The 142,004-nt window shown below is 44.6% G+C and overlaps 5 protein-coding genes across 7 annotated transcripts; 2 read left to right on the plus strand and 3 right to left on the minus strand.

The window, feature by feature from the left end:
* The first annotated feature begins 24,093 nt into the window (after nt 1-24,093).
* Nucleotides 24,094-32,184, plus strand: pitx2 (paired-like homeodomain 2). Of its 2 annotated transcripts, XM_030112507.1 has the most exons (4): nt 24,094-24,573; nt 26,586-26,655; nt 30,581-30,780; nt 31,566-32,184. In XM_030112507.1, the coding sequence occupies exons 2-4, from the start codon at nt 26,610-26,612 to the stop codon at nt 32,121-32,123; spliced, it is 804 nt and encodes a 267-aa protein (XP_029968367.1). In that variant the 5' UTR covers nt 24,094-24,573; nt 26,586-26,609; the 3' UTR covers nt 32,124-32,184. The 2 variants fall into 2 exon arrangements, with proteins under 2 accessions (XP_029968367.1, XP_029968358.1); XM_030112498.1 differs by lacking the exons at nt 24,094-24,573; nt 26,586-26,655 and adding an exon at nt 29,730-30,183.
* A 24,068-nt stretch (nt 32,185-56,252) lies between these two features.
* elovl6 (ELOVL fatty acid elongase 6) lies at nt 56,253-70,187 on the plus strand. Of its 2 annotated transcripts, XM_030111649.1 has the most exons (5): nt 56,253-56,494; nt 66,799-66,930; nt 67,136-67,287; nt 68,648-69,096; nt 69,141-70,187. In XM_030111649.1, exons 1-4 carry the CDS (start codon nt 56,412-56,414, stop codon nt 69,091-69,093), a joined length of 813 nt encoding a protein of 270 aa, XP_029967509.1. In that variant the 5' UTR covers nt 56,253-56,411; the 3' UTR covers nt 69,094-69,096; nt 69,141-70,187. The 2 variants fall into 2 exon arrangements, with proteins under 2 accessions (XP_029967509.1, XP_029967501.1); XM_030111641.1 differs by having other exon boundaries at nt 68,648-70,143.
* A 5,435-nt stretch (nt 70,188-75,622) lies between these two features.
* On the minus strand, nt 75,623-90,439 carry egf (epidermal growth factor). Its single transcript, XM_030102932.1, has 23 exons — nt 90,322-90,439; nt 86,618-86,817; nt 86,359-86,540; nt 85,762-85,992; nt 85,472-85,674; nt 85,277-85,390; nt 84,955-85,077; nt 83,147-83,269; nt 82,939-83,064; nt 82,738-82,874; nt 82,367-82,515; nt 82,070-82,174; nt 81,614-81,837; nt 81,353-81,520; nt 81,130-81,270; nt 80,941-81,051; nt 80,751-80,867; nt 80,213-80,329; nt 79,404-79,575; nt 78,924-79,088; nt 76,588-76,690; nt 75,888-75,981; nt 75,623-75,807 (listed from the first exon to the last, which is right to left on the minus strand). Exons 1-23 carry the CDS (start codon nt 90,437-90,439, stop codon nt 75,623-75,625), a joined length of 3,408 nt encoding a protein of 1,135 aa, XP_029958792.1.
* Nucleotides 90,440-93,888: 3,449 nt separating this feature from the next.
* Nucleotides 93,889-99,124, minus strand: lrit3a (info leucine-rich repeat, immunoglobulin-like and transmembrane domains 3a). Its single transcript, XM_030109029.1, has 4 exons — nt 99,009-99,124; nt 97,411-97,877; nt 95,069-95,374; nt 93,889-94,937 (listed from the first exon to the last, which is right to left on the minus strand). The coding sequence occupies exons 1-4, from the start codon at nt 99,122-99,124 to the stop codon at nt 93,907-93,909; spliced, it is 1,920 nt and encodes a 639-aa protein (XP_029964889.1). The 3' UTR covers nt 93,889-93,906.
* A 2,981-nt stretch (nt 99,125-102,105) lies between these two features.
* Nucleotides 102,106-120,316, minus strand: gpm6aa (glycoprotein M6Aa). Its single transcript, XM_030105875.1, has 7 exons — nt 119,960-120,316; nt 109,845-110,037; nt 109,453-109,609; nt 107,723-107,876; nt 106,907-106,983; nt 105,892-105,957; nt 102,106-103,352 (listed from the first exon to the last, which is right to left on the minus strand). Exons 1-7 carry the CDS (start codon nt 119,994-119,996, stop codon nt 103,200-103,202), a joined length of 837 nt encoding a protein of 278 aa, XP_029961735.1. The 5' UTR covers nt 119,997-120,316; the 3' UTR covers nt 102,106-103,199.
* Between the last annotated feature and the right edge of the window lie 21,688 nt (nt 120,317-142,004).

The following is a 142,004-nucleotide window of genomic DNA, read 5'->3' on the forward strand; positions in this document are numbered from 1 at the left end:
TAGAAAGTCCTCCCCCACACAACTTCGTCAGTTTTGTGCAAACAGACAGCAGGAATTACTGTTATGTTGTTTGATTCAAAATCATATTGATCTCTGCCTCTTTTCATTCGTATTTCCACGCTCGCCGCCAAATCCTCCCACACAGGCTTTGCTCTTGAAGAATCGCTTTCAGACAGTTTAAAGATGCCAGCCGCGCAGCGAAAATTATTCTCAGAGAATATTACTTTAAAACACGTATTGATTCCTCCGGCTGAAATGAAACATTATGTGGGTGTCGAGAGGAGCGGGGGTGATACGGCGGTGAAAAATGACACCGCATCACGAGCTATCAGTTTCAGTGGCTCAAAGAGAAACATCTGGTTGGACTCGGCTCCAAAGCACACAGACCCGGCTGAGGAGACTGCAGGAGTCGGCAGCAGACAGCCTTCAAAACAAACGCCACCAGCTCTGTTGGCTTCTGTCGTAATTTGCTGGAGGTCTTACTCAGTTTCATAGCTCGCGAGTCTCACAATGCTCTCCATGTGCAAAAAAGACACTGATTGCGTGTTTGGCGGGCCAAGATGAGAAGAAAAGGTGGAAAACAGGTTGAGTTACCGTGTGTGATAACGGATCCTCGGCTCATGAATATGTTACATTGTTACCTCTTTGGACACTGTACATAGTTTGGCTTTAGAGTAATCCATCAACCTCGGGTGAGAAATAGCCTTCTATATTTGGCCTCTACATCTTTAGCTTGTTCTCTCAGTGGGTACAGGGGCAGCTGAGGAGACAAGCCTCTCCATCAGTCATAGGAGCTGGACCCGGGCCCGGAGTTCCTGTCACTAAGAGGCTTAAACCAAAGAATCTTCCCCCTTATTCATATAAAAGCCAAGCAGGTCAAAAGGTTCGGAAATGATTTGCATAACTAGTGAGGTACTGACTTTATGGCTGCAGCCCACTATTTAACCTGTAACACTCTCACAGAGCTTATTTCCTGTGTTGACAGCTTTTTCTGTTATCCCTATTATCAAAGCAGCAGTATTAAAACCAGAAATGCTTAAAAGCGTCTTGGAGGATTAAAACACAGTGTAGTCTAATAAACCTGGACTCACTTCATTTGGTTTATTTCTTCTTGCATCAGCCCATTTCAGAGTAATCAACACGACCACGAGCCACAGAAAACCAGCCCCATAAAACGCAAGTGTACGAGCAGCAAAAGGAAAACATTTGGGCAATGGAGCAGAAACTGGGAATTGCTTCTGTAACACTGCAGCGCGACCGCAAGAATCCGTCTGAGAACCACGTCAGAGCTCTGATCATTATTTCACTCTTTTCTCCAGCTTCTCGTCCACATTCATTTGCCACCGCATCAGCGTTTCTGCTCCAAATGAAACCTGAAGGCATTCCTGTTCCTTTCTGCAGCCTTTTCACAGCTCCAGTCAAAGCCAATATGCCCTTCTATATCTCAGCACGCCCTGCAGCTGCTGTACGCGCAGTTGTTAATGCAGAGTCGGGTTGAAGTATAAGCCAGTCTGGACCTTCGATGGTCCAACACTCAAACTGTCTACCCATAAAAAAAAAACTATTTACAATCACTATGTCTTCATTTCACCTCAGTCTCCACCTTCAGTTAATAATTCCCCATACTTCAGATTAAAATGAGTAAAACCTACTTTGACGTACTGTTTGGAATGCGTCTCATGATAGGTTACTCCTGATTGATCACTCCTGTGTGTGACGCGCCTGAGAGTTTTCAGTCCGACATGTGTTCAGTGTCAGATGTGCTGAACACAGTGAGGAAACTTCCAAGCTGGAACGTACTGTAAATACGCTCCAGCGAAGGCTGAGATCTTGTGGTTTCAGACTTTCTCCAGCAGAACTACTCATGGCACAAATGATTGACACATTAGGTTTAAATAATGGCGCAGCCGGCTCACGCTGCTTTTAAAGTGCAACCCGAGCGATTTCTGAAGGCTCACATGGACCGAGGCTCTCGACTGGGAGTCGAAGCAGGTTGGCTTTTTCAAACAGTGAATACAGTCAGATGGACTGGCAATGTAACAGGATGTCCAGGCACACAGAGTACGTTCGTTTCCTCCCAGAGTATTGTAATCTAACAGTAACATGATTTAAAAACACTGCACATTCACTAGAAATGTATTCACTTGTTGACATTTTGATCACAAAAGCGTGTAGGTGGGAACTCTTGAAGGCAAAGCAAGCAGTTCAGACTTACTAGTTCAGAGCGCTTAAATGAAACCAACAAAAGGCAAAGCTGCAGATAAATGATAAACACCATTGTATGAAATGCAATGAAGCTTTGAATCTGAATATGTACAGGATTACGTCTATTTTGTGTGGTCACCAAACTATTTCCAATCAACCTTTTGTTAATTTCATTTTAATTACAAACACATTGGCTGATTACCATGTTAAATGACAGCAGAAGTTCAAGTCTATCCACACTTTACCAGTTTCCCCTTTGATAACACCAAGGTATTTTTTTTACCTCTTGAAAGTCTGATATCTCCCCCTTCCCATGATATTCACCAAAGGATCAAAATAACATTGATCGGGAGCTAAAATGACCCAAACATGACTATCATAGCAACACTTTGACCAGCTGAAATCGGCATAATCACCAGAAAACATCATCTTTGATGTCAGAATTATGACCCTACCAAGACTTCTTTACCGCCACATCCATATGAAAGAGTCCACTCCGGATTCGGAATGCACAGCTCTCGTCTGTGTCTGGGGACGGTGTGAAAACACAATGGCTGCACATTTAAATGGGCTTTAAGTGGCGTGTGCATTACCCTGCCGCCGCCGCCGCCGCTGCTGCATCTTGGGCATTACTTGCGGCAGACGGCACTTGCAGCTCTCAAGAGTGCTCATTCGCCGCTCGAGTTGACCGCCGCACAAGCCAAGAGAGGGACGGTATGAAGTCATCATCAGAGTCAAGAGCTACTGTGCCACAGAGACGGCTCGAGGAGGGAAGAAAAGTTGGCAGAAAATCAGTGTTGTGTCACTGGAAAGGATTTGCAAGTGGGAGGAGGAAGAGACGGGGGTGGGGGGGGGGGGGGGGGGGGGGGGGGGGGGGGGGGGCGAGGGAGGGAGGACGAGGGAGACGAACCCGGGCTGAGGCGGAAGAGGGATGCTTCTGGGACTAACAGGAGAGCGAGGGGGGAAAATGTTGGATGAGCAGCACGAAAAAAAAAAAAAACAGAAGAGGATAAAAGAAAAAGGGCAAGGGAGTGGAAGAAGGTGAGAGAGGGAGCCTTGTGGTTGTGAGGGGAAGAGAATGGCGGTGTTGATAGAGGAGGTGAAAGACATTTTGTCTGGCTCCAGGCCCAGCTGGTGTCTACGCTGGGCCGCTGCGGGTGTCAGATCTTTATTCCAACCCCAGAGACAGCTGGAGGTGTCAACACCGCGCCGGCCTCAGTTATACCTCCAAAGTCAGCCATGTGTTTGTGCACGCAGCAGCCCCCTGTCACAACAAGCACATATCATGTTGACATAGGGTCTCCCTCCGCCCGGGAGCCTCGCTGCATTATTCCTGAATCAGTCATTTGTTATTTACCTCTTCCAGAAAGTACGATCCACAGGGGGGGGACGGACTGCTGTTCAACTTCCAAACTATAAAACAGCCACTTGAAAACTAAGAGTCACTTGTGGGATGTATAATCAAGCATGAAAAGACCTTGAGAAAAAAGTTATAGAGGGGCTTTCATGCCCCATTTACATTGAAACAATCACTCAGTAGTGGGGTTTCAAATTCTCCAGAACCACAGATATGTAAGGGGTTAACCCTCTCACTACAAATCAAACCGGTCGGAAGGCATTTCAAACTTATTTATGGGCTTCAGAAAAGACGCTGCGTATGAAAAGTCCCGTGGAGCTTTGAAAACCCAGAGAAAGTCAAAGAGAACTGGGCTCGGGCTGAGATTCTGGATTTTCTTCTTCAGGGTCTAGATCCAGTCCGGGAAGGGAGCACTTCCTGCCTCGGAGAAACACTGCAGAGAGCAGGAGCGACTGAGCACATTCCTCCATAATGAGGTTAGTTCTGGTCTGATAGGTGAATGAGGATGATATAACGCTCTCTGCAGATATCTAATAACGGCCACGCCGCTCCCAAAATGATCTGTTTTCCTCCAAAAGAAGATTTATAAACATGTGACGTAGCAAATGACATCCTCACATGTTGATTTACGGTTGAAAAACAGGCTCAGTTTTTTAAAGGAAAGCAGGGAATTTCAGCCCGTTTTGGGACTGGAGAGGATCGTCTTCCCATCCCAAGGTCCGATTCCCCGACCCGTTTCAGGACTGAAGCTTTCTCCTTGGGAGTCATTTTCAAAACGTAATATTTTCAGTGACTCTGAGCACCCAAAACGCAAAGGTTTCCTGTTATCGCTTGAAAACGGAGTGTAAATGGCGCCTGAGTCTGCCTGTAAACAGCACATGTATGTTTTATAGAGTCCTGGTCGAGTTTTAAAGAGTCTTTAACTTGAGGTGTTATATTTAGAGCGCGACACAAACAATAGGGGGCTATTTTCTAAACCAGAACACAAGCATCTCGTGTTGTAATAGCGGTGACTCATATCGTAGAGGGGATCGTCTTTCAGTCCCACGGTTGGCGGTTCCATCCCTCACTTCACGCCACCCTCCAGTGGAAAAATCTGATCATCTCTGCTCGGTTTCAGGGGACTGCAGCTCTTCCAGTGGAGATCCGATGGATCACTCATCACCCAGTATGTCCAATTCAGCAAAGGAAATCTTTAAATATGCTAGAATTAGGACACAATCAGAAAATCTGACTTTTAGCTGTACATTTAAAATGAATGGGAGTTGGTACACTGTTCATTTCCCATGCTTGTGTATTGAGGAGAACTTGGTCCACACTGTCCCGAACAGCTTGTAAACACTTTGCATATCGCAACAGCTCGGCCTCCGTCAAACTCGAGCATGCAGATGTGTTTATGGGAAATGGGATGCCAAATAAGTCTTTGGCATAATGTTATTGAATTAGTGAGGACTTAGGACCAGATACCACATTAAAGCCAGTCTTTTCCACTTCGCTGCTTTTGATAGCTATATATCACAGTCCCACATGATATACTTGCGTATCCGCCGTCGTTTTTCATCCCCTCTGGTGAGGCGTTGGAGGGAGAGGTGACGATGAATAATAAATGAGCCCCGTTTTTTTCTGATGGAATTTCCATTTGCGCTGTGAACAATTTTCAGGAAAGAGGATTTACACTTAATACCTTGCGGTGCCCCCTCCGACAGTTGCTGTTTGTAGCACAGATTAATGGTGAGATCTCCATCTCTTCCATGGCATGATGTGATATTTGCTGCCATTTAAAATCTACTTATTAGTCTGTGGACTCAAATCTTGGATGTTCAAGCTGAATTAAAGCGGCTATCCCTGGAATCAGGATTGCTAAACCAGAAAATCTACAAATACACAACTTAAAATGCACAGTAAATAAACATGCTAGACATGAATACATTATCTTTACAAGTGTTATGATGCTGTCAGTGTGCATGATTTGGGATCTTTACATGTGGATATACAACAAATATCTTAATGTGTCTGGGTCTTTGTCAGATATTGTTAATATCAACATGATGACTGTGATGTTGTTGGATTTGTTGATGGATTTCAGGAGGTTTAATGCAGCTTCATACAGACACACCCACATGTTGATATAATAACATGAACTACAACCTGTTTCGGTTCAGAAGTGGTGCTTTTAATCCTAATATAATACATATGGCATATATAGTGGATGTAGCTTTGAAAGCAGACGTAGCTGTAACACGGTGCTGCTAAGTTTATACTTGGCTTTTTGATCTCTTTCTGGGAGGATGAATCTATCTTAAAGCTTTTAAATGACTGGTTAAGCATCCAATGTATGTAATGAAACCACATTTAAAATGAATGTATTCAAAGTTAGCAATAGTTATGAGTAGCTTGTCTTTTTTTTAATGTAAAAACAAAACCTTTGTTAAGGCATAATAATTTAGTATTGTTAGTTTAGCATCAACTTTGGGGGCCCTTGGATCAAATCCTGGATGTGGTAAGATGGGCTGACTGACCATCAGCCTGTGATAGCTAAAGTGTCTTTTATTTATTGGATTGAGTCCAACTTGTTAACTAGTAGCCCTTTCCCACTGAAGCTAGCGGGTCCACCCGACGCGCTAACAATCGGCAGTTGACTCCTTTCCCACTGCCTGCGGATACAGGTCTAAGCGCCTGCAGGCGAGCTGCGTCGCTGCGTTTCCCGCGCTGATGGTGTCCCACGTTGATGACATCATCAGCGCGACGGAGCACAGTGACGTGAACAATGCAGAGGAGCTCGGTTCCCGTTACCTGTCGACGAATCTCCTCTTCCCCACGGATCAAGAGAAGCTCTCTGATCTCGCTACTTTGCCAATGCTGGGTCATCTAGACTAAGGATATCTCACGCTGTGTCCAAAAACAACAAGCGCGCTAACGTAGGCACGCTACGTCGACGTCATCACGTAAATTACCGTGTTGACCCGGTGAGGTGAGCCGATTAAAACCCGGGTCGCTTGCAGGGTCACTCTGCCATTCAAACCCTTTCCCACTGCCATGAGGAGCCGATTATTAACGGGTTTAAACGGGTTTTTTGGTCAGTGGGAAAGGGGTATAACAGACTTCCTAAAGGAAAAAGTACAAAGAATACACAGCTATTCATCCGTGATCGTATCTGCAGGCAGGTGTTTGGTACCTTGACACACTCAAGATTGGTGAACTCTGACCCCTGAGCTTACGATAGGTGAAGCCCATTTGTCATTACAATACACTGACCCCACAAGAGGAGTAAATCAGTCACTTTAGTCATTTTGGAATGAAATTATTTTTCTTCCTGTTTTCACTTGGAAAACAGGAAGTTAAACACAATCACGGACGGCCTGGCATCGTGCGCTTGGTGGATTCAGCCTTTGCGTTACGTCAACCATAGAAAGCGAATGCTTGAATATCATTTATCTTCAAAGAGCTGCTGGTTATAAACATTGTTTTAGTTCTATCTTTGCCTACATATCCAGTAATTGCATCGGTGAAGCGTGTCCTCTTCAGTCCCACGGTTCGAGGCTGCACATTCATCATGACTGATTAACATCTGAGGAGTCGAACATCAGGCAGGTGATCACGACTGAAAGAGCCACATGTGATAACTACCTGTCACCCTGCATGTCGACATTAATCTTTCTGTCCTCCCTGGATCATAAACTTTTGGACTTCCTGGACTGCGACCTTTTGCTGTCCTTACAAAGTTTCTTGCGATGCTTGCTATGCACACGTCCGCTCCACTGTTGCTCCACATGAAAGCGGGAGCTTAATCCCTCAGATGTAAATGTAAACAAGCTCACGCACATGACAGATCTTTCCTTTCTTCCCAACATGGAGAGTAATCGGATGCCTGGATGCCCCTTGCCATCCCTCATTACCCAGCATTCCAGAGGGCTGCATGCTGAGGGCGTGGCGGAGACGCTGGTGTGAGGTTGGCGCAGGGCCAGGTGACAGTGATTGATAGAAGCGTGATTGATGGCTGCAGCTGATCGGCCGGCTCTGCTTTCAATTGTTGTAGGATCTGACACTTCTCACCTTGTAAAAGAGCTTTGGGATGAATGAGGGTGTAGATCTGGAAGAAGTGGATGTTAAGTGTGAGAAGTGGTTAAGTGATAGAACTTTAGTGGAAGACGTCTTCTGAGCAGCGACGCCAGCTGTAGATTAACAACTTCATTTCCATGATATTATTACATGAACGGAGGAGCGGGAGTGCACTGAAGCCTCACTCACACAGTGGAGGTAAATGTGAAACAGCGTGCATGACAAAACATACCGGCATTATCCATAAAAGAAGATCTGAACCCTTCAAGCCATCAAAGACCTGCCTCTTTTATAGGTTGACATTTATAGGTTCAGGTTGAAATCCCTCCAATTGTGGGTTGTCATAAACTCTTTTAGATGCCGTTATATTCCCGTGTTCCCCTCGGGGCGACTTGTAAAACCTAAACTTTTCACTGAAAGCGTTCAATTTGTTGAATTCATTAATCCGATTCAGCGGATGTTAAAGAGCTGAATAAGAGAATGAACCGGTCCGAAATAAAGAAACCAAGAAGTAACACAACAGAGTCACGTTTCAGATCTCAGATGGTTCCAACACAGCAACACAATCAGTTCCCACTGTCTTCTACTACTGTTAGAGAACTTTAACCCTTCAAGGAGGAAGAATATCCTCATTAGATATTAGAACAAAGTTTCAAAGGACTATTTGTAAAGGATTCAAGATCGTTATAAGCACAGTGACGACTGGATCTGAACCTGAACTGCTCCCAATGGATGGACCGAGCGTGTTGCATGGCAGCCACCTCGATGTGTGAATGGGTGAATGTGACTGACGACGTAAAGCACTTTGAGGCTGTTCAAGCAGTTTAAAATCGCTATAAAGTTAAATGCATTTGCCGTGTTCAAATTTTGTACTTAGCTTCATAGTTCATTTTCAGTCAGAACCTTTTAAATGAAACTAACCAATCCCACACTCCTTCAACCAGGTGTGTCAAACATAAGGCCCGGGGAGCTAAAACCAGCCTGCAGGAGGCTCTAATCAGATCCATCAAGCAAATGGTAAATAATTCAAAGACACTGATTTTCTTTTTATAAACAAATTTCTTAAGAATAACAAAATTTAATTTAAGAATTGTCTAAATACAGAGGGTCATAGTGGAGCGATATGAAAAGATGAAAGCATATTCCAGAGTTTATTTTAATGCCGATCCTTGCCGTCACTCAGACATACATGCGGATCAGACTTTGAGGACAACAGTTGTCTCTCGGTTCATCGGGTTCAATCAGGCACTTAATGAGATCATAAATCAGGCTGTAAATCAGGATTGTTTTTGTGTCGAGGAGGAATACCTGCTCCCTCCTTTCTGCTGCCCCGGGTTCACTGTTTGTCCGGGGCGAACAGGTGGCAGCGTCATTCCTCCGCCATGCTACCCTATTCCACGGCTGCACCGCTCCCGCTGAGAGCCGCATAGCTCTCGCCTTCGCTTTCTGAGTTCCTGCTTCAGGGCCAGGACGCCCCAGCAGGGAGGAAGCAGGACGGCGTGCCGACAGAGTACAGAAAGACATGAAAGCCTCATCTGTGACCTTCTGAGACACCGGCAGCGCTCTGCCCTTTACTAGACGGCCGTGCTGCTCCACACTGCACCACTGCATGACGGGGAAACCGGTTTGGGCGATTTTACTGTCACTGTCGCCAAAAAATACGAAGGTTGAATGTTTAAAAATATCTGGTTTAAGATTAGGTCTCTTATCCCTCTGGCACCTCGATCATAATGTTTTCCCACATGGGGTAAAACCTTTGGGGCAACTGGAATAAGCTGAAATAATAACCAGGAGGACACTGCCAGGCTGCCTTTACACTTCCAGTGAGAACATCTCCACTCTGCTTCCAGGTTGTGGGGCTTTTCAGTGCAGAGTTTGCATGTTTTCTCTCAGGAAAGCCCTTAAAAGCTTAATTTCAGGCTAATTGGTGAGAACAAAATTGCCCGAAGGTTTGAATGAGAGTGTGTGTGACTGTCTGTCGCGGTGTGTTTGCCTTGTGATTGACTGCAGGGTGCAGTCTACAGCGAGATATAACGGGATAAAAGATGAATGGATAAAATACAGACGGATTTACAAATTCCCCGTATGAGCCCTGCTAGACTTCAAATAAAGGGAAATGTGTGAAATGTCCAAGTTCCTGAAAATCAGCCCTTTAAATGTGTTTTAACCTGAAACGTTGTCATGTAAAGGTTGTCATGAGAATCAGGCTCCAACCTGTTATTTTCACTGAAGCCACTCATATTTACCTCACAGAAGGAAAAAAAATAATCTGAAAATGTTCCTGTCATGTATCCAGTAAACATGACTGAACCGGAGATGGAAAGTCTGATTTGATTCCAGCTAATTGTTTGATTTTTGTGCTCCGGTTGAAAAGCTAAAGGGATCTGTGGATTGTGTGCAGAGGTAATTGGACGGATATTTAATTGGGTGTCAGGAGAGAACAGAGCACATGTCTACCTGGGAAAAAAAAACTCATGCGTTCATTTATCAGCGCAGCAAAAATGTGATGTTTGCTCTTTCATTTGGTGTCAGCTTTTGTCTCCGGGATGATGAAATCGATCATGAAACCTCAGACTGCTGTAAATCATGACAGTCTGCACGTTTGACTGATTTGTTCATCTGAATTTACTGTCATTCCAAAGTTCCGTGGAGGAGCAGCTGAGCAGCGGAGCTCCAGAGATGAAGGACGTCTGGGTGCCGACTCCCTCTGTGCGGCCATAGAGCGGTTACGGAGTCAGGACTTGATCGATTTGTTTCCCCTAAAGATCCTTGAAGTTGAGTGGGATTGGTGACAAAGCCTCGGTTCTGTTAATATGGGCCCCCGGTGACCCGGCGGTATTTGAACTGCCCCTCAGGTCCAGTGATCAGAATGCTCTGTGTTATCACCATGAGCACCATGGAAGGGGTTAAGACTCCGCTGGTCTGCAAGGGCCAAGCCTTCAACACACTGGAGGATCTGCGCTTCTCTTTGCGGGGATCACGGACCGACAGCCTGTCAACCTCAGCTGAAATCATGTCTCGGTGGCCGGCGGAAAAAATATCAATCAATCATTATGTGAAGCCCACCGTTCAAGGGCTGCAAATCCCGTAAACATTTTATCTTCCTGGCAAACGCAGGATGTCCTTTAAAAACAATCCAGCTTTTCCATCTACAACTTTTCTGAGTTGGCACAATAATAATCATTTATTTGAGGTGACAGCTGCCTCGTTCTCCACATTTGACTCTCCTCCAAGTTTGCAGTTCAGTCAGTTTTTCAACATTTCATTTTTAAGGTGATTCACAGCCACAGTTCCCGCAGAGAAGGAATTTATCTCATTAGTTCTACAAGTATCCTGTGCAGGAGGACTAAACGTGGAAGAGAAAACATATTCATAATGTTTAACTCACATCAGAAACAGTGTCCAGATTCCAAACTGACATTTTTTCATAATAGGAAGTTGTAAAACAATGGGATCACTTTATAGTGAGGGTCCAAGGCCCCGTTTATGCAACAACAACGAAAGTAACGCAGTGGAAGCTTCATGTTTACACTAGAAAACGTTTAGTAAATTGGGCTGGAGCTCAAGCTATAGTCAAAATGCAACAAGGGAAATTGTATTGGTACACAGCAAATTTTCCAGTGTTGAATTAACTTTGAAAGTGTTAAAGAGTGGTCTCATATATACACTTTTGCAGTGTTAAAATCTCAACACTGACCAGTGTTAATGTTCTAATGCTGACACTCTGTAGAGTTATAATAATATTGCTCTCTGTTGACCAGTGTTCCTATTTAACTCTATACAGAGTTAATTCTTAGAATGAACACTTTGAAGTGTATATTTTAACACTTACATTTAACACTACAACAGTGTATATATGAAACCACTCTTAACACTTTCAGAGTCAATTCAACACTGGAAAATTTGCTGTGTACAAACATAAAACTGACGATTGTCCTGTCAACGTCTCTAAAAAGCATGAAGAAACAAGTACAATGGAGAAACTCACACATTCACCTTCAATAGAGGATATATTTGGATTACAATGACAGTATTTCCAGCACTGTATGTTGGAATAATGCCTAAAAGTACAAACATGTACCGAATGCACTGTAAACTCAACTGAATCAACATTTTACTCAAATGTTTATCAAAAAATATCTGTCCAGGAAAGATTTTACTCTCACACCATTCATTAAAATTGACAGATCTCATCGGCTACATAGATTAATTGAATTTGTCTAAACACTGAAGTGTTCAGCGGAGCGCTGACGTTTCCCATGATGATTTCCCAGAGAAGTCTCTCCGCTCTTTTATTATCAGCAGAACAACTTTTCTGTGTTTGGCCTGAAATTTCACACTTTATATTTTCTCGACTGTCAATTTTTCAGAACAAGAAGTTCAAAGGGTCGTCCACAGCCGAATCTCACGGAAAAGGAATGCGCTGATTAATTCCCATAATCAAATTGTACGCGTGTTCTACAGCATGTATGAACGTGACGTATGGTCCAGAGGCAGAGCGGAGGGAGGGAGCGAGGGACGTGAAAACGCTTGTCAGTGAATGTTTGTTCCACCACATGCAAAATGAAGTCATGTCCACCGCCGGGGACGCACGGCGTTAGCGTGATCTATCACATCAGGCATTATCGGTCATATAATGAAGGCTTTGGTTCCACTCCCGTGATTCCTTTTCTCTCACACTCCTCAAACTGTCCCCCCCCCCCCACTCCACCTTAATAATAAACTATTTCATCCCTTTTTCATTACAAAAGCATTCCAACACTGGAGCGGCCTGAAGGTTAAAGGAGCTTTCTTGTGACCAGAAGGTCACTGTAGTCTCAATCTGACAGATATGCAATAAAAACCTGGTGCTGGGTGGAGAGGCTGCCTGAGTGCATCCAGATTGTCATTTCTTCTTGGTTTTCAACCCGTTTCTCTCACAATTCATTCAGCAAATAAAAGAAAAAAAAATCATCAGAAAATCAAAATATCCCAAATTTACTGAGTTCTTTGATCAGAATTGAGCAGAACTCTTTCCAATAGTTCAAATAAAACCTGTTCGCCTTCCATCTGACAGAGAGGAGGAGGAGGGGATGTGGTTATGTGAAACGATCCGACTGCGAGTTAACTCTTCTAATTACATCTATCAACAATCGGGGCTTTCACGTCAATGCCAATATGCTTCTTGTTAGCTGAACACAGTTCGTGACAGCCCTGCAATTAATTGAAACATTAGAGAGAGGTGGTGGTGCTGGGGTGGGGGGGGGAATGCTCCTGGGCTCATGTGGCCTTGGCTGAGGCGTCGCATGCACTGCAGCCCCCGGACGGCACGGAAAGCCCAGCCTCGCCTTAGCGTCGGCGGGCCGCGGCGCTCCGCCCTGTCAGAGGGAACCAGATGGAACTCTGTACTCGGCATTAGCGCGTGTGTCATGTAAAGACAGCCGCCGCAAATATGTCCCCTTCGTGATTAGCTTATTGCTTTGCTCTGTATTATTTTTGGACGGGTGCAGGAATTCGGAGATAAAAGACCTGAATTGAGGCATCTCGTTTCTGGTGCCGATATTATTCACTGGCATGTCACACGGATGAAAGAGTGACAAAGAAAGTGGGAACAGAGCAGGAAGTTCGAGCAATAACATGCGTGTCCATTAGTAAGACACCGGGATCAAATCCACACTCTCAAAACCTGACGTGCAAAGAGTTCAGAGAAGATAGCAAAAACATTTTATATTAAAAATACCAAGTGCTTTCTTTTGAACTACATCTACTTGTACAGTCAATAGACTGATAGAAAACATTATATTCATACGGAAATGTCTGAATTGTACAGTTTTCTCACTAGTGATTGTAAAAGCAGGAAAACAGGATGCATGTTGTAAATGTGACCTAACTGAGGAACAATTTGACTAAAATTACCAACTTAACAATACTCAAATATTAAATAAAACTTAACGTTAAGAATGCACCAACACAACTTTCTTGTTTAGCATTTAGAATCACTGGTGTGTGAGCCCTGACACGCTTTAGCATTTAGCTTTAGCGTCGCTTGTGTGTGAGCTCCGACACACTTTAGCATTTAGCTTTAGCGTCGCTGGTGTGTGAGCCTTGACTCTCTTTAGCATTTAGCTTTAGCGTCGCTGGTGTGTGAGCCCTGACTCTCTTTAGCATTTAGCTTTAGCGTCGCTGGTGTGTGAGCCCTGACTCTCTTTAGCATGTAGCACGGCTCGGAGCTCCGTGTTCAGCAGGTAAACTCATGAGCAGATTAGGCTTCTGGTGTTGTATCAGCTATCTTTCGCCTCCTCTTGATAGTTTGGCAGAACATAATTTACACTCTGTCTAGTTCTCATCATTCTCATTGATATTAGCGGATCTCCAAACTGTGGACGTCGCTCTTCTTCTCTTGTTGACCTGACAATTGAATTGATGCATCAAAATTACACAAACCTCATGACATTTGTCCATATTATTCAATAACATTAACAAATGTAATAAAATATCATCCAGAGTTTCTGATAGCTATACTAATTACTAATTCTCAGCACTTTCTGTCAAAATGTCCACTTGAAAATAAAAAAGGCTGTATTGTAAGTCACCCTCACATCACTCCTGCTTTTGTTTGATTTACTGATAAAGTGTGTTCAGTGAGAATTTCACTGTAATGTTAAAAGCGCTTGCTGTAATAAGAGATAAATTCATTTCCTGACTTGAAAACTTTATTTCCCCTGGTGTATCCATCTGTGAGGGGTTTAGTCCAGGCTGGCGTTCCTCTCCGCGCTCGCACACCATTTAATATGTTTGCATATGTGTCTGTGAGTCTGTTGTCACGACACACTCCAGTGTTGTGAGGGAATATGAAGTCCTTTATACCCCAGCTTCTCTCTCAACCTATAAATGTAAGTTTGTTTTCACAACACAACACACTGCCACTATTCTAAATTCGTACTATTTGCAGGAGTTGTTGGAAACCTCGTTTAGTCATCTCTCACATAGTGTGTGTCCGTTCCGTCGGTTCATTACAATGGAAACTGTTGTGTGACATTCACAGCATGCCAGGGGTCAGCAGCGCCGGGCCGCGGCAACCCGGCATGTCAGTCCAAAGACGTACTTGGAAACAATCTTAAGTATTATTTATGAGACTGGCAACTGCCGTCACAATGAACTATGACTTCACCTGAGCTTAGCCCATTAAGAATTTATTCGCAGCAATGTGGCACCTCACACATCAAGGCTGCCCGCCTGGTATTCCCTGCACCTCCAGCAGCCTGCGGATAATTACGCCGTCTGACGCCTGCACACGGAGGTTTGAGAGCGGACGCCGGATCCCAGTGAGGTAGCTCAGCGCGACGCCGACGACAACAACAGCTGCCGTGCCCTTTAGCAAAGACAGAAACCCTCGACGAGTCCAGCAGCGGCTCATCGGACAGAAGGCGTGTTTTAGGTTAACCCTTTCACTAGCAGGCTGACTGGATTTATTTTAGGGATTCGTTTACACGGCGACATTTCCAGTGAAAACGCGGCGTTTTTACTTTTTTGCATTTTGAAAACCATTGTGTTGTGTGAGCGCGGTAGTTGACTTTCCGTCTTTTACACGAAGACTGAACCCAAGCGTTTTCAGAAAGTTGCATTTTCATCTGCTTATACGACGACAGAGTCAGAGTTTTTTCTAAAAAATTCCACTATGGGAGCCGTTTTCAAAAGCTTGTGTTTTCAGTGGCTCCGGTCATCATCACGTAAACAGAGACACAAAACACAACGCAAGTTCTGTGTTTTGACAGGAAGTAGTTGCTGAGTAAACGGCGCCTTAGTCTACAGTTGTACATTTGCTCTAAAAATGTGCAACAAATGAGAGATTTCAGCCATTTTTCCAAGACGACTTTAACTCTCTGGACATTCTTCAGCATCACTGTGTGGTTCCGATACAATCCTGGTAACAAGTGTGTAACACTTCTGAGACTGAGATATCCTGGAGGACACTTTAATAACCATATGTTTTCTAGCATTTTGTTAAATTTCCATGATTTCATAGCCATTATTATACACTTTCTACACCAAGAAGCAGCATAGACAAAAAAGACTTGAGCAAATCTTCAGATGTCTTATTTGAAAACGCTCATCGTTGCTGTTGCACAACCTCAGACAGCCTGAGATCATTTTCTGTCAGTCACAGTGTGACGCTGCTACAGCAGGAAGTGATGCTGCACCAGGTCTGCACGGGGACCATCGTTCTCCCCAAGGAGGCAAAACGCTGGACCACGTCCACACTCTTCATCGACTGCCACACCTCCCTCTTTTCCTGGGCAGAAATGTTGACGGTATTTTAATTCTCAAAGTTGATGTGTTTTGAGCAGACAAATGGATTTCAACAAGTCTGATAACGACCAGAGCTGCAGCTCCTGTCAGATGATCGCAGTCTGAAGTGATCAATGCTCATCCAAAAACCAGGGAATCTGCTCATTTCTGGCCACAAACCATTGATGCAGGACTTAAAGGTCGTGTTGCTAAAATAAAGAATTCAATATTGAAAATGCTCACAAATTATTTTTTGCACAATTTTTTGTCACAAATCAAGAGAAAAATTAACTCTTAGCCTGACGAGATCAAATAAAAACTGAGAACATGTCGTTTTCATCTCAGCTCAACTGAGTAAGATCATTTTTTGATTCCCTCTGTGATTAAAACTAGGTCCACGGTGTATTGAATTTGCCCTCGGGGACCATTTGAAAATCATATTTCAAAATTGCGGCATCGCCTTCATCTGAAAATATGAGCACACGAGAGCTTTGATTAGCTGTCGGCTTCACGTCACTTTCATGTGGGGGAAGAATCCGTCCGGAGCCGCGGAGGCGAGTACAAACACGAGCGGCGCTCAACTGAAACAGGAAGTTGACGAGCAGGTGTCTCTCAGGTTACTCTTACAAAACAAACCTGTGCCTGCTGCACTGACGAGGCAGCGGCAGCGAAACTCCGGCCGGTCGCACGGCGAGTTAAAAAGCGAGACCACTGCTTCTCCTGTTCTGCCTAAAAACAAAGCAAACGTACAGAAGCTGGTGGAAAAGCCCCGAAGCTACAGATTGCCTTCAGCTTCTAGCCAATAAAAGATTTCCAAAGGCCACATTAAAAGGCGCAGCCACGTCAGGAAATTTAATAATAGGTCGGGTTTGTTTCATTGAAATAAAAGTACAAAAGGATCAGTTGCTTTGCTAACGGCTCAGTTGGGACAATGAGCGGCTGCAGTCGCTTCGTTGTTGCTTGATGAGACGCAACACCTGCACAGAGAAAGGATCGTTGGACACGTTTCAAGCTCTCACCTCTCTGTGAAGGAAACATACTGGAAATCCGTCCGATTCAGAGCAGAGCAGAGATCAATCAACAACAAGCACAAGTCTGAAGTCACACCTGACGCTTCATGTCTGTTTTAAGTTGTTCTTTGCCGTATCTTTTAATTTGTTGTTTCCATTAAATTAAAAAAATTACAAATATTCTTCCCATAAATATTAGGTTGTTTTACTTTCAGCATTTCAAATATATTATGAGTAAAACATGTCTTTTTCAGATGGTCTGGAGATGTGTCGGGACACGATTGTCTTCACGGGTTTTGCTGATCTGGACCAAAGCAAATATGCAAACGCAGCAATGAAAACAGAGAAAGGTTGCTGGAGATGAAGCTGCAGGAGCGAGAAGAGGAAGACCTTCATGGCTGCAGTGGAGCAGATGTTTGATACAGAAAGCCTGAATAAAGTTAATGAAGGATGAAGAGTCATCCAATAACACTGAATCCTATTGTCGGACTCATTTAAGCTCACTGTTGGCAGGTTATCTGGATCTCCCACCGATGTTCTGATTATCTCTTTATTGCAGTTAATCAGCATAACCAGTTGTTTGAGAGATTTCAGTCGGTTTCACTGAGATTAAACTGTGAAACAGCAGCTTCCAGCCTGCTGTGTCTCTTAAAGATGAGGAACGGATTAGGCTCATTAGGGGAAAAATCTCACTGATGCTGGTCGTCAGGAGGGACGGGTGGTAATAATGTTATGGCTGATTGGTCAAACTGATCATTCTGATATCCAGAAGAGTATTGGTCGATAACACAGTGTGTCTTTATAGCTGTTCATCCTTGTTGCATCTTCTGTCAGGGAGAGTTTAAGTCAAGTTAATTCAAGTTTACACTTTTTCAACAGTTTTCTGAGACTTTTAAGTATTTTTTTGTTATTATAAATGTGAATAAAAACTGTGCTAAGCCTCACGTCACTGTTAATTATTGTCCTCGGGCCATGGCGTTGACAGAAATCAAAGCTTGCGGTGTAAAACAGAAATAGTGAATATGTATAGCTTTAATCCTGTTATCCTGCTGTTAGGCCAGGGTGTGTCCCCTGGTCTGCTATAATAGTCTGCAATGAAAAGCTTGAGTAAACACAATCAATGGAAGACACTCGGATATGCACCGCCGAGACTTCCCCAGCCTCCCCTCTTTGATTCCTCCCATCACGCACGCCTACCTTCGCAGGTTTCAGGCACATTACAGGCCGAGACAATGGCGCTGACGCAACGTTACAGCGGGCGGGCGTTACCGCCGTCCGACGATAAGGCTGTCGTGGAAAAACAGAAAAGCCGGGTTTTACGGAGGGGTGCCCTCTCTCCCCCGTCTGGCTCTCTCCCCGCCGACGCTCCTCTCGCATGCTCTCTTACTCCTGGATTACAATCTCTTCATCCATTATTAATGAAGTTAAACTACTAGTGGCATGCTGAATGTGCTGCATGGGAGATTTGTAGCTAATCCAGCGCAAAACAGCCCCAGTCACATAATGAAGGGAAAAAAAGAACAAATGTCAACAGTTTCACACTGGGACTGGATTAGACACCCCCACCTCACCCTCCCCATTCACACACGGCCTCGCTCCCCTCTTTCTTCCTTTCTTTCCTCCACGCCACTTGCGCACACACTCACACACACACACAGAGCAGATCTGACATCCAGCGTGAAGCTTTATGAGCGCCTCCCTCCATCACCTTTCCTTGTGCGACAGATTAGTGAAGCTGGAGTACAGACTGAAAGGGAAAAGGCCAAAGAGCCGCCGAGGTCTCGGTGTGGAATCACACTCTCGGTCCTGTGAGGATTAACAGAGCCGCGGCTCCTTCTTAAAAACCCGGCCGCCGCGGCACTGCGACGGCGCGGAGACGCCGCCGAGCCGCGGCTCCCGGCCCTGTGATGTGGTGAAATACTGCGCTCTCATGTACAGTGCGGCCGGGCGCCGCGGCTCCGTGAAACGCAGAGACAGGCATGAAACGCCGGAACTAATCACAACGCATGACATCGGACGAGCATCCTGATTTCAGATTAGCCATGACGCACCCGCCCTCCTCTCCTCTCCCTCTTTGTCTTTACATCTTTTATCTCTGTCATCCTTTGTCTGACACTCGGTTTTCGTCTCCATCCTGCTGCTTTTTGGTCAATTTTTTTTTGTATTTTCCTGTTTTATTCTCCACTTCTCGAACGATGAAACCCCACGTAGTGACAGCTGGTCTAAATCTGCTCTGTCCTCATTGATCTCGTGCTCATGTTATCTATTTCCTGTTTAGAGAGAAGATATTTTGCAATCAATCATCAGCTTGTTCCTCTATTAGTCCGTCTTAGCAGTTTTAAGGCCTGTTCTGAAAATCAAAGCTGATTTTATCACTTTCAAAATATATAAAATACGAGGGTCACCACTTTCAATAACTATCCTCAGCTACTACTCACAATTTCAGAGATATGCACGTCATCCTCCATAGAAATGATAGTTTTAAGACCATTTGAAGATCAAATATTTTGGATTGTTAATGTTATTTAATGGTTTTCTCCTGAACCACAGCCATTAGCACTAATGTCTCAAGGTTTCTCTGTGCCATCATATACCTCAAATGTACTGTTATTGAAATATCAGCATCACAGAAGACTGAATTGTACCGTAACTAATCATTTTTCATTACGTTCAGAATTTTAAATGTAAAATAAAATTGTAATTGATCAATAATTGAAAATTTGCCCTAATTATTTTAAATCCGGTGGCCACAGAGCAAAAATCAAAAGCACAGAGATCAACGAAAATGAGCAAAAACAAAATCAAAAAGCTGCTCCTGTTCTGAAACGGTGCTGGTTTAAACTGCAGAAGCAGATGTGATGGAAAAAAAAATAAAGAAATAAACTAAATAACCGCAGAACAGTCACAGCTGGAGTAAATTAGCAGCACGAATCCCACAAAACAAACATTAATATCATCTACGGGTTTGAACTGAGCGTAAATCAGAATGATATATTCCAAAACATTATATATATTTATCTGATATCATGTGTTCATAGCCCTCATGAGCACAGGAAGCCTGAGTTTTTCTCCCTGGAGGTCCTCCAACATCGTTCAGACATATTTCTTTATTATGCAATCCTCCAGTCTACAAAAAACTAAACGTGTCGAACGTTTCATTCGCCTTAAAGTGTGAAAGTTTTGGCATTATTTGTTTGGGTCGGGTGTTTGTTTGTTAGCGACCCTTCATCCCATCCGGTGTGTGAACGCGGCTCTTCTGCCTTCCTCCCACACACCCTCCTCCTCCTCCTCCTCCTCCTCAGCCGCCGCCGCCGCCGCCACAGCAGACCAATTAGAGCGCGGCTGATTCCAGTTGTGACCTCTGGGTCCGGCTCGGGTCTGCTGACAGGAGAGTTAGCATGTAGCTCCACTGTTTTACATGTTATCGACGGGCGGGGAGGCATCATAGTCATTTTATCACACCAATTTCATTCTTGGCCGATTTCCCCTTAGGCAGGTTAGTGGCAGCTTCCCATCGATTTTTCATGTAATTGATCAGAGACCTGCTCCAGCAATTTATTGGCCCACTCGCACCTGTGATTAAGGCTGAGGCCACATGTGTTTATGCATGCGCCGTCCAGCCGAGGGCCGCCGTGCCTGTCCGTCTGTCAGGCTGGCGGTCCCGGGGACGCCTTTAATCGCGCCGTGTCACGTCCGGGAGTCGGGAGGATCGAGAGGCCGCCTGGTCCGGCCGACCGGCGCTGACAGCAGCCCGGCGCGCTCACGTGAAAACACGGGACGGCAGTTTGATTCCCAGTAATCCTCCCCCGCTTGAAGCCGCCTCATGCATGGGATTAATATTAGAGCAGTCGGGGGGCCAAAACCACAATGACATCAGTGAAGCATTTTCTTTGGAAGCAGAGGAGGGGATAATTACAGAAGAAGACAAAGACGAAGAGCTGAGTACTTTTTAAATATACATCACGTTAGCCGGCCACGTCGGGGAGGAGTGAGGGTAGACTAACATGTAAGTCATTTACTGGCCTCGGGTATTACGTTCTAAACCACAAGCCATGTTGCTGAGTTGGAGTGCTTAGCGTTGGTGTAGCTCATCTCCCTTTGGTACTGTGACAGAGCTGGAATAGCAAGGATCAGGCATAAAGCCGCTCAACAAGCTCAAGAGCTATCAAAGAGCCACCCTTTTAATTTGGTTAATTTACAGGCAGCTTTTTCGCTAATAACGTTCTTGGAGTGATACTTGACAAATGGAAATACACACAGGATATTTCTGTCTCCCAGGAAAAGTCTCATCTGATGTTTTGTGTTTTCTCCCCTCTTCCTCCTCCTCGCTCGTCCTCTCTGCCTTCATCTCCTCCTCTCTCGCTTCCATTTTTATCCTCCTTCCCACTCAGAGCAAGTCCCTAAACCTCCATAAAGTGAAATTCCTGGCCATTACTGTATTTTCTAACATATTAGCAGGGCATAAACTGATTTGTTTAAAAAGATTTGCGGCTTTGGAAACACCAATTTGACTTAAAATTTTATTACATGGCCACAGAGTGCCGGCCAGGCAGAACATAGGCGACAATCACATGTGGTTTGAGGCTGAACGTTATAAAAAAGACAGAAAGAAAGAAGCTCAAGCTGGTTTTCTCAGGCAAAGAGAAGCCCTGAATAATGGCACCGCTTCATGATGACAGTGTCTTATGGAACCACACAGATCACTGTGCAGAGAAAAGAAAAAAAAAACTCAGTCACTTTGAATGGTGACATTAATGCAAGAAGAGAAATCAGAGGGCAGCTCCTCTGAGCAGACGTCTGTGATAAGACAGCAGTTCAATACATTCCTCCTGGCAGGAGGTATTTGTGAATCTAAATGGAAACTGTTCTTTGTAAAAGAGCAATCTTGAAAGATAATTTAAAAAAAAGTGCACATTTACAGTGGAATAGGACCTAATTCTGCAGAAATTCTGCTTATGTATGCTCCCAAATGCTTTAGAAATCTGTGTAATTAGTGGAATTATTTAATACATCTATACTTATTAATGAAATATATTGCAGTGCAGCAGGCCCTGATGCTTCACAGCTGCAGCTGATTGTTTAAATGTTGTATATATTTACAATAAATGTAATATCTGTGTAATTCCTGAGGTTAAGTTTTAGCCTTGAGAGTGGGGGACTATGGTTCGAATCCCAGTTGCATCTTTTAAAAATACCCAAAGTGCAGCCAATTCCACTCTTGCTTTGAGTAATTGGATGAAGAAAAAAAAACCAGACTATTTGTGCATCAGCTTCAGTGGCCCTGCCTGTGGACGTGGTGCTGTGGCTGGGAGCTGGGCAGTCCATCATCCCTTCCCTTTAAAGTCGAGGCTGATGTACATAAAAAGCCAGAGAAGAGCGTTTTCAAATCCTCTCCAGCACGCGGGGGGAGGAAAAGTTGAAATGTCCAACTCTCACTGACACCGGTGGGCTGATGTGCTCGTTAAGAATCAGGAGAGAGCGGCAGCGTTGCGGGTCACCCTGTTTCTCACATCAGAAATTCTTTCAAGTGTCCTTCTGCGTCGCCAAAGATGACAACGGCGAATCGATAAGCGCTTGAAATGAAAAGAAGCCTCCGGTTTGCCCCCGAGGCGAAAGATTTCATACCCGCCAGCCTTCTCTGAACTTCAGGCATTCCTCTGCACCTTTCTGCGTGAGAAAGAGGAGGCTCTCCGCTCACTTTTTTCCCCCCTTTCTCTCTCTTTGTATAAGAAGGTGAGAGGAGAGAGGAGCCGAGCCATCACGCGTCTCTCCAGACGCAGCGCGCTCCCTTCTCCCGTCTCGTGCGCGGGCGGGGCGTGATTTGGAGATGATGCGCGGCTCTGATGTTGTCTGCACCGGCGTCGTGCTCCTTTTACCCGCATTTCACGTGCGTGCCACGCACGCGTGACCGCGTGTTGTTTGTGCGCACTCGTGCCAAACCGGCGCGTTCTAATGTTCAAGAGCGCGCCGGGTTAAATTCTGATGGAAGGAGCTGTTTTTCCTGGCAAATATGCTGATTTTATTTATTCTTCCCCATATTGGTTTGCATTTGACCCGTCACATGCAGCCCGTGCGTGTGTTCAGAGGGGAAAATTAATAAAACCTGGTGTTCTAGGGCCTTTAAGATGGGGTTTCATCTCGTTGGTCTTAATTTAGTGGCTTTACTTGTGAGTAAATTAACCAGGATTGAACAGTTGTTAAAAATTAATATCCAAGCCCAAATACTACGCGAGTTTATTTATTATTATTATTATTATTATTATTATTATTATTACACGTGTGGTCGGAATAACCGGATTCAAACCATCCCTGATTCACCACAGCAGATTCTAGTCGGGGGGGTTGGAGGAGGAGGTGATGTGCACGTTTTGCTTCAGTGTCCCCTTTTTGCCTGGAAATTCCCGTGTGGATGCGCGCATTAATTACCAGTTTAATGGGAGTATGACTAAAAATGTAAAAGAAGGATTAGGCGCGGGGAATGCGGGCCTACGTCCGGTCTGTGCCTCACTCAAGATGAGAATAGGAGAAAGAAAGAAGGAAAAAAAAAAGCGGGCCTGTATCTAACGAAACGGATCTATAAAGAACATTTGCATCCGAGCCAGCTGTTCACTTCATCTGCACATAAATCCGCAACACGATAGCGCTCTGTCTGGCCCTGGAGGAGCCTAATGCATCAATTTAAATACTTCTCTGTTTGCTACACACCTCCAGAAACTCATAATGTCCCAAATTATATATGTATGTGGGAAAGGATCGCTCGGTGAGATGGCAAAACACTCATCTTGAGTCAGTATTAATTGGCGTAATTTCACCGGCTGCATTACGCAATTTAATTAAATTCTGCATTTGTCTTCAGATGCATTTTATGTCCATTACCTGCCTGTAAATGGATCAAATGACGAATTCGCGGCTATAACTACTGTTTGTTTTCATGCACAGTTGAGACAATAAGCGGTTGCGTCGCTTGATGTAAATAGCTGCTTGGATTTAAGCAAATTGCGCCATGAAATGCGTTGCATGCCTGCAGCGTTCCGCCCTGCATGGGCGGGATGAGAGAAATCTCACTTTTCTTTCTTTAAAAAAAAAAAATGCCACTGAATTTCTTCCCTGTCTGATTGTTGTTGAAAGTTGAGAGCTCCGAGTTGCCCTCTCTGCTAGACTACACAAGCACACGCGCGCACACAAACACTCCCCTTTAAAGGCGCGCACACACGCAGGGTGCCTCCGAGAGCTCAAAAGCAAGGGAAAAATTGCGCCACTCTTGGTGCGTCTTTCTTTTCGAGGGGGGGAAAAAAGTTGAGGAAAGACAGAAGAGGACGAACCAAGGGGAGACTCGGATGAACGAAGCGCCTCCTTCGCTATTTCGCCTCACACTGTAAATAGATGGTTATTTATGCGCATAAATGAAACTATCCTAAAGGTTGCGGCGCGCGTCTCGTTTTCGGATACGCAGCTTTTGGGGGGGAAGCACATCCATGCAACGCTCACATTTCCGGACAGAATCGTAGACTTCAAAGTGACCGGATCTTGAAGTTGACGGACTTTTTTTTTTTTGTGCTGCGAAGGCAACTCTTGCTGCCTGAGTGAGACTGGACGGTGGAATTAATCTCTTCGCTTGAGAATTAAACGCAGACGGCTGGGAAAAAGTCGAGTCCCCGCCGGTGTCTATAACTGGTAAGTGCAGGAGAGGAGAAAAAAAGAAAGAAAGAAAAAAAACTAAGATGTGAGTTAATGCGAGTGGAGGAATTTGTTCCACCTCGTGTTTTGCGCCCGCTCTGTGTCTTTGTGATGTGAGTTTTTAAAGCCGTGGCTGCAGCATTAAGGAGCATGAAGTGATGTGAGGGCAGGGCTCGCCTTACAGGTCGACGGATGATAACGATAATGATGATGTGTCGTTACTGCTGATGGAGTGCGTGGAAGGCAAGAATAGCATAAAAAAAAAGAATAGAAATAAAATGTTGAATGTGTGATAAAATTAATAGTTGTTCACGTATGCAGCTGATGGACATTATTCTTCACATTGAATCACACGGCTGTGCGTAAAAAAGGTTCATGTCTTTAAAAAAAAAACGAACAATTAATAAGATAATTAATCGAAAACGTGTGGAGTTATTTGAGGCGTCAGCATCCGTTTTCAATATTAGGAGCGTGGGGCAAAAAAAAAAAAAACACACGAGAGGAAGAAGAGGCGACGTTCACGGTCTCACGCTTTTAATTAATACAGGACCATATGGTGGAGGTTAGTCGATTCATCTCCCGGTAAAGGCTGCAGTCTCATGCTCTACTGTGTTAATTTCACAACTAAAGCCGGTGTGAGGCAATGCCAGCTTTCTGTCTGCGCTGGGCCCGCTGCCATGTGAGTCACTGATTCACATTAACTGATGGTGGTGAGCGCGCACAGCCGCCGTGAAGTGAGAATGAATGGATGAACGGGATTTAATGTGATACCTGGACGGGTGTTCTAAAGCGCTGCTGTGCGGTGGGGGGTGTAAAAGTGGAATAAACACATGCTGTCAGGCTCATTTTCCACTGATTCAACACTATTATTATTTATTATTTGCATTAATACTAGCAGTACATCATTGGCATCAGGTAATTTTACGCATCGCATTTTGTTTCCCAGAATTAGTATTGACGTTTGAAGTGTCCTGGGAAAAATAAAGACGCTGCATATGCAAGTTTTTAATAAAGAAATAATTCAGAATTGTCTTTTATTTAAAAAGAAAAAAAAAAGGAAAAGGGAAATGAAGCCAGGAGGAGCTGAAGGCCGCGGAAGCAGACTGAAATATTGCAGCGACCTCTCATTAAACCTGACTGATTAGATAACAGGCAGAATCATGCAATAGCCTTCCACCTCCCGGCCTGACCTCCTCTATTTCATTTTGCTGAGGAGGCATGAGGAGAAATGTTGTGCAGGTATTCACGCCGTGTAAAACTTAACCTCCAATATCTGCATCTTTTGAATTAAAGTGGGCCGTGGAAGGAAAAGATGGAGAGAAGAAAAAAAAAACTCGCACATGATGTAGAGCAGGTGAAGAGAAGAAGTGGAGAAAATGGTTAACAGCATGACTGCATGCAAATTCCCCCCGACTTGAATTATCATAAGCAAACAGTGTGAGCCTGGACTAATAAAACCCCATCTGTGTAACTTCATATCGAGGTAGTATAAGGGCTGCGATAATGAATTTTGTAATATCCCACCGACAGACATCTCAATCAGACTCTAATCCCGTGATTTTACCACGGAATCACTCCACTTCCAACTGCTGCTGCAGGCTGCACCAAAAAACACAAAACCCGGCTCATGCAGAACACGGCGGGCTTTAATGCAGACAAAAATAAGTCACTGAAATATAAAAGATAAAAAACACGGAGATTTAAACTGTAATTGGTTTTAAAAAATAGAAGATTACTTCAGGTTTAATCAGTGGATTTTCTGGCTCTATGCATAAAAACTAGACTTTATTTATTTTCTGTACAAACCAGAACCATCCATGTCCAAATCCATCTGACATATGTTTCATTTTTTTGATCATCTTAATCAGCGTCACTTTTACGCACGTTTCCTTTATTTAACGCGTTACTTTTTTTTTAACTAATATTCCAGCTGTTGAGTTGCAAATTTTTTAATGACTAATTCTGACTTGTCTGTTTCTCATTTTGTTTGTTTGTTATTTTTTCCACAGAAGCGGCTTCCTCAAATTGCCAGAATGGACTCCCACTGCCGCAAACTGGCCACCACCTGTGCGCAAATAGGTGAGTGCCTGATCTGTGCGCACCAGCACGATGAAATGACAAATCACCAAACTCCAGCGCTGGAAACACGGGACAGAGTCCACAGGAGATTTATTTCTGCGTGGAAATTAAAAGAAAATACAACCACAATCAGCTTTTAAAATACAACTACAATCAGCTTTTCGTAATTCAAAAAAAAAAAATCAAACCGCGTTTTAATTCAAACAATTAATTTGGTTTAGCAAGGAAATCATTGCAATTTTTAGACAATAGAAAAGGGATAGAAAAAAACACTGGCCTGTTTCTTCTGGTTAAATGGAAATGTAATGTATTTTCAAATTTATCCGAAGTGGAGAAAACCATAAAAATTGCGATAATTTTCCATTAAAAAAGCTAAATTAACAGTTGCGTTTAAGCCATATCTATGTTTCCGCTTTGATAGGTCGAAATGAGGCCAGTTTCTTCAGAAAATAGCAAATTTGCTGCTGTTGTTATTTCCATTTTTATGCGTAAAATGTTTCAGTTTGTGTTTCTCTCTCTCTGAGTTGATTCCACTGATAACTTCCGGATGAAAATATCTAGTTTTAATTCTATATATTTAACCCCATGTAAATACGTGGAGGCTCTTTTCTCCAGTTTCTTTAAAATGCTTAGACTGTGGCCTCTTTGGCCGTCACAGTGCAGAAATGCTCATGAAACGAGTCGGTTTTCTGTCTTAGAGGGACACCTGCTGGTGGAGAGTGGAACAGCTCGTAAGACACTAAACTGAGCATCATCCAAGGATTTGATGAAGGGTGGCCGCTCTGCATGGGGAAATTAATTCAATCAGTTAAAAAAGTGCAATATTTCACCACAGTCATTGTGTTATAATATTAAACTCTACATTTATTCCCGTTTCATGCGCGACAGCTGCGACCAAACAAGTGGATTTAATCGACAAGACTCCAGATCCATTCAAATAAATGCTGATATCCAAAATAGCATCTCAAAGCTGCAATCCCGCACGACAAAGCCTGGGATTTATTAATTATTCTCCGATGTGATGGGGTGAATTACATCAGGTCTTGTTAGGGACTTAAACGAATAACCGATATGTCTCATTCTGTTTCATTTAGTCGACACTGAAGAGGCAGAGCAGAGGAGGAGGGCTGGCTGTCATACAGCGTTAACCACCATTGATTAAAAATAATAATAAAGCTAAAATAGTGCCGACAAATGCACGGGCGCGCGCCCGCGCGCACTGTTTTGCTGTAATCTCATGCATCGTTTGTTGGATTGACTCCGGGGAAAACTAAATGTATAATGAAAGCCCATTCGTGAGGAGGAATATACTAATGGAGGAATCTGATGTCTCCTTAATCCTATGTAAAAAGCCTTGTCGTCTCCCCCCTATATTGACTGAATTGCTAATTAATGGCCCTCTATGGCGGAGGCCTATTGCACGCAGTAATCCGCAGAAGAGAGATAAAGCATTCAGAAGGTAGAAATGAAGAGGAAACCGATAATCCACTTCAAGTTTAGTATTACAACAAGCCTGGAAGACAGAAAAAGGAGCAACAGACTCCCCACTGTTCAGCATGAGGCCATATAAACTAAATCTTTATTTGTTGTGCTTATTTTTAATCTAATTATGGGAGTCATCGTTCCGGTTATATAGCTCATAAAACAATGTTTTTAATAACTCCTTCCCATATTTCTCACCAAATGTGAAGTACATATTTCTACATTTGCTCTGTAATAATAACAAAAAAGCTAATAATTCTGATCCTATTGAACTGTGGTTGGATTATACTGTAAACGAGGGTTTATTTCTCTGCGTGTGTGTGTGTGTGTGTGCGTGTGTTTGTTGCGCACAGCCGATGGTCTGCTGGTATTTATATATCAGGGGCTTTCACGGGATTAGCCCTTAACAGCGCCAAGTCCAAATGCCCGGGCTGAATGGGCGTCCGCCTGGCCACGTGCAGATTGGAAGAGTGCTTTTCATGATCATGATGATGATGATGATGATGATGATGATTGTTCATCTTCCACCGCTGCGCTCGGATGTTGCGCGTCTCCATGTGATTCCTCCATCACCTCCGTCCCGCAGTCACCTGTTATCTGGCTGACGTTTCTGCTCTCACCGCGGAAATCAAAGTCACATTTGTTTGATTAGAATGTTTACTTTGCTCTTATACATACATATACATATATAAATATGGAGTGAACTGTGAACTCATTCAAAGTTGATCTTAGGAAATCTACAAGAAAAAGGTTTGACAATTATAATAAATAAGTGATACTTCAATGTAAAGAGTCCAGATCTGGTGATCCGGGTTAACGAGGTTCTTCTGAGGCATCTTAGATTAAGACGAGCCGGTTTGGGTGTAATTTATGCTGTTAGTAAACATTTCACCAGTAAATCAGTTGAGTCGTGAGCAGATTCACTGCTTAATAAAGAGAAACTCAGCTTCAATACTTCAAGTGAATACATGAGAAAAGTCAGCGGCGCCGCGCGTGACGCTTGCGTGAAGCGCACGAGCAGGACATGTGCTCGTCCTTTCTATCAGGCTTGCATTTCCACTGTTTGTCCCTCCGCATGCTCGGTCTCGTGTTTGACAGTCTTCGTGCATCTATTTTCTTTGCGCTTTTCAGTCCAATCCGCTCGGCGGCTGCTTTTATCCGCACCGAGTCCCAGAGTAAACTGCGGCGCGCGAGCACGCGGCTCTTCTTGGGTATCAGAAGAACTATCGCTTTACTGGGCCACTGGACCCATCTCATAAAATGAGGCCAAACTGTGTTATTTTCATTTTTATTTGGTCTTGGGCTGCTGCGCGGCGACGCCTCGGAGCGCCGCGGGTACACCGTGCGTCCCATCTCTCTTTACATGCTTTTTTATTTGGCAGAGGAAAAATAAGCGCCAGCCCCGGCATAAACACACTGCTAGACATATCTCGTTTCTGCGCGCTCCGGTTGGCTGGGCGCGCCGTCACATCCACATGGATGCGCCTGTCAGAGGGAATCTGGGCGGGCGCAGCGCGGTGACGTGGAGCGGCGGACGGGAGCGCAGTGTGATAGGCGGCGAGCGGGCAACAGCTGAAATGAAGAGTGAGCGGCGGAGTGCGCGTCTGCCTCTGGATCTAATATCACCTACCTGTCCTTGTCACTCTGATAGTCAGCCGAGGTAGCTGCTGCTTTACCGCCGATGCTATGGCACAACTCAATGGCCTATTTTAGCACATTTGTCCAGTTCTGTCAGAAAAGGGGCTTCATTCCCGCCGCAGGAGGAAGCGCGCCGCCGTGCGTTTTTTGGAGAGCCGAACACATTCCGCATTTGGACTTTACGCGTATCCTTCCTGTACTGAAGGCTGTGCTATCTTTCACCGATGAACTCTATGAGGGATCCATTAAACATAGACCACCACCACCTCACTGGGAATAAGCTCGGCTCCGCGCACCACACGGCTCTGGCGATGGCCTCCAGCTTACAGCCGCTGCAGCGGTCTGTGGACTCCAAACACCGGCTGGAGGTGCACACCGTGTCCGACACGTCCAGCCCGGAGTCCGTCGGTAAGAACCGTCCGGGACCGCAGACGTTCCCCTCTCCGAGGAGCCGGGGCTCATATCAGACAACGATAAACTGCCGTCAATCAACGTGAAGGGAGTTTTACCAACATGCAAATGCGCGGTTCCAGCTGTCAGTTTACCCGGAGATCATCTGTTTGCTCGCGTGTGGAGGCGGCGTGAAAAGTTTCAGTTATGTCAATTCAGGAGTGTGTCGACTAATATTAGTCAGACCTTGTGAGGAGAGGTACTATTGTAGTTTCAGAAGAAAAACAATTGTTAGTCTACATCAATAATATGGATTTATAAAACAAATTGTATAAATTCTAATTGATTGTAATTTTTCGGGGCACTGTACAAACTTATTTTCCTCGCGCTGATTGAAGTGCTTTTCTGTTCCCAGAAAAAGAGAAAATCCAGAATAAAAACGACGACTCGTCAGATGACCCCTCCAAAAAGAAGCGGCAGCGGCGGCAGAGGACTCACTTCACCAGCCAGCAGCTGCAGGAGCTGGAGGCCACGTTCCAGCGGAACCGCTATCCGGACATGAGCACGAGGGAGGAGATAGCCGTGTGGACCAACCTCACAGAGGCCCGAGTCCGGGTGAGTATTCTCCTGGGTGTAAACAAAAACACTCGGTGTGTATCATTTCAACTAATTTGTTCTCCTGCTCCCGTTATACTATTAATAACCTGGATATTAATTACGCGCAGACGGAGAACAATTACGCGCAGTTTAATTCTCCTCAAAAATAATGTATGACACCGTTTTTTGAATAGAAAACAAATAATTATCAACTCGTTTAAATAAACCCTTGGTGAAAGCTCAATTAGTCTAAGAGCAGGCCTCAGTGTTTATCTCTCAGCTTCAAATTAAATTAGGATCTTTCGCACATCATACTAAATACATTTCGCAGGAGCCGCTGGCGCCTTTTAATCTTTTGCGTAAATCATTTCTAATGTGCTACACGATAATTAAGTGTAATCGATCACTAATAACGCTGTTAACAGTCGTGCATATTGACATTAGTTGGTGACAGATACCAGTCGTGTTCTCCTGTTCGTGTGAAAGAGGTGCAAAGCTTGTATTTTGCGATTGTCGCTCTGGCGTTGTGTGATTAAGGTCAAGCGTGTTTGTGGGAGCATGCAGAGGAATACACATCCTCTCCACATCAGATCTGCCCACAGAGACCTGCTCGGTGTGTATTGTGCTCAGATAAGGAGGGACTCAAACAGCAAATGTCTCCTCAGATAAGAGAATGACGCGTTGGACGGAGTGATTTAACAATGCTCATGAAACCCGGAGAATCTGTGCGTGTATTTATAGTTTGTTAGTGAGAATGGACCCAGATGTCTATTGGCTCTGAACCTCTGTTCATTTTGCTCTAGGTGTGGTTCAAGAACCGGCGAGCCAAGTGGAGGAAGCGGGAAAGGAACCAGCAGGCCGAACTCTGCAAAAACGGCTTCGGGCCGCAGTTCAACGGACTCATGCAGCCCTACGACGACATGTATCCCAGCTACACCTACAACAACTGGGCCGCCAAGGGCCTGACCTCCGCCTCTCTGTCCACCAAGAGCTTCCCCTTCTTCAACTCCATGAATGTCAACCCCTTATCTTCGCAGACCATGTTCTCGCCGCCCAACTCCATATCCTCCATGACTTCCAGCATGGTGCCGTCGGCGGTGACCGGCGTGCCGGGCTCCAGCCTCAACAGCCTCAATAACTTGAACAACCTCAGTAACCCGTCTCTCAACTCCGGGGTGCCCACGCCGGCGTGCCCCTACGCGCCCCCGACGCCTCCGTACGTGTACAGGGACACTTGTAACTCCAGCCTGGCCAGCCTGAGACTGAAAGCCAAGCAGCACTCGAGTTTTGGATACGCCAGCGTGCAGAATCCGGCCACTAATCTGAGCGCCTGCCAATACGCCGTGGACAGACCGGTCTAATACCAACCTGCACTGCAAAAAATCACCACCCGAGCAAGAGCCGCGGCTTGTAGCGACGCGTAAAGTGTTTTTTTTTTTCTTTTTTAAGACGTGGGAGAATCCAAAGGTGAGATCATTTTTAACTTTAATTCCGGAATATTTGGGTAATTATTACAGTGCCATTTGCGTAATTCAGATTTTTTTTATTATTATTATTCTTTAAAGACATGACATCTTGCACCATTAAAAAAAAAAAAAAATCGAAATTATTCTGATAAAGTGTTAAATCTTGCCGGTACGTTCATTTTCTTTAATATTTAAGGTGAAGTGTGTTCCTGGGGGTGCTTAAAACACCAGACTGCTTGTTGTGGTGGTCATTTTTTGCAGTGTGCGGGTAATCACAACCAGCCGGCCACAAGAACAAGAGACTACTACAACTACTTTTTTCATTTTTCAAAAAGGGCACTAGAAGACTGAACCACTGAAACAAGCTCAACTCCGGGTCGGAGTCACACAAGAAACGGGAGTTTTTAGGTTTTATTCCCCTTTTGGCGAGTGCAGGCCTGCTTCACACTGCGCCTCGGCACACGGCCTGCGCCGTTTCATTTTTTATTTTTTTTCCTCTCATAGCTCGTCCGGAGGGTTTCTGGTGGATTTTTTTTGGGACGTTAACTGTTGACTGAAAAAGGTTGTATATATATTTGAATTATCATCTCCTGTTTGTCGAGGCGAATGCGCTATAACCCTCCAGTCCTCTCCAGGTTCAATTTATCAACGCATGTGGAAAAAAAAAACCTAAAAAAAAATAAAAAGGAATCATGTTTTGCTTGCAAACAAAAGGGAATGTACATACTAAAAACGCACCAGTTGTGTGTTTCTAACATATTATAAATTTATTATTAATGTCTGTGTGAATATCGATTTAGAATAGCAATTCTGGATTTAAAAAAAAAAAGACGCATCAAAATGTTCCTGCGACAAATTATTTGGTTTTTGCTCTGTGTATACTATTTGGTACGGAATTATGTTTTTTTTTTCAACATCCAAAAAAAAAAACTATTGTGTTTTATTTAATGGAAGTAAATATATTGTTCAAAAAGATTTTTTTCTGAGGGATTTTATTGAATGCGAGCGCTCGCAGCAGTCTGTTAGTGGAGTGGAAAGCAATGACAGTGTGTCTATAGCGTTTCGATTATGTGAGGTGCTTGTGCGGCTAATCTATAGAGGAAAACAATAGGCTGCTCCAATACACATAGCGCCGAGATGCTCCGTCAGATTAACTGCTTGAATACATGTCTGCCCGGCTGGCCACTGGTGCTTGAAATAACACGGGAATCAACAAAAAAAAAAGGGGAGTTGGACCACACAACAGACAACAGTCCATTAGGGATTTTCTCTCTCTGTGTGTCTGATCTCACAGGAGATGGAGCCTCCAGCTCTCTGAAGAGGGTTTAAGAACAAAACAACTAACCTCAGCTTGAAATATATTATTTCTATTTAGGCCATTTAAAAAAATATATCTCTATATTTTACCCTGCGCTTTTAGCACGGCATTTTATTTCAAAGTATGAGGCTTTCCTGAATCACTTTTGCACATTTTTTTCCTCCTCACGTTGTTTTCTTTTGCAACATTGCACTTTTTAAAGTCCTGCTTCACCCGTGCGTAAACTTGGCAAAGCAAAACAAACCGAGAGAGGCGAGCTAAAGCAAACAAGCCACACACACACACACACACACACACACACACACACACACACACACACACACACACACACACACACACACACACACACACAGATAGATAGATAGAGTGGTATGTTGGCCCGGGTGCCGCCTGAGAGGAGGCGGGGGAGGAGTGCAGCTTCGGGGCCGCGGCGGAGCGCAGACACCGGGGAACCGGGGAGGAAGCGCCGCGCGGCGCGGCCAAGACTGGGCTGAGCAGGGCGCAGCACGCAGCTTCACAACTTCATCTATGATCGATTCATGTTTGTTGAGCTTCCATTGTGCATTTGGAATTGCCCCCAGCCCGAACTGTACGTTAAAAGAATAAAGTGCAGCTAAATGTGGGCCTCTTGCTGAAAAGATGATTTAGGATCTGATGTCATGCTGGATCAAACCTCAGGTCGTCTCTCAAGGGGAGGATTATTATGAGAAGTAATAAATCACCCTTAATCCAAATATTATTTTAACAAAAAAAAAATACTAAATAAAACACAATAGAGAGCCTTTCTGCTGTCGCCACATTCCGGGCTGCTGCAGTGCGCATGCAGTGGCCTGAACTCCTCGCCGCCCTCCCCAGTTCGCATTTCCCTCTTTTGGAGGCACAAGTGTCACCTTTGATGGAGTTGGTAACGCCGAGCCCTAATCAGCTGACAGGGGATAAGCCTCCGTGAATACACAAAGTCTGCAGCCTCAATACACATCTGCACAATCAACACGCGATCAGAAGAGGCGAGGCTGCCGCGGGAAACAAACCCTTCATTTGGATGAGACGGAGCTGAGGACTGCGGGCTTCTCCCTTCTCCAGCCTCTTTCCCCTGCGAGCAAGGTAAGAGCTGATTCATGGAAAGCAATGCGTGGATGGATGTTTCTGTGGCCGCATGCAAACTGCAGTTAAATAGCCAAGTATCCTGAATTTAAACATAACATTCTTGGAATTATTTGCTGATTAATTCAATTAATCTAAATTAGCAAATTGAGTCAGTGCGCGCTTTGACGCATCACATCAAACAAGCCTCGGCCTGGGTAGAAACCAGAAATATAATAAAAACAGTCACGTCGTTTATGCTCAACAAAGATGCAATTCTCATCTCTAATCAAAGCAAATTCATACAACTCCTGGTCCGCTTCTTTTTTTTTTTTTTTTGGGACACCCCCCAAGACGCACGAATACATCCTGATGTGAGATTTGTTCCGCCAGATGAGTTTAAAAAAAACCCCGATGTGATGAGACATTGCGAATCGACAGCTTTCACCTCCAACTCCACCGGGAATTCAAATAAAAGGCGAGCAAGTGCAAATATCCAAACATGTATCGTTACAGCTCCAATCTAAATAATTAACAGGCTTTCAATATTCATGCGGCGGCGGGTTGGAGGAGACATGACGGGCTTCAACACTGCTGCTGCAGGGAGCAGGCTTCCTCCTGACGAGCTGTGGAGGCCTGGGGGTGTCTTCAAAAATACTAATTATCTGCCTTTTTTAAAAATAGAAATGACATAAAAGACACGCATGTTGTATTGATTGGATTATTTCCATTTTTAAAAAAGTCACAGCGTGAAGCGTTTAAATTTAATGCTGCAAATGGAACATTAAAAATGTGTATTTTTGAGGTTAGAAATGCATGAATTAATTTCACATGAGTAGCTCCTTATAATGAGTTTGAAGTTTAGTTGTTTTTTTTTTTCTAAAGATGAAGCTGCAGACACTGAAGTTGTTGGATAATTCCTCAATTCATGGAGTTCAGATGTTTGAGAGCTGGCAAGGTGGATCTGATTGTGTTTTTTTTTTTGTTTTTTCAAGGGGGCAGTGGAGATGAGGCCAAATTAAGTCACAGCAGGACTCTAAACCAACACAGGGTTATGTAAGAGAGACTGATATTTCCAATGAGGAAACTATCTTTAAAAGTTTGCTGCATGGGCAAAACACACCGGGACATCTGTCTGGCATCTGCAGACAAAACACTAGAAAAACTTGGGGGGAAAACAAAAAATTATAAACATACATATAAAATTCTGTGTGAAACAAAGTCTTCCTTTGTGTTCCAGGAGACTTTTGTGAGAGTGAAGGAAGGAGATAGGAGTCCAGCAGCAGGGAGGGCTGCTGTGGGTTTGGGGGAGGATGGTGGGGGTGGTGGGGGGGCTGCAGGGGGTTTTGGGGGGGGGGGGTGGGTTGGAGGGTGGTTGTGGGTTTGGCTCTGAACCAATGGTGGCGCGGCAGCGTCAGCTAAAGGTCACATGGTGCGACCTCACACATTCTCACCCTCACCTACGGCTTGAGGAGAACTTCTCCAACGAGACGCATCGCCGTCTGCCTGAGCCGGGCTCTGAAAGGACTCCCAGGACGACCCCCTCACCTCGGCAGACCCTCTGTTGACCAACCGACGCAAAACTCAGTTTGTGCTTCAGACCAAACCCACACTGGCTGGCACACAAACAGTAAAAAAAAAAACAAATTTTGGCCCATGACTTTGACTGAGCAGTGTTTCTTTGTTCGTCAGCTTCGGAGGGGCTCGCATGTTTCCGTGCACCTTGTGAGCAGATCTTCATGTGTGTTTGCGCTCGCCGTGCATGAGCCGCTCTCAGCGGGGCTATGGCTGCAGTTGTGAGGGCAGGCGGCTGGCCAGAGCGTGTGAAAGCAGATAACCAGGGCGAATTTCATGACGCACACACTTCCTGCTCTCTGAAGTTCTATTACAGAAGGATGAAAACAAAAACACACGTCTGAGATGTTTTCTCTCCAAATCAATTTCTACACATGAAGCATGCCGAAAAAGATCAGCAGCACGGCTCTCGTGGACCTTGAAGCAGCGAAGGAAGAAATTATCCATCAATTTATCTGATAGAGAAAGCTCGGCGGCGTTGGTTGAAAACCGTCGGGGATGCAGTTTTTCACGCTGCGTATTTTCCGTGTCGAGTTCAGATCAGAGCTGCGAGTCACGGACACGTGAGAGACGCACGAAACTTCAACATGGAGGGAATTTACACAAAATAGACGAATATGAAGGCACAGCTGTTAATGTCTTTCATGTATTTGTGCACATCCAGCTGCACTCAAGTTGTGTGTTTCTACAGTGAAGCGTGTTTGACACAGCTAACACACATCTGTGCTCTTATAACAGTTAGTAAAAGTCTCAATTAGATAACAACAAAACAAAGAAACTAAAGAAGGAATGGGTGATTGAGGCAGTAGGCTGAGAAACAGCCCCCCCCCTCCCACCTCCTTTAACCACCCCCCCCGGGCCCCTTCATGCCTCCTCATGTTAACCTGACAAGTCCAAAGCTGCTAACATTTTAGCATCGTGTTCAGACACCTTCGGTTTACACAGTCGGCCCCAGATGGCATCTCTCCGCTCTGTTTTCCTTCGGCCTGTCATCTACTGTAACGTCTTAATTGACGTTTACCTCTGTGTCTGTCTCTGAGTAATAGCTCTCTGAAAAGTTTCCCAGGCTCCGAAATCAGATAGAAAATTACACCTGAGCACTTTTGTTTGTCTTGGTGCTTTTTTCTTTTTTCTCTCTTTTTTTTTTTTTTTCATTTTGTTCCGAACAATCGTCACACAAACATCAATAATAGTGTTTCCAGATGCTGCGGCAGGTTGTGAGGAGCTGCTGTTTGGAACTCATGTAGCTTAGAATCTCAAACCTTTCCTTTCCAGGCCTTTTCCCAGCCAAAACACACATCTAGACCCATTTCTTCTTCAGGGCCGGACCAGTAAAATAAGAGCCATAATAACCTTTAAACTGAAAGCTTATATTGTTGCTGTGGTGCAAAGTATTGATGAAAATGTCTATATTTTCACAAAACTAAACCATTATGACCAAAAATGAAGACAGTCTCAACATAAAGCCAGTTTTAATGAAACCTTCTGGTGCAAAACTAATTGAAAAGTTGATAAAACTTCTCTACAGTTGTTACATTCTGCATGTTTTTACAAACCAACCCCGACAGCATGGCGTTGAGGCTAATGCCAGTTAGCTAGCTGTCATGGCAGTGTCGCCGATATCTCAGCTCGACTCTCAGTGTTGTGTTGTGTCTGCTGCTTCTGAGAAATTTGTTAAAACAAAATAGTTTTTAACTTTAAAACTTTTACCATTTGCTCAGTGATTTAATGGGACCAATTGGAGCTTCTTGCGTCCCGGCTTTGGCCCACAGGCCTTATGTCTGACACGTCTGGGTTAGATAGAAACTAGAAACAGGTATAACTTGACTGGACTGTGTATAAATCACTATTGATATTATTCAAAAAGTTAATTGGACGATTTTATTTAAGAAAAATGGGGGAACTTCCTGTTCAAGTCACTACAAACATCTGAAAAATCTACTTTTGTGACAAAGAATTTGTCTTTTGTGATTTCACATCTCAGTCCTTGGCTACAAAATGTACAATACACTGAAAAGGACCACTTCCAGGAGAGCTTTCACCAACATGTAACATGCCTGATAGTTTAAACTGAGAGTTCAAAGCTTCAGCTTAGACCTTCATGTTTCCTTCATGCTTCCTGCTAAAACCTCGGAGCTTTCATGCGCTGCATTATGGGAGCTATAAAGAGGAAATATGCCGCCTCACCTGCATGATTTCTGTGATACCATTTAAAAACGCTGTCACATATTTCATGAAGAAAGAATGTTTTCTAGCTTTACACTCTGGTAACCTGCCTTTTAAATGTGTATTTAAGTGGACCTTCATCAACATACTCTTACTGAAAGCCATACAACTGAAAACCAGAGGGTTTAAAAAGTAACCTGCTGATACCTTTATTCATGCAAATGCAGTCCCAGTGTACAAACAGTTACTTGGCCTCCCTGTTCAGTCTCATTTGTCTGCAGATTAAAACAGATATAAAAGTAAACGGCGAAAAAGCGAAATGCTGCGGCCTTCAATCCTCCAACTACTTCTGCTTTTTCCTTTATCATGCATATTTTTAGGTTTTGTTTACGTCTCTTGCTTCACAGTGAAAAGGATTTCAGTTTCATGTTCTCCCTGTGCACACATGGATTTTTTATTTTATTTTTTTTACTCCAGTTTTCTCCCACAATGGTTAATGTCCTCCATGGTTATCCTGATGGGTGACGTCCGTCTGTCGTGTCTCCATAATAACTATTAAATGGACGAATGGAGGGAGACAGCATCCAATTATTAAACAGCTTGAAACATTACTGAAGAATTAATACTCACTTAATAACTCTTTCCCCTTAATTATACTGTTTCTGTTCTATGTTGTATGTGATGTGCCTCTATGGATCCGGTCTAATTATCTGATTTGATTTGATGTCTTCATTTTGAGGAGGTAAAAACAAAACTGACTGAATCACTCACAATTTATGCAAGAAAATAAAGGTTGAATCATTAAAAGAAGTAATGTTAAATTAATTTAACATTTCAACGTCAACAGGAATAAATATTCTGAATGAAGATTTAATGCGTCAGACAAAACTGTGCTAAAATAAGGTCTGAATTTAAATGTCAAAGATTTTCTTTGTTGTGGTTTCCTTATGCAGAGGATACAAGAGGAAACGTCTATTTTCACAAAACAAAACAATTATTAATGAAAATGACCACAACCTCAATGTAAAGTCAATTTTGTAGGAAAATATAGTGAAAAATAAAAAAGCCACATCTCCCATAGCCACTGGATTATGTGTGTTTTTACAAAGTTCCACCCTCTCAGCGAGTTGGGTCTGCAACTCAAGTTTGTCAAAAATAGAAATAAAATAAAATTAGTTTTTTAAATTTGTCCTTTTTTTTGTGGGGGGTGGGGGGTGGGGGGGGGGTGGTCTGGCCAGACTGGAGGCTCTTGCGGACCATTTTTTTGCCCACGGGCCTTATGTTTGACACTCCTACTTTGTTGTTTTTCAACATCAAACTAAAGGTCTGGGTTTTTGTCAAGAAATGTCATATATCACTACATTTTGTCTATGAAAGTTTGCATGTTCTCCCTGTGCATGTATTGCTTTATCTCCCGCTTCCTCCCATAATCCATAAAAACATGCGGCGAAGGAGAGTTAGTGTCTCTGAGCTGACCATGAAATCATCTGTCGGCGCAAACGTAACTGAATGTGAAATAAATGGTGCAAAAGGTGAGAAAAGGTCCAGATGGCGGAGCCACCTGATCCGCCGCCACTCATCCACTGGCTCACATTTCCAGTCCTTCAACAACAGCAGCAGAGGACGGCATGTGGAGCCACTAGCTGGACTGCATCCACCCTGGACTCACTTCTATACTCAACCTATACGTCACAGATGGAGGGATTTCAGAGCGGCTCTTATATATATAAAAAAAAAATGCACGGAGAAGTAATGATGTGCTTCACTGGACTATGAGTGTGCAGTCTGCAGTCGTGTAATCTGGATTGTATAGGATGATTTTCAAAGAATAACGTCAGAATGGTGTAAACAAATAGTACAAACAGTCAGAAATGACAGAACAAACAGTTAAATTGACTTAAATGCTGAGTCAGCGGTTTACAACAAAGTACCATGACAGAAATTTTCGTCCAAAAGTTGAATGCACAGATCTTGAAAACAATAGAAGGAATTAAAAGTCAGCTCAAGATTCAAGTGAAAAAGCCTGAATATAAAACCACGTTAAAACTCTACAGGACGACTGAAACTACAATTAATTATTTCTTGAACATTTCAACATCCCTCACACAATTCTCACTGCATTCCTTAACCTTAAGAAGAAAAAAAAAAACTCCACATATCCACAAAAAATCAGCCAAGAGACACAAAGTGAGTGATGTGCTGCTTGCAGTACCAGTTTACACCACAGGGTGGTGCATTGAGCCAATCACAAAGCAGGTTCACATATTTACTCACTGAATCCAGTCAGAGTTACTTCAGTACCAACAAAAACCACCAAAACAAAAAAGTTGGAGTTAGTAATCTTACGTCACGTTTTGGGCAACTTTAAGTGAGTTTAGACAGTTCAGGTGCGTCGCCCTAGCAACCTAAGAAACCCCAGGAACTCACGTGTGATGGGCTCTGAAACCCGGAAGAGTGGCGTCCAGCCAGAATGTCACATAACACCTCTCAAAGCAGCGGTAAACTCCGCTAACAACTGGTCATGACTGAATGAAAAGAGAGGAAATATGCAAAACACAGAGAAATACAAGCTGCAGAGTAGAAACTGTTTCTTAATAAAACCATGTGACACAGCTTTTTAGTTAAGGTGAACGTCTGATGCAACAGCAGTTTTCATGTGGCGACGTCTCACTGCATGGAAACATGTCATTAACACTGGAAGGAAGAATTCTCAGTTCTATTACTTCTATTTCACCTTAAAATGTCACAATTCTGAGTAATTCCAGCGATTCGAGGAAGACTTTCCGGTATATTAAATGATGACTTTACAAATTGATTTTGGCTTGTTTTCTGTGTGTGTGTGTGTGTGTGTGTGTGTGTGTGTGTGTGTGTTTGAGTCTCCCACAATTTGCTTTTGTTTCCTGTTTTGCTTGTACGCTATCGAAGTGAGTGAATTCAGTGACTTGGAGGTGTGTGAGCGTTTCATTTAAGGCCGGGTGTGTAAAGAAGCTCAGACTTGCTCAGATTTGGCATCTGCTGTGTGTTTTCTAAATCCTGCACACATACAGATGTAAAGCACACACACTGGTGAACAGGTAGCCGATTACATAACAGAACACAGAAACTGATCGTCGTCTTGATCTGCTGCAGAGTCATCTCCTAATTGCATATTTACCTGTTGGGAAATTGGTCGTGTTTATTTGATTAGACGTGATCGAATGTGTCGTTTCAGTGTAACCAAGAGGCATTTTGGAATTTATCAAACTGCATTTGAACAATGAATCCCTTAAACTGAACTAAGTTGCGCACTGTTACCTTCTTCAAACCATCCAAAATATGGTTTTAAAATCTGAGAAATGTCTTGAAAGTCAGTGTTTTGTTAAAGGATATTTCATGGCTTGTTTTAGTCGGCATCAATTTAAAGTCGGTATCAATGAAAATAACAAAAAGTAAAAAATGAGCAGAATTACATCATATTTATCCACTTCTAGCATGAAAAACAAATTATTATTGAATGTCCCAAAAACTGTTTTAAGAAGTTGTGGAGTTCATTTCTGAACAGTTTCTGTCATTGAACGATATTTTCCAGGCTAACAGTCAGAGATTGAAGCAGCGCTTCGCCCAGACGGTCCGGAGAACGCGACGGCCGGCCCTCGCCTCGCGCACACTCGTCCTGACCTCCTGCACATCAGGACGGACCGCCGGCCTCAGGTGAACTGCAGAAACCTCCTCCTACCGCGTTTTCACATCCTGGACACTTCAGCCATGAGACGCCATCATTTTACATGTTTTCTTTATACCAAGAACGTTTGTACTTCTAGATTATTGAGTCTTTATCCAATTCCTGTATGTTTTTAGTGTATTGTTGGTCTCAGTAATGTCATTTCGACCCTCTTAAACCCCACATCTCCCCTCATTTAAAACAATACAAAATTAAATATCCAATGTATGTAATATATACATTCTCACATTTCCATCTAAACATATGCGGCACGCGACTAAAACCAAACACTCAGAATCGGCTTGCTCACAGTTTTCTGAACGCACTGAGAGCGTTATTAAAAAGGCCAAACACATACTGAAAAGTGAATACATGAGTGAATTCAGTCAGAAATCACCAGCTGAATTGAAATGAGCCTGAAAAGGCAGTGCAGGCTCCTCCTGGTGTTGCTACCTGGTGTCTCCACTCATCCAGCGCCAGCAGACAGCACCAAGAGCGACTTATTGAGTTGGATCCCGCCCAGCAGAGACTTATACGCTCAACCTATATGTCACAGATGGTGGGATTTCAGAGTGGTTGATATAGGAAATCCACTAAGGAGTATTGATCTGTGGCAGATCTGCTCTCTCCGCCTGATCTCCACGGGATCTGAACATCTGCAGGGACCTGGAAGGAGCCGAGCTGCTGGAATCCCACGCTGCCGCTAATGGCTGAAGCCGAGGTAACGCCGCACGCCGTCTCCACCAGAAACTCACGAAGCTCCAGAATCAGTCCGGCTTGGTGCTGAAATAAAGACTCAGCCTCCAGGAGGCTGTCGGTGTCTCCCAGTGAGAGACGAGTCACTCCCCGGTCGAGGTGCAACAAAATCACTTCTGAAAAAGGACGTTTTAAAAGCACAGATACTGGTTTTACTAAGTTATTTTTGCTATACTTGATAATAGAAATACTTTATTAATCCCCAAAGAAAAATATCTGCACAGTTTGTCCCACATAGAATAGAGCAAAATAAATAGAAAAAAATATATAGAAGTTGAAATAATGTATATGTGAAGTGCCTTGTGCCTGAATGGTTCTATATCAATAAATGAATGTGCCTTTGCTTTAAATACAAAATAGAAATGTACACAAGGCTTAACGGTGAGAAATATTCCTGAAACTGACAGAAATCCTGAACAGTGTTTTCACAGAGGAGCGACTGAGTCCTCCGGCCAACAGACAGAAGAGCTCCTGCTCTGCACGGCACTTAGGTGGAATTAGCATTTCTTATCAAAGGTTAAAGGTGAAACAAACGGCGTCCCCCTGAACTCCAGAGCTTTTCCTGAAGCTGTCTGACGCCCCCCAGCGAGCGAGGCCCACCCCCCCACCGTGGAAACCGCTGATCTCCTCCAGTCATGTGCCTGGATGTGTACGGGCTAGTTTTTGTGTAATATATGTGGCATTTGGTTTGTATTTGTTTGAATTTAAAACTTAAATGTATCTAAAAGCAGCAGTAAAGTCAGAGAGGAAATTCCCTGTAACCAACACTTAGGTGTTTGTGGAGTATTAACTCAAACTGAATGCTGATAATTGTGATTAAATAATAAAGAAGTGCTGTGTTTTATGGACATCATCCAGACTTCAGATGTGTGATACTGAAAGATAAAGATTTGAGTCTGTTTTTTTTTTTTGTTTCTGGAAGCTTCTCTTTGATTTCCTGGACTGTTAGTCAGAGATCTGCTGAGAAATTGCACAAGCAGGGTTGAAGGAACAAGTGCATGAAAATCACAGCCACCCCCTCCGTTCTCCCTCCGTTCCCTCTCTCCGAGTCTCACACAGACAGTTTTAATCTGCCGTAATGCAGTCACGTCCAGATTTGTCGTCTGTGGTGTAAACTGTGGTGGAAAGCGACCTGCCGCCTGCGCCTCCATCCTCCACGGCGCGCCTTCATTACCGCACACGGTGGGTGAGCCAGAGCACACGGTGTGGTAATCCCTGCTGGAAGGCGTCACCATACTGTCATTACTGGAGCGGAAGCCACCACACACACACGCACACACACACACACACACACACACACACACACACACACACACACACACACACACACACACACACACACACACACACACAGATGTGTATGCATCCAGGGGCCATGGCGTTCTCTGAGACGAAGGTTTATCGTCCTCTGCTGGAGATGTTTTGCTGCCTCTGTTTTATCCTCTGTAGTAAGTTAAAGCATGAGCTGCTTTTTTTCTTTTGTTGTTGTTGTCTTTATACTGTGTGAACCCGCTGTGAGGTCCAACGCCATTGCTGCAATCCCTCGTCACGATGCGCTCCTGAAGAAGACGCTTGAGGAGAAAACTTGTGTCTAATCTGACTGTGACTTTCTGGTTTGGCTGCTGATGTGAAACTGACCGGTGAATTCATTCTGAGTCTTCAGGTTGACAGGATTCACCTGAAGACAGGTCCCTTTTTACCAAGCTTCCAATGTGACGGACGTAGAAAACATGCATGCCTCATTTTAAATATCTGCGTTGTGACAATTGTGTGTTTTTACAGAAAGCTTTTCAGCAACAACAGGTAGGTTTTTCTAATTAAGTAACAAGAAATGTAAATTTTCTCTGCATACTGGAGAGCAAACCGAAGTCATTCAGTGGATACAAACTGAAAAAAAAAAATCTGTGAAATTTGGACCACTTGTTTGGTGGTTTGGCCAGACTGAAGCCTTCAGCAGGCCAGTTTTGGACCATGAGCCTTATGTTTGACACACCTGCTTTGCATACTTAAGAGTTTGAATTTGTGCTTCATGTTATAATTTTGTGTCAAGTCGCACAGTGGTCGGTCTTCTGGAGGCCGTTTCTATGAGGAGTTTGCATGTTCTCTTTATGCTCGCCTTGTTTTTGTTTTTTTTTAATTCCTTTTCAGTCAACTTGCAGGTATTTTAGTTCTGAACCAGCAGAGGGCGCCAAAGATAATTAATTGACAAAGCAATTACGCTTCCACCAAAACATTCAGAATCTGTCAGGATTTGAAGCTTTTGCTTTGTAAAATGAATTAAATTTTTTCAATACACTACCTTTTTTAGCACGAATGTAAAATAATGTGCATGTTTCTGTAGATAATTTGATTATGTCAAATACTTCATCATTATAAATTGTAATTTCACTGTCATACACGTTCTCCTCACTGCTTCCTTCAAACCTCTTTTTTCATCACACTAATATAATTAAAAAAATCTTAACTTTATAAGATGATGACACATATTCAAACGACAGTACAGCTGCTTCACTGGATTTTATCTGTAAAAGAGCCCCCCCCCCCCCCCCCCCCCCCGACACGGCGGCAGCAGCACTGTATTCTCCTCGATTTATGAGGTATCAGGACAGGTAATGAAGTGGAAAGGTCGAGGGGAATGTGTTGTGATCTGCTCTAAACCAATAGGTCACATTTCCAGCGTGCGCCGGCAGCTGCTGCCCTTTTGGTTAAAACAATACATTCACCTGGACCACTCAGACATCAGATCGCCCATTCTCCATCTGATTGCCAATGTCACAGCCGGCGCCGGCAGATATTATCCAATAGATTTACCGCAGCGCTTCCTCTGCAGCCTCACATATGATATAAACGGCGTGTAATGTAAGCCATGCATTATGAATCCAATTTGTTTGGGGGCAGACTGGGCATTTGTGGAGGAAAATAGATGGAGAGACACGGAGTGGCCACTAGATGGCAGTATACAGGTAAGTTTGGGTCACTGCAGGCAGATGAGTTTTTTTTCTATTAGTAGCCATATTAATTCATTTCACTGATCATCTCCACTCTGTTTTGGCTTCGTTTGTTTTTTACATTCTCAGATTATCTTGAAAAAACTTCCATAGATGCACAAATTATTAAGGGAGGAATAAAAACAATAGCGATGTAAAAACTGTTTCAGTGCAGTAAGGATCAAAAAGGGATGAAGATAAAGAGACAAAACACTTATTTATAACTGGAGTAACTTCTGGTATTAAATTGTTTTCAAAGACAGACGATGAAATTAAAAAACAACTGAAATATTTCCATGAGGAACAAGAAGGCTTAGCTTGACTTAAAAACTGTAATATTGATTAATAATTTATTAAACGTGTATTTGGGGAGGTTGTGGTGATTCAGGAGTTCGATCAGTGGAGTCTGCATGTTCTCCCTGAGCCTGTGTGGGATTCCTGTGACGGAATACAGAACCAAATGTGTGTAAATCAGGATATGTAAAATGAAGATGGAATGAAACTGTAACTTATTAATGTACGACATATTCTACTCATGCTAAGGTGTAACTAAACAATCATTTAATGTTCCAGTGAAGCAGCCTAACAGTCCAACACCTCTTCTTAACGTATCTTCTGTTCAAATGTTTAAGGATATTCTTTGTTAATACAAGTCTTTTTTCAGGCATATTAACCAGTTAGTGTTTAAAAGAAAAGCGGATTGTTGCATCAAAGATCATTTTAGGGGTTTAATTTCAAGTTCTTTCTTTACCATGTAGTCCATTCTGTTTTTTTAATGTACTTAACAAAAACATGTCCAAAAACATACACATTTGTTTAAAAACCGGTGCCTGTACATGTATTCCTTTATGGAATGCAGAGCTGCATGGACCATAATCTAAAGGTCAAATTAACAAATCTGCAATCTCTAGGTGTGATTTGGATAAAAGCTGCAATTTTATTCAGCAGCCTGGACTCAAATGTACTATTTATATTCAAACTTCTGCAGGAATAGGACAGAAAATCATTGATGGTGATCAGACGGCAGAAGTGTGAGGGAGAACTAAACACACTGCACAGCTGCGAGTCCTGCAGACGACCTCCAAACTCTGAACCCTTCAGGACAGATGGTTTGAAGGGAGCAGTGTTTTGATCCAAACCAGGCAGAACAGCAAAATGCTGAATCCACAGAGCTGCATGCAGCAGCAGGTCCCGGCGCCATCCTGACAAATAACACGTGTGACGGTCAGAGAAAGATAAACATGTAACAAGACATAACAATAAAAAGGGAAAACCGCTTTACAGCTCAGATAAAAATCAGGCGTCTGCAGCACGGCGCTCGCAGCAGTCAAAAGGTCATCTCATGGTTATCTGCAGAGATTACTGTAACTGTCTGACCTACTGTCCTTTCCTGATCCAGAGTGGCAGGGGGACTCTGACACACCGAAACCAACCAATAAAAAGCCTTCTGTTCAAACGTCTTCTGCTTCTGAAGGACTGTTTGCTCAACCGAAGGTCACGGCGTCCCGACTGTTTGAGTACCGCCGCTAATCTCAACGTTTGGTAGCCGAGACGATACAGAAACAATCAGCCCATGCTTCCAGCCTGTGACAGGCACAGACTGTTCACACATATTGACAGTCCAAGCTTTAACTTCATTACTGAACATGTTGAAGCTTTTTTTCTCTTCAGTGAAGTTTTTAGTGAAAATCACACATATTCAATTTGTTCATACTCTCAAATAATGATAAAATAAAAACAATATCTCTGATGATATGTAAAAGGCTGTACTTTAGTCTTTCAACATTTAATTACTGCATTTCTTCAACAATAACGGAATATTATTAACGACATAAAGCACACTAGTTTAGCGTTTTCACAGTGTAAATCCTCAAATGGGGAGTCAAGCTAGACATAAACCATTGGTGTTTAAGGAAACTTGAAGCAGATTTACTGGTTTTTGCATCATGCGGAATATTTCCAGAAATACTGTAACACTTAATGTCAAAATCATGATTATTTTTAAAATTTAAATCAAAAAACGCAGAAGTTGAACCTAACATCTTGATGTCAAAGTCATTTTCAGACGATGGGATTTAAACACAGGTGGTGCAGTGCTGCAGTGGTTCGCCCTGCTGCCTCACGGCATGAACACCAGTGTTTGTGGCTCATGTTGAGTTTGCATGTTCTCCACGCACGGCTCTGAAATGTTGAACTATAGTCCCACAAATCCCCGGTTCGAGTCCAGGAGTCCTCCCCCGGGCGGAGGTGTATCAGCGACCGGCGTTAACGCTCCACAGAGACGACAGTAACCCTGCAAGCTGATTGGCTGCCCTCGGCGGCCTCTTTACCTCCAGATGACTCGTGAACCCTGCAGCCCGGCTCTCCAGATGCCTGACATGCCAGCCGAGCGGCTCTCCCGAGGGCACGGCCGCCGCTCAGGTGCCTCGCGCGACAGAACGCACGTACGGCCGCAGAACGACACGCTCGCAGCCCGTCTGCACGTCTCTGGAGGCTTGTTTGAAGTGCAAAGAATGAGGCGGGATGATGAAATCCCCCGCTGATGCCGTCCCCCACCCGCCCGGGAGACGCAGAGACGTTATGTTTAGACAGACAGGTGAGAGGTCACACCTTTCACTCCACCAGCCGAATTACACCCCAGAGACCTGTGGGAAACTAATGATGAAATCCAAAAGCTGGGTATTTTTGGAAATATAATGAGGTAACCGGGGAGAAGAACACAAAGGTGAAGGAACAGAAGTGCAGCTCAGGCAGCGAGAACAAAAGCAGCAGATTTATCTACGTAGAAGCACAGACGTTTGGCTCGCCGCACCATTACTCCATAGCAACTGAGGTATGGCCAACTTTACACTGAACAAACTGGGTCATATGCCGAGTTTGGTGCCAGAAGCGAGCCATTATTCCTCAGCCAGCGATCTGTACTCCGACTGGACGTCCACCAAGAAAGAGTGTCCACCCTCTGCAGGAAGTATCCCCACAGAGATGATTAAATTAAACCAGCAGTTCAGACAAATGCACAGCGCGGTTACAGAAACAGGCAGTTCAGATAATGAGCTTTACTATCACCAGACAATCTGAAAGAATTAAAGTAATCTCCACATTCCCAATCACATCTCCTCTTCTACTGGGTATCAACGGTCTGCCAGCCCTCTAATGATCTGAACAAGCTGCATGGAAGCCTCTCTGTGTGGAGCCTGCATGTTCTCCCTGTGCATGTGTGGATACTTTGAAGGCCTCTCACAGCCCAAAACAAGCATGCGAGGCTAACTGGTGATAATCTATTGTCCTCGGATGTAAATGAGAGTGAATTAGTGTGCACATGACAACTCTTAAACCAAAACATGAATCTACACAGAAAATCTCACGTGTGCTGGAAGTCAAGATAAGATATACATTCAAATCTAACTTATAATTCTGCAAAAGGGAAACTCTTAGAAGACATGAACTCTTAGTTTATTTAAATAAAGGCCCAAACTCCAGTCTATTGCAGCTTAGCAGCAAACTGATAGTATCACTTTGTTTTCATAGTTTTCAGCTGTCTGATAAAAAATGTAATATAATTACAGTATTTTTTGTTAATGTTCATGTGCATTTGCTGCTCTCTGAATGATGCTGTATAAATAAACTACTTTTTCCTCCTGAAAGCAACAATTTGAGCTGCAGATACTCTGATACTAGATGACAGCTGTTTACATTATTTTGTCCATCAGAGGGGAAAATAACCTGAAAGCCTGAAGCCACAAAAACCAAGCATAAAACCTCACAGCTGACTGACATGTACACACACACACACACACACACACACACACACACACACACACACACACACACACGCAAATACGAGAACACACACACACACACACACACACACACACACACACACACACACACACCTTGGCGCCACTATGCAGATATTTTTCCACGGTTTAAACTTACTTCGTGAAGAAGTGTCCAAGGATTCTAGAACTTTTCCAGATTCATCCTTCATTTCATAGCCACCGAAAAAAAACTTGAATCCTCTCGGATAACACGTGTTGGTGAAAAAATTCGACGATACGATCCTATTGGTCAACCGAAGGTATACTTTCTCATCCAGCAAAAGAATAGTCTGAAAAAAATAACAACTTTCTGGGTTAATAAGCGGTTACTTATGTGAGAAAACATTTGATACCTGAGTAAAGTTTTGAGATAATTGGAACACACCTGAGACATCAGTTGTTGCGTTCAAATGCCCTCGTTAAAATGAGATTCATTCTGGATTAAATTCAATTTAAACTCTTAATCTGTCAATTCCTTCATGTTTTTCTTTTTTTTTTTTCATAAGAGATCCCAAAAGAACTTACATCTGTGTGAATAAAGACCTAAAGTATCAATTTAGCTTTTTATCTGAGTAAAAGTGAGGAAAAACAGGAAGTGTAAACTTTACTGAGTGATACAGTCGCTTAACTGAGAAATAACCACAATTCAACTTGTTAGTTAGAAATCAAAAGGAAGTTCATTAGCTAAACTAACATAAAGCTGACCTCAGAAAGAAGCAGTCTGATGGAAGAAAAACACACTGCCAGAGAGATGATGAACCTCTTGTTTCTCAGAATAACTATTGATTTTAACTTCAAAACAGCATTGTGTAAGACTTTTACTAGGGATTTATGGCTCAGCACTTTTTTGTTGAAATTGTCCCTCCTGTTACACTTGTAGTTATACATTTCTATTGTCTTTATTGACTTTATATTGAGTTATAATAAACAGAGATACTCATTTACATCAATAATGAATGTTTTTTTTCCATTCTCTTACACTTAAACTTCTATGGTAACTCAAGTTTGATTAATTGGTATATGCATTTCCACCACAGTGCCGTCAATATAGTCAAAACAATAATTTTTTACTTGAAAGCATTTTGGAAACAATGCTTTCACGTGTAGGTAAATGAGTTACATCTGTGTTTCTTTTTTGCATGCAGTCTTTATTTTTATACAGGCATCCATAATCCTGCCTCATTAAAAACATTTTCAACCATTATGAATGATTGGTGCAAGTGGAACGCATTTATATTTATTTACTTAAGATATTAAATTTTTTCAGTAAATGGCCTGAAAAACATGATTTAATACAATGGCTGAAGTAGCTGTTCCTTAGAACAAGCATTCGAATCTGCAGCAAAAATCTGAATCATAAAGGTCTTACATAAAGGTCTCAGCATTAGGGAGTTTTTTGGGAAATGTTTTGGGACAGCATCAAGATAAAGACACTTACATTTACCTAGATTAATTCACATGTATAAACTGAGTGGGATTTACTGATGAGCAGATGGAGCAACAAAAAAAAGCTGTTCTTCCAGCTGCAATAACACATTGGTTGGATCAGAAGATACAGACGAGCAATCGCTCCTCACGTGCATCACTGAACCTTTCATGCGTCCTCGAACTGGCCACTGCAGATTGAGAACACCAACAAACCGCCATCATGCTTCAGCATATCTTACGCAACCCTCCATTTTTCAGCCTCAAGGACAAAATATTCTCTCGCTGAACTAACAAGTGCTCGTCGCCACAAAGAGGCCTGTGAGTGGCTGTAATGTAGTGGCTGACTGATTGGTCTATCTTGTGAAGTGATCTTGCTCTAAATGAACTGTGACAAACACACATCAGTCAAAATCCTTTGTTTTTTCCACTTTGAAAAGTCAAATATTCCAAAAATCCCGTTTCTCAGCCAGGAGCTGGTTTGTGCAGCAGGTTTCTGTACATCACTGTACGTCACCTTTATGAGCCTCTGCTCTGTTCCAAACAGTATGTCCGCTGTTCTGTCAGGCAAACCGGACCACCTGGGCTTTCGCCAACATACTCCCATAATTCTTCACTGTTCATGAATTGCTTGATCTAAGCATTAATTTCTTGAGCAGTTCCAAACATTAAACTGCTTTCAGGTTGTCGATTTATTCTGTCAACTTGTTGGCAAACGTAGAAAACAAGGAGAATCTGTCGCCTGTTGCTTCTTTGACGTCAGAAAGTTCAAATTGACATCGTCACAACAGTTTGTCTGCGCACCATCCAAAGTCTGCCAGCCAGCTGCCAACATCTGCAAGTCAGTACTGTACTACTGTACCGGCAGCATCGTCCTCTGTGTGTGTGTGTGTGTGTGTGTGTGTGTGTGTGTGTGTGTGTGTGTGTGTGTGCGTGCGTGTGCGTATCGGAGTCCATTCAGGCAGTGTTATAACTGCTCACCCCTCCTATTTGCCTTTATCCCAGATGGAGAAACTTCTCTCATAGGGTTGGTCTGATAAAGTAATCAATACATTCCTGTGAGTACGATAATAGCAAACAGCTCATGGTTTTATAACACAGTGACGCGTTATATATTATCTGTGTTTATTGCTAAGTTATCACTTGGTAGAGTAAAACGTTCAGTCTCATGTGAACGCCCGAGAATCGGATGTTGTAAGAAGTTACTATCAGTCACTCATAACTTTAACTTTCTTTAAAGAGACACAGTTTAGTGTTGTTGGATTGTGCACATTGAGCCAATGTTTGTGTTTCTGATTGTTCCAGAGAGTTCGTGTGTGTTTTAATGCACTGAAGCCTGGTTTAACAATCAGTCTAATGTAAAGTGCTCACATCTGTTTCATAAACACATGTTTAGTGTATCTGATTTAAGATGAGGGAATCTGATTCAGGCTCTATTAAAAAAACACAAAAAAACAAAGCAGGTTAAGTTTATGGCTCCCAGCTGGTTTAACGAGTCCTTATGAATGTGTCTGAAACTGAGCTAAAGCGTCTATATAATTGATGCTTTACCCAAAAAAAAAAAAAAAATAATAATATTAATCAAATATTTACAATATAACAATCTTCCATGTGCAGCTCGGTTAAGAGGCCACCTCGCCCTCGGGCTCGGTCCCTAAGCATGTTCTATTTGTGTATCTCTAGATGTATTCAGGTCCGTGTCAGGGGCTTTTTTATGCTTTGAAAAGTCATGTTTTGATTTTAGGAGACTTGTATTGAAATGTCCACAACCGAACTAATAATTCATGTGTGGGCTAAAGCATCTCAAACCAACTAAAGTCCTATTAAAGAATCATTATCTGATCAAAAGTGGTAAAGTGTAATTCACAGCGCCTGAGCTGGGTTTACAGAGTCAGCTTCCAAAGTGTCCTGATCTGGTTTAAAGATTCTTCAACCATTTTGGTTCTTATTTAAAAGAACTTTCAATCTGGCTTCAAGAATCTGCACTTCTTAAAACTGCTGTTTAAAAAGTGTCTTTAGTATCTAATGAGCTGAGGCGGACTCTGGTTTGACTGTGTTTTTCTCATTTAAAGGTTTTATACTTTACAAATACTGTGGGACAGTTCAGGTCCAGTTTAATAAATCTGTAAGAATTTAATGTGTCTGATGAGGTCCAGTATGGTTTGATTGTTTTGCTTCACAGTCAGGGTGTAATGTGTTAAAGGTGCTGTAGGCAGGATTTTGCTAGTCAATGCTAATTTTTCTGTGTTTTCTTTGGATTAAATGTTAGAGTATCCATTGATAATCCTTTAGGAGTGTAGCATAATTGCACTACCGCGAGGGCGCAGCGTTTCCATCTGTCTCTGTTCTGAGCTGAAAAGGAATCTCGACAGCTCCAGGTATCTTTGACCAATCAGAAGAGCCCCTGAGGCTCTAACCGTGATTGGTCGAGGGGCATTCGTTGCACGTTCTTGTGGGAGGGGCTTAACTTGCGAAAGGGCATGATGTCAGAGAAAACAGGACAGGATTGGCTGTGCTGGGTTTCAAATGGCCATCTTAGATGGGTCACATCGCCATCTTGCTTAGGTAACCCTAAGCAAGATGGCGGAGATGCGGAATCCTGCCTACATCACCTTTAAGCCCGGTTATCATTTACTTTTTCAAAAACTGTACAACTGTGAAGGAAAAAATGATGCTGCTTTGAGGATGTGGAGCCAACAAATATTAAATGATTCGGTGAAAATTTGGTCACCAGCCCACTGCTCTGAATATGAGCATTTAATCTAGGAATCTCTGTAAATATGGTGGGTTAAATGCAGAGAATTAATTTCCCTCAATTAAATGGTCAATGGACTACACTTATATAGCTCTTTTCATCTGCATTAGCAGAGCACAAAGCGCTTTGCGTTGTATTATCATTTTATTTACCATTTGTCTGCTCACCTTCCAAAGTCTGCCAGCCAGCTGCCAACATCTGCAGGTCAGTGGACTGTATAGAAAGCAATGCACTCTGTGTGTTTGTGTGTGTGTGTGTGTGTGTGTGTGTGTGTGTGTGTGTGTGTGTGTGTGTGTGTGTGTGTGTGTGTGTGTGTGTGGGTGTGTGTGTGTGTGTGTGTGTGTGTGTGTGTGTGTGTGTGTGTGTGTGTGTGTGTGTGTGAAGTCTTTGGATTTTTATGTGATTCTCTGTATTTATTTGAGCAACAACTCAAGATAACAGAACATAAATACAATACAGAATCAAAGAAGTTAAAATAAAAACTGCTAAAGGCCTACCTCACTTCTCTCATTGACAAAATCATGCCATTGTTGCTACTCAGTACTCTCAGGAATATGACTTCAAACTTAAGTGTATGTGCGTACAATAGCACTTAAAGCGCAGCATTTCCTTGTACTCTTACATAAGTAAGCGATCCTCGTGAACTGGACATATTACTGTATGTATACTATCCACAGACAGACAACAAAGGTTTACCTATAATACGAGCTATTGATAATTACAGTATATAGATGGCATGCATTTGTCCATGTATACCAGCAAATGCATTCAAGAACACAATATGCATACCACCAGCAGGCAGACAGAATAACACTTAACTTATTTAAACTTTTAAAGTTCCTTGCAAGTGTCCATGCATTTGTTTTGGAAAATATATAGAACATTTCTACATTATCAATACATAGGTACATAGTGATATTCTTTAAACAATACAGTATCGATATCCTAAATACTGATAAGCTTATGGCAGACGCTGGACACTGAGTACACCCAGTAGAAATCTGTAGAGTTCAGACTTGCATTTTCAAGTATGACGTGAAGTGAATGGACGAACAACATTGTATCACGTTATATTGTACTGTATCAAAAAGTGTTGTTCCATATTGTGATGTAATGTGTAGTTTCTCAGCAAGTGCTAGTGATTGTAAAGGATTGTACTGTATCATACTGTATTGTAATGCAGTGAACAGTTTTGTACTGTATTGGAAAGTGTCTGAACATGTTTTTCTGCATCGTAATCTCAGTGTATTGTAATGTATTGTAATACATCAAACAGAATCATACTATATTGTACTGTATCAAACAGTATTTAAATGTGTCGATCAAGTCAAGCCATATTGTACTCTATTTTATTGAACAGTCTCACTCTGTATTGTACCATACCAAACAGTATCATACCATATACTGTGTTGTGCACACTGGACAGTATTGCACCTTATTATACCATCTGGAACAGCATCACCTCGGTGTGAATGTGACTGTGAGTAGTTATTTTCCCCTATGTGTTGGCCCTGTGACAGACTGGCGAACTGTCCAGCGTGTACCGTGCCCTCGCCCATATGAAGCTGGGATTGGCTCCAGCCCCCTGCGACCCTGAAAAGGACAAACGAATTAGAAAATGAATGGATGGATAAACCGTATCGTTCATTGTATCATTCATTATTAATCATTATACAGTATCGAACACCATCAAACTGTATAATAATATTTGTACCATACTGTATTGTATCGTATTCAACAGTACTGTCCTGGACCACACCACATCGAACTGTGCTATATTGTGTTGTGTTGTGTTGTATTGTATTGAACACTATTACACCATATCATACTGTACTGTACTGCATCGTACTGTATAGTACCATGGTATATTATATTGTACAGCCTCAAACAGTATCATACCGTCACACTCTATTGTATGGTATTAAACAGCTTTGTACTATATCCTACCGTATCAAACATCATCAAATGGCATTGTACCATATTGTACCATCTTGAACAGTATCGTAGACTACCATGTTGTACAGTATCGAACTATGTCAGACCATATACTACAGTATTGTAGCATATCGTTGCATAGTGTAAAGTATTGAACAGTATCATACCATATTGTTTTGATTGTACCACATTGTTCCATATTGAACAGTATCAGACTGATTCAGTCTGATTCAGTTTGATATGCTATGATTCAGTACATCGAGGTACTGAATCATAGCACATCAAACTGAATCGTACGTATCGAGATATGTATCGTATCGTGACCACTGGTGGGGCTAAACTGGTCTTAAACATGTAAAAAACAGTGATGTATATATTTATTTGGTCTTTGAGTTGCACTGGACTTGGCCGGCGCTAGGACCCGGGGGGCTCCTCGGTCAGGAAGAGGGCGTCGGCTGGAGGCCGGCGGAGGAGGAGGAGGAAGAAGAGGAGGAGGAGGAGGAGGAGGAGGAGGAAGGTGCCGCCACTGCCGCGCTGGTCGCGCACAACCGCGAAGTCCTGGCAGCGGCGAGAGCGATGCGAGAGAGGGGCAGCGAGGATTCCCAGTAGAGCCAGACCCGGAGCCCGTTTTCACCGAGCGAAGAGAAGCCAGCCAGCCAGCCAGCATGTCGGTGCTCGCCCTGCAGGAGTACGAGTTCGAGCGGCAGTTCAACGAGGACGAAGCCATCCGATGGATGCAGGAGAACTGGTGAGGCGACTGGCGTTTTAATCCCGGGGAACCGAGGTGCTAATGCCCGGTTCGGCGCCAACCGCGGGGGCTTTGACGACGCGCGCGCACCGGCCGGGCCTCGCTGGCCGGGATTAGAGCCGTTAAATCTGGCTGTCTGTCATCACACCGCGGCCGGAGCTCCGGGAACATCCAGCAGGCCTCCCGCCGGGTGTGTGTGTGCGTGTGTGTGTGTGTGAGTCCGCGTCCCGCCGCCTGCAGCCGGCTCCCACCGGGGGCATTTGTCCTTGATTTGCTGTGATTTATTCCTCCGACATGGCTCTGTAGAGGTCATCCATCCATCCATCCATCCATCATCCATCCGTCCAGGACTTCATTAAACCCTCCTGCTCTCTCACACTATCTGGTATTTATTCAAGGCTTCAGGCTGAATTCAATCAAATCACATAAAACCAGCAGGATGATGTTAGAACCACACACAGCTCGTTATTGGAGGCCATCACTACCTTCACCGTGATTAATCAGAAATCCAGTGTTTTCCTTCTGATCTGGCCGATATTTGTCTTCAGATCATAGTGAATATCTGAGGAAAGTGACCATCAGATAAACCCTTCAGAATCCAAGGTCACCTTTTTAGTGAGCTTGAAATTTGCGGTCTGAGTGTTATTATGGATTAAAAAGATGAATGAAAGCTGAACGGTGGAGTAGTGGTTAGTCTTTTTACCACACAGCAACCAAGTCTGTGGTTTGATTCTGGGTGGAAGGCCTTTACGTGTGCAGTGTGGATCATTAATGTGAACTGGTGCCTCTGGATTCTGGTCTGTCTGTGGATCAGTGTTTCTGTCTTTGTAATAGAGGGTCTGCTTCTGGACCGCCGGTCCAGGACCGGTGTTTATATCTCTGGACTTGTGGGACTATCTCTGGAATAGTGTCTCTGTTTCAGGAATAGAAGGTCTACCTCTGGACCAGTAGTCTCTGTCTCTATGATGGAGGGTCTGTCTCTGGACCAGTAGTTCTGCTCTGGACCAGTGTCTCTGGCTCTGGAGTAGTGTCTCTGGACCATCGTCCATGGTGTGTGCACCCTGCCTTCAGCCGTAGTCCACTGGGATGAGCTCCAGGACTAAGTTAGATAAAGCGCTGTGAGGGACGGATGGATGATTGTTATTGATGTTGGAGCTAATTGCCTCAAATCTAATTTCAGGAGCCCATTAAGATACCTTTTTGCTAGAACACTTGCTCTAACTCAGTGGGCGTGAGATTGGATAACTGTGTTTTATAAAGCAATGGAGCAGATTTATGTGATGAGACCACAAAACTTTAACAAATTGGATTATTATTTTAGAAAATGGTTAAAACCTTGTACCACTTCTCCAAAAAAAGACATCTTCTATTGTTAGAGTAAGCGTCTGAATGACTGAGCCGCACGTGTTAATATGAATACCGATCACAACTCAAAGTTGTGTCACTGTTTGCCCAGGGTGGCGTCTCCCAGGCTACACACCAACTGCAGCATTACCCAAGATGTATTTTTCACTTTTACTACAGGAGTTATTCAAATATCCCCCTCTGGTTGTGTGTACCGATGCGTTTCAGATGTAGGTCACGTGCGGGTCCGGCCAGCCAGCCATCCTTTGCATGAACCCATCAGAGGGTCATCATTGTTCAGGTCCATGCCAGGTTGAGCGAGAACGGTTGTAAGCACAGCGAAATGAGTCATGCGTGAAGTTAGCATAAGCCTCATTAAGCATTCAGTGGCACTGGGTTTGTAAAAGGCAGCAGCACATGGTGAGCAGGAGGTATTCATCTTGCCCCTATTCAGATATCTGAACCGCCTTTTCAGAAATGTCACATTTTATTTCCCTTTTTTTTTTTTTTAACCATGATCTCGCTCGGAAGAGAGTTTCATTCTGATTTATTCAGCGGAGTGTGTGCAGGAATGAGGGAGCTGCGGAGGGATGTGTAGGAGCTGTCCATACACTGGTACTGACTACCAGCCAATAACGTTCATCTTCTGATGTCTGCTGACTGAGATTAGGCCAATGGTGTTGCAGCTGGTCTGCGCTGACCTCTGTCTGCTGTTCCTGCAGTGGAGGCTGTCAGACTGGCCCGCTGCATGTGGCTCGTGGAGGCAGCAGCCACAGATAATGAATGGGCTTTGATAGCTGGTTTATTACTGTACGTCTGGAACAGGAAGCAACTGACGAGAAGTGACGTGTTCGCGCCGCTTCGGGCTCTGACTCAAATAGCAAAGTTGAAGGCGTGAGGCATGCTGCATGCAAAGAAGAGAAATCTAACGGTTGAGTTCAGTGCAGCAACATTTTCCTCTTTGAACCCTACTCTGTAGTTTTTTTTTTTATGTGCTGTCCAGACAAACCATGGAAATCAGAAATAAATTGGCAGCAGATGTTTGTTTATATTCCTGGATTAACTCTGCATTTATTTGGATGAAATAACTTAAATAAGCTGAAACCATGTACCCATGGGTATTTAGCATATTCCATCTGCAGGGACAGAAATGATGCATTTCGTTCATGTTTTGTTTACAGAGTTACAGGATAAAGGACTTTATTTTTTTATGTCCCTGCATCAGATGTTTGCTCTAGAATTACATTTTATTCTGGGGCATTATGATACAACTTAAGAAGAGAAAACAAGAGTAAAATAATCAAGTAAACGCTGTATTACGCATCTGTTCTCTGCCCCGTCTTGTCATTTTGATCCCAGCCTGGACATCAGTCCGTCACGGTCACATCTACATGCAATGTAGAGTCACTACTTTACAAAGACCCTGACTCGAACCGGGGTTTTTCTCACTGTGAGTTGAGACAACTGACCACTACAGCACTGTGAAACCGTGCAATTATGCTCACATTAGTGTAAATATTCCATTTCAGCCACAGTTATCAGAAGTGTTGAGACAAATATTGGGAATTAAGTGCAAACAAGGGATTGTCACAGATGTAAGTGAAGCTGAATATCACATTTATTCAGGTTCTCATTTCTGGGTTTTCTCTCCTGTGTTGAAGTAACCGTAGTGTTTGAGTGCATTGTGTGTGTGTGTGTGTTTGTGTGTGAATGTGTGTGTGTGTCATTGTTCTGCAGGCATGAATGGAGCCTGGTACACTGATCTGATGTGTTCCTTTGTGACTGGCAGCAGATGGCTCGGCATTGTGAAGTGAAGGAAGTGGTTGTAAGAAGCGTAGGAAGAGAAAGGAGTGGACATGGACTTAAAATCCGAGTGACAGCGCCAGCTTTACAGCTTCTCCTGTCCTTTCACTAACACTTAGTAACAGTGCGGGAGTGTCTTCCTCGGACCGTCGAACCTGATATTGCTGATGAAGTTAACGCCCGTCAGCCCAAACTAATCAATGATAGTAACAGACATTCTGGCAGCGCTTAATGGAGCAGATCAGATGACGCAGTAGTGTTTGCATACAAAATTAGACTCATACAAATAAGCTGCAGAAGCATCACGCTGTGCTGAGAATAGCTGTGTTGATTGGTACAGTGTTTTGCACCTTGAGGCTTGATTATTTCATGAAACCTCCATGTCTATGAAAACCTTTGGAGACTCTTATTTGCGTAGCTGTGGTTTTTACATTTAGCGGGCCAGTTAGTGCGAGGCTAACGTCGTCTGAAACCACACCGGAAATAATCTGGTGTCAGGCCCGTGCGTGGTGTAATATTGAGGATTATAGATCCACCGCATCGTGCAGAGATTTGTTTTCATCCTGCTGTGACGCTTACGATGCACTCCTGTGTGATGAATAAAAACAAGCCGCGCTTTTTTTAATTTTATTTTAAAGGTCTGATCTGCATTAAAACTACGATGTTTGGGCTGACAGACCTTGTTGTGCAAAACAAAGACGTTATGTGGCGTTAATGCGTTCATTTGCAGCCTGCTGACTCACTGTGTATTCCCACTGATGTCCTCATTATGATGCAGGTTGCTTGGAAGTGTTGGTCTCTGTGTTTGAAAGGAGATAGCGTCCCCGTGGGTTTCTGCGTGTGTGATGGATCTCTGCTGGGGTTTTTTGCTCTGCGCTGATAACAGGAGACGCACAGTCCCAGAATGCAGCTGGAATGAACAATGTGGTGTGACTGTGAATGTTTATTCCTCCTCGTTTATGATTCATCTGATTTGCCCTGTGAGTGTGTTTTCTTTGTTAAAATAACATAGTTAACAGTACGGCACAGCTCCGGTATGAGGGCAGCGTTTCGTCGACACACAGGATGTTTGCTCTTTAATTAAGGAGCAGCTTCGCTCGTTGGCCCTCTTGAAGGTCAGGTTGCCGGGCCTTGATAAGTTACAGAGATAACACTTTTCTCGTGTTACGTATTGGAGTCCAGGTAGGGTCCGGCCCATTGTTTGAGCGTTCTTGAGCCTTCCCGTTGCTTGGATGGAGCCGAAGGTAAATGCGTCAGCTTCAAATTGGCGTTGGGGTGTTATTTCAGTAGATCGAACATGGCTCCTTTTCATCCCTTCTGGAAATAATACAGAATACTGTCGGGTGTCACACTAAGAAGGAATAGACTGAACTCCAATCTGTGCTGACGGCGAAGGAGTCCAGTGTTTTGGATATTTCACTCACGGAGAGCTATCCGGTCCTGGTCTTGAGGAGCCACCAACTCGCATGTTTTAGGTCAGTGGCCAAACATGAAGACTATGTAGTTTTCAGGATTTCTGCAGTTTCCCTCTAGACTGACGTAATTTTCAGCATGTTGCTGAGTAAACATGAAGCTTTTCTGAAAATTCGTGTTTTCACTTGAAACGTTGTCGTGTGAACAGGGCCTAAACCATCCAGGACTGAGTGGACAGCGTTGCGCTAATGCTATAGGTCACTACCGTGCGTTGCAATGTTCTCCATGTGTGTTTTAGGCTTTTTCTTGATATTGTTTTCCTTTCACATTAAAAAAAAAACCACATTAATTATAGTTAATTGCCCATCACTGTGAACTAAGCGTGGCTGCCGGTCCAAAACCTCCATGGTGTGATCGGCTCCGGCGCTGTCCTGCGTTCCCTGTTAGAAACGCTGTTATGTTTTAAGCTATATGTGTCTTTCAGTGCAGTACTTGATGATCATACAGTTGGGCATCCTGCTGCCATTTTAACGAGAAACAGCACACGCTGACGCTAATCGCTTTGGACCATGTTTACCCAGAATCCTCCTCAGGCTGTCTGTTTGCCGGGCTGCTCTCCTTCACACGTTTGGCGAGGCTGTGGACGGAACTGGGTTTCCTCCCCGGGACGTAACGTTTGCCTGCGGTGCCGTTGCGTTCTGGTTTTCATTGTCACATTTCATCAGGCCGTCAAAGAAAAAGAGGACTTAAATTTTACTGCCATTATCACAGCGCCGCTGTTTACTTTGGGTGATAGAGGGAATATAAGGGGTCATAATCTGCTTCGCTATTTTACTGCCACACCTGCAGTGTCATCTCTATCAGTAGACACATTAGGAATTATGCCTGTTATTGTTAAGGAGTAGTTCAGGTCTACTCTGTGACTCTGACGCTTTGCGGTATCGTCCTCCAGCGGGCTGGTTCTGGTCTGCGTTGCGTTGGTTTCCAGGGAAACGGAGCTGTTTATGTTGTGAAGTATTGCATCTTGGTAACCCTTGCCATTCTTCTCTGACTGAACATGAGTCGAGATGTTCTTAAGCACTTAACTGGCTGAACTAATTACCACTCAACAAAAGCACTGTTCTGTACCCTGAATAGGAGCGTCGACTGTCACCGCTCGCTGCTGGATGTCCAGTGAAATAAACCTGAGTGTTGGTGGTCGTGCCGTTTAGGCCTCAGCATCGTATATATTCTTCAAATCCCTCATGAAGTTGTGTGTAGCATAAAGTACTTGGCTTGTTTTGGCATCTCTTGGACAGTGAATGATTATATACACACACCCGTCGGGTTTGTTTTGTGGTTTAGGATGTCGACCGGGACGCCAGGGAATAGCAACATTTACATTTATAGTAGCGGAACACAAACTCCGTCCTGCTCTAAACCCAGCCGTAACTATCACTTCAACCATTCCTAACCTGGTCTGACCTTCACCGTACACCGGCGATAGCAGCGTCTTCACTGAAGATATATTGATTTCTCTAATGGAGATCTCTGTTTTAGTCTGCATGGTGAGATAAGTGTATTAGTTGCGCGACCCACTCATCAACTTAATGCACTTCGTAGCCCCCCCCCCCCCCTCAACCATCCCCATCACAAATAAGTGTCTTAGCTCAACCCTGATCCTATCCTTAACTTGACCCTGTTTGTGAGCTTAGCTCCAAAGGCACAGCGTATCTCTGAGGAAAAGATACAAGGTTCTCAAAGAGTGTCGGGAGTTCAGTGCAAATATCCACAAAAACTGGCATCAGGTTGACTTTTCTGAGTCTTAATCTCCATATGTTGCTGATCTCTGGAATGTGAGTGTTTTGTCTTTCTAAAGGGCTCTGTGACTGTGACACAGTTGTGTGTATATCAGTGTCTCCACATAGATGAACTTTACTTGAACTTAGATTTTCTGCATTTCCGCTCCTGTAAGCCCAGTTCCATGGGGCAGTTAGACTCACGGCCAGCAGACTCATCCTGAGGCAAATGCAGGATTGCATAACAGGTGAAATCTCCTGGACCAGCTAATACAGATCCAAGTTTCACAGCAGGTTATCCAGCAGCAGCTTTGTCAGTGGGGGAAGGGAAGGGAAGGGAAGGCCTGTGGGATCAAGATTCTCATAGCTCTACACACTGACTGCAGAAATAATAATAATAAGACTGCATCCAAGACACGGACCATCAGGAACCAGGAGCAGGAACTGCAGCCTGCAGATCCGTCTTCACTTTACCTCATTGACGTGTGTGTTTCTCGCATTACGTGACCTGGAAGGTATTGCAGCCCGGCGAGCAGCATTTCTGGAGCATCTCCGTCTCACTGGGGACTTGTTTTGGGCTTCTTGCTCTTTCACTTTCCTCCACATGAACACCTCTACGTTCAGAGATGGGCTCTCCAGTGCAGTTTGGCTGGAGCATAAAGTGGGCCAACACCCAGCATCTCACCCCGTGATAATGATCACACACACACACACACCAGAGCAGGTAGATACCAGAGATGCCTTCCCTTCTGAACCCAGCAGCTCCTACGTGCCGTTCCGTCTGCAGACGCCATCCATCATCCTGACAAAGTAATACCCACATTATTGCACTTTTCATTGTGCGTCAGTGTTCCCTCTAATAAAAACGATGTGAATTTTAGCTTACGTACTCGTTAATACACCAAAGCTGCTGCTGTAGCTGCTTTCTTTTCTCTCTCTCTCTCTCTCTCTCTCTCTCTCTCTCTCTCTCTCTCTGGAAGAAAGCAGCTGGTTTCCTACGTGCAGCGAGCGAGCAAGAAATCTCTGCTGATTCTGTCCCAGCTCCATGCTGAGTTTCCCAAAAGAGCTCTGACGCTGGGGTTTTTCATTTGTGCTGCCTCGGCCCACTTTGTCAAACAGCAGAGTCGAGTCCAGCGCCTCAGCCTGCGTCTTGCTGTCCAGAGAGCCTGTCGGTCTGGACGTCTTTACGATGTCCCAATGAATGAAACACCAATGCCAAATGTAATCAATCAATAACTTCACTGTTTTGATAACTGGATACACTCTGACAAATTCTCATGTCTTGTTTAGTCAAAGACATTTCAGTTCAGGAGTCACATACAGCCCGATTTCGCCCGGACCGTTAAAACGGCGCCATGATAACCTTTAAATTTCAGCTTTTTCTTGGTTGTGATGCAGCATTTATGTTTTAAAAATGTTGGAATTTTCTCAAACGCAGCCAAGCGCCACAGAAAATCACTACAATCTCAAACTGAACCCAATTTTAAACTCACTTGTAGAAAATCTTTGGACTGTGCGCCTTCACTGGTCTCTTGATTTGATTCTGCAATGCATAGCTGTGTCACGCCCCACATGTTTTACATTAATGAAAACAAGCAGTCAGAAATATAAACTATTGTTAATTTATAAGATGACAAACAAGATAACAAGTGTGTTTTAATACCTGTTTAAAAAAAAACCAATCAGAATCCAGTGCAGTGTACCTACATTTATTTAGATATGAGAGAATATTTTTGCTTTGAACCTCAGTCTCTGAATCAATTAAACAGTTATTTGAACTATTATTTTTGTCCCACGTCGTTGTTTCTTGAACGCCACGCGCCCCTCGTTTCCAGCCTTCTCTGCTATAAGTGAGCCGAGCTGAACCGAGCCACTGGGGACTCGTGTAATGGCTGCAGAAAATTACTCCAAACGAAGAGTAATGATGCATTCCTGAAGCTGAACATGCAAACAGAGCATTAACCATCTTTTTTTTTTTTACAACTGAATTACAGGTTTTCGCACATTAATCTTCATGAAGAGGCCGCAGAAACAGCAGCGCTGCAGAAAGCGCAGCAGTTAGTGAGCAGACGTGGCTTTGATTGTCTGTGACCGACTGTTGTGATATTTGGAATGTGGCATTTCTTCTTTTAAAGGTTTACATGATCACTAATAGATGAGGATCAAACATTAAAATGTCAGGACTGAATTTTCCCGGGTTTGATTCATTGCCGTCCTGCACCTGCTCTTACAGAAGCATAAATCAGACACCTACGAGGTGCGCAGCTCACAGCCGTAAATCACACGCACACGTGACCTGTGACCCCGGCCGGGGGTGCGCTGAAGGTGAATGCTGAGGATGTTTCTCCTCCAGAGTGTGTGTGTGTGTGTGTGTGTGTGTGCTGGTTTGTTCTCTGTTCTGTGAAAGCAGCTGTTTTCCGCTGGCACTGAGCGGCTTTGTCCCGTCCGCCTGGCGGAGGAGGCCCGGATCGCCCCGGGGGTGGTTTTATTGCCCCGGCCAGAACAATGCGGGGGCATCTCCCGCCCTCCGCGCTGAACGGCCGCTCTGTTGTTGCAGCCCGTCCATCGGAATCGCTTCGCATTCCTGGCATCACTCTCCGTCCAGATAAAGGACGAGCGACGGCGTCTTGAAGCAGGTGAGCGCCGAGCTCCTGCTGAGCGTCCCTGTCGCCCAGATCAGTTAAAACACACGTCTTGATCCACGGTCAGCCGCCGACACGCAAACACTTCGGCCTGTCACAGCAAGGAAGAAAAACAAGACTTCTCACGATAACCATCAGGAACTGCTGACTGGTCATTTTGTTGTTTACTCATTTCAAACCGGCAGGTCGCCGGCTGTTTATTCAAATGAGCCCGATCACATTACGGTAACCTTTTTTATTTTCTCCCTGACCGTGAATGATATCAGCTAATTTACTCAAAAAACAAACTTATTTACACCGTGAGCTCCTGCGTATCATTTTCCACCGAGCTGTCGAAGAACATACATATTTAAAACTGAAATTCAGATGGAAAAATGGGTAGAGGAAATTTTAGATAAAAAAAATCTGAATAAATCTAAGCTTCCAGTGTTACAAGCTCCTGAGTTTCTGTAAACTGGTTAATCCACAAGATGTCTTAAAATGAAGAAAGAAGAAGTGATTTACAAAGTTGTTCATTTGAGTTATGCCAGTTGATCAGGGGTTTCAAACATAAGGCCTGCGGGCCAAAACTGTCCACCAAAAGCTCCAATCTGACCCAAAAAAAAAAAAAAAAAAAAGTTAAAAGAAACCATTGGAATCTGAACGCTGATCCCAGTTTCTATCCGTCACCAGCGGCGGTGTTGGTTTGTTTCCGGCGTTCCCAGCACTGTGCGTTCCGTCCGATTGTTCTCTCCCCGCTGAGGCTGCGCTACAGAACAGGTCGGTTCACTCCTTCCCCGCTGCGTTTGTCACGGCTGCGTGAAAAATGCTTGGCGGCGTTTGGCGGTGCAGTCATGGAGGAAGTGACCGAGCCGGTTCACTCCGCATGCACCTTCCCGTCCGCAGCCTCGTCTTCTCACCTGAACCCTGGGATTGACGTGACTCTGAACAGAGGCATAAACATCATCGCAGCTCCACTGATGCCTCTCTGGAGGGTATTTGGTATTTTGGGGTTTCAGGCAGCACGCCCCGACCCGGTGTCGGCCCTGCTCAGCATCCAGTCCGTCGAGTCGGACCACCTGCGCCCTGTCACTCCGCTGAGTGCGGCAAAAACGCCTTTGTTCAGCTTAATCTGGGCCAGGTAGCGTTTCATGACCAGCCCTGCACTTTCAGGTGTGCAACTGAAATGTAAATGTGATTATTATGCAGACGAGCTGAAGAGCCTGTGGCTCAACATCAACGACTTCCTGCAGAGGAATGAAAGCGGACGTCGCTTTGAATGATCCAACAAAGACCTCATAAAGAAAAGAAGCTGATGAGTCGCTCTGTGTCTGTGTGCCAACAGGAAGAAGTCCTTTCTCTTCTCCGCGCTCTACGCCGCCTGCATCCTGGGAGGACGCCATGTCATGAAACAAAGGGAAAAGTTTGAACTGAGAAAACCGCTGGTGCTGTGGTCGCTCACGCTCGCCGTGTTCAGGTGAGAGAGAGCAAAACAGACACAAACACGCCCTTTTTAATTTCTATTCAATTCAGCAGAAGTCTAACCACTGACACCTTTTCTAACGTGGCTTTTTCACATGAGTGTGTCACTCTGGTCAGACATTCACCTGCAGATCGGATGCCTCTTTACAGATGTTGTTTTGCTTGTTCCGACCCAGACTGTGTGTGTTCTTTCCCTGCAGTATATTTGGTGCCATCCGTACCGGGAGCTACATGACCTACATGCTCATGACCAAGGGCCTCAAACACTCGGTGTGTGACCAGAGCTTCTACAACGGGCCGGTCAGCAAGTTCTGGGCGTACGCCTTCGTGCTCAGTAAAGCGCCGGAGCTGGGTGAGTGTGAACATCTGGATCACGCCGCTGCCGTACTGTCGGAGGCAGCGTCGAGCCACTTCAGCCTGGCAGACTAAACTCTTTAATCTAAGTTCCATTTAAAGCACTGTATTTATAAACTGACTCTGCGCCTGATGTTGGCTCTCCAGCCGTGAACCTTGACCTTGAATCTTTAACCCTGGCTTCATGAAGTGTAGGTGGACTGTTTGATATGTTATGATCAAGGCTGAAAGCTAAGAAAGTCCACATTTAAAAACATGAGAGTAAATCTTTATTTCTACTGGTTTCACGTCTGGTTTTACCCAACTTTATGATAATAGTTTCCAATTTACATCAATCTTCACTGAAACTGATGCGTCCCAAATTTCAATTACAAGTTGATTCTTTCAAAATTAATTTAAGCTGTAAAACTTTAATACTGCGTATTTTAGATTTATTATGTTGGAGATTTTTTTGTTTTGTTTTGTTATACTTCCTACAAAAATATCAATTAGACAAAACCTTTAAATATTGGAGTAGTTGTGTCAGTCAATACTTAAAACTCTTTTGGTTTAGAAAAAGTCAGATTTTTAATTAATTAATCATTTGATGCTGTTTTCACGTTATAAGCTGGAATCTTCTTGCTCTTCAGATGAATACGTCTTGGAATTTTTACTTATATTTTTTTAGAAACAAGAGTTCAGATTTCTCTGCTGTTTGTCCATTTGTGGCTCAGTGCAGATTTAATGAAGACACAGCGACCCCTCGTGGCCAAACCATGCAACGCAACATTAAAATTCAGCTTTCCTCTTTTGTACTTGATATCAACTCACCGTTTAAAAAAACATCAGTTCATTTTATTTTATAATCATAATCTAGAAACTCAAAATAACATAATCTTCAGTGTAAAAGAAAAGTGGGATTAACTGCAATTAATCAATCAATTCATGTCTTAATCAATTTTTGTCCTACTACGTTTACCTGAGATTGGGTTTTTTTATTTAGTGCATTTCCAAACAATAGTTATTTCTGACTGTATTCTTTTATATTTGTTATTTCTGACTGTATTTGTGTTGTCTTTCTCTGTTTTCCTCTGTATTTGTTTTTCTGACTGTGTTTTGCTGTGATTGTATTGTTTCTGACTGTATTTGTATGTTTTCTAACTCTGGTCTTTTTCTGACTGCATTAGTTTTGTTTCTCACTATATTTGTGTATTTTGTGACTCTGACTGTCTTTTTCTGACTATCTGCGACGTTTCTGACTGTATTTGTGTGTTTTCTGACTGATTTTGTTATTTTTGGCTCTTTTTCTGTTCTCTCTGACTGACTTTGCTATGGTTGCCCCCCCCCCCCCCCCCCCCCCCCCCCTCCCCCCTCCGCAGGCGACACGCTCTTCATCGTCCTGAGGAAGCAGAAGCTCATCTTCCTGCACTGGTACCACCACATCACCGTGCTGCTCTACTCCTGGTACTCCTACAAAGACATGGTGGCGGGCGGCGGCTGGTTCATGACCATGAACTACTTGGTGCACGCCGTCATGTACTCTTACTACGCCCTGCGGGCGGCCGGCTTCAAGCTGTCGCGCAAGTTCGCCATGTTCATCACGCTGACCCAGATCACCCAGATGCTGATGGGCTGCGTGGTGAACTACCTGGTGTACTCCTGGATGCAGCAGGGCCAGGAGTGTCCCTCCCACATGCAGAACATTGTGTGGTCCTCCCTCATGTACCTCAGCTACTTTGTGCTCTTTGTCCAGTTCTTCTTCGAGGCGTACATCGGAAAGTCCAGATCATCGGCCGCGGCGGTCGCCGGCAAGAAACGCGAGTAAAAAAAAATAATAATAATAAAGAATTAAAAAAAAAAAAAAAAGAAAAGCCAGAGGAGGAGGGAGCCAATGAGGGAGGAACACAAAGGGAGGAGGACATGGAGAGCAGGGACCAGAGACTTGAGCGTGGCTTTGTAGGTGGAGGGCGGGGGCGGGGGAGGGGGCGGGAGGGGGGCTAGCGGGGGGAGACGGAGGGTGTTTGAGCATCACGCTGCTGATGGGCAGTCGTTAACGGCCCCTCCCCCCCCCAGAGGGAGGCTGAGGAAGCAGCGCCGCCATGTTCAAAAAGCCATCATGAGTTGTTTGAATTCATTTTTTTTTTTAAACCCCTTAAAGATACGAAAAGAATAAAAAAAAAAACCTCCAGATTTGAGAAGGTAGGACGTGTTCACATGAAGAAAGAGTGGAAATGTTTATGTCTGTCGTTAAGAGTTCATCCCTTTGATTTTAACAGGCTTGAAGCACTGGTGAGTGTGTGTGTGTGAAGGTGTGTGTGTGTGTGTGTGAGAGAGCGGCACCACGTCGTCTGTGTCTTACATTGCGTAACGCGATATTTTTCTCAGGTCTTAGGTTATCTTTTTTTTTTTCCTTCTTCTTCTTAACACAATATGCATATCGAGACAGCGTGGACGTGTTTAACGCGCCGGTTTACATTGCGGCTGAGCTGACCTTCGCCCGGCTCGGCGAACCGAGCCCGGCGCCGTGCATGATGGGAAAACGGACGCCCGCCGGTGCCCCGCCTCGCCGCCCGCCATGACCTCGCAGGAGTCGCCCGCCACACCTTGAAGCAACTCGCCATCGATTTCTGAACACTGGTGTGTGTTGAAGTGTCCCCACCAGTGAAGGAGAGCCCAGCCTGCTGGACACTGACGGTATTCATGGAGGACAAACTTGTTTCTGTTTAGCAAACGTTTAAATAAAAAAAAAATACAAAGAAAAGAAAAATCAAACATGCAAATTGTTAAAATCTGCTGTGTTGAGAAAAAAAAAAAGTATGTATCCTTAATGGTGTCTGTTGTGCTATTTGTGCATTTGCACTGTATCAATGTCAAACAATGTTGCTGAAAAACTTAACGTATGAACAAAGAATTCAAAAATACATGTCTGTGTCGTTATTTGGTCTCAGCAGCGACGGCTTTGCACACATGGAAAACTGAATATTTTTATAGAAAACATTGAATTAGCATGCAATTCACAACTTTAGAAGTGATTCTTTATCATTTTTTTGGTTGCCACCTTAATTTCACTCCTGTCAATACCTCATACAGCTGGATTCAAAGTTTCTACTGTTTAAACTCACTGGGATAAAGTTAAAGGATGTGTGGACAAATTTCATTCAGATTCAGTGTGGTCGACTTAACAAGACTTTCAAAAGGAAGTTCTTTCTTAAGAAGCACCAGGACCAACCGGAGTGTTTCAGCCTGTTTACACTTTGATTTGAATCACTTTAATAAACTGGCATTAAAAGGTTTAGCCTGTCTAAGTAAAAATATAGTGTAGAAAAACTTTTTTCTGCCTTGTTTTAGTGCAGAAAATCTTAAAATATTCTGGTTTAATGTTTCCAAACCTCATGTCTTTGTATTATCTTTCTTTAGTCAGATTGTTCGTCAGTGTTTCCACCAACGTTTCTAAATGTAACCAACAGTGGTGAAATGCAGAATATCGGCTGATTTTACACAATGAAAGCTATTTTGGTCGTTTGTCTTGTTTGAGATGTTTGGATTTGACCCTCTGAAGAGTTTCTGATGCTGAAGAGCCTGCAAGGTGGGTCCACTGATGTAACATCGCCCCCTGCTGGAAGCAAATGGCACAAGCACCATGCAGGCTCTGAAGCTCGGGCTCGAACTGGGGAATTACTGAGAAAACAGTGCAAATCACTGCTCCACTGTGCTGCAACAAAATCTGGCTGTAGTACATACATTTAGAATGTATAAATTGACTGATTGTTTTATTTAAATAAATTATTACACAATTTGAAGCTCTATAGAAACTAAACTAATGTCAAGGTAAAACCATTTTTTTGATAATTTCTCTGTCAGGTATTTTAGGACGAATACACTAACTTCTGATTCATGTCTTCAGAATCAGAATATTACAGCTCAGCCAGGCTTCTATGTCTTCAGATCAAGCTTCTAGTCGAGTAGATTTGTGCATCATCTACATATAACAGTGGCAGTTACAGTAACAATGTTCCCTTCAGGAAGCATGTGAACAGCGGAGGTCCCAGTAGAGAACCCTGCAGAACTCCCATGTTTTGCTTCAGTCTGAGAGACAAACTGATCATTTCCTCAATATATCGATATAAATAAAACTCACTGTAAACAGAAATTTCTAAAAATCAGAAAAGACTAAAGACGAGCAAAGAATTTTTTTTAAAATGATAATTTTGTGTCTGTTTAGAAAAGGTCATCAAATGTAACGTCAAAAATACATATAAGGTAATTAAACAGTTGTCATATTAAAATAAATCATTTTAAACCTGAACTACATGTAAAGGTTACAGGCTGTCCAGGTTTGGGTCGTTCATTTATTCATTCATATGAAATAACAAGACACAACACTCACTTAATCCTGATAGATGGAAATATATCTTCATTAAAAGTATATATATTTTTAAATTAGGGCTGTCAAAAGATACATTTTTAATATAATCACGATTAATCGCAGGATTGCTACAGTTAATCGTGATTAATTGTGCTTTGAATTGCATGTTTACAATTCTACTGTTTTGCATTTGAAGGCAGCAGTTTTCAGCCCATAACATAAAACACTGTGCTGTAGAGTTCTGTTAACACCCCTCTGTGTTGAGCAGTGTTAGTGATCAACACTGTACAGCAGCTGTTCTGAGAATGGACACTTTCAATGTATATTGTAACACCTGAATTTCTGAACAGGTTTTTGTAGAGATATACTGACTGAAATGTGGACTTTTTGATCTATTTTCACACTGAAACAAGAAAAACTGTCTTTATTTCTGGGCTGTTTTGATGTTTGTTGAATCAATCTGAGCGGTTTGTGACCATTTTGGACATTAAATAATGAAAAAGCAGAGTGAATCAGTTGTCTGTGTTTCTGCTGCAGGTCTGTTCTCACTAACAGGACTCTTCAACACTGTAGATGTGAGTGTTTACAGACTGTGAAGTGTTCCCCTCCCCTCAGCAGGCTGCGGGACCCGGGGAGGCTCTCCGGCCGGGGCCCGGCGGTCCTCGGCGCTGCAGCCATAGATTCTGGCTCATGTGTCCGTGTCCGACACACGCATTAGACCTCCCCCACTCACATTTGATTTTAAGTCTGCCCAAATCCTCACAAACCAGTGTTACTGTGCCCCGCCGGAGAGCTGCAGGGAGCAAACGCTGACCTGAAGGATCAGAGCAAAGCCTTTGAGTGGGCTGCTAATTCCCTCTTTCAGCTCTCATCAGCTGTCCTCTGGGCCGCGATGGAGATGTGAGAGAGCGGACAAAGCTGCAGCCATCTGGCAGAGCGGCACTGCGTCGGCTAATGGACAGGGAGCGCACCTCGCGCTGTTGCTTGCGTGAGTTTTTGGGAGCGTATTTTAGTTGCATTTCGAAACCATGAACTCAGCCTGAGATGCTGCAGCGTTTCAGCAGGAGTTGACCTTTGACCTCTGTGGTGCACGCTGTATGTTGTCGAACCTTTCTAAAACACACTTGTTTTTAAAAACAGAATAACAGAGGAAATGACACAGAATCAAAACCCTGATCCCGTCAACATTTCAGTGAATTCAGCGTTACTGACTGAGGCTGTCACAGCTTCACGTTTAGGCTGCTTCCTGTTTTAGTCTGAAGTCTGATTGACGCCCGGATGTGTTTCACCGGTGTCTGAGTGTGTGACTGTCTTCACCTGCCAGCTGCTTTATAAGTTGGGCTGTCTTCTGCTGTTTTCTGTTCCCTGGATCTTCCCTGTTGAGCTGGATGATGTTCACTCCTGTATATTATAAAGCAACATCATCAATATCTAACGTTGTTCTGTTTTGTTAAGGTTCATTTACGAGTTCAAAATTAAGTGGACATTAGAGGAAATGAGGGCAAAACTGAAGAACCTTCATTGTAAACGATGATTCACAGAAATTGATTAATTTGAACCTGGAGGTGGAGAGTTTTCACATTGTCCCTGTGCGGTTGATAGAAAGGTAACACTCATAAAAACTGATTTTATTTGCATTTAAAACTTAAAGCTTCATATTGGTGTGGATATCCCTTCATGAGAGCAACAGACTGGAACAAAAAAAGCAGTATTTATTAGATAAATGTCATTCTTATTATTTAAAACGAGGCAGAGGCCCTTGGAGGCCCCTGGAGGCCCCGGCCCCTCCGGTGTCAGTGACTCTGTTGCCCCCTGTTGCCCCAATTGAGCAGTAATACACGATAAATTGACACTGGGTCCAATTTCATCTTTCCTGGCAGGCGGGCCGTGCGGCCGCTCGCCGCGGCGCCCTAACCTATCTGTTAGCCCGTAATGGATCCCAATATATAGATAAGTGTGTCCCGCCGCAGAAATCAATATCGATGCGGCTCCTGATGGTTTCTGAGTTAAAGTGCTTTGTTTTCTGCCACCGCCGCCTCCATTAACTATTCCCAGTCAACCTTGAGAAGGAGATGGAGGCTGACAGATGGAGCGGCGGCGGCGGCGCTCCCAACGTCACCGGAGCGTTAGATGGAGGAGAGGAGAGCCGCCGACGTCACCTGGCAATTATAGGAACTTTATGTTTTTAGAGAAAAAAATACATTCCAGCCAGAAGAAGAGGGAGTCAGGTGAAGGGGAACGCTTCACATCGGTTCTGAAATATACTTTTATTGACCAAAATAGGACATTCTCCATTCCAGTTATCGCCCAGAAGGTGCCGAGTCGAACACAACAATGTCTCATCACAAAATAGATAAGGCCTGAATTTTCTAATTTCCTCCATTTAAACACTCAGAAGAATCTTTCCCTTTCCTTCAGTCTGCTCCTCTTGACTTTAACTCTGTTTCTCATCGAACACAACTTCTACAAGAATGAATGAAAATAAATAAAACAACAGATCAATCACTGATTTGTTGTAGTATGATGTGAATTAACAGGAATCCTTGAAAAGCAGTGTGTTAAAGCTTCTTTTTTTTCTCTTAATGCTAAAATTTGGTACATTTTTACAAAATTTCTTCACAAATTTAAAAAAACAACGCATTTGGCTGTGATGTTTGTTACTCTGCAGAACATGTAACAAATGGAAAACTGTCATCCAGATAAAAACATAAACTCTGTCCCTTTAAACACAAGCGGTGGATGAAAGACGTTCACGTATTTTAATCTGAATTAACGACACTCTGTGTGAAGAGGAAAGATCTACTCTAACATAAAGCAGAGACATTAATGCGCTCATGTTGTTGCTTCACATAGAAAACATTAGAACATGATCTGTCAGCTGCAGGGCATTACCATGGCTTTTTAAACAGACAGCTTTAAACACAAAGAGCTTTCACCATCACCCGTAAACAACTTTCATTTCTAGAGACCACGACATCTTTAGTTTACCGTCTGAACCAGGAGGAGCAGAACGCTTCATCCTCCTCCTCCAGCAAACTGCACACACATTATATTCATTCATATGGAAATACAGTGACATCGAATCGTCTCTCAATGGAGGTTTTTGCATTTGAACATCTGTCTTTGGTGTTTTTGAGTGAATTCAGCAGGACTCCAGAGCTTTGACAGTGACATTAGTAACAGTTTCCATCAACATCCTATTCTTTAAAACGTCGTTTCAAGACATAAACACTTTGGAAACATCATTTGAAAGCCAAATTAAGAACTGAAATGTGTGTTTTTGACAATGATTAATACTGAAAACGGCTTCCTTCTTTCTTTGCTGGTGAAAATGTTTAAATTAGATCTTAATATTGGATCCTTGTGATGCAGCATCAGTGTTCATACTCAAAAATGTACCTTTACACACAGTATTTACTCAGATTACTCAGATTCATGATGAATGGGGGATTTACAAATGGTATTAATACTTATGAGCAGTGGAGAGAATTAACTTTACTCAAATTTAAGTATAATTTCCATCATCTAATCTACTTTGCTACTTTAAAAACAAAGGGGTAATTTTTCAGTAAGACAAAGATAATCTTCACATCTTCTTGAACTGAGCTTATTCTGCTGCTTCATATCTGGATTTCTTTTCATTTGAGTTGTCAAACATAAGGCACGTGGGCCGAAAGTGGCCCACGAGAGGCTTCAATTTGGCCAAACCACCAAGTAAATGGTAAAAACAGCTACAGGAAAAAGATTTTTGTACATTTCACTGCATTTTACATTACCTTTCATTAAAACTGACTTTATGTTAAGACTTGAGTCACTTTCTGCAGTAATTGTTTGATTTTCACCAGGTATATGCTCTCAAAGAAAAGAGTATTCTTGGCAAAGACGGTGTTCAATCCTGCTGAAGGTTCAAAACCGAGTCACCGTCCGTTCTTCCGGAATCCTGGGATGTTTTAAACCTTGAGCTGCTCAGCTGATCCTCCCTCCGCTCTCAGGAGGAAGTCACCCTGTTCTCTGAGCGATCCACGTCGGGGTGAAAGACCAGCAGGCTGGACTTGGGTGGACGGGGGTGACGGAGGGTCTGCTGGGTGGGCTGCATGGAGGCAGCTGATCTGACGGAGCACTCGTACCCTCCGTTGTGTCTGCAGGAAGATCCAGAGTCTCCAGGACTGGAGTCTGGAAAAGAGAAGAGCTGGTAAAAAAAAAATCAGCTTATTTCAGCATAAAGAAACAGTGGAGAGACAGGAGGAAGGAACCTGCTGAGGAGCAGGAGGGACAGACGGCCGGACGGGGACAGACGGGCGAGGACAGGAGCTTTCCATCCAGACCGCTGGCTGCCAGCAGGTAGAACTGGAAACGCACACAGACACAGAGTCCATTAGAGCAGGTTTAACTCTGTGGTGCCATCATCCAGCAACCATCCATCCATCCATCCATTCAACCATAATCCATCCATCCATCCATTCATCACAGGACGAATTTAAAATCTGGATTTCAGGATTTATTAATTCCAAATTTGGAGGAAACTTGGAGGAATCAGAAAAGCTTAAAGTCTTGGACGATTTTCATAATATTAGATTTCATTTTTCAAAAAAATGACTGAAGTGCATCAAACTCACTGTTTGATGCACTTGAATGAATAAAATTACACCATTCACTGGGAATATGAATTTAAAAAGGCTTGAACATTTTCCATTAACTCAAAAATCAAGACTTGATTGAAGTTTGTGTAAACGTTCATCCCTTCTTAATATGAAAGGTTATTTCAAGATGTTTCCAGGAGCTCAGACTGAGATGAACAGATGGAAAATGTAATCATTTGTCCTGTGAATGTCGTCAATTATCAGTTTGGAAGATAACAAAAAGGTGGAACAAGCTAAATACAGGAAATGGTGAAAGTCTTGAGTCAGGGTGAGAGTCGGGGAGTCGGGGCGGCGGGACGGACGGCGGTCTCACCTGGGGGACGGCGGTCGTGGCGGCCTCCAGCGTGCTGTCGTCCGTCACGCTGGTCTCGCTGACGTTATCCACCGACGGCTGTTTGTGGAAGATTCTCCTGGTTCTGTAAATGAAAACACACTCAGGATCTATTCACAGAGCTCTCATCTGGGGGAGGTCAAAGGTCACGGCAGCATTTAGATGGTGAACAGACACGTTAGGAGAAGATTCCTACATTACAATGATTAAAATGAAAACCATGGGATCTGAGTTCATAGTTCCTCCTGAAATAACAAGCAATTTTTAAAATTAAGATGCATTGAATGAGCTCAGAGATGTGCAATTTTCCAAAAGACCAGAAGGAGGAGCTGTTTATTCTTTATCAATAAATACAAACAATTAAAAAGACTTTGACAGCTCAAAATGAATGGATTAAAACACACTTTCAAAACTGAACAGGAAGCAAAAAACTATAAAATGACCTGTAGTGGTAAATCATAAGTGGTTTAATGTTACAGGCTTCATGCAGTGATAAAAGAGTTATCTAAAAATCACAATAATATTTAAAAACTTCTTCAATGTACAAATTATTATAAATTAAACCACTGAAACACAACAACAGAAAGATGAGTTGATATAGATCACGTCAGTATGAAAAACAAATTTATTATTATGAAAAAATATCATATTTCTCCTGGAATCTCTTAATGAACTGACTTCATCTTGTTGAATACTATTAACGATTCTGTTCTAAATTAAAACGATAGAAGTCAAAGTGCTGAGATTCAAAAACATCCTAAATAATTTAACACAGTGGATTTGATCATCTGGTTATTCTTTGAGAGCACATTTACTAAAATGTGCCTAATGGAAAGGAAAACTTAATTATCAAAACAGAAACGTGTGAGTTCATTTAGATGAAGGAAGAAGAGAAAAAATGGAGACAGCTCTTATAAAGGTAAAATAATAACTATAGCCAAGACTGTCTGCCATGAATGATTTACTAATGACCTTCAGATGAAGTTGCTCCAGTTAGTTGTGTCAATATGGTGCAAATTTAACAGGAAAAAAAGTATAAAAACACCAAAATCCAGGCAGCATAAGCCTGTCTTATGAAGCCCAGTTTGCGCTTTAAAGTCTGTTTCTCCACTCTGTGTGTGTGTGTGTGTGTGTGTGTGTGTGTGTGTCTGTTTCAGGAGTAAACTAAACCACCCAACTCAAAAACTGCACAAGTGCACTTGCAGTCAAGTGCAGAAGGCAATTTGAGGCAGAGCGATTGGCGGCCATGTAGCGTTTCCAGCGGGGTCATACCTCAGCGGCTCCATTTTGTCGCTGAGAAATGACCTATTTTTATGTGTAATTGCTGTAGAACAAGCTAAACCAACCATGTAATTGAAAGCGTGCCCCTTCCACGGGGGAACCGCGAGTGCAAATGTTGGGACGTGGCGGGCCGAGGCGGCGGGAGAGGGGGGGTGCTTTGAGAGGCAAACGAGTGGAGAGCGCCGGCGGCCTTGTCCCTAAGCCGCTGAGACGACCCTAAAACAAATCAGCTACTTAGAGACGCCTCAGGTGGAAATGAAGAGGAGCCGCGGCCGCCGGGGTGCCCTGATGTTACCCGCCGGTGGACACTTTCAGACACTGTCGGCTCACATCTGGACGAGCTACCACATCTGGATTCAGCACAGGACTGTGACAGTGCTTCTACTTTCACCACCTGAAACGTTTGCACAAGCAGTGTTGATGTTTTATTGGTTTGATCTCGTTCAGCTTCTCATAAATAGACATTTAAAGTTGTGTTCTTGGTTCGCAGTTTCTCACTTATTTGCTGTTCATGAAGTCAGAGGGTTTATTTTCCCCCAGCTGGACACATCTAGGTCTGTTATGGCTGTTAGGCGGTGTGGGAATCATTCTAGTTCAGGGGCCACATACAGTTAGATTTCATCTTGAGAGGGCCAGACTGTTAAAACGGTCAAATAAGAACCTTTAAACTTAAACTTCACAGTTTTTGTGGTGGTGAAAATGTCGACATTTTCACAAAGCCAAGCATTTTCTACTGAAAATGACTCCAATCTCAGCATAAAACCAATTTTAATTAAACTTTTTAACACAGAATCCAGTGAAACGTCTTTAAAACTCCTCTTATTGCTGTTGCATTCTGGGTGTTTTCTCTAAACCCCCCCTGACACTTGGCTTTGAGGCTGGATAGCAGCCTCTTGCAGCCCGGTTTTGGCCCCCCGGGCCTTATGTTTGACACCCCTGATCCCATCAGAATAACTCTGACATGTGATCATCCATGATCGCCTCCCCCTCCCCGGTTCGCCTTCACCTCCCGTGTTCTGGGCGCCGCCGCCTCTCACCCGTAGCAGTAGGTGACGCAGGCCGTGACGGACAGCAGGGACACCAGGACCACCATGCAGGCTGCGATGGCCACGTTCCTCCTCTTCTCCTTCTCGGCCTGCTGCAGCTCCAGCCACTCCAGGTCGCTGAACTGACAGCGCTCGCCCATGTAGCCCGACACGCAGCTGCAACAGGCGACAGCGTCAGACGGGACAAGGGAATGATCTATCCACAACAACCCTCCTGCTCCTGTCAGCACCCAGCCGGCCATCATGGACCAATAGTGACCTCTGCTGTTTGCCAGAACCGCTTCTTTCTCTTGGTTTTGCTGCTGTATGAACCGATTTTAAAACTGACTTTATGTGCATGTAAAGACTAAAACAAGAAATAAGCTTATAATAATTATGAAATAACAAAAAAGTAGAAGAAAATAAACCAAATATGTCCTTTTCTGCACTCAGGAAGTCTGAAAAGGGAAAGAGCAGAGACGGCTGATTTACTTGCAGGCGTAGGACTCCATCTCGGGGAAGTAGAAGCAGACGCCCTGGTACAGGCAGTAGGTGTCGTGCGAGGCGGGACAGCTCTCCACGCCGTCCCCGCTGTGGTGCTGGGTGGTGACCTGGACGGGGGGGCCGGGGGTCGCCCAGGAGGACGGCCTGTCCACCTCTTCACCTGAACGGAGACAGAGCAGCAGTGTGGGACTCAATATATGATCATTTTGAAGCACAATAAAATAAATGAATCAAATATCATCATAATATATTAAGTCAGGGATGTCAAACATAAGGCCCGGGGGTCAAAACCCTGTTCGGATTTGCAACAAGAAAGACATTTTCATCATGTAGACTCTGCAACACAACAGCAGAAAACTTTATCTAGAAGAACTTGGATATTATGGGGCATCTCTGCATTAACTTATCCCATTATTAGTCTGTTGTTACATTTAGTAGCAGTGAAAATGTAATAACTGCAGTCAATGATGTAATAATACAAAACAACTAGACTGAATTTCAGTGTTAAAACAGTTTTTGTGCAGTTTCCTTATTGAAAACAGGCGTAGTGGATGTTATAATCGTCTTAGTCATTTACATATATGCAGCACTTTGTGTGCTCAGTTACTGCCTCCATGAGTCCAAATCACTCAAAAAAAGATCAAAATCAACTCCATAACCTGCCGGGAAAAAGCAGAAATGACTCCAGCAGATGTTTTCAATGTGAACATGAACATTATTCACACTAAAGCTTCTTTCTCTGTCTGCGTCTCCCAGACGGGCCCCCGTGCCTCGTGTTGAAGACCGCTCACCTCCACAGGCCCGGCCGGTGTCCGGGTGTCCAGCGCGGCACTTGCAGAGATATTTCCCTTCAGTGTTTTGACACTCTGCGTTTTCTCCACAGCCGTGCGTCTCCAGCTCACACTCGTCTATGTCTGATTATGAAGGAAAAGAAATATTTATTAGAGGATAAAGTAAAGTCAGGGCTGTTAAAGCAGCAGTGTGTGTGTGTGCGTGTGTGTGTGTGTGTGTGTAAGTGTGTTTCCACTGCTCCCTGCCTGCAGCAGCCAGCGTGCAGGGGAACGATAAAACAAACTGCTGGACCAGTCCCTTCTAAAAACATTTGGGCTGCAGCTCTTCTCATTAGCGTCTGTCTGGCGCTGCGGCGCTATCTGTGCGTTCAGGACACCTCTGCCTTAGAGAAACGCGTCTTTATCTGGGACTGAAGGCTGCTCCTCTCCCAGGCCCGCCACCTGAAACGCACACCAGATAAAAAGCTCCCCGGTGCCTGATGTAATCCCCTGAGCCCGCTCCGGGCCGCCGTGCCCCCCCCCCCCCCCCCGGAGGGAGGCTCACCCACGCAGGAGCGTCCGTCTCCCGTGAAGCCTTCCTCACACAAACACCGGGGGCTTCCCGAGTCCAGCAGGCAGTGAGCGTGGGCGTGGCAGCGGAGGGAGTGGCACTCCTGCTGGTCTGGCGGAGAGGCAGGGGGTCAGGATCAGGCTGACGGGGGGGGGGTTTAATAACCCCTACGAGCTGCGTTTACCTGAAACCATCTTGTCTGTGAAGACTGAGAGGAAGTCCGCCTCTCCTCCAGTCAGCGCCGCGCTCTCGTCGTTGAAGGTTTGATTCCCCAGAGATGGTAAACCGCCGTCTCCTGGAACAGAAGCGCATCTGAGCTGATGTGGGCATCACCTCCGCCTCCGCCTCCGCCTCCTGAGCACCATCGCTTCACCTGCCGTGGCGTTGGAGGCTCGGCAGCTCTTCCCGTCGGAGGACAAGACGAAGCGGGGCAGGCAGGAGCAGAGGGCCGACCCCAGCCGGCTCTCACACACCTGCATGCAGCCTCCGTTCAGGTGGAGGCAGACGTCCGCCCCTGAAACCCAGGAAGCAGAGTCACTCCAGAGTCAGAGGCTCACAGCGTGACAGTCGGCGTCCGTACACATCTTCGTCCGTACCGGGCCTGGCCAGGGGATGGACCACCACCACGGACGCCGGCTGGACCATGGCGGCGTGGATCCAGCGCAGCGTCTTCCCGCTTCTCTTGTGGACGCTCCTCAGCCGCTGGTGCTGCCAGTCGGAGACCCAGAGGCTGTCCTCAAACACTGCCAGGTCAAAAGGTCGACCTGGAGGAAGCGGGGAGGAGGAGGGTGAAATCACGCCGTCCGAGCGTTCCTGCGCGGCGAAGCGTCTCTCCTCATGTTCCACACAGACCTCACCTACTTGGTTCTCTGACAGGACCCTCCGGTCGGACCCGTCCAGGGCGGCCGTCTCGATCAGGCCTCTCTTCTGGTCGCACCAGAACAGGCGGTCGTCGGCGAAGTCGACGGCGAGGCCAGTGGGGGACGACAGGCCGGCGGCGGCGACGACGGCCCGGCCGGAGCCGTCCAGAGAGGAGCTTTCCACCGCCGGCCGGGATCCCGTGTCGGTCCAGAACAACTTCCTCAAAGAGTCAAAGAACAGACAGCATGAGGCATGGACTGTCCATCCAGCAGTCTGGATTTAAAATCCATTAAGACGAGCTCTAGGACAGTTGTTCTAACTGTAAAATAAACTCAGCTATCTGTGTAGAGCTGTTTTTTTTTTTTTTATCTCTTTAAATATCGTGTCTATTCTACATTTCATGCCTTTCTTCCTGGTTTAAAGGGGCAGTTGTGGAAAACAGGGATTCTCACTTTGCCAGAGGATGAACTGCGATTCCTCTCGGTTCTTCCAGCCCTTTGCTCACGATAGTTTCTTTATGATATCGAACCAAATCACTGCAGTCAACAGTCGACAGGCTGCAAGACAAACATACAGGAATATTTAACAGATCAGAGACACATCAGCTCTGCAAAACTGAAAAGAAATTGACAAAGTTATGCAGACAAAAAGGAAAGTAAATAATATAGCAAACTACTTGGAATCAATAAAATGATATCATGAAATGAAACAGAAAAAAATCATTAAATAAAATTGTGATCCACACACACCTTTTGTCTGTCCAGTACATCTTGTGATGGATCCAGTCAATGGCCAGCCCCTCGGGAGAGCCCAGACCTTCAGAAACCACGACACGTCTCGACCCGCCGCTCAGACCAACCCGCTCAATCACCTTCTGACTTGAACTGGCGAAATACACCTTCAAAAACACACAAAATGCCCCAAATGAACCATGCATCAGCTGAAAAACGCAAGAAACCAAAAACAGAAGCGTGTAATTACAGTGTCTGTCCACTAGGTGTCACTGCATGCCTGCAACACAACTCTCCTCAGTAACAGGAGTTCTTTTTTTTTTTTTTTTTTTAGTGCAGCATCTCAGCACACAAGTGAAAATGAAAGATGAAAGAGCCTTTCATCTCACATTGTTCTGAATGGGATCGTAATCCAGCGCTAGGATTGTCCCTCTGGGCTCCTCCACCAGGGTTTCCTCCTCGCTGCCGTCGGCGCTCATCCTCCTCACATCCACCAGGTTGGCCACCAGCAGAAAGGGCGGAGGCCCTGCAGAGTCCACACTCAGTGTTCTGGTGAGGATGTGTTGGTCAGTGCGGGGCTCGTGACTCACCGGCTGCGGAGCAGCGCTTGCCGTCTTGGTGGAGCCGGTAGCCGGGATGGCAGCCGCACCGCCACCTGCCGGGGGCGACCGGAGAGCAGGTCTGGCTGCAGCCGCCCCTGTCTGCGGACGAGCAGCCTGCCAACACACACAGAACTGCATCAACACACACTCCGCCCCCCCCCCCCGCCCCGCTCGCTGCTTCCTGCTGCGTTCGTACCCGTGCAGGCTCGGCCGTCCTCCTGGAGCACGGACCCTTCGGGACAAACGCAGACGTGGCGGCCTCCCGTAGCCAGGCACCCGTGGCCACACTCCGTCATGTTGCCCTCGCACGATATGATCTCTGTGGAAGAGCAGTGGATAATTTGAGGGCAGATTGGATTTGATGGGTTTTAAAAGGTCGTGCGAAAGCAAATAGCGATCTGCAGTGCCACGTTAACCAAGTCAAAGCGACGCCACGCGTCCAGGCTATTTTTGGGCCCGGCAGGTAGTCGATGAGCCAGATGGACAACAAGCTTCTTAGGCGCTGCTCTGCTGCAATCCCTTTATGAAGTCAAACCCTAATCCTATCAAAATAGTTGAAAGTGTGATGAGAATGCAGTCAAAAGCCCGGGCGGTGAGCGCGGCGCAGCGCCGGCTCACGGCGGTGTGCTGTCCGGGGAATCCACGCCGTCAAAGAGCTACTGCACTCCTTCCCTGCCGGTGATGTGCTGACATTTCAGTTTGGCATTCACACGACTTTCTTCATCACCCTCCTGTATGCTGAGAGGCGAAAGTGAAGCTTAAAGAGAAAACATGAGCGGGGGAGATGGCCGGTTTTGGGTGCAGCTGTTGCACGCTCCTGCCCGTAATCTCTGTTGTCATCTGCACGGTCTGGCCTGCCGCTTGGCCGCATGTTTGTTTTGAACTGGACCTTGGCAAAGGTTGTCTGCTAACCAGCTTAGACGGACAAAGCTGCTGACCAGATATGTTCCCTATTGCAAATGTCACCTCATCATCTAATCTCATTGTGTCTGCCAGGCCTTCCTGCCGCCCGCATCCCCCTCAGATTAGAGGAGCGGGGATTAGGGCGCCTCTCTCAGGTGTTTTAATATGTTATGAAGTTAATCAGACTCTGCAGACCCTTGACACAGAAAGCATCAGCTCCCGCCCAGTTTAAGCCATTTTCAGTATGTCTTATTATCATGATACACAGACACCAATTAACCTCAAATACATGTTTGTTTTTTTAAAATATGAGAAATAAACTTACTCACGCAGGCAGAACATGCAAACTCCATACAGAAAAGCCTTCTACCTGGACTCAAACCGGGGATTTTATCACCATGATGCAACAGATAGATATCACCAGATGTCAAGATAAACTAGTTTGAGCGGGTGATTTCTGTTTCTATGCTCTTCCTCATGTTTATGCATAAACATTTGATTGTCTCTGGTATCTGTTCAGAAATGTTCCCATTGTGACGCAGGCAGACAACAGACCGGCATTATAGTTGGTGATTTGTAGACAAATTCAGACGACTGACCCATCACAATCTCTAAAACAACCAGTACGCCTCTTCTGGTTCAGACCAGAAAAGCCCGAATAATGAAAAATCACACCGTCTTCTTTGACGCTGCGCCACCGTCTGCCTTCCACGCTCTCGGACCGTCAGGACTGTGACACAGTGTCACACTTTTGACCCGAGTCACCTCACAAACAATCGGCAGCTCACATGTCTGGTCTGTCTGGGCGCCGGCGACCCGGCCTGTTTTTACGGCTCCTCCGGGGTCAAAGTCGTGTCTCCTGGACAAATGCCACCGTTCAGCCCCACAAACAGCATCCAGCTCCAAACCACCAAAACCACTGCCGCACTCATCAGTCTGAGGAAAACAGCCTTAATTCTTCACCTTCGCTGAATCTTTCAAAACCAGAATCAGGAACTTGAGATATAAACAGAGAAAAATCAGCCTAAACATTAAATATGTGTCTCTGCGCCACCAGTTCTAATTCAGACCCTTTTCCCATCAGTAGAGAAACGTACGTACCTCTGCATGTCTTCCTGTCGGGGAGCAGGGCGTAGCCTTTCGGGCAGGTACAGAAATACGATCCGGGGATGTTTTCACATCCCAGAGAGCAGCCGTGGTTCCAGTGAGAACATTCATTCACATCTGCAGCAAACAGAAGACAAACACTCTGACACCAGCGTCGCTGCTTTTGAAAGTTTATCATTTTCCTCATGTGCGATCACAGGAAGCATCAGTTTTCATGCACAGATCACTTCAGACGTGTCTGTGAAGTCCTTCTCTTTCTTCTAAAATATAACCACACTGTGTAATTTGTTGCTTCTCTTGTGGAGAACACACACACCTTCACAGTGAGTGCCCTGTTTGCTGAGAGCGAAGCCGCCGCTGCACTCACACACGCCTCGGTCCGCCAGGCTGGAGCAGATGTTCACACAGTTCCCGCTCTGCTCGTCACAACCTGCTGGGAGAGGCCAGCAACGTATGGAAATACGTCCCAGAATCCAGTGCAAATTAAGAGCAGGAGGAGTGAGAGCGTCACCTGGAGGTGCGGCTGGAGGATCGTCCGCCGGCTGAGACCGCGGATGGATCACTCTGATGCCAACGGGAGGTTTGGCCATTTGTTTAATGCTGACGTCTCGAGCTTTTCCTCCAGTGTACTTGTTCACTTGCTTTATGACCCGAGACGCGGCGTCGGTGTAGTACAGGTAGTCCAGAAAAACCGATAAGCCAAGAGACTCAGACCTGGTGGAAACACACAAACACTCATGGGACTGATCAGCCAGTTACGTTTGGAAATGATTGAATATTGATTTGTGTGTGCGCGCCCACCGGAGCGGCTGGTCCATGACGCGCAGCAGGTTTCCGCTGTAATCACAGGAGGCGATGGCGCTCTCCCCCTGCGGACCAAACTGAGCCCAGAACAGCCGTCTGTCCTCCCGGTCGATGGACAGAGCTCGAGGTTCTTCTCCTGCCATCTTGACGAGCGTGGTCTTCATCTGTCCGGTCACGTCGCAGCGTTGGACACCGGGGGTGGAGCCGCCGGACAGCCAGAACAAAAACCTGCAGGAAATCACTTCTCAGCTCAGAAACAGCCTCTCCAGGAGGCAGGGCGGCGTTCTGCAGGATGCGGCCTGCGACCCTTTGATGTGGGAGATCTGTGGCGTGTTGGAGTGGTTCTGCAGCTATGTGACAGCTACGCTTGATGCAAGAGGATGAAACAGTCACACAGAAGCAATGCGGGAACAAAACAGCGGGAATCTCAAGTTTGTTCAGAGAGAAAGGCTTTAAATGCGTAATAATATCTAATCCAGGAGCGTCAAGCTCATTTTACAATCACAGCCTTTCTCTTTGTTGTGGTGCAGAGTGTGTGTGATGAAATATGGGCCTTATGCTCTAATCCTTTCTCTTAATCCATGACCAGATTACCTGCTGCGGGGGTCGACGCCGATGGAGCTCGGTTTGCTCAGGTGTCTCATGATGGTCCTCTCATTTTTTCCATTTATGTACATGGTTTTAATTTCCCCCTTCTCTCCGCTTGTCCAGTAAAGGCTGTTCCAGATCCAGTCCACCGCCAGGCCCGAGATGTGTCTGTCGGATGAGTACAGCTTCTGCAGAACGGCCCCGGTCACAGTTATTAAGCAAAAACCAACACTGACTTCTGGCTGTGCAGCAGCTCCGTCGTCACCTGTCTGTGCGCCCCCCTCACTGACGCTTTGTAGATGACCCCGGTGTGTGTGTCGGCCCAGTAGAGCCTCTCCTCTCTGAAGTGGAAGTCCAGCAGGACGGAGCTCCCCACGCTGGCCACCAGCCTGCGGTGGTTCTTCCCGTCCAGGCCCAGGCGGTGGATGGCTCTGCCGTGGCCAAAGATCAGGAAAGGCTGCGGAGCTTCACAAAGCAGACAGTCCCGAGTGTTTCTGCTGCTTCCAGTCACATCATTCGAATCCATTTCAGGAAAATACTCCAGTACAGCTGGCGTGAAAGGACTCGAAAAAGCTGATTTTAGCCATATATTCACAGATCTTCTGTAAGAACATGGCTGAATACAGTTTATAACACACACTAACATTCACAGTCCGTCCACTGGGAGCAATTCAGACTGTTTCACAAGCCTGCACGGTGAGACAGGGAATCAAACCTGCAACCCTATGAGTCAGAGACAATGCAGCCGATCCAGCGTAACATTACTCACTGAGTTGCATTTGTTAAAGTTGTGTGTTGCACATAGTTCCTCAGTTTGAAGCCTGAAATCCGGCAAAACCACCAAGCAAGTCACACAAATATTGAAGACAAATCGCTTCAGAGTACCAAACACAGCACTGAGACCCGATCTGAAATATTGACGATGCTGCCATGACGCTAGCAAACTAGCATTAGCCTCATTAGCCAGGCTGTTAGGTTGAGTTTGTAAAAACACCCATAATGCACCAGTCATAGGAGAAGCTTCTTTTCTTCTTTTGATATTTCACAGCAGAAGCTTTCATTGAAATCGACTTTATGTTGACATTGGAGTCAGTTGCTTGATTTTTGTGAAAATATCAACATTTTCGTCACGTACACTCTGCAATGAATCAAAGAAGAGTTTAAGAGGTTATGATGGCATTATGTAACCACTCAAGAAGAGACTGGGTTGTTTGTATCCCCTGGACTAAAATGTGTTTTATTGACTGATGACTAAAAAGGTTCAAATGATAATGAATCATGTCAGAATATTTCTTTTTTTTTAATCAGAACTATTAAAACTGATTGAATTAACACCAGCCTTCACTGTGGTGCTACGCTTTCTCTAAATCCCATTTTCTAACTGAAACTCTTGATTCCAGTCAAGCCGTTGTTCTGTGAGTGAGTGTGAAAATGCAGTTTGACTTGAATACATCCCGGCGGCAGCGTTCAGCCTTCCCTGCCTCTCATGTGTCACCCCTCCGCTGCTGTTCCATTCGTCAAATTATGGGATTGAAAAGCCGATTGACTGCCGCATGGGGCTGAGTTCAAGGCTGCTTGAGGATAAAACACGATCTCTTAGCAACAAATGTCTCTTTATTATCACGGCTGGATTCTGAAAGGCCGCGGCGGTTTGTGAACGCCGCTCCACCGATACTGGAGTTTTTAGATTTTCACAAACTGGGTGAAACTAAATCTGCGTGCATCGGTGAAGAGGCGCGGAGTGCAGCGTGTTTGGTCTGCGGCGGTAATGGCCCTGTCACATGTGCAGCCATAGACACCGACTCCTGACTCCCAGGAATGAGGGGAAACAATGAGCAACGCCAGACAGGCAGCACAATGGCGTGTCTGGGCCGAGGTCGCCGCCGTCGCCCGCCGTCGCTATGAATCATGGATCCGCAGGTTCACTCAGTGGTCAGCGTGAAACGACGGGAGCAACACGCGTCCAGCTGACGAGGAATTTATATTTTCCTCATGTGATGAGGAGAAAACTTACGCTTGAACCCGACAGCGAGGGAGGGAGACACAGAATACTGGCTTCAAGGAACATTTAGGAAAAAAAAACTGCTTCAAGGAATTTTTTGAGATGAAGGGAAAGGAACATTCAACTCAGGTGGCGAAAGAAATGATAAACTATTGAACTACTGAAACAGCAAAAAAAAAAAAAAAAAAATCTCCCATTCATCCAGTTCCTCTGTCCTCTATAACCTGCAGTGTTTCCACTTCAACCTCCGAAAACCCTGAGTCCAGATCATCCTCAGCCCGTTCAATGCAGGAGCTCAACCAAAGCTGTTGTGTGAAGATTTAAAATGAAATTTTATCCATCTATCCATCTTTATTCTGTATAAAAAAATGTTAAAATTGCTTTTTTTAAATAGAAGTTTTATTTCCATCAATTTAAAAGCGTAAGTTCACTGAATAAAGAGATGAAGTTTCTAATCATAATTTACTAAAACTGCAAGATGAAAAAGTTATCAAACACCATTCATCTGAGTGCTTTTAAATACTGTAAATATTCAATAAATGTGCACATTCTGCCTGCTAATATATAATAAAATATTAATAATAACTTGTTGTACTGATGATTTGAAGTTATTCTCATGTTGGATGATAACTTGTAGGAATCTCAGTGTTTGGTCACATTATGGAAAAGTCTTTCAACACATCTTCAATGTTTTGTCCCATTTTTTTCAGAAAGACATTACGATATGCTCAGTTTGATGTGATTTTATAGGTTATGTCAAGAACAAACAATAACACTGAATTATTATGTAATTCTCATGTGTGCAACAGAGTTATGTAACTTTGCAATCTACAGGGACTGTGCTCATTTTTACGCTGATGACACTGAGGATATATTATACTTATATTTCAAAGTGGAAATTAGAAACTTAAAATACTTGTGTTATTTCGGCCACCTTGAGCATTAACAACACTAAAACGTTTGTTTTTCTATAGAACTTAAAAAGACTCTCATCCTGCGACTGAGGAAGAAAACCAAAACTCTTTCATTTCCATCTTTAACTTCCCATTTTGTCCAAACAGGTTGGATCAGACTGCAGCAGCAGATTTTTAAAAATATGAAATATTAAAGCTAAAGGTTGACGCTCTGTTGCTCTTTGTGACCTTTGACCTCTCGTTAGTTCAATGTAAGGCTCTTTCTGGGAACACAAACACAGTCCATTCTGGATTATATTTGGTTCCTACCAAAGACATGGCCAAATGGTCCATGTAGATCGGAAGTGTCAAACATAAGGCCCGTGGGCCAAACCTGGCCTGCAAGAGGCTCCAATCCGGCCAAACCAAAACACTGAGCAAATGGAAAAAAGTTCAGAGAAAAGAAAAAAACTGATAGCTGAGAGACAGGTGCTGCTGCCATGAAACTCGCTACCTGGCTGAAAACAAAGAAGCCAAAAGTCATGCTGTCAGGATGAGTTTATAAAAACACCCATAATGCAACAGTACTTTTTGACATTTCACTGAATTTTGCAGCAGAAAGTTCCATTAAAATTCACTTCATGTTGATATTCTCGTCATTTTCAGCCGTAATTGTCCAGTTTTGTGGAAACATCGTAAACACATCAAAGAAAACAGTAAAGTTTAAATTTAAAGGTTATTACGGCACTTTTTTCACCACTTCTGCTCACTCAACATGAGATTAGTCTGTGTCTCTTCTGATGGAGAGGAGAAGCTCTGACCTTTGTTAAATTCAATAAACACATTTTTTCGGTGAAGTTGCAATAAGATGAAATAAATGCAGCGGAAATACTGAAAAATGACAGTTATTGGGGAATTTTTTTTTCCCTGATGTTCTAAAACTGCAACACAACTTCTTCCCTGTTGTATTCATCTTCTCAGAAACACATTGAGAACAATCTTTCTTTTTTTTTTTTTTCTCCTAATTACCATATAGATACGGGACAGTGTGTGTGAGAGCTGAGTGGGACTCACCCACACAGCTGCCGTTCCTCGCCGCTCTGGACGGGCGCTCGTCCCAGCACTGTGCCGACGCCCCGGCTCTGTGCACCACCAGGCACGCCAGCGCCCAGGCCACGGCCGCAGCCAGCATAATCCTGCGTTGGGTCCTTCACTCTGTTTCAGGCATTCCCGCTGTCGGTGCTGGCACACAGGAATCCCCCCAGAACGAGCGGCGCTTGCTTCTGGACTCCCAGCATCCTTGCCTCAGGCTTAGGAGAGCTTCACATAAAGGAAGGTGCAGTCCGTCTCCGAAAGGAATGAAGACGCTTCAGCGAGGATGGCGAAACTCTCAATAAAGAACAAAAAGTGTGTGGGATCTCAGTGGCTCCCTGCCGCAGGCCCCAGGGCTGCCAGTCTGTTTTGGAGGCAAAGATTGAAATTCCTGACACCCTGGTGGTAAATTTTGCACATGCTGGTCCAGGACTGGAGCGAGATCGTCTTCAAGCTGCAGGCGGCTTCTCAAGCAGAATGTGGAAAATGCAAGAAGTGAGTCAGGGCCGAAAAAAAGGACTCACATAATAACATATCGGGCCCTCTCCCCACCCCCTGACCTGTGTCCTTTGTGGATGTAGATGGATGAGTGTGTGTGGGCCAGACGGTTTTTGTGTCTGGGAGAGAGAGAGAGAGAGAGAGAGAGAGAGAGAGAGAGAGAGAGAGAGAGAGAGAGACAGAGAGAGGAGACTGACCTTAAATGAAGGCTGACACACACACTATACAATATTTTCTGTCTTCACAGTGGAATTGACTGAACCTGAGTGTTTCTCAGTCTATTAAATCATTCATAACTCACATACAGTACATTTTACACACATACACACACACACACACACACACACACACATACACACACGCACACACACACACACACACACACACACACACACACACACACACACACACACGTGCACAATGGGCTGCCTGTGCCGTGAGCTGTGTGTGGGACTGTCTCCGGCTGAAGTTCATGTGGCTCCCAGGAACAACTGCCAGAATGAGTAATGTATAGAAAACGGTTTGGGAGCGGAGCGGATTATCCCTAAATTGTTTGTCCTCCTTTTACCGAGGAGAACAACTGACAGAGGCCAGGAAGCACAGCCTCCATTCATACCCGCCGTGACTGGGATATTGTCAGCGAGCAGCGTCACCCAGACGAAGAGCGCCGGAGATTTACACCGCTGAGAAAGTTCCCTTGTCTGCGGACTAATGTCCGCCGTCTGAAGGGCGCTGACCTTTTCCCACGATGCCACTCTTCCACGCCGATCACAATGAGTAAATGTCTTTAGCTGGTCTTCAGGTGACCTGTGAGCTGGATGGATCTGACTCATCAGGTGGAGAGTGTGTGTGTGTGTGTGTGTGTGTGTGTGGTCAGATCATATGACACCTCATGTCACTGACACTGGAAGAGAAATACTTCAGTTTATCACCGTAAGAGAAGGAATTTGTGAGTCACTTGCGTCATGCTAACATTTGATCCCAGATCGCCGTCACTCAGTCGAGTGCTTCAGCTGCACATCACATGTTAGAAATGTAGAAAGACAGGAGACGTTCTTTGGTCTCTTGGTTCATTCATCCGGAGGATGGAACCCAGAGGACGTCCTGAACAGGTTGCTGGCTCGTCACTGGATCAACATGGAGACACATACAAACACACACACACACACACACACACACACACACACACACACACAGAGCAATCACACTGGGAGGAAATGAACCAATCACACGGTATTATAAAATAATCCCCCCAACTCTGGACTGAAGCGTCTTCTCACTGTGAAGACGAAGCGCTGACTGTCATCCCAGGATGCATCTGATTCCTCGTTTACACGACAACAATTTCAACTGAAAATGGTTTGTTTTGTACTTTTTCCTTGGAACCTGTGAACTTTGCAACTTCGGGGTGTGTGGGTTCATTAAAAAAGAAAACAACCAGTGGTGCCAGCCTGATGCCAACTACAGCGTCTCAGCATTTCTACCATTTCAGTGTAAACGGTCTTTGTTTTCAAAACGTTGCTGTGTAAACGTCAAAAGTACTTTTCTGACACAAAGACGCTAAAAAGATGCGTTAATCACTTGAAATGTTGTCGTCTAGACGGGGATTGATTCTCTGGTTCCTGTCAAGCAGGTCTGCTCTGCTGACATGCCGGATGTCCTCCGTCTCGGCTGCTGAACCGCCCTCCCCTCCTCAGGTCTGATCGCTGCTCTGATGTGTTTCACCTGTCTGAGTGTGTGCTTGTCTTCACCTGCTGGCTGTGGCTCGCATCGGGCCGTCTTCTGTGTGTTCTGGTCCTCGCTGCGTCTGTGATTCTGCCGTCCTCGTGCTCCTGGCTTTTCCCTGAGTTTGGATTTTTGTCTTGACGTCAGGGTTTTGTTGGCTGCTTGCCAAGAAAGAGGAAAACTGACCAAAAGACGATTGTATTTCACAAAATACTGTTAAAATGTCTTTTATAATCCCTTTTTCTGGTTGGTCCTAATCAAAACCTGACAGAAGCGTGAAGCTGTTGTGATATTAACTTGGAGTGAGAGGCAGCTCGGTTTGATACCTGTTGGGGGAGTTTTCATGTTCTTCCTCTGTGTGTTTGTGTTTTTCTCAAGTAATCCAGTTCCCCCTCAAAAAAACATGCATCTGAGGTCAATTTATGCAGGGTGACCCTGTTTTAGCAGATTAGCTCACAAAATACCCCAAATTTCACAAAGCTTGACAGAAATGAGACTTTACTTCATGTTGAAAGAAGATGTATCTGAACGAACAGTGTGGGTTTGTTCTTTATTCTGTCTCAGGGGTGCAGAAATGGACATCAGTTTCAAAGCTCAGTACTTTTTTGTATGAAGTTTGCATGTTCTCCCTGTGCACATCCCCCTCACATAATCCAGGAACGTGGATTATGGGACTCTGTGGATGAACTATCGACTACCTGCAAACCCAATTTACATAAAGCACCGGAGGAATATAAAAAGAGGGACAATAACCACACATTTAACACTTGAAGTAATAAATTCAAAAGTTGTTCAGTTTATTAAAAACATGCGTACAACTTAATTTATGCACAGTTATTTACACATAATCATATAAAGTGGCAACTTTTCTGGTGTGAGTGATCCCGGAGGTTGGACACAGTCTGACAGTACGTTCATGTCCCATAAGGCCGCGGTGGTTCCATGTGATGGGGGAGGAGTTCTGATCTGTTCTGTCACCTGACCACCACAATATCGATAACTGACACTTTGCAACTTTGGCATTGAATTTAATGACGTACGCCACAGTGAGTTCCCTGACAGGCTCCCTGCACGGAGCCATTTAAAGCCCCGCGAAGGTGCTGAGCTACTTAAATTCCTTTTATTAGATATAAGGCTCCAAATCATAAGGACATGACTGCAAATATCGGACTGGGAGAGTGTTGTGGTGATTACATCTTCCTAAATTATTGTATAAATCTTTATTAAACTGTCACACCGTTCAGCGGGGTGCATCAGTGTAAAGATTTATAAATTAATTTGGAGTCAGAGAGTTTGTTTTTCCAGTGTAATTCAAGGCATGGTGCTCGGCTTGAGAGTCGGCCGTCAGCAGAGATACTCGGACCGAGAGCTGTCGCTCTTGTAGGTCATCTGCGAGTCGATGCTGGAGCGGGAGCACAGCAGCATCCGCTCCGACTCGTGAGTGGGCCTCCGCGCCCACAGCTCCGTCGGGCGGGCGTTCAAAGTCCTCTGCTTCATCGAAATGGTCTCGAACTTGACGTAGCTCTCCTTCTCCAGCTCCTCCTCGTCCAGAGCGGCGCTGGGCCCTTTGCAGTAGAGGGCCAGGATCTTGTAGAGCAGCAGGCCGATGAGCGGCAGCGCCAGAGCGCAGGCGATGCCGCTGATGATCATGAAGAGCTGGTTCTGCCCGCCGTCCTCCACCGTGTCCAGCGTGTAAAAGTCGGTGCAGGGGTCTTTCCCGGCGTCGCTGCCTTTCGCCACGAGGCAAACCGAGTACCTCATCCCGGGCAGCAGTTCATCCAGGAGCACTTTCCCACTGCCGGCGTTCGTCTCCACGGTCCTTTTAGTGTCTTCGTCGCCGTAGGGTGAGTAGACCACCGTGAGGGGAGTGTCTCCGGGCAGCCCGTCGGCCGTCCACAGCAGGACCGCACTGTCGGCTGTCTCCTCCACCACTTTCAGGTCCTTGACGGACTTGGACGCGTCACTTTTCTTGCTCTTCTCGTCGGCTGCGAGCTTTCGTCCGCCGCCTCCCGGCTGCGGTTTGGTTTGCTTGAAGGATCCTTTCTGCAAACCGGCGCTCGGAGTGGTTTTGGGCTTCCGGACCGTGACCGTTAGCGTGGACGTCCTGGGCGCTGCGGTGGACATGGCGGAGCCCGGGCTGGATACGTCGGTCTGGGGAACCAGTGTGGTGCCGACGCTCATGGGACCGGTTCCATTGACGGGCATCGGCGGAGGGACGGTGGTGCTCATCATCCCGGCGACCGAGACGGAAATGGTGGCTTCGGCGTCGCCGGCAACATTCTTTGCTTTGCAGCTGTAGTCTCCCGCCTCTTTGTGAGATATTCCATGCAGGCTCATGATGGACCACCGAACCCCGTCTCCAGGAGACTCTTGCACTGTAAATGAAAACAGACGACAGAAGGTCAGCATCAGAACCCAGTTTACTCAACACCACTTCTTTCTATTCAAGCAAATAAATGTAGATCCACATTAAACTCTTTAAAAAGCTGTTCCCAGTCTTTCCCACCTGTGTTGTTGACTGACGAGCCGTCTCTCTTGGACCAGTAGAGCACCGGAGTGGGGAGTCCCGTGGCGTCGCAGCGCAGGAGGACGTTGCTCCCCAGAGGAGACGTGATCTTGGTGGCGGACGTCATCACCGACGGCTTCACGCAGTTGTCCAGCTCGGCGCGCTGGAAGAGGACGCCCGCCAGGTTCTCGGGTCCGGCGCAGGTCAGAAACAGGTCCATCAGAACCACCGGGGTCACCGACATTTTGGAGATCTCGATTAGTTTGGAGATTTTACAGTCGCAGAACCAGGGGTTATCCTGCAGGCCTGAACACAAGAACACAGGACGGATTCTGATTATTGACTGTAACGCTGTAAAGCGTGCCTGTCAATCACAGCTCACCTTAATGCCTTCACTCCTGATGAGGTACTCTGAATTAAATTCATCCATGGGCCCATGTATCCACTATCAATGAGCATTTCATTGACTTTCTTCCTCTCCCTTCTTATATTCTCTTAATCTTTGGCAGGATGATAAAAATCCCACGTTGTGGAAACCAAGCTGTCATAAAGAGGCAGGGCATTTTCCCTTTCAACTTAGTGTGAACACCTGGTACATACAATAGGTTAAGCACTTGTACCAGTGCAAAGCAAATCCCTTTAGCCAGATTAACTTGCCTTAACACCGGAAAAGCGCCTAAGCTTCCTCCTGCGCTCCTTCAGTTTGTGGGAACATATTCTTTCCAGTAGCTTGGTGGGCAGCATAAACATCAATAGATCATCGACAACATAATTAAACTTCCAAATTTTCATTGAGAAACAATATTTGCATGAATTTCTCCTAATTTTAATACAAATGTAAAGTTTTCAGTAATATTCTTCACTTCCCCGTCTCATATTTTATCTCTGTGATTGATCAACTACTTTAACAACACCACGAAAACCTTTCAGAGTTGATCAGTCTGATTGTGCATAGTCTATTTTCTTTCAAACCACCTAATCCTGTTTCTCCTTCAGGTGCACGGCCGGCGATAAGCCAGTTTGTCCTTACGCAGCCGATCAAAACACATCCCTCCGCTTCATGGAGAAAGTCGGCTGAAACACACGCAACAAAGCCTGAAAATAAACAGAAACTGAAGAGCGGCGTGTGTGAAGGTGTGCGTGTTCCCTCTGTCACATGGCATCTGACCTAGTTTATACAGCAGTTTATGTTAGCTCCAGTTTAATCCAAACAGAGCGACGGATTAAAACACACCACGCCATACCAAGACACACCTGAAGTCCGACCAGCGAGCATGCAGGTAAACCGGACAGCATGCAAGAGTCATTATACAGCAGCTGGTCAGCATGGCTGGTTAATTACACAAAATGTGGTGTTTTAAACGGATCAACAATGAGAAACCATTTCAGAAGCTGTTACTCTCATGTCTCCCCGCATCAGCATCTCTCACACCGTCACATGCTGTCCAGTTCAAACTGTTTTCCTGCTTTTCCGTGGCCGTCGTCTCTCCCTCCATGTCTGTATGCATGCTACTGCAGCACCTCTGCAAACATGGATCCCCTGACACCTACTGAAGATGAAGGTTTATCATTCTCATAAATTCATTCTCATGAAAAAAAAAAAGCCTTCAGGTGTGTTTCCTGGTAACACGGCTCTGAGGTTTTAGTCTTTTTTAGACAAACTCAGAGGCTGTAAAGTCACGAGGCTGATCACGATCTGTCATAATGTTAACAGGATTTCAAAACATTTCACAGGATCTCAGTTTGCCTCAGAAAAGTCTGCTTCCAATAACCAGGAGTGCTGCTTGTAAGTTGAATTTCTTCACCAAATAAAAAAGATAAACCATGTCTGGACTTTTTTTTAATTTCAATGTTAAATTACTTGTTAAAGACAACCATCATCTGACATTATGTTTGTTGATGGGAAACAGAACTGCACTATAAACTGGTAATGTTGTAATTAGTGGTATATAAATAAAGCTGGATTGAATTGAACTGAACCTTGCTCCTCTAAACAATGTATTTTTAAAAGCTAATCAACTAGAATTCTGAAGAATATTAGTATTTTCCATATTAGGTGCAGCGCGTTTGTAGTTCCTGTTATTTATAGTGGACAACAGTTGTTTTTCAGAAAGCATCCAGTGAATCAGTGGCTGACTGTGACCTTTGACACCGACTCATGAAGATTAAGAGGAGGTGACTTGATCATGACGTTTGATATTCGATTTTAGGGAAATTTGCTTTAATTATCCTACATTTAATCAGAACAACAAGCATGGAACGTCAACTTTCCCAGAAACCAACGGGGCCAGAACACCACATGTTGGGAATAGCAAGCAGTCCTGAAATTGGCCTTCTCTTACCTAATACAACTTTCTGGGAGGCGTTAGTGGAGACTGGCTGTCCGTTGAAAGGTGGCCAGATATCCATCAGCTCGGAGGGCAGAGTGGCTAATTTATTGCTGGATAAATCCAAATAGGTGATGTTGAGCAGGTAGGGGATGGCCTCGGTGGGGACGCTGCTCAGCCGGTTGTTGTGGAGATCCAGCGTTTTCAGCCGGGGCATTTCTTTGAGAGACTCCCAGGGAAACATGGAGATCATATTCCCGTCCAGCCGGAGCTCGTGCAGCACCTTGAGGTTGTAGAAGCTCCCAGTATCCACCGAGGTTATGGAGTTGTACGTAATCCAGAGATAGCGGAGCTCCACCAGGTAGTAGAACGCCTCCGTCGGTATTCGCCGTACCGCCGTCTTCTCGATGCGGAGCTTGATGGTGTCCACGGGGACGTTGACGGGGATGTCGGACAAGTCGGGGTCATTGCAGAGCACGGATCTGAAAAAAAAAAACAAAAAACAAAACAGACATATATGCAAAGGTTAACGCCAGCACATCCGGTTAACAGCTGTTCCTGGAAGGCTAACTCCAACAACAACCCATTTCCCATGGAGGGAGCAGATGTTTCCACTCAGAGTCACCGACCTGTGAAGGAGGTCTGACACTTATCCATTCATTTGTTCATCCATCCATCCATCCATCCATACATCCACACGTGCATGCAGCATCAGCCCTCCACCCACGCTGCCTGCTGGCTCTTCCTGAGAGCACCTACAGGACGCTTCCAGATGCCGAGGGCAGATAATCACTGTCATTATGAGCACTGAGTGAGCTGGAATCACTGGAGCTGCTGATGGACGGGCCGCACAACTCTTTCAACTCAGCCAGTTAGAGCTTTAATAAACAATCCACAGCTCCCAGTTTTTGCCTCCTGCATCATCGGGTTCACGGTGCTGCAGGACAACGGCTTTTCGCTCCCATCGGTAGTTTTACAGCTGATTTACAGAATATGATCACTTTCTTGGTCTGGTCTGTAGATGCTGGGCTCTGTCCTGATCGGGCTTATTAGCAAAGGGAAATTAGGTCTGTCTCAGATATAAATGGATTGGCAGGAGGCCAGAGAAGAGATGTTATGTCAATGCGGGTCAGCACGCTGTTCGATGGGCGCCGTGGTGAATCTGGATGATATTCCAGCTGATCGCTCTTCATTTCCTGCCACCTTGTGTTTTGTCTTACTTCTTCCTGAGTCGCTCTGCAGTTAAATCTTTATTCCTTCACACAGGGTGATGCTCAGAGGTTTCTTAAGCCACACAACAGAGCCTATAAACACTCCCCAGGAAAGATTTAACAATAGCTTTTTAAGTCCTTACTCTTTACTTTCCATTGATATAACACAGATTACTCAGAGGACGGCCTGATTACTGAGGCGCTTATTTATAACAGGTAGTAGTTTACTCTAAAATCACAGAGAATTAAAATAAAAAAACCTTTCTATTTGTTATATATGATCTGAAGCTACACAGAAGGCGACCTGATTGAGTAAACTCACACATGACTGCTCATAAATATGTAAAATAATCATTCCACTGCCTCAGTCAGCAGCGTACGTGAATAAATCAGTGGATTTACCTGGTTCCTGTCCCGTCGGTGCGTCCGTGGAAGACACAGGTACACTGGGACGGACAGAAGGGACGGGCCATACCCAGACAGCACAGCAATACATGCACACGGAGGAGTCGATGCATGTCGTCGCCGAGTGCGCCCACAACGCTCACATGGAGGACCGGTCAGGACCAAAGACATCCGGACGCATCGGGTGCCTGAGGAATTATTTCTTCCGCGCAAACAAATGGAGAACAATGAAAAGAGCCTCCGAAGTCCATAAGAGGCGGCGGCGCAGGGCTGAGGATCTAATTACAGTACAGGTGACCTGTCAGATTGAGCCTGCCGGGGCGGGTGGGAGGGGGATTACAGCAGGATTTCCAAGGTTTGACAGGGTCACGCACGCCAGTCAGCGTGGCACTGAGAGGCTCCAATTATCTAAATCTGGAGTGGTTTCCCCTCACGTGAGCAGGCCACACCTCAGGTAATCCATTCAGATGGTCATCCACGCCCCGCTCGCCGACTCCCACCTCGAACCAGGCACACCACTGTTTTCCTTTCATCTGATGTCGGTTTGTGGAACCCAGCAGGCCCGAATACTGATCAACTCTCCTGCAGATTTTCTCATCTGCAGCAGTGCGGTCTGCACTTTGTTGTCAGCCTCTGCGTCTGAAATCAAGCTATTTTCTTTTTTTGGACTCTGATGCAAGTGTCTCCGACTCTCCAGAAATTCCCTGAATGTAAATGCACGGAGCCGCAGGCCGAGCCGGGGACGTGTGAGGGAGCTCCGTCTGGCACCAGGGTGCAACCTGTAATCTGGGATATGATTTATTACCTGGTCAGATGGATCAGTGGCTGCAGACACCTGTCCGCGGGACACAACACTTCTCACATTTTCCGCGCGCTGTTTACTTTTCGGCTGGTTTAAATGTCCTTACATGTTGTTCTAATACAAGAACACTGAAACAAATGATTATATAGGCTGTTCAAAGGTGTGTTCTTTTAAGACATCACTCATTTAAATCTGATTTTTTTCCTATTTTAATATATTATCATTGCTGAAGCTGCACTACTGGATTCTGGATTACAGTTGAATAATTATAATTACATTGGGCTTTTAAAGTTTCATTTCTGCACTTATACATATTCATTACTCAGAATTTGATCTAAAAACTGCTTTTGCTTTCAACAATCAAACTAAAAGGGAGACATCTAGTGGTTTTATGTAGATCAGAGATTGGAAACTTTAAATGATCACGTGAGCCACAAACACACAATCTTTACAAGTGTGTTGGATTTTCCTGTGAAGAATTTCACTCACATGGTTTTCATCGAGCTTAGATATTAGAACCAAAATAGTTCATATGTGTGTGCCTCACCTCTTGTTCTATATTCATCCCAATTTAGACCACTTTATGGCGATGGATTCAAAGTATGGGGTGTTGTCAGCATGTTGCTTGTACAGTAATAACCCCACATTATGTAATGGACTCACGATCAGCTAGATTACGTAGTGAACAAAGAGCTCAGACACAAAGACTTCATTTAGCTTCACGTGTGAAATAAACTAGCTGAGTTTAAAAGCGCTCGTTGGTGAAGTGGTTTGCACTCTTTTCTCACACTGAGGGAGTTCCCGGTTTGAGTGCATTCAAAGGCCTTTTGGGTCAGTGTGGCTCATTATTGATAAATTACAGTAACTTCGGAAAATTCTTTCCATATTAACTGCAATTAAATGCGGAAACACTTAACAGCATGTACAGATCCATATTTAAAATGTGTTTAAAGTTAAACCAGTCTTTTGTTGAAGTTAGTTTCCACTTGGAGTGTTAACCACCCAATGGCTTGACTTTACATTCTGTATATGAATGAGAAACAGACTTCATGGAAACACTGTTCAAAGATGTGCAAGGTAACTTTTTGGTCTGTGTGTTATCATACAGGTTATTGCCTTTCGCTTGAATTATTGTGTCTTTGTAACAAATGCTGTTTGGAAGTTTATCCTAATCTCATATTTTGACCAGATTGTGGATTTTAGCTTCGACTCCACAAGATTTTATGAATTTAAATTGAGCCGTGTCCCTCTGGAGTTTGAAAATAACTATTTTATTTGATTTAAGATATATATCCCTGATAAATCCTTGCAGCCCTGAGGTGGATAAAGTGCTATATGAATGACTGAACGTGCTTTATTTGTTATCTTTTCAATCTTTCATCACCATGACTCACAGTTCAGTAAAAGTGCCCTGCATGATGCTGTAACCTCCCCCATCAAAGCCACCTGACCCTGAAACAAAGCGGACACGTGACGCCGTTCATATTTATTAACAAGTACACAAGTGATTTTTATTTATGCAAGCAAATTTGATCGTACAGGTCAAATAAGCCACTTCAAGCTGTTGGCACATGAATGTACAAAACAGATTTGATTTAAAGCCTGCTACTAAGCATCCGTAGTGAAAGTACAAAAGACTATTACGAGGAGAAAGCTGAAAGCGTCTTTTTTCTTCTTCTTTTTTTTTTTCCATCAGAGCGTTACAGAGTAAGCGATGTCGGTACAAGTATTAAGCTTTAAGACATGATTGAAAGCTCATCACAAACTAAATAGACACAACTCAAAGACTACAGTCTCTAATATCAGTAGCATAACGCCGGAAGCGTGGGAGGTTTAGTACTGCACATATAAACGAAAAGGTAGATCCAGCAAGACAGTCAAGAGTGGTAGAAAAATAAAGAAGTGAAAAGAAAAAGTAACTTTGGAGTCAATAAGACTATATTAATGCATGTCCATGCCACGAAAAACATCTAAATTCACAGTCTTTACTAACAGTACAGTTATCCAACTCGGAGTTGAACACCAATGCGCTTACATCTAGAGAGAGCACAGAAATGGTCAAATAAGTGCATGAAGCTAGCTTAGAAATACTGAGAGAGAGAAATAAAAGTCACAGGCGATGGAGTGACAGGCCTGCCGGGCTCTGGAGCTGCGTGGCGTCGGGATGTGCAGGTCAAAGGTTACTGTGACACACCTACTGCTTCTCACCATCAGACTGATTTCTTCCGATTCCCTCGTCAATTGTCCTTAAATGTTAACACACAGTTATACCTAGATAATTTTATTTTTTATGTATATACAGTGCAGAGGTTAGTATTTATAAATTTCCATTTTTAAGTGATTAAAAAAGGGAATATGAAAGCATGTTTGCGTGTGCTTTTGATTCAAAGACAGTGGAGTCATTCAAAGTCTTCCAACACATTTGAATGGCAAGATTATCACAAAATAACCCCCATAATTTATCTTTAATTGGCTAAACCCACCTCGGAAATCTATCAAAGTTAGTGTTTCCTGTTTCACAGGCTTGGCACGTCTAGCAAATATTTGTCTTTCCCTCTGATTTGGTTTCTATGGTGGCATTATTGTCTTGCTGTTGACATAGAAAAACAGGATGAAAGTGGTTTTAATCCCTGGGTAAACTGGTATGACAAAAGGCTTGTAATGCTTCGTAGCTGTGTCGTGAGATTTAAAGTATTTCTTTAATTTTTTTTTTTGTTGTTTCAAAACTGAACACCCATTCACACACAGCACGTAGTTATTGAACATGAAATCTACACACACGCACACACACTTACACACTCACACACACACACACACACACACACACACACGACATGAGAAATGTGCTTGGAAACCCTTTGCTGCCCCTGTTGACCCCCTCAGAAAAAAAATCATAAACCCAAAAAACAATAAATTATGCATGAGAGCAAAATGACACTTAGTATCAAATAAAAATCTTATGAAAAATAAAAACAATTGTACACAAATTATTCAGAGTAACAAAAGAAAAATGCAAAGGAGGAAAAAGAAAGAAGCAGAAATACTACTGCTACGTCTGATTCTACCGACTACACTAAAACTACTATCAGCACTAAAACGACTCTTATTCAAGAATAATACGACTGCCATAATGAGAACCATAACACCATCCATGAGAGAGGTAAAGGGGCTTTTTTTTTTCATCTGAAATGCTGTTAGTGGCTGAGGAGACCCCCCCCCAGGACCACATTGTCATATGACGCACCAGTGACATCAGCGGTGGCGAGGGCCCTAGGCGCCATCCGCCCCCCCCTCAGGAGGGGATGGTGTAGAGAGACAGAGAGAAAGCGAGAGGAGAGAGAGAGGGAGAGAGGCCGGAGTGGCAGGGCCAGGCCTCACGCTGCTCTTTATGTGTAGGCGTTCAGCCGCTCCTTGGAGCGGGTGGAGTGGATGTCGTGCAGCTCCTGCTCCTCCTTCGACTTGATGTCCTCGTACTTCTGCATCCGGCAGGCGTCCTTCACGTAGGCCCAATTGGCCGAAAGCACCATCAGGTAGTGGATCTGTGGGGTTACAAACGTTTACCTTGAGTCATTTCATTTCACGCCAATCACTTAAATTACATGCGTGTCAAGAGAACATCCTGTAAAAAAAAAGAAAAAAAAAAAATCAAGATTCACAGCCGCAACACGCTCATCTGGACTGTGAAGAATATGCTTGTAAAAATAATTGGCTCTTTGACCTTCTGGATGTAAATTATCTATGTCAAGGTTCCCATTTCTTCACACTTTATCCAGGATAATCACTTTGAGACATGAGAATCTCAGAATAACTGCACATCACGTGTGTAGAAATGAAGAAAAACCCATAAAACAGCAGGATAATCGCATTTTCTGTCGAATATTTAGGGTATAAATGTAGATATTCCCATTTTCTGTAGAATATTCATGGTAGAAATGTAGATATTCCCATTTTCTGTCGAATATTTAGGGTATAAATATCGATATTCCCATTTTTTGTAGAATATTTAGGCTATAGATGCAGAATTATGTCAGTTTGTGCAAAGTGCATTGTCAAACATAAAGGTAAACAATCATATGAAATGTAAAATGAAGACAACTGAGACTTTAGAAACGCCACAGTCAGAGTAAGGCCTGGAAACAAACAAAAAAACAAACAAATATAGGGCTAAAATATGTGAACAGCTAAGTAAGACAGAGTAATATCCACTAAAAAAATCAAATAGATTAATTCAGTAATATATGAATGACTGAATTAATGAATCACTAACTAATGAACCAGCTAAATAAATAAACAATAAAATGAACATATCCAGTGCTGAAATCTGTAAACATGAAAATAAAACAGAATAAAAAAATATTCATAAAACATGAAAGTTAAATACATTACAATGTATACAAATACTATGAGTAAATAATACATAAGGAGATATGGATTGTGTGTGTGTGTGTGTGTGTGTGTGTGTGTGTGTGTGTGTGTGTGTGTGTGTGTGTGTGTGTGTGTGTGTGTGTGTAGAGGGGATAAAGCCTGCAGGTGATTCATCAGCAGAGGAGGGTTAGATAGGTGAGGTGACCAGCAGGGGGCAGCATGGTGCTGGCGGTGGACTCTGACTGCTGTTACCATGACAACAGGCTTCATAATGGCGGCATTGTGCTGTGATGACTGAGGCTGGAACACGGCTTCTCCTTTCAGAGGAGTGACAGTTTTCTTTACGCAGAGAAAGGACGATCACACGGCTGCAGAGCAAACAATACAGCCAGGCATTTTCCTCCTGTTCCGCTCTGTATTTTCAGTGTTTCTTCTTCGGGCTCAGCTGCAGACTCCTCAGGTTAATCATCGCCGGTTCTCCGCTTCCTGTTCCCGCCGAGCAGAGACGGAGTCCCGCCACACTTTTGCACCATCATCCTGAGAAAATGGCTCCGCGCAAATTACTGAGTGATGTTTGCGGCCGTCTCCCAGCCTTTCTTCTCCCCCTGTTTCCATGACGACGCCATGACATGCCCGGCGCCGCCGACAGAGGGAGGGAGACGAGACGAGCCTGTCTTTTCCACTGCGCCAAAATCCCTCCTCTCCGGTCCCGAGTCTGGCTCCAACCGAGCTGCAGCCGCGCTCCGGGTTTTCTGTCTGTTTTCTGTGACTTTTTTAGGACAGTCAGGATGAGAACCATTGCTGCTGCTGACTGTGGGTGTGAGTTATTTCTCTGGAGGGTTTCTCACATTCCAGAGTTGTTTTTGAGAAAATAAATGCCTTAAATATTCCTCTAAGGAGAAGCTGGGTGTCTGGAATCAATGTTGAATTCTCCAAAGTCAATATAATTGATTAGGCTTTAACTGAAGAGGTTTTGTCGTAGTTTTTACAGGTACCTGTATTTCTTTATCTGACAACTTTTTTCTTGTGAAGCGCTTAATGTTGGAGCACAAAAATCTCCACAATCTCATCTTTTCTTCCTCCAAATGGCCTCTTTCCCATAGACAGCTCTTTCCTCATTTTTAAATCAAAGAGGACGATTCAGAATTAGTTTACAGACTCTAGTTTTAACTGGAATTTATCTGTTTTAAATTAAAGTTCCTGCAGGTTTTATCTGTTCTTTAAATCAGAAAAAAGGTTTCTGATTTAGAATTGTTATATTCAAATCTTCACCTGTTTTCCAAGGATCAAGCTGCTGACAAGCACACTGTTATAATAAAAATGTTTTTCCACATATATTAATAAATCTTTTATATAAATCATTTTTGTACTTTCGTTTCAGAAAAGTTTCGCGTTGACACAGCACAGTTTTGAGAATAATATTCATTTACACGGAAATGGCCGACAAACGGTGTAGTTTCCATGCTCGGCCACCAGTGAGTGCTGCTGGCTGTTGTTGTAATGAAACTACAGTATCAGCATTTCAGAAAATGTTTTCCCCATTTCCACACAGACTGAGTGGGAGGTGTTTTCAGAAGTCGTGTTATCAGTGACTCCGAGCCCCAAAATACTACCGAAGTGTTCAGCTGTCGTGTAAACGGGGCGCCTGAGAGAACATTCTGCAGCTCTGTGTCTCAGTGGTGTGTTCGTGTTTGTCTCATTCTGGTGGCTCACCATCGCAATGACAGCCGCTCCGGCTCCAGCGAGGGCACAGATGAAGAGGTGAAAGGTCATGTCCAGCTGCGTTAGAGGGGAACAGAGCACATCAGTGTGCAGCTCATAGAGAACCACGCCAACATGCAAAACTTCACCTGGAAATATCTCTGCATGCATGAACCCGAGTGATAACAAACAATTATTAAAAAAAATGTTAGTTTCAGACACATATTTTTGGATAACAAAGAGATCATTTATATTACAAAGAACTGGATCATTTATAATGAAATGTATCTGTAGAATTGTGCTATCATCCATGATGTAGGTGTTATATGTTGATGACATACTGGTTTACGTTGTTGTTCCTGAATATTACGGTGCATTAGAATGGGTTTAACCTCTGATTTAGTGTTGATGTGTGTTTTCACTGATCTGACACCACTAGAAAACCATGGCTGGTGTCGCCGATACCGATGTTTGTGCAAAGCCCTGATGTGTGAGGGTAACACTGAGCTTATGTTTATTAGAGAAATGAGGTTAAAGCAGGATTATCAAAAACATTTTAATTCAGGGGCCACATGCAGCCCTATTTCATCCTGAGTGTGTAAGACGGGTTAAACAGTGCAACGATAAACCTTAAATTAAATTTTTTTTCTTTGTTGTGGTGGACAGTGTATATGTTATCAAAGTGTCTATATTTTCATGAAAAACAAATAATTACAATGGTAAATGAGAAAAATTTCAACATGGGGCCAATTTTAATCAAACCGTCTCAGGAATAATAAAGTGAAATGTCTAAAAACCCAAAAACAGATGTCCATGGTATCAAATTATTAATCATTTATCGATCTGCTCATTTCTCATGCTCGGTGACATTTTTCATTCAAATCTAAAGTTTCTGAAATCTACATTGCACAAGAAAGTAATTCAATTTTAAGTCATCTTGAAGCACAGTGTGTTGGAGAAATGCGTTTGAAACATTTCTAAAAACTCAGTAGATTCCCGAAATACAAAAGATTTTTTTCCACTGTACCTCATTAGATTCGCACATCTTGTAGAACTTTTCTGATCCAGCACACACAGTTTTCGCCTCAGCCAGTGGAATAATACCTGCAGAAAGTTGTAAAACATTATTATCTCCACATAAATAAATTCCTCCCGGGCAGCAGCTTCTGCATAGAAAGAATATAAAGTGAAAAGACAGCGTTTCGATGTGACGAAAGTAAGTCATTTGGTGGTGCATAAATAAACAGAAGCAAACAAGATGCTCGTGTGCATTAAAACCCAGCCCGAGGGCAGAAACAGAAATAAAAGAAATGCATCAATGCATCGTTTATCCACATACCAATGCAGACTAATATGCAATAAAAACACAGTCGGAGCTGTACGGCAGGCCTTTAATGTCACAGCGGAAGCATAAATGCTTGTTGACACGCAGGCCGGATCAGTGGCTGTCAGGGACTAATGGACTGGAAGAAGTGTCTCTAATTGAGAATAATGAGCTGAGCAGAGGAGCTGCAGATATGATGGACCTTCATCACGGCGTGACATGGTGGTTTTCTGGATCGTTGGACTAATTCGTGAGGAAACACAAGGTTTTATATGTTTTAGAATGGACACGCTTCCCTTCTGAAGAATCACAGCGTGTTTCTGAAATGCTGTTTTAGTGGTGAATTCATTTTCTCTCCGGCATAGACCAGCAAAATTAAGGATTATTAGATTCCTGTGACGCCTTCCACTCCTTGTAGTTTACTTTCCATCAGCCACTTGATGTTTAAAAGGTTCCTCCTAATGAAAACAAGGACATGAATGTGAGCTGGCAGCGGAGACAGAGGAGGTGTCTTCTCACCGTACTGGCGTGGGTCCAGGCAGAGCGTAGCCCCCTCCAGCACCGTGACGTTTTGGCAAATATTCCAGATGTTGAAGTAAATGAAGACCGGGAGGGAGGTGAAGGCCGTCACGCCGAGCCAGGCCAGCATGAAGATGTACGTCAGCATGATGAACTGGAAGAGGAGCGAGAGGCCAGAGGATCCATCAATACGTCAATGAACCCACTGGTTTAGCACAAAGGGCCAAAAACACATCCGTCCGTATCAAACCCTCTTTATAAGAGCAGGCAGCCTCAACAAGTCACCGTTTCATCTCTCTGAAAAGTCCAACAGCTAAACTACTAATTGGCTCATTTGTTTTTGGCTCCTTTAGTTCACGAGCTGTTCTCAATCGTCACTTTACGCTCGTCCTTCTTCAGCTCGGACCCGTTTTATGACCGCAGGATTAATGATGGTCACACATAGCATGGCTTAGCTCATTTTCTCCTGTTCCCCGTGGAGCTTTACACTTGCTAAGCAATTATATTCCAGAAATCATCTTGTCAGTATAGCTGCAGGCTCCGATACGCTCTCCAGGAGTTTTTTTCTTTTTTTTTTTTCATGGTAATCTAATGAAATTAGTTTGAGTGATGTTTTGAAGAGCACTTCAGCGTCTCTCCACATGAGGACGTGTAGATGAGCCGATCGTTCGGCATCCAGGTGCATCTCGTTGTGTTTGTCACACCTGCTTTAGGTCCCACATTATCAGCTGTCAAACGAAAACCGACGGCAACTTTTCAAGTGAAAACGCACCGTTTTGGTATTTTCACTGATATGGCAATGCCAGTTGGTGCTGTTAATGTTAAACCAAAACGTTAGTATTATTTTCACATGAAATTGTTTTGTAAATGCACCATGAAGCATGATCTCAACCTATTTTCGGTTAAAGAAATGTAAATTTAAAGGAAGGTGGAGACAGTTAGAGCAGTTGCAAAAAAACATTCAAAAACTTTGTTTCCTGACTGGACTTTTACAGTTTGTTGTTACTTACTGATTCATCCACAAGTAGTGTAGCAACTCTGAGAAGCTTTTATGGCAAGTATGAAACCCCCAGCCTCTGAGCTTTAACTCTGACTTTATAAACCTACGAAACTCCAACCCTATAAACCCTAGCCTTATGAACCCCAACCCTGTTGACCCTAACCCCTTAAACCCCAAGCCTTAATTTAAACTGTCACCCTCTAAACCTTGACACTCCCAACCCAAACCTACTAAACCCTAACGCTTTAAACTCAGACCCCCCAAACCCTAAACCCAAACCCTCTTAACCCTAACTTTCTAAACCTTTCTTATAAACCCTAAACCTTCAAACCCTGACTCTCCAAACCTTAACCCTAGTCCCAGAGGAGGAGATTCCACTGCACAGTTATTTCTTGGGAAAATATTACACATTTCAGAGTATACTGTATGAGATATTGCCTATTTCTGTTGTTTTAACTTCTTTTTTAAAATGTGACTGCTGTTCTTCTTGCCGATATTCTCAGTTTTCTCATCTTTCTCTTCTGGATGATATATCTTGTCTATATTCTGTATTTTTATTCAGGGTGAGATATGTCTACACTGTAGGAAGGCAAACAAAACGAAATTTTGATTCCACTGTGTGTCTTGCATGTACCGCGTAATTGACTGAGTTGGATGAAGCGCTTAATGGGGATGTACACTGGGTAAAAAGACGGTTCAGCACTGAAATGCCTTGTAATGTTGGTCGTACCCAGGCGCTGACGCAGCGTCCGCAGGTGGTGATCTTGAAGTCTCCGTACAGATCTTTAATGGCTCCGCTGGTGAAGAAGCCCTCCACCATCAGAAGGATGCCGTAGACGAAGAAGGCCGACGCAATGCCGTAAATCACATACTTGATAATGTCAATCCTGCAGGACGGATGGAGAGACCAGTATAATGAGAACAACCTACAGTCAAACAGGGATACTGGAAAAACGTGTGTAATTTTGGTCTGTTTTACACTTTCTGAAAGATGTTAATGGCGGTCATATGAGCATCGTATAAAAAGAGGAAATTGGCAGGCAGAAGCAGATTCATGTAGATCAATGTTTTTAGATTAGACCACTGTCTAAAAAAAACAGCGCCAGTCCGGGTCATGCTTACATTGTGAAAACATCCAGAGCGTCCACAGGGCTCCTCACCACCTCGAAGTAGTTCTCCAGGATGGTGACGGTGCCGGACAGGGCCTCGTGCCCGCAGCCGCAGAACAGCGCCACGCCGGCGTACAGCAGGATGGTGGCGATGAGGGACGGGTAGGGGATCCCACCCAGACACTTGATGCAGCACTCAAGGCATCCTGAGCACACGGAGACAGCCACAAATTAGTTCCAATCAAACAGAAAAAACTGATTTTTCTGCTTGGCAACCAGAGATGAAAGCAGATTCTCAATAGCTGAGTGAATTTCAATAATTCAGCAAAGCGTTGCCGGTGGGTGAATGCACTTGCTTGTAGTACACTGGATTTCGATTTACTTTTTTTTTTTTGGGAATCTCCAACATTTAAAGCACAGCTGGGAGGGGAATTTGTATGCATGGTGAAACAAAATGCAACCTGACCTAGTTGGACGGCCGCGTCTGTCTGATGCAGCTGGCATCTTTATGTCGCGGCGCTCAGATCCATAAACCGGAGGAAGACGTTTCCCGCTTTATTTCCATTGTTCTCCACAGTCTGTCTGATTTCTAGAAATATCTGTGGTGTCAGTCGGCTGGCCTGCGGACGACGCTGACCTTTAGTTCAGCATTAAAATCTCAGAGATGAGCTTCATGTAGTGATCTTGACCTTTAACCCAAGTCTCATTTGCCCAGTTTGAAGTCCCGGTGGCGCTTAAGGTGACGGATCGTCCTGCTCAGCCAACTTCAATCTCCCGGAGCGGAGTTCGGCTGCAGATATACACAGCGTGTCCATATGAATGTCTCAGATTTATGAGTCTGGAGTATTTGTGTGTTTTCATGCTGTAGCAATTGCATTTTTATGTGTAAGCAGAATCCATTCATGCAGTTAGGATATAAACCACATAGATGATGCATTTTCTGCAAAGCCAGTCCATCCTGCATCGCCAAAGTGACCCGGTTCATTCATATGCATGATAAAAAAAAATCTAAATCCATCTACAAATGAAAGCAGAGTGATCCTTGATCATTTACATAATGACGGCGGACCATGATTCAAATTAATCTGTGTTGTCGTTCTTGTTCTGAAAGCACAGTCTGATAAAAAAGAAAAAAAGATTTCAGGATGTTTTCAGTGCGGTTCTTTTGTGGTTATCTCATCTTCCTCACTCGGGCTACAAAGCAGGAGTCAGAGCAATATCCCTCCTCCTCATCTCAATGCTTCTGCCTGTGATCCCGACCTGAGAGGAATACCAAGCAGCTGCCGGCCCTGCCGGGCTGCGCAGAGCGCCGAGGCTCGGTGCGGGCCGACCCTGGCCCGGGCCGGCCCCCACTAGCTCCATCCACACTGCTGTAACCTGCTGCTGCGCCCTGCTCTTCGCCGAGGCTGTGGTTATTCATTCTGTACAGCTTTTGGATATTTACCGTCGAACCATTTAATTTTGACAGATTTGAGGAAGCTTTTCCAAATTTAGCATCTGTTTGGGTATCTTGAGTCACATTAACGCTTCAACCAGGAGATCTTAACATTTCTACAGTCGAAGCGTCGATTCCTCCACTGAGACGGTGAACTTTGCTGCTGGTAGCGTCTCTTCATCACCGCAGCCTTCATGTTTTTCTCCCACCCTCCCTCCGGGGAGGAGACTCTGGATCCAGGAAAGCCTTGCACTCGCTGCCGTTCAGACTATCAGGCGCTCACAGTGTCACCCGGTGTTCCCCCTCAGGTGACTTCAAGCCAATTCACACCTCGGTGCAGGTGACTGGAAGCCTTCAGAGTGTCTGAACGGCCTCGAATCGCCCAGGGAAACCCACGCCGCCTCCTGCAGGAGCGCTGGAAGTGTAGGACGTCTACTGAAGAACAGGGATGAATTTGTTTTTTTTTTTTTTTTTATCTTTAGCTTCTCCGCTCTCACGGAGCGTTTATAGAAACAAACCTGGACTTCTAAGATGGTTTTCATTGTCTTCTTTTCATCCCAAGCTCTGAAAACAAATCCCTCCCACGGCTCTGTGGCCTGAATTCTTTGGACGACAGAAAGTGATTGTGTCAACAGCTCTTCCCTGAAAGTCATTATCTGCAGTTTCCTCGCTGTTCCTCTCAGGAAGCAGACAGCGACAGGACTTATTGATTCGCCGTAACAGAGACAGGCCAGCCACAGTTTCCATGAGGAAAACATGTAATAGTTTCACGAGCCATGTTCAGTCTCGGAAAAGATAAAAACCTGTTTCCTCCCCACCATCCTGCTGATGATGTATTGATCACCACACAGAGAAAGCAGCTTTAAAATGACTCCTCCCATCAGCCTGAAGCCGGACCGTCCTGCCGTCACCTCAGGTGACTGCAGTCATCTCCTCCTCCCCGTAATGTAAATTCATGCTGACGTCCTTCCAGCCACCTCGGAGATGTGCTGGTGAGATTTGGCGCTGCAGCCGTGGGGAGACTGTACTTAACATGAAGGGAGACGAGAGGCGGTATAAATGATTTATGCTTTGGCCTCAATCAAGGTTTATTACCGCTGCATTACTTACTTTTCTGAAACCAGATAAAATCTGACTATTCCTCATTTGAGCTGAAGATAAATTGACCTCAACGGACCTGCAGCTTATTGTTTTTATCAAGTAACCAGCGAATGTTGATTTCAGGTGTCGTTTAATTCTCTCTGACAGCACCAGTCGAACCAGAAATCATCAGACTTTACTGCTGTTTCCACTCAAACGTCTGAGCGTTCTGCAAGTTTACAGAAAAATAATCTTATTTCTGTGACTTCACATCACAGTCAGTGTTTGTTTTCCTGGAAATAGCTGTAGATAAGGAACACCTGTGAGTGGATGTGACAAAAGTTTTGTTTTATTGATCGTCTGCCTTTGATTCTGAGAAAGGAAACCCTCTGGGAGCAGTTCTGACAGAGAACAATTCAACGATGGTGTCCAGAGGAGGCAGAAAACGTGAAGCGAGACGGGAGAGAGCCGGACTCCAGGTGGAAGTTGAATCTTCATTCCCCGCTGTCCTCCAGTGCTGAAGCTGTGATTTGTTTCCTTGCGTCGCCCTCACTACATTAAACACAACTTCCCCTCATGGCAGCACATGGTCTCATCCACTTCTCCGTAACTCCTCATTGATCTCAACTGACTGCAAGACTGAGCCGCTGAAAAATGGCGAGCGGCGGCGCGTACTTTCTCTCAGAGCTACTGGATGCTTGATCCATAATTTAGAAGTGGCACAGTGCAGCGGCGCAGCGCCAGCCTCAAACATTCATAATTCATCCTTTCGGCATAGCCCGACACTACCTACCATAAAAATAAAGGCTCCCCTGCTTGATGAGAGGTCGCGGCCATCCCAGTCACCTTTTGATGAACACAGTGTCATGTTGGGCAGTTTGGCCAAATAATCGCCACGAAGTGTGATTTTAGATAAAACTGATCACATATGAACTGGAGGGTTGGTAATTCTGTTTCTTCAGTGGTTAATGGGGATTAAAATGCCCATTTTTATTTGTTTTTTTTTCCTTGTCTTCTTCAATTAAAGCCAAAATTGAGAAAGTGGCAACGTGAGAGTCGCTGTGCTCATTTTGAACAAAGAGAAACACGATGACAAAAGATGGTGGGGTTTTAAATATTTCATCCCCCACAAAACAAAGCTGAGTTTTTCTCTTTTTTTTTTTTTTTTTTTTTTTTAAGAGAAGTAGACCCAAAGCCTGTGCGACCCCAAACACCACGGTCCAATCACCAGACGGCGTCTCCGTCATACAAAGAGGGAGGATCCCCCACCCCCCCACCCCCACCCCGCTCCGGAGGCCCCTCCCACCTCCCCACTTCTCCTCCATCTGTCAGGGTCACGGACGCACTCGCTCACATTCCCACTGACCCACTCAACTTTCTCATGGCGGTGGGGTTCCCCCTCCACCGGCCCGCCACCTCGTTCACCTCCACGGAGACTGATGGATGGGATCTTATGTAATTACGTTTTAGGGGCTCACCAGTAATGCCCCTAATTTAGCTTGATTGATTCCAGGATTGAATTTTATATCAATTACTGACACTTTCATCTGACCAAAGGCGGTTAATTATTCAGATGTGTGTCAGGGAGCAACCACGGACGCTCAAAACTCGCTCTGTGGGAAACTAGCCGGAGGATTTCTGGAACATCACAGCAGACAAACCTCAACCTTTTTGTTTTTTAATCATTGTTACTTGTGCAAACGCAGCAGGAAAAAATGTGTGAGAGTGATAGAGAACATGTGAACACGAGGGGAAATATTTACTCGGGGATAACGTTGGCGGTAAACACCTGCTTCCCAGGAGTGCAGGGAAAAGATGTTCGCACTCGAACAAACTGTCAGGATCTATTTTCTTTCTCCAAATGTCAGATTTGAGTTCACATGCAAAAAAGAAATGCTTGGATTTCAGCGGAGCGAGGCTCTCCAGCGCCTCTTATCTCATCTTCCTTTCAACACTGGTGACTGTGGGATGTTTTCGACGCTCCTTCATTGTTGTTGTTCAAGTAAAAATGTTTTTTGCAATTATATCGCTAATGAAAATTAAATAAAAAAAATTCCTCTTCATATTGAAGCATTCAGTTTAGCATTTGATGCATTGAGAGCCTGAGAGTAAATAAATAAATCGCTGCATTGGAAGAGGAAATTAAAGAAATTCATTAAAAGAGATGACACACACATAAGACGGATAATCCAATTTGGTGTGTACTGCATGTTGACTTGACGTGCTCCAGCACGTATCCACTAAGACGTCCTTTCTTTCACGTGCAGGCGGCAGCGATCAGTTGGTGGAGGGGTCTGAAAGGGGCGGGGGGCGGGGGGAGCCGGGGAGAGCCGGGTCCCGGCGGGGGGATGGTGTGTCTGTGTCAGTCTGAGGGTAATGGGCGTAACACTCGCCTCCTTGCTTTTCCTCGTTCCTCTTTAATGCAACCCCCCTTCCCCTGTAGCGAGCAGGTTTTTTTTTTTTTTTTTCCAGCTCCTGCATCTCCTCTGCGCATGTTTAATCAACCAGTATGGTTGCCATGTCAACCGCAGCGCAAAATCTGAGAATAGACCGGGTACTTCAGAGCCGTGACCCACTTACTGTATATCAACAAATTCACTGGGACAATAGTGAATGAGACACATTACACACACACACACACACACACACACACACACACACAGAGCCCCTCGGGGCCGAGCGAGGGCCGTTACAGGCCAGGTCCGAGCGCTCAGCCTCGGATTTCCTCCCTCGGTGTGTGTCGCGGAGAGACGGAGGAGCCTGAACGCGACTGCAGAGCAGGGCCGGGCCTTTTGTCTCTGCCAGGCTCAGTCCAGGAATCTCAGGGCAAACGCCCAGTGAGACCACCGATCTGCATCGTCTGCTCTTTTACAGCGCCGCTAATTTTCTTTAAAATGAGCCTGAAAATCTAAACACACACTCACACACACACCGTGATCGCCGCGATACCAGCGTATCATCAGCATAATTAAATGAGACAACAAATTACACAGTTGCATTAATTTTTTGCTTCATTAGAGTTTCTTAATATACTTTACTCTGACTAACCTAAATACTTAAACTCCATTTGAATAACTTCACCCAATTAAACCGCACTTATAAATCCTAATGAGGCTAACAAGAGCGTTTATTTCAGCCAAACACTCCATTTAGTAATAAACAAGCCTGCATGAACGAGTGAAGAGGGGACATGCTCCACTTTTATTCCTCATTATTTGCCCCCCTCTTTCAGTAATTAAAGCTACTTCAGCAGCAAACTGGACAAAACACACCAAATAAATGCTTTTTTTAAAATTTCTGTAAAGCTGGACTGTCACCTCTCATGTGCTCAGATCAGTTAATTCACTTTAAATTCACACTACAGCTGCCTACTGCTCCCATTTATAGTCATATATATTAAATCGATCGGCAGTAAATTACATTTTATTTATTCAGAATTATTTCAAATCTTCCTTTGTAGGACCCATTTACATGACTGTGATTTCAAATGAATGAGTTTTTAGTGATTGTTTACATGACAGTGGTGCTGAGAACCACTGAATATGCGAGTTTTTGGAAACGGTTTCCAGGGTGGAACTTTTGGAAATTGCGCCGACTCTGTCGCAATGGAAATGGCAAAATGAGTCTTTCTGGAAAAGCTCCAGGCCTGTTTCTCTGTCCAGGTCAGAAACGCTTCAAAACCAAACTGTAGTTCTGCACATGCTCGGTAGACAGACAGGAAGAACAGTGTCGTGACTCCCAGTCCAGATTCTCCTGGTCCTGGTCCTGGTTCCAGTCCAGATTCTCCTGGTCCTGGTAGTTTCAGAGTTCAGTCACCTTAATAACAATCCACCTTGGTGTTCTGTCCATATGAATGCCTGTGTTCTCCATCTATACATAATTTTCAGAACATGTAAACGTGAAAGTTCTCTGAAACAAAAAGGAAAAAAAAAGAAACGATTCATTTTCATTTGAACTGTCACGTAAACAAGATTTAAAACTCATGTCTTTAACACCTAATACATCGACGGCAAATGAATATGGATTGCTTGTTTCTTTTTGCCTTTTGTTAGTCTGCTTTTTGAATCTGCCGTCCTTCTCTTTTAACCCTCGCAGATCAGATCTCCCCTTCGGCTCTCATCACAAATCACACCGACAAGCGGCGGCATTAAGACATCTCTGTGAAAGAGCGCAGTGGATTGCTACAGATGGTCCCAAAGTGCATAATTATATTTCAAACACCTGTTAGCTCCTATCTAAAGATCTTTACTCCAGAGCCGTGCCTCCGGGAACAATGAGGAGGCCCTCAGAAGCTACCACCAGCAGCCTCTTCAAATGTCACTGGAACAATTGGCGGAAGTCCATTGATTTTTCCTTTTTTTTTGTCCTGGTTTGGGGAAGGTTAAGATTCAGAAAGATTCAGAACAATGAGGAAAGAAAGGGGGAGCGCAGGAAGGTTGTAGTCCTCAAACTTGCTGATGATGAAGTCGATGCGAGCCTGGACGGAAATAAACGCTCATAAAATCCACGCTCATTAAATCTTCCAGGGTTAGCAGCTCTTTAAAGTGAAGGCTGTTGGATGTACTGACACTCAGAGGACAATGAAGCATCTCTCCTCTCTCACTTTATATAATGAGAAAATGAAATGCAGCATCAATCCAACACAGATTCAGAGTGTACTAAACTTACTAATAGTGTGTTTTCTTTACTGCACGGACAGAAAAGCATGAAACTGGCAGCCCGGTGATGGAAGTGACCAAGCAGAAGGGCGAGCGGAGCCTCGCAGAGTGGATTCTTGGCTCGGGGAGAGCTAACAGGTGTGCCTTTCTCAGTTTTTCCATTCAGCGACGATTCCGAGTGTGAATCATCTCCAGGGTGTTCTGCGGTTTATGTACCCACAGTCTGACGTGTCATATGCTCAGTCGCAAAACTTCTCTGGTGGAACTTTCATCACTGCGGCCTCACGGCCACCTCTTGCCGGGAGCGGCGTGAGCCGGAGGCGTCGCTGCGTTGATGGCCGCCGGCCAGCAGCTCAGGTGAGAAGGGCCCACCTGGTGCCTCTGAGTCATGGCCACAGAAGGCCATCGACGTGCTGCGAGTGCACTCGGCGACACCGGCCCCACCGAGCGCACAATATGCTGTTGGCTTGACTAATCCGGGAGCATTATTCAACCCTTTAAAGGTCCAAAACGGAACCACATTTCCACAGTGAAACGAATGCTTTCATGCTTTCACACTGGTTATGTTTTTAATTACGTCGGATTATTCATGACCCAGTCTGTGATCGAGTGTGAGTGCGACGCCCGGGCTGTGACTTCCAGCCCGAAATAACCATTCTCACTGCAGCGAATGCACAGTTTTACAGGATGAAATCAAAATGACACAGAACCAGACTTGACGGCGCGGATCTAATGCTCATCGTGCCTCATCAGAAGTCATCACAGTCATCTGCTGGCTCCAACAACCAGCGGAGGAGCTGTCGTCTCAATCATGTGACAGAAGACGCACCAGGTTGAAGGATCACTCCCGTGAACTCGTCCCATCATGTCAATGTTCAGCAGAGTCAACATGATCAACAACTAGATCTCCAGGAACACGGAGACGTGCAGCTTTAGGAAAGTCTGGGTTTAAAGTTCTAGATCATACCTGCCGTTAAACATGGATAAGATGGATGGATGAATGGATGAGCACATTAATCCAAAAAAATCAAGGAAATTTATTTGATCCGTTGATCTGATGCAATTCTTACATCTGTATTCAAGCTAGCCTAAGTGTAGCATATTAGCTTTAACATCTAACAGACCATCAAAAGCGATGAAAGTCTAGTTTTATCTCAAAGAGTGTGGCGCATCAAGAAGACGGCATAATGCTGTTTTATTAGCTCGTTTTTACTTCATGCACTGAACAGTAAAATCCCCATTCTGAGCTGGGCTGTCAGTGCAGTTTTGTGTTCTTCCCAGGAGACAAATTGGGAATAGAAGTTACGTTGAATGCAAAAAGCTGAAGTTTATGTTGATGCGAGCTTGTCCTGGACAATGTAATGAGGCAGCTTTGGTCATGTTTGCTTTGTGATTGTACTCAGTAAGAACCTGATGGGATGCAGTTGCATTAAAGACAAACCACTGTAGCATTATGGGTCAGAAATAGCAAACAAAACATGCTCAGTGTGACTGGAATAAACCATTTTTTCCTTCACATTTATGATATTCATTTCCATTCATGCCTCTGTTGGAGTAGTGAAGGGGTTAGCGTGCCAGAATTCTGACTAACTGGTCATTTCTCTTGTGTAAATGTGAGACATATAGCTGCTGCTGTTGTGTGGAAAGTAAAAAGCTTGTTGTAAAACATCAGACAGCGTCTCCTGACTCAGTCTCCTCTGCTCAAAGCGCTTTTTCTTTTTTCTTCAAACCATCAAAGTTTAGCAAGTGACACAGAAAAACAATTACGTCATCTGTATATCGCTTTGGAACAAGACTCGTCAGGATCACCTGGACTGTGTTTCCACAGCCAGGTGAGTTAAAATCAGTCTGCTGTTGTTTACATCGTACATTCAGAACGGCAGTTCATCACTTTCTTCTGATTTTATTGTGTTTGACACATAAACAGTCTGAGTTTCCAATCAAGGCATGTTGGACGTTCCTCCCAGTTTCTCGGTTAGTCTTTCACGCGCTTGCCGGCTCGTCTTGCTTTTCCCTCATTGTCTCCACACCTCTTTTTGTTCCTGTCACTCCCACATCCTCAGACCCAGCGAACTATTCCCGTGTTTCTGAAATGTCATCAGCAGGAGTGGGTGAGGAGGAGAGAGGAGATAATGACTACATTTGGCCGGCGCCATGGCAACTGCTTCACTTCGTGTGTGTGTGTGTGTGTGTGTGTGTGTGTATGTGTGTGTGTGTGTGTGAGCGTGAGCTGCACGGCGGAGGGAGGAAAACACAGGCATATGAAGCCATGCCTGTCACATGCAGTGAGTCCGGGAGGGGTGGGAGACCAAAACAGAGGTGGTTCCCTGCATGACAGCGACATGAAGCCCACCTTTGTCTGTGACTCTTCACACAATAGTGACTGTATTGAAGCTGTTTGAAGTCACCTAACGACAGAAAGAGCCTCAGCTCTCCCGGCTTTACAGTCTGAATCATTCATGCGGAGAGGAAAAAAAATAAAAGTGGTGGTGGTGGTGGGGGTGTGAAGCACAAAGCAAACGCTGCCCCTCTAAAATGAGCAAAAGAAATAGCTGCATCACATCCACCGCTCTGCAGGACCCGGCGGCAGGCTGTGTGTACACAAAGGAACGAACCTGCGAGCTGACGGATTCATGAGTGTAGTATCTTGGACCGGTTCACCCCTCCTCATGTTTCTCGACAAGCATGAAAGCCTTATCAAACAAACAAAGGCGGTCCAGCCCTCGCCGAGGCGGCTCACACCCCTCCGACTGCCCAAACTGCACATCCAAGACCCGCACTTTCCAGTGGAGTGCTGATACTCAGCGGACAAAGGAATGAATACAAACAGCTGCTCCCCGATTCACAGGAGCTCTGGCAAAACCGCTCGTCTCTGCAGAAACACAACTGACACTCATACTTACCACATATTTACAGAGATCTGTGAGATAAACATGGGGATGAGCGCTGTCTTACCTTTCTGGGTCTGCCCCTCGTCCATGTCTTCTTCCATCGTGCTTGTTCTGTTTACAGAGCACTCACAGATACGAACGCTGCTTGATTTGCAGGTTAAGAACCTTATTTATTAGAGGGAGTAATCCACACAGACCTCCCCCTGCCTGCCTGGCTGGCTGTCTGTCCGTCTCCTCTCTCTCTCTGCCCCTGCTGAAGGCTGAGAATGGCTGTCAGCTGTGCTTTCTGTCAAGTGTCTGTCCGACGTGAGGGATTACTGAGTCTTTGTGGTACTGTCCATCCCGAGCTGCCGTGGCAAGTGCTGAGAACCTTCCCTGGTCCCCGGTGGAGGAGGAGGAGGAGGAGGAGGAGGAGGGTCGGGGGGCTAGACTGAGCAGAGGGTGGTCTCTATGGTCGGCAGGAAAGCGCATGTGTCGCAAAAGGGGGTTTGCAGTTTGAGAAGGCAGGTGTGTGTGAAAAAAAGGAGCTAAGAAGCCAGAAGAGCGGCAGTGGGGAAGGAGAAGAGTTTGAATCTAAAGCTTTTGGCCGCGCTGTGTCCACGGCGGCGTTCACACGTGTGCGTCTGCAGCGCCCGTCCGGCCCACCCCGAACACCCCCGACTCTGAGGCAGAATGGTTTAAGCCCGTCATCCCCCCCCAGTGCCACTGGCTGCACTGCATTAACTCAACCTCCTCTTAAATAAGGGAGGAGGGGGGACATCTGATTTCCAAATGGGATTCTCCTAATCTGATTAGTCATACAGATTCAATTATACAATCACCAAAGAGGTGTTGCTGGATTCCCTACAATGCAAACGCTCCCCGCATGTGTGGACAAACAGCGGCGGCAGGTTGTTTCAACACCTTCAGTGATTTTAACATTCAAACTGGGGGATTATCTGATGTAGCCGGATTGAGGTTTTACAGCTCAAGCTCCTACAAAAACTCAGCCCAGCCAAAGGATTTCTGTTTAATGTGAAGTAGAAAACACATTTAATCACACGTTTTGACGTTTGCAGTCTTAAAGAAAGTAAACAAATGTGGAAAATCATGACACAAAGTCAGGCTGTGATAGAAACTCAGGTTCATTTGTTAGTGGCTTTTAGATCATCTGTGCTATCTTCTTCATACCGTCCAAAGACTGTGCAGGTCGGACCAGTCTGGGAACTAAACACCGTAATGCACATCTGCAAGCAGACATCTGGAGAAACTAAAGCAACATTTCGATACAGTGCATCAGAATGTTGATTTTGGACTTGATAAACAGCAGCAGATGATACGGCTCCATAAAGTACCACAGTCCAGGACCCTGGTTATAACAGGAAATGCAAGAGAAAACAAATAAGATTTAATAAAAATCATTTCTCAGTCAGTGTCTTCAGGACAATTTTGGATTGTTAACTGAACTGTGTTTTTATGTTTGTGCTTTATAATTATTTTTTGCCGTTGTTAGCATGCAGCTCAGCTCATGACTTCTCTCAATGGCAAGCAGCGTACTGTTCTATATGTTCTCCTTTTGTGTGTACATGACTTTTCTCTGGTTGCTTTCACTTTGCATGTGTCTGAGGTTAATGGCTGACTGTAAAGTGGTCTTTAGATGTACACGGGTGACCTGTTCGGCTTTAAACCTCATCAAGGCTCTGATTTGATTAAAAAAAAGAAAAAGAAAAAAAATGGAGTAAATGGTGCAACATTGAGCTTTCGGTTGACATATGTTTGCAGGTGATCAACTAAAAATAACTAATATGAAAGATCTTTCACAAAATCAGAATTCGTGTTACGCGACAGAACATATTTTATATTAGTCAGAAAATAAAAGCTGTGGGGAGCCAGCTGAAGACATGCTTCTCAACACAATAACTTCCTCTTCTCTCTTGTTTCAAATTTTTACAAAGCATAAACAGCACAAACATGTTCAGTATAGAAAATCAGCCTTTCTGCATCAGCTCATCCAGTATGCTGTTTGAGTCGAAGGAACCGGCCAAATATTCTATATGAATGAAAGCAGAATTCTGGACATGTACAACAACATCTTAAAAACATTAGTCTGAACTGACAAACTGCTGATGAAGAAGAAAATAAAAAAATCTATGGGAAAGTGAAGGAGGATTCAGTGACACGAGGCAGAGAGAATAATTAAAGGAAGCAGAGCTAACTGGCGAGCTGAAATGTGCCATATAAATAAAGCCTGACTTGACAAAGTATGGACAGATGGGTGGATGGATGGATGATCAGACAGGTGGATCAGATGAAACTTTAATGAGCCCTGTGGGGAACTGAGCTTCTGTCACAGCGGAGAGCTGGAAAGCAGCGAAGGAGGCGGCGAGCGAAGACTTCTGAGGCCGATGCGAGTAAACACGGCGACTCAGACGGAATGACAGCGACGCCGAGATGAATGAGAGCATGCAAATGGCTTGATTAAGCAGAAACATATCACCTCCACCGCGGAGCCGTCCCGCGGTGCGTTCACCCTCACGAGAGACACTCTGACGGCTTCATTCATAAAGCTCCTCCAGGAGGAAAAACACCCCGATCTCCAGTGGTAATTACGCTTACGTTTCAAAAGCAGAGTCATGATTTATTGATGTTAAAATGTACGGCTTTATGAATGTTTAATTGCCTAATGTAACGCCTTCAATTAATAATTCAATTAGCCCCGCTGTAGCTTATTGTTCAGGAAAGTGGTCTAAGCTCCTAAATCCACCGAGTCCTTCTTTGTAGTTAAATTCAGAAGCTCAGTGACTCGGTGGTGTTTCGGGGACGGTGCTGATCCTTGAACGATCGGTCCGACGGACTGGAGCTGGCGAGAGTCTGAGCTGGAGGAAAGTCCAGAGACACTCCTGTGCAGAGCGACACCGCCGGTATCTGTTTGAGAGAGCGGTGGTCTGGAGGCAGGTCATCACTGTGGGTCCCTGAGCATGACCCTTTGACCCCAATCAGCTCCCTCATGTGGTTTCCCACCACATCCTGGAAAAGGGAATTCCCCCAAGAGGATTAATACAATATTATTGGTTTAGTTTAGCTTCATTTTCTGTGAACTTCAGTGAAGCTGTGTGTGTTTTGCGCAGGGCAACACATAGATGGACAATACACGCTCACATTCATGCATACAGGACATTTAGAGCCTCATGCATAAATCTAAATTTGTGTAAATATTTCTTGGATTTGTGATTTCTTCCTGTATTTGTGTTCACATCAAAAATTGTATTGAGATTTGTGCCCTCAGTCTAGACTCACAGGCTTTCTTTAGCTGGTCATGTAGTGCTGCTGAACAATGCTGCAGCGCTGTGGTGGAATGAAGGGTTTATGACTTTATGGGTTTATGGCACAGAGTGCAGGACAGTAGGCATAAAGCCAGCAGTGAGCCTGACAGTCCAAACTGAGGGCACACAAACCCTGGCTAACGGATAAATCTGTAACCTGCCAGTGAGCAAAATCCACTTGCAATGAGACTAAGAGATCCATCTGAGGTGAAGGTTGAACGAGTTGCCGTGCACCAGCTGAACTCTGCACACACTGGATTTACTTGAAATGCAAGAACTGTTTCACACACATACACACTGTATGAGCAGAAATCCAAGTCTTAAAGGTGCTGTAGGCAGAATTTTGCTAATCAGTGCTAATTTTTCTATGTTTTCTTTGGATTAAATGTTAGAGTATCCATTGATAATCCTTTAGGAGTGTAGCATAATTGCACTACCGCGAGGGCGCAGCGTTTCCATCTGTCTCTGTTCCGAGCTGAAAAGGAATCTTGACAGCTCCAGGTATCTTTGACCAATCAGAAGAGCCCCTGAGGCTCTAACCGCGATTGGTCGAGGGGCATTCGTCACACGTTCTTGTGGGAGGGGCTTAACTTGCATAAGGGCGTGATGTCAGAGAAAACAGGACAGGATTGGCTGTGCTGGGTTTCAAATCGCCATCTTAGATGGGTCAAATCGCCATCTTGCTTAGGTAAACCTAAGCAAGATGGCGGAGATGCGGAATCCTGCCTACAGCACCTTTAATTCACAAATACTAGTACACACACACAGAAACGCTCCAACAGAACTGCTGGTTTGGATGCTCGGTTTCAGAATTACCCTTCAGAACCTCACTCTGGTCATCTTTTCAGTCTCTAACACGTCAACAGTACAGAATGTTCACTTGCCGTCTGACATATGTCACCCACTAACGTGTGTTATGGTAAAGAGACGAACAGATTGTTTTCACCTGCTGCTAACGTGTTCGCAGAACACCTGATGAACAACACAAAGTAGTGACGGTGTGTGTGTGTGTGTGTGTGTGTGTGTGTGTGTGTGTGTGTGTGCATCGTCCCACTCCGTAAACTGAGTCAGTGAAGAAGATTATGAGCTGTTATGTTGTGTGGGCACAGTGACGGCGGTGGAGGTGAGAAGAGCTGCAGTCATTTCACCAAACAAACGGAGGAGTCCCATCACGCTGGGTGGGCCTCGAACTCCCTCCACCTCTACCGGAGCCGTGCAGCTCCGACGGACGAGGATTCAGCCGCTCTCAGCTCGGCTCCCAGTTTCCATCCTCTTTGAAAAAGCGTCTGTCCGTCGTATTAGGCTGGTCTGTACTCCTGGAGGTGAGACGGGCTCCTCTGAGGATCAGGCCCCAGGCTGACAAACGCCTGACTCCACCTAGCTTTTCTTGAGGATGCAGCTCAGGGCTTCACCAACTCATGCTGCGTTTTCACTCAGTCGACAGCGGTAACTCCACTGATTCCTTCATGTTTTCAGGTCAGCTGGGCTTATTCTCAGTCAAATGAATGAATATTGCATTGTTTGAAGAGAACTTTTTCTTTTGGCTTTGTGTGTATTTCTCTTATCTTGGCTCATTTAAACAGTTTATCGTCACGATATCCTCATCTTGTATGATACTGTAACACATATGTGTCGAACTCTGACCCCGGATGTCATGTCCTGCATGTTTTAGGTGTACTTCAGTTGCAGCAGCCTGACTGCATTGAGGGAATCGTTACTGGGCTTTTCTAACAAGCTCGATGGACGTCAGCATGCAGGGCTCCATTACACGACACTGCAGTCACTGTTCTGGATCTAAACGCTCAACAAGTGAGGAAGAGTGTATTTGATGGATTATTCCATGTTGCATTCAATATTTCATGTTTTTTTTTCTGTTATTGTTGAACAAATCCCACAGAAACTATTTGAATCTGTTTTGTTGAATTGCTTTAAACAGCATCGGATGAGTCCATTTTAAATGCGTCATGTAAAATGTAGGCGCCACTGTTTGCATGTTGCACATTTAAAAATACTGATTTATATTTAATAATTTTTTCTCTCCTGGGACTATGAGAATTAATAAGATGAGTCGACAGCCGACGATATGAATTCAGTGTATGTAAATAAAACCAGTTTGTTGGAGGAAAGAGGATTAGATCAGATTTTTACACATCTGAGTTCCCGTCAGTCGGCTGGAGGCGGCCCACCTTCGGCCCGGATCGACCCGGGCTCACCCTGGCTTTGCTAATGGGGGCAGAGATTTGCTGTCGGGGGCAGGAGGGCTTTTTTTTTTTTTTTTTTCTCAGGGAGTCCTGAGCTTCCGAAGCTGCTCGGCGTCCTGACTGGCGGTGTTCATGCCGGTAGTTTAAAGGAGGGGCCGACCCCTCCTCCCCCCGGCTCTGAGAGATTCCTTCACTGGGTAACATGATAGGAAAAACCAGCAGATGGTGAAACACTTCCTCGGGGCAACCCTTGATTTCTAATATCACTCGCCCCTCAGCTTCAGTTTCCACATTTGTACAGGAAACCAAGAGGATGTAATTAGCTTCTGGTTTTCTTTTTTTTTTTTTTCAATCCAGCTTGAACTCTCCTGTCTGTGCTTACGACCAAACAGAAGGAGCCAAAGAACCTCACAATAAGCTTATTAATGCATCCTGTTTGCACTCCGGTACGGGCTTGCTTGTTGCCATAGCAACCAGGCCTGGGCTATCTGAGCGGGAGAGGTGTGCCGATATAGAGTAAATATAAATATCACCCCGTAACCCCTGACGGGGCTCTTTATGCAAAGCAGCCAAGCTCACGCCTCATTATAATATAATATCCTGTATTCTGCTTTATTTTGAGGAACGCGTCAGGAAAATGGAAATGAGCTCATTATTCTGAGTTTAGATCAGTTCCTGTATAGTATTGCAATCTAAACGTGTTTTTGTGATCCGGAAATGTAAAATCCAGTGTTCGTGACCGAGTGCCTGCAGAAATCAACAGGCGACGGCGCGCTCCCCTCTAAGTGCAGATATGTGTTCACGCCCAGTCAAGCTGAGGGAAATCAAAAGAGCTGAAGGATTAAGGAGGTCAGGTTTTCAGCTCCACTGGGGGAGGCAAGGAGAGAGGCTCCAGCATCCACAGGAGACAATGGAAGCAGGAGGGGCTGCTGCCACACACACCCTGACAGAGATTATCAGCTGGTTCAAATGTCACTTTCTCTGATTCTGCAGGTTTTTTTTTTGAACTATTAAACTTCCCAGTGACGATGCGGTGGCATGGCAGCAATAAATCACTCGGCCCTCCACTGCTAATAGTCTGCTGGCGGCGCAGAGATCATATCATTCCAGCATTGTCCTAACGCTCCATTGAAAGCTCGGGCTCTCAGAGCACATGAGAGGCCAGGCAGCCAGCCAGAAACACTTACCGTCCCGTCATCCGCCTTTCACGAGCTTCACAGCTCAGTCGTACTGCACACCGAGGACCGCCGAGAGCTCTGAGCCCTGGGACCGGCACACTCATCTCCATTTCCACAAATTGGATGAAAAAAAAAATTGGGAACTTTTTCCAGTTTACTATACAAAAATAAACAGAGATTATGTTGTTGTTGTTGTTGTTTTTGCCAAGGCTCATTGTTCTTTGTTGAGCAGCCATCATGAATTTCTTGACAAAAAATGTGGAAAAGTAAAATAGCTTAAAAACTTGCAATTTGTTTAAAGGCTTAATGTCAATGGCCATCTGGTTTGGCCTGTGGAAGGAAACCAGAATGTTCCTTTTCTTTTTTTTTTTTGCACATGGAGAACATGCAAACTCAGAAAGGCTTTCAAACCCAACATTGAACCTGGGATGTATTTCTGATTAGAGAGTGTGGTCTGCGACTTGCTGCGTGTTTCAAATGGAAAATAAACCAATCGTGAAAGGATATTTGGTAGCACTTTCAGGGCCGGGTCTACGCAGGGGCAAGAGGGGGCCTGGCCCCCTCAAATAAATGTTGTGCCCCCTCAAATTAAATCCCCCAAAATATATTAGTGCTTGTGCTAATATATTTTGGGCAGTGGTGGGCCGTCAGGGCCTGCAAAGCCTTCTCTGCTGGCCTAAAAATTATCTGAATTACAGACTGAAGTAAATTATATTTTGTCCATAAATAATTAATAAATGATTCCAAACGGTATGTTCCAGTTCCTTTCATAGTTTTCCCGTGGTTGCGCTGCTTCCAGACATGTTTTTTTCATATTAAATCATTTAACCAATCAGATTTCAGGCATCATCTGTTGCTAGGGTCAAAGAAATCTGCCCAAGGCCTTCGCTATCCGTTCCCGATGGCGCAGTGAAGTAAAGTGAAGCGTCAAACAGACAGTTGCTTCAACCAATCAGACAGTTGCTTCAACCAATCAGATTTCGAGTTGGTGACTCAGCGCCTTCTAGCTTCTAGCAACAGCGTATCCAGGCCCTCTGATTTACATTCACCAAGAGATACAGTAGGGGGCGGTATGCACCTAAGTTGTTGGTCGCCTACCGCAATTATTCCAAAGAAGAAGAAGAAGACCTGAAGAGAAATAAAACTTATGCCAGAAATACCACAGGGCAAGCTGGACTTTCAGCCCTGGCTTTATGGAACTGAAATGCACGGATAATCTATATGACAGAGCAGTTGAACTCTTTTTGAGGAAGGAAAGGAGGATGGGTTTTGTTTTCAAATAATCGGGATTTTGGTGAGTAAAATGTTCCTCTTTTCCTAAATAATATTGCTGTTTTATTAAGTTGTTGATGCTCATTGTATGTGCACAGATGTAGTAGGAGACTTGTGCACTTCAGCAAAGGCATTTATTCTGGCTGCACAAGTATCTATCTGCTGTGCAACAACTCTTTATGTGCATATCTGCATAATAAGATTTTTTTTTTGTAGACAAAATAGTTATTGAGAGGTGGATTGGTTCAGGCGGATCTGTTCTGAAGGCCTTAATGTGAAATGCACGGTCCGCCACTGATTTTGGGGGATTTAATTTCAGGCGGCACAACATTTATGTTCCTCCTGAAGGAACCACCGATCAGCTCATCAAGATCCACATTCTCCATTATGAAGACACATGTCTGTTTTATTGAAAATAAAAAGAATAAAATAAAAGAAATCCATCGGCTGGTCGGTCAGTAAATACCTGCTGGAAGAGTCTAGAACCCAGTCACCCCTGACTGGAACTCTGGCCTCATGTCGGTTTCAGACCCCGTTTACACCAAAAACATTTTCAAGTGAAAACGTAAAACTTTCCACAACGGTGCAATGGACCTTTTTTGACAGCTGCTCCCAAAGTGGAACTTTTCGAAAACGGTCCGTCTGCATGGGAACGAGGAAATACAACAGCTTGTGGCAACGTTTGGGCGGCGATGCTAACGGCTAACCATGTCGTTTTCAGCGTTTCCGTGTAAACATCAAACTTTCCTGAAACAAATAAGCTAAAACTTTGTGTTTTCACCTGAATCGTCGTCGTGTAAACGGGATCTTCCTCTCTTGGTTCTCAGAAATGGACAGTCTGTCAATCAAAAGACGTTTCCTGATTCGTTGCTCCTAACTGAAGGTGTTTTTGTCATGTCCCGCACTGCAGCGGCCTCCTAGTGGCGCTGTACGGGTTCTGGTTTTGTTTTTCAGGTGGGTGGAGCTGGAGAGGAGGTTTGCTGCAGCGGGGGTTCAGCTCGTCAGCGGGATGACTTTCAGCTGCTTGGAGTGCTGGCACTATCGAAGTGACTGAATAAACTGATCTTTGAACTTTCTAGACCCGCCTCCATCTTGCTGTCTGCGTCTGAGCCTCAGTACAGACCGTAACAGTTTTAGTCTTGTCAGATCAGACTGAACATTTCAGACTCTGGTTCTGTCTCCATCTCTTCGTGCTGGTTTGTGCTTGAACAATGACCGAGCTGCTGCTCCTCAGTGTGTGTATGTGTGTGTGTGTGTGTTTGTGTGTGTGTGAACCGTCTGGGTGTGTTTGGCCACCTCCCCCCCTAGCCGTGTCTTTTCAGTGGACTGTACATAATGCTGCAAACTGGTTCTCCAGAACCCTGGGAGAACCCATGCAACGATCTTTAAGAAGACAGGCCAGCTGGCATGTAGTCCTGAAACTATGGGAGAGAAGTGAGTTTTATTTGTGTACATTATGTTTACAATGGCACAGTTGTCATTTGTAAGGATATATATGTAGGTATAAACAAATATTTGCATATTCATTGCCTGAGGTTAAAGCTAGGGTTGGCGATTTGAATGAGATACATTTTTTTAAATACTGGTGAAAATGATCTTTATGACCCGATGGGAAGCAATTCATAGCGTGTTTTTAAAGTAGTTTGGAAAATATCCGCTATCTACAGCAGGAGGAATACGGGAAAAACAGCAACCAATCGTCTTGACGGGACACCTTCTTTTAAACCAATCAAATCCCTTCGCCGTTCGACCTGCCCCCTGCGCGTACATGTCAATGGCGTGCACTGACCCTGGTTCAGTGCGCGCGTAGAAGGACGGAGCGTCGTTGCAGAATGGCGGAGAATAATGTTTGGGGCTTTACTTACCGGTGGGTGCGCCATAACTTGGCGTAGTGCAAATAAAGAAAAACGAAGAAACGAAGCGCAGAGGACAGGTTACGCCAGGGACGCACTGGATGCGGAAGCGCCGCGCGCACTGCGTGCGGAACGTCTCCGCGTCTCCGCTCCCAACGGAGCTCCTCCAATGGGGTGGGAGCTGGGCGGAGCCTTGGGGAGATGCGACATTCGTGCTACATGTTTTCCAAGATCGCCAACCCCAGCTTTAAATGATATGACATGTTTTGTGTTCTCACATCTGGAATATAATGTTACGGTCGTCACCTGTATTACTATCTGGATGATTTTTGGTAAAGTAGTTGATCATTTTTATGACTACTAAGTGACTGTTTTCTGTGCCTTTTTATGGTTAGAATGCATGGTTAACTATTATGATTTGGAGTCACTGAGATGTGTATTTTTGTATTCTGAATAAATAAATGGTTCAGCTTTTGTTGTAGATTTTGGAGGTGCCTTAAAAAAAAGGCTACCGATTCATGTCTCTCTTCTTCAATAAAACCAAATACAAGCCGAGTGTTTCAGACTCCTTCTGTCCATCTTCAAGGCGTTTAGCTGGAGCAGCAGTCGAATGTTTGAGCAGCAGTGGAAACGATCTGGCCTGACAAGAAGAGTTTTATTGGCATGAAGTAAATTCCACTCCCTCCTCCACTCAACCTCATTGTTTAAATCACTATGAGACTCCCCTATCACGGTCTCACCCTGATCCTGCTCCACCCGTCCCTCCACCTCACCATCAGACGTTGGACAGGACGACCCGGACAGCCGGCTGCACCGGGACGAACCTGTCCCCGACTCCACCACAGCGTTGGCCTGCTCCACCTGGTCCAGGAAGATCACCACGGCGCTGTTCATCCCCGCGACCGACTTCACATTATCGTCGCCCACCTTCTCCCCCACAGCCACGTCCTCCACGCCGCAGGGGGCGGGGCCACAACCCGGACACCGTGTCTGCGGGTGAGCTGTCTGAGGGTGGTCATGGCTGCAGCCAGACCCACAAACGGACGGCAAAACCCACCAAGAAACCCGAAAACCATATAAACTAATAAATGTGCTCTGTGATCAATAAACCACAGTGAAAGTGAACATTCGCAACTTAGACAAACAGAAAAAAACAAGCAAAAAGCAACGCCACACACACCACGCTCTCACACACTCCTACTACCATTCACTCCCAGCATGCACTGCGAGAGAGAGAGAGACAGAGACAGAGAGAAGAGTTTGATGATATGGAGGAAGAACAGGGAGTTCAGGAAAAATAAGCAGGTTTTTAACCAAAGAGAAAGGTTTTGATGTGATTGATTCCCTGTGAGGGATTCCCTCTGCAATCTAAACATTTAAATCAAGAAATTATATTGATTTAAAAAATTAAAACCAAAATAAAGCAAAACAATACATGTTTTTAAAAGGGGGAATTCATTTAATCAAAATAAATTCCTGATTATATTAACATTTGGTCACAAGAAAGACGAACTGTCTTGGCAGAGTTTTTCCATTGTTCATCTGAGAAAAGGCTTTAAACGTAGCATTGTATCAGACGAATCAAATAAGATGGCTGCTACTGACAACACAGTAAAGCATCCATTGGTTAAAAGAAATAATACTCTGAGCAGTTTATCTAGAAACATACTTTGCACTCCTAAGTATTTTTCTGACACCAGTACTTTTACGTGCAATTGAGCATTAATCACTGTAGCAGTATTTGTACTTCACCTCCGGAAATTTGTCAAAATAAATTTCTATTTTTTTCATCTTCAGTAGTTGAGCAGTGGCCAGAAGATCCACCTGTCAGCCATTTCCTGGATAATGCTGAGTCAGAGGTCACTGCTTGAGCCATTGACAGGTTTGAGGAAAACCCTTAGGATGATTATTCAGGGTTAAAGAAATCAGACAACATGTATTTGCAAGTGTAACCCTCCCTTCGTGTCTGCACCATTCTTTGGTGTGGTTTAGGTTCGGGAGGGAGTTTGATTGAAAATCTCTGTTGTATCTATTTAACTGGACCTTCTGTCCTTCATTCAAAACACAACGACAACAAATGGCAGTTCAAAAATATATTGAAGTAACAACAAAAGAATCAACACAAGAATCAACTATTTACAACAATAATTTCGCCCACATCTTTTTGTTTTTTTCGCGATAAATGTCCAATTCACACTGGCCGGCCAGGCAATCAAAAAACCAGGAAAACAATAAAGAAAAACTACTTAGTGCACTCAGAAAAATCCTACCGCCCCTTTACAACGAGTGTCCATGGGATGGCCCAAGACGGTGGAGATGGGGGATGGAGACAACGATGAAGAAGGGGACGAAGATGGACATCACCCAGAGTGGGACGCTCTTGAAGAATGAAGTTTACTGAACAGATCCAAAAAAAAAAACCCAGCCTGCACAGATGTGCAGGGCTATTAATCATACAAATACATGACTATTCTTTTCAATAAAGTCCTCATATCAGTCTCTCTTTTTCCCATCTCAAAATAGGCAATGCATGAGCAACACAACTTCCAATATAATTCAAACATAGAAAAAGATAGCATTTTCCAATCACAGTACAACAATACATGAGGATTCAGTAACACACATTGAATGTCCGGTCACACAAAGCATCTTCCATCATCTGCACACACGCAACAATGATCAGCACAGTAAAACAGAAGTCATAAAACAGAGCAACACATAAAATACTGATCAACACCAACAGAAAGCTAATTAATTCCCCTCAAATATATTCCGACTGGTTTTTTTTATACGGCCTCATGCTTTTACATCACTGTGCAGCATGATACGGCAACACTCTGAAAAGCGGCCATAACTCACCGGGATATCGATTTATACGGGGTTCAAAGGGGGTCTGGTGCATCTGGTCAACTCCTGCAGTCCTGTAGTCGATCTCGGTCACACAAATAATCTGAATCTTATCTCTAAAGAAATCTTCAGCTCCAAAAGTGTCTGTATAGTTTGGCGCAGACCGAGGAGAGACAACCAAGATGGCGGATCTCAGTGAGATAGCCACTCCCAGCTTTTTTCCATGCACCACAGTCTCTTTCTAGGGACAAATAACAGTTCTTTGCTGACACCTACTGACCAACTTGAAGTACTAGTTTGAGCAAATCAATGGGACAATCACAATACACATAAAACATACACATTTATTAACTTGAGGTTATCAACCCTGGTTACACAAGGCAGTCTAATTTTTTTGAAAAATGTTAACCTGCATGGTGTCTGTTTTAAAATGACATGAAAAAGCAATTTTTATTTTTTTATTTATTTATTTATTTATTTATTTTGACAAGTGGGGCTCAGACTGCAGCGTCATTTCCAAACTGAGATCTGATTGGCTGCTGCCGATGTAGGCGGGTCCTGATCGCAGATGGTCCTGATTAGTGATTGACAGATAGAGGGAGACGCTAAAGCTAAGGCTAACAATCGGAAATCAAGAGGAATGAAGGTCATCAAAGTTTATCTAAAAAAAGAACCGCCGTGTGCCTTTCTTTGAAAGTGAGTCTGCAGCTTTGGTGAGTGAAAGCATATTAAGATAGGCCACATATAAGAACTTTTACAATTTGTTTAAATCTATGCACGCTACCCAGCTTGGAGCATGCGCAGAACAGCTGGGTGTCTCCATGACAACAGACTGTTGACATCATCAGAAGTTTAAATCTCCCTGAGGTTCTCTGAGACCAGGAGAGAACAGGATCATTCTGTCCGTCTAGCGAGTCCAGCGAGTCGAGCAGCGTACTTTTGGTGGGTTTGTGTGTCTTTTCAAGACTTTTCTCGGGTTGTTATGAACCATTCATCTCTCCAGAGCATGAGTTCCACCCAGGCTGACCAGGCCTGCAGGCCACGGGTAAGAAAAGAGCATTCAGTTCTTACAAACACAATTACAAACACAACTTAGAAATGCTTTATCGATCTTTGAAGAAACTAGACCAGCACTCTTTTTCTGAGTGTCACATTTCTTCCAGACTACAGAATGCATATTTATCTCTCTGTTTTCCTTCTGCAGAAATATTTGGATGAGGACATCCAACTCCGCCCACAGCGTCTGGGTTTATGGGCACAGGGGTGCCGTGGATGGGCTCCAGCTGGCAACTCTAGTAAGATCTCCTCAATTTTTCTCTTTTTTTGTGATGAAATATTTTATTTTATTAGAAAAAACTGCATATAATTACATGGTCACAAAATGCCCAAGGCACAGAACACGCCAATGAACATAGCGCAAATATGAACAAATAACGAGTGAGAAGAAAAAACAAACAAACATAGACATAAAACACAGAGGACAAACAAACACAAGGACAGACGACTAGTTGACACATCCGGTGAGGTACAGGTATGAATGATGAACATCTTTGAGTCAGGGTAGAGGAGAGTTAGAGCAAAAGCAATATTCGTTTCAAGAATTCAGCGATCCCAAGCCAAGAGTCCAAAGTTTTCCTCTTCGAGGCTCCATTAACACGAGCTGTAGAGAGTTCCATGTACACAACGTAAAGAAAGGAAAGAGTCCAGGTGTGGATAGAGATGTCATGAGTAGAATTCCAGCGATTTGCCACCATTTTCTTCTCGACATCTCTCTTTTGTTGAATCAGAAGATGAAAATTGGCTTCTAGCTATATCTGGTCTGTGCAATGCATTTATTGTGCAATGTCCTTGTCAAATAAATAAATAAATAAATAAATAAATAGAACACATGCTTTAATTAGGGCTGTCAGTTTTAATCGCATTCATTGAAATTAAAGAATTTTTGTCTTTTTTTGAGATGTGCTGTTGCATCTGAATGGTGACAATGAGGCTTTTCCTTGATTGATCTCTTGCAGAATCAAGAGTTTCCCAGGCCGCCGGCCCCAAACCAGAACCTGTGGATGAAACCATCCAGCTGCGCCCACAGGGCCTGGGTTTATGGGCTCAGGGATGTCGTGGGTGGTCTCTCGCTGGCGACTCTGGTAAGGTCTCCTCCTGAGCTAAGGAAACTCATCATGGAAGAAAAACCTTTTTTTTTTTCTCTCAAATTGTATGTAAAATCTATTTCTTCCTTGTTTTCTCTCTTTTGTTGAATCAGCACACGTGCAGAGACGACGAGAGGCCAGAGCGACAGCAGCGATGGAGCGAAACAGGGTGGAGTCAGGTGAGCTGATGGTGTTCGATACCAAACCTGTATGAGGCAGACACACGTTTCAATTTGATTGTTTCCTCAAAATCAGAGCAGATCAGAGCAGCTTGACTTGCTGATTGTTATTTTAAACAGTGTATAAAAACCCCTCAAACCTACGACTGTGACTCTACATTTTCTGTTGACAGGGAAAGTGGTTCAGCCGGTGAAGCCCGTGGAACCGGTGCAGCCATTGGTCCCAGCGCCACCGGTGGAGCCGGTAGAGACAGAAGGGCCGGTGGAGACAGTAGAGCCGGTGAAGACAGAAGAGCCGGTGGAGACAGCAGAGCCGGTGGAGACAGTAGAGCCGGTGGAGCCGGTGGAGACAGAAGAGCCGGTAGAGACAGTAGAACCGGTGGAGACAGATGAGCCGGTGGAGAAAGAACAGCCGGTGGAGACAGTAGAGCCGGTGGAGACAGAAGAGCTGGTGGAGACAGAAGAGCCGGTGGAGCCGGAAGAGACAGAAGAGCCGGTGGAGACAGTAGAGCCGGTGGACACAGTAGAGCCGGTGGAGCCGGTGGAGACAGTCGAGCCGGTGGACACAGTAGAGCCGGTGGGGACAGAGCCGGTGGAGACAGAAGAGCCGGTGGAGACAGAAGAGCCGGTGGAGACAGTAGAGCCGGTGGAGACAGTAGAGCCGGTGGACACAGTAGAGCCGGTGGAGACAGTCGAGCCGGTAGAGACAGTCGAGCCGGTGGACACAGTGGAGCCGGTGGACACAGTAGAGCCGGTGGAGACAGTAGAGCCGGTGGACACAGTAGAGCCGGTGGAGCCGGTGGAGACAGAAGAGCCGGTGGAGACAGTCGAGCCGGTGGAGACAGTAGAGCCAGTTGAGCCGGTAGAGACAGAAGAGCCGGTGGAGACAGAAGAGCCGGTGGAGACAGTAGAGCTGGTGGAGACAGTCGAGCCGGTGGACACAGTAGAGCCGGTGGAGACAGTCGAGCCGGTAGAGACAGTTGAGCCGGTGGACACAGTGGAGCCGGTGGACACAGTAGAGCCGGTGGAGACAGTAGAGCCGGTGGACACAGTAGAGCCGGTGGAGACAGAAGAGCCGGTGGAGACAGTAGAGCCGGTGGAGAGAGTAGAGCCGGTGGACACAGTAGAGCCGGTGGAGACAGTCGAGCCGGTGGAGACAGTAGAGCCGGTGGAGACAGAAGAGCCGGTGGAGACAGTAGAGCCGGTGGACACAGTAGAGCCGGTGGAGAGAGTAGAGCCGGTGGACACAGTAGAGCCGGTGGACACAGTAGAGCCGGTGGAGACAGTAGAGCCGGTGGACACAGTAGAGCCGGTGAACACAGTAGAGCCGGTGGAGGCAGTAGAGCCGGTGGAGACAGTAGAGCCGGTAGAGACAGTAGAACCGGTGGAGACAGATGAGCCGGTGGAGACAGAAGAGCCGGTGGAGACAGTAGAGCCGGTGGAGACAGAAGAGCCGGTGGAGACAGAAGAGCCGGTGGACACAGTAGAGCCGGTGGAGCCGGTGGAGACAGACGAGCCGGTAGAGACAGTAGAGCCGGTGGAGACAGTAGAGCCGGTTGAGCCGGTAGAGACAGAAGAGCCGGTGGAGACCGTAGAGCCGGTGGACACAGTAGAGCCGGTGAACACAGTAGAGCCGGGGGAGACAGTAGAGCCGGTGGAGACAGAAGAGCCGGTAGAGACAGTAGAACCGGTGGAGACAGATGAGCCGGTGGAGACAGAAGAGCCGGTGGAGACAGTAGAGCCGGTGGAGACAGAAGAGCCGGTGGAGACAGAAGAGCCGGTGTACACAGTAGAGCCGGTGGAGCCGGTGGAGACAGTAGAGCCGGTGGAGACAGTAGAGCCGGTTGAGCCAGTAGAGACAGAAGAGCCGGTGGAGACAGAAGAGCCGGTGGAGCCGGTGGAGACAGAAGAGCCGGTAGAGACAGTAGAACCGGTGGAGACAGATGAGCCGGTGGAGACAGAAGAGCCGGTGGAGACAGTAGAGCCGGTGGAGACAGAAGAGCCGGTGGAGACAGAAGAGCCGGTGGACACAGTAGAGCCGGTGGAGACAGACGAGCCGGTGGAGACAGTAGAGCCGATGGAGACAGTAGAGCCGGTTGAGCCGGTGGAGACAGAAGAGCCGGTGGAGACCGTAGAGCCGGTGGACACAGTAGAGCCGGTGGAGACAGTAGAGCCGGTGGACACAGTAGAGCCGGTGGAGAGAGTAGAGCCGGTGGACACAGTAGAGCCGGTGGAGACAGTCGAGCCAGTGGAGACAGTAGAGCCGGTGGAGACAGTAGAGCCGGTGGAGACAGAAGAGCCGGTGGAGACAGTAGAGCCGGTGGACACAGTAGAGCCGGTGGAGACAGTAGAGCCGGTGGACACAGTAGAGCTGGTGAACACAGTAGAGCCGGTGGAGACAGTAGAGCCGGTGGAGACAGAAGAGCCGGTGGACACAGTAGAGCCGGTGGAGACAGTCGAGCCGGTGGAGACAGTAGAGCCGGTGGACACAGTAGAGCCGGTGGAGAGAGTAGAGCCGGTGGACACAGTAGAGCCGGTGGAGACAGTCGAGCCGGTGGAGACAGTAGAGCCGGTGGAGACAGTAGAGCCGGTGGAGACAGAAGAGCCGGTGGAGACAGTAGAGCCGGTGGACACAGTAGAGCCGGTGGAGACAGTAGAGCCGGTGGACACAGTAGAGCTGGTGAACACAGTAGAGCCGGTGGAGACAGTAGAGCCGGTGGAGACAGAAGAGCCGGTGGACACAGTAGAGCCGGTGGAGACAGTCGAGCCGGTGGACACAGTAGAGCCGGTGGAGACAGTAGAGCCGGTGGACACAATAGAGCCGGTGAAGACAGTAGAGCCGGTGGACACAGTAGAGCCGGTGGAGACAGTAGAGCCGGTGGAGACAGTAGAGCCGGTGGATCCGGTAGAGACAGTAGAGCTGGTGGAGACAGTAGAGACTGTGGAGCCGGTTAAAAAGTCGAGCCGGTGGAGCTGGTGGAGAAATCTGTTCAGCTGTTGCAGCGGGAAGAGCCGGAAGAACTGGAAAAAGTGATTTCTGTCCAGTTCGCTCAGCTGGACAGAAATTTGGAAATCGAAAGGAAACTGGGGATGGGGAAAAAGAAGACAGAGGGAAAGAAGAAAAAATGAGGAATGGACTTTGTCACAATGTGTGTGTGTGTGTGTGTGTGTGTGTGTGTGTGTGTGTGTGTGTGTGTGTGTGTGTGTTTGTGCATTGAGGAAAAAGAATAAAAAAAAGAACATTATAAATTGACCAAGACTGCAGGATATTTTGTCCAGGGTTGTTGCTCATATTCTACGTATACAGTAGAGTTGTACAGTCTGACAGACAAAACCAAAAGCTTCTTGCACCCGTTCATTAATTACAGTGAGAATGTGTGTGTAGCTCCAGTCCATCAGAGCAAATATCGGATGTGTAGCTGCTGATAGAAAAGCAACAAAGAAAAGTTGTTCCATATCAAAAATAACAACAGAATTATTACAAAATGTAGTTTATTGCCTCTGACAGGAAAAGATCAGATGTTGTTTGGATCAGAGACACTCGTCTCCAGTTTGCTGGTCGCTCCACCATGTTTCCATAACAAACCCTGAAAGCCTGAACAGCTGAGCTGCTGGAGGAACGAGTTCTGTCCTTGAAGAGGCTTCTGTTTTTAATCTGTGCGAGTACAGAGCAAACCCATTCATTCAAAACCCCCTGCGTGATCAAGGAGCTTAAATCACTTCAGTTTATTGAAAGGCAAGAAGCACAATGTGTATTGTGACATTTGGCAAATTCAGTTAACTTTTTTTTCGTGTGTTTTTTAAGAGTCCACAAGCCTATTCACAGATACGAATGAGTTATTGATTTCACATTTATTGATAGGATGATCAACATTCTGAAACAGGTATCAACTGAAATGACTGGATCAGACTGTAACTGGGTTTTTATTTCAAGGTAGAAAAAAACACAAATGCAGAGATTTAAATTTAAGACGTGAACTCTGGTGGATTAACTTAAACTTTTCTAATTCTCACACATTTTTGTGGTAAAGGTGTGTAAATTTTTGTGGTTTTTGCAATGATTAAAGTTGCTGAACACATTAAATACATTCCCTTTCACATCAATGTCTTCTTCTGCAGAGAAGCGTCCAACAGAATCCTATTCTGTGAACTCCACTGATGCTGTTTTGTAGTTTTATATCACTTTATCATATTAAAAACTAGGGATGTGCGATACCACTTTTTTTCAGACCGATACCGAGTACGAGTACTTCATCTTCAGTACTCACTGATACCGATACTTGCATACCGATACTTTATATACATAAAATTTAAAATAATGCAAAAACAGATTATTTTTGAAAATGAATTTTATTTCTAATAAAAGGGCAGCCCATGCTACAATGTTTAAGTCCAAAATAAGTCTGAAAAATAAAACAAACAAATCTGAGTTTACACTTATTTAAATGAAATTAAGTGCAAGATAAAACAATTTCCCTGAATTTTAAGTTTTTTTTAAATGAACTGAATTACAAGACGTAAACAAACAACTCTAAGTTATACACTTTATAACAGGAACTTATTTTAAAGGTTTTTAAATGAAATTAAGTGCAAGATAAAACAGTTTTCTCTAAGTTTTACACTTTACATAAACTAAGGTTTGTAAATGTACTAATTTTAATGATTTTTTTATGAACTAAAGTCAAAGATAGAACAACCCCTGAGTTTAAAGAGTTGCTCGTGTTATTTGTGCTGCTCTCGGATCTCTGCTCTTCAGTTTCTCGGTCTTCTGCAGAGTTTGCCATCGAGTTGCTGCCGGAGTTTTCTTTTTTTCCAGCACAACAGCGTCAGACTCTCGTCCACAAGCTTCGCCCTGAGGTGTTTAAACAAATTACTAGTGGTAAATGAACAACATCACGCACCTCCTTTAGCAATTTTAGCATTGCAGAGTTTGCATTCTGCAAAGCTCGGCTCGTTTTCACTCATATAAAAGAATTTCCACATCGGTGAAGTTTCGGTGAGATGAGCAGCCGTTCTGGATTCAGTCCTGTTGTCTCTGCTCTGGATGAGACTCATGGAGAAGTCAGCCCGCTGCAGTGTAGCCCTGCGCCTGTCAGTGACTCCCAGAGAGGAGCTTCTTCCTCTTTCATGTTTGTCGGCAGCTTGCATCCCATTCGGTTGCACTACCGCCAACTGCTGGTGAGGAGGGCTTACTACGTGTGGGGTTTTCTTGCCGTGAGAATCGGCGGCTGGTATCGGTAGCCTTAACGAGTACCCGATACTTTGAAATAAGGCCAGTATCGGCCCGATACCGATATCTGGTATCGGTAGTCGCACATCCCTATTAAAAACTATTAAAAACATTAAACTACAAATCACATTTCACTGGTCAAGCTGCTACGAATTTGTCCTGTATTTTACATGCTTTCTATTCAGTCTCTTTGTTACCTAAAAAACATTTCATTGCCTTCCTGATAAACAGTTTACTCCTTCTTGTAGTCCTCCTCCAGTTTCAGCTTCTCCGTGTTGTTGCTGACGAACGCCGGGTCGTTGCTCGCCTGTACTTTGTCGAAGAACTTGAAGACGGCCACGTAGCGGCCGCTGGGCGTGCTGAACAGCACCGGCTTGAACTCGAAGCCGCACATGTTGGCCACCCTCAGCATCAGGCACAGCTGGCCCCGGCGCCGGCACACCACCGCCGACTGGCTGAACTTGATGGTCTCCGCCCGCTTCTTGGGGCGCACCAGCTTGGCCAGGAAGGCGCCGGTGACAAAGATCTCGGCCAGGCCGGTGATGACGAGCTGGGCCACCAGGGTGAAGATGGCCAGTGGGCACTCCTCGGAGATGCAGCGGAAGCCGTAGCCGATGGCGGTCTGAGATTCCAGCGAGAAGAGGAAGGCCCCCGTCAGCGTCTTGAATGATGCACACAAGCTTAAAATCTGAACAGGAATAGGTTTAGAATTCCTCACGAAGCTGTTGAATTTAATATGAAAGGCACGTCTCAGTTACAAAGCTACAAAGAAATATTGTTTCTATAAAATGCATTCAAGTAAATGTGAAGGTCACCATTTGGACAGTGTTTCCGTCTTTTAAACTGATCTCATGAGCTGGGTGTTACAGAGACGATCTCATCGAGGGTCTTTGGGAGGAGGTTCCTCCACCCTCAAACAGCTTGACCAACTCCACACCTGCTCTGTCTCGTGCCAAATAATCAAATGTTTTTCAGATGCTTTGATACTAGTGTTTATTATAACACTGAAGCATATTTTCTCCATTTAGTTTGTTTCCACTGCAATCACAGGGAATTCTGTTTTAAAATGTGTTTCTTAACAAAATGACCTTTTTTTGATAATGATCATTAATCAGTAATTACATAACAAGAAGTTCTGACAGGAAAAGACGTCCTCCAACCCTGAGAGTTGAATTTTCCACTGATAATCTGATTTGATGACCGTTTTATCACACAGTAGTCTTTATTACTGTTATGTTGTTTGTTATTATGCCAAATTTGCACAATCAAGGAAGACCAAAGTGTATACTGACTGCAGTTCACCTTGAAACTAGGACTACCTTCAGATCTTCTGGAAATATGAAGAGTTGAATGAAGTTGTTGTATGAAAATACAGAATTGGTGGATGAAATTTTGCACAGAGCCGTCACGGCATCCACATCCCGACAGGACAAAGCGACTCTTGACACAGCTCTCTTTCTGTGTCACAGACACATGAAGTCCAGGATGAGCAGACATTCAATGAAACACTGAGAAACAAAGTCAGAAAGCAGCAAGAAAACCAGCCAGAAAGAAATAATAATAATAATAATAATACATTTTATTTGTATAGCGCTTTTCAAGACACTCAAAGTCGCTTCACAATACAACAAGATAAATAAAACACAGCAGCATAAAATCAACAGAAGGGAAAAAAAAAACATCAAACATCAAAAGCAATTCTGAACAGGTGGGTTTTGAGTTCTTTCTTGAAGGTGGGGTGGTTGGAGCAGTCACAGAGAGGTTGGGGCAGTGAGTTCCAGAGGGTGGGGGCGGCGATGGAGAAGGCTCTGTCTCCCCAGGTTGGGAGCCTGGTCCTACACGGCAGGGACAGCAGGGTGGAGGTGGAGGAGCGGAGGGAGCGAGATGGAGTGTGGAGGTGGAG

This window comes from Salarias fasciatus, chromosome 2 (assembly GCF_902148845.1).
Source record: "Salarias fasciatus chromosome 2, fSalaFa1.1, whole genome shotgun sequence".
Classification (NCBI taxonomy): Eukaryota; Metazoa; Chordata; class Actinopteri; order Blenniiformes; family Blenniidae; genus Salarias; species Salarias fasciatus.

Bases quoted from the DNA above. Each gene is read 5' to 3' on its own strand.
- pitx2 (XM_030112498.1), top strand. From the start codon at position 30,000: ATGAACTCTATGAGGGATCCATTAAACATAGACCACCACCACCTCACT. The intron at 30,184-30,580 runs GTAAGAACCGTC...TTCTGTTCCCAG, and splicing joins GTCCAGCCCGGAGTCCGTCG to AAAAAGAGAAAATCCAGAAT. The intron at 30,781-31,565 runs GTGAGTATTCTC...ATTTTGCTCTAG, and splicing joins TCACAGAGGCCCGAGTCCGG to GTGTGGTTCAAGAACCGGCG.
- elovl6 (XM_030111649.1), top strand. From the start codon at position 56,412: ATGTCGGTGCTCGCCCTGCAGGAGTACGAGTTCGAGCGGCAGTTCAAC. The intron at 56,495-66,798 runs GTGAGGCGACTG...GTGTGCCAACAG, and splicing joins CGATGGATGCAGGAGAACTG to GAAGAAGTCCTTTCTCTTCT. The intron at 67,288-68,647 runs GTGAGTGTGAAC...CCCCCTCCGCAG, and splicing joins CAGTAAAGCGCCGGAGCTGG to GCGACACGCTCTTCATCGTC.
- egf (XM_030102932.1), bottom strand. From the start codon at position 90,439: ATGCTGGCTGCGGCCGTGGCCTGGGCGCTGGCGTGCCTGGTGGTGCAC. The intron at 85,675-85,761 runs GTGGGCGCGCAC...TGTTTCCACCAG, and splicing joins GTCATGGACCAGCCGCTCCG to GTCTGAGTCTCTTGGCTTAT. The intron at 81,521-81,613 runs GTGAGGTCTGTG...CGCTTCCTCCAG, and splicing joins CCTGTCAGAGAACCAAGTAG to GTCGACCTTTTGACCTGGCA.
- lrit3a (XM_030109029.1), bottom strand. From the start codon at position 99,124: ATGCATCGACTCCTCCGTGTGCATGTATTGCTGTGCTGTCTGGGTATG. The intron at 97,878-99,008 runs GTAAATCCACTG...TTTTTTTTTCAG, and splicing joins ACCGACGGGACAGGAACCAG to ATCCGTGCTCTGCAATGACC. The intron at 95,375-97,410 runs GTAAGAGAAGGC...TCTTGTGTTCAG, and splicing joins CTCCCAGAAAGTTGTATTAG to GCCTGCAGGATAACCCCTGG.
- gpm6aa (XM_030105875.1), bottom strand. From the start codon at position 119,996: ATGGAAGAAGACATGGACGAGGGGCAGACCCAGAAAG. The intron at 106,984-107,722 runs GTGAGAAGACAC...AACTTTCTGCAG, and splicing joins CCTGGACCCACGCCAGTACG to GTATTATTCCACTGGCTGAG. The intron at 103,353-105,891 runs GTGAGCCACCAG...GTAACCCCACAG, and splicing joins GAGCGGCTGTCATTGCGATG to ATCCACTACCTGATGGTGCT.